This window comes from Lytechinus pictus, chromosome 4 (assembly GCF_037042905.1).
Source record: "Lytechinus pictus isolate F3 Inbred chromosome 4, Lp3.0, whole genome shotgun sequence".
NCBI lineage: Eukaryota > Metazoa > Echinodermata > Echinoidea > Temnopleuroida > Toxopneustidae > Lytechinus > Lytechinus pictus.
The window spans coordinates 29,126,457-29,270,635 of NC_087248.1; the positions used below are offsets into that span (position 1 = coordinate 29,126,457).

At 36.9% G+C, this 144,179-nt stretch overlaps 3 protein-coding genes across 4 annotated transcripts; 2 read left to right on the top strand and 1 right to left on the bottom strand.

The window, feature by feature from the left end:
- The first annotated feature begins 903 nt into the window (after positions 1-903).
- On the top strand, positions 904-21,773 carry LOC129258735 (acetyl-CoA acetyltransferase, cytosolic-like). 2 transcript variants are annotated; one of them, XR_010293434.1, is made up of 9 exons: positions 924-1,125; positions 8,967-9,157; positions 9,755-9,880; positions 12,203-12,320; positions 15,700-15,966; positions 17,004-17,158; positions 18,418-18,528; positions 18,955-20,698; positions 20,852-21,773. XR_010293434.1 is itself a non-coding variant. In XM_054896964.2 (8 exons), exons 1-8 carry the CDS (start codon positions 1,080-1,082, stop codon positions 19,123-19,125), a joined length of 1,185 nt encoding a protein of 394 aa, XP_054752939.1. In that variant the 5' UTR covers positions 904-1,079; the 3' UTR covers positions 19,126-21,773. The 2 variants fall into 2 exon arrangements, 1 of the variants encoding a protein (XP_054752939.1); XM_054896964.2 differs by having other exon boundaries at positions 904-1,125; positions 18,955-21,773.
- Positions 21,774-24,117: 2,344 nt separating this feature from the next.
- Positions 24,118-30,235, bottom strand: LOC129284063 (histone deacetylase complex subunit SAP18-like). The gene is made up of 3 exons (XM_064098014.1): positions 30,191-30,235; positions 29,217-29,323; positions 24,118-26,832 (listed from the first exon to the last, which is right to left on the bottom strand). Exons 1-3 carry the CDS (start codon positions 30,233-30,235, stop codon positions 26,502-26,504), a joined length of 483 nt encoding a protein of 160 aa, XP_063954084.1. The 3' UTR covers positions 24,118-26,501.
- A 25,231-nt stretch (positions 30,236-55,466) lies between these two features.
- On the top strand, positions 55,467-119,766 carry LOC129258667 (proteasomal ATPase-associated factor 1-like). Its single transcript, XM_064098787.1, has 11 exons — positions 55,467-55,752; positions 55,862-55,902; positions 56,724-56,827; positions 57,898-57,987; positions 59,005-59,103; positions 59,879-60,029; positions 60,705-60,899; positions 62,530-62,621; positions 63,298-63,413; positions 66,030-66,112; positions 116,685-119,766. Exons 1-11 carry the CDS (start codon positions 55,616-55,618, stop codon positions 116,834-116,836), a joined length of 1,260 nt encoding a protein of 419 aa, XP_063954857.1. The 5' UTR covers positions 55,467-55,615; the 3' UTR covers positions 116,837-119,766.
- The last annotated feature ends 24,413 nt before the right edge of the window (positions 119,767-144,179 follow it).

The window sequence follows — 144,179 nt, forward strand, 5'->3', positions numbered from 1 at the left end:
CAACTCAAGACTAATGTGTATGCCAAATTCTTAGGAGAATAGACCAGTTGAAAACTGATAAAGTAATTCAATCACAAGATTTTCATTTATTTTTGGTATTTTATTTGTTACCATGGCAACACATTTTTTTATATAGGCATAAAACATGTTTTGCACATTTTCACATCATGACTAATGTTTGTGCCACATTTCATGAAAATTTGTTAAAAACTAGAGAAATAGTTGGAACAGCGAGATTTATACATAATTTTTGCCATAATATACCGTTACCATGGCAACACATTTTCCGACACATGCAAAAATGTGTCTTGCACATCTTTTCCTCAAATCCAATGTGTGAGCCAACTTTCATGAGAATTGGTATAAAACTAATGAAGTATTTTAAACGGCAAAATTTGGGCCATAATATATTGTTACCATGGCAACACAATTTCTGAAAAAGAAAAAAAAGAACAAAATCTTCCACCTCCTTACCTTAAGACTAATGTGTGTTCCAAATTTCATGAAAATCGGTTTTAAAAAATGAGATAGGAGCTCGAAATGCAATATAGGTATAAATTCTAAAAAAAAATTGGCTGAAATTGCCTTGAAACTACAACAATTAAGACAGCTCACAACTGTCTTAAAGTTAGGGCTAAATTCTTAGCCATGTTGTATTTATGAAATACAGACTCTGCATATTTAAGAAAAGTTACTTAGCCATTCATCCTAAATCTGTCTTAGTCGCGCAAAACTTCTTAGCCAAATTCTTAGACAAAATTCTTAGCCAATTCTTTATGGAATACGCGTTTTGGCTAAGCATTTTGTCTTAGACAGAAAAATAAGACAAAATGCTTAGATTTTTGACTTAAGCATGCTTATCTCGTTTATGGAATACGGGCCCAGTACTAGTACAGCGCGTTCGTAAGCGCGGGGCAAAAAATGAGTTGATAGAAACGACTGGAGTTACTCTTACAACTCCGTGGCGTCAGCTGTGATTTGGTGCCAAGAACTTCCTATCTTAGAGTGCTAAACCCAGTTCAAAGAGTGATTTGTCATTTAGGTTTTTTGTTTTACCGCACCTAGATATACTAGTCATCATGTCTGATCCAGTCGTTTTCGTTTCTGCCGTTCGCACTCCAATTGGTAAGTTATAAAATTTCCAAATGCAACGATGAACATTTTGTAGATTCGCCGGTCGTCTGACCTCGGTCCCACTCACTGAGAATAGTGTAGACTATGTCTAGCAGTTTATGGTTCAAATCCACGCCCACATTTGCTTTGCTGGTCGATCATTTACCAGTCAGTGGAGCTTGTAGTGCTGATTCAAGAATACATGTAGTGTTTACTCAAGTACTGATTCAAGATACTGCAGATAAACTTTTAGATGATTTGTTTTGCTTATTTATTGAATATTGTTCTTGGACTTTGTGATTTGTCATGTTTGTGACTTGTGTCATTGTTTTTTTAATTTTTACTTTATTCTTTATTTTTACTTTTAGTTTTTTTAAATTTTTTTAAAAGTTATCCTGAATTTCTTAAATCTGGCTGAAACGCCTACTTACCAAAGTCCGGACCATAGTGCATAATGGCACATAGTTCTCATCCCATCCATGATTGTAACACTATTAAACAGGTTTTTACTTTAAGTTTAACCTTTCTGGAGTAATGCTGTGCCCACCCCACACTCGTCTACATCATGTATATCGGGACTCCTTTCATCATGTTCATGCCTTTGCTTTAAATTCCGAATTCTATACATACAACTCAAATGTAACACGATGTCATATTCTTCTTTGTCCTCCCTCTTTCTCCTCATTCTTCTTCCTCCTTTTCCTTCTTTCCTCTTTGATCTTCTTCTTCCTTTTCTTCTTCTCTACTTCTTATTTCTCTTCCTCTGTTTTCTTCTCCTCTCTAACTAACCCAGGGAGCTCAGGACTCATAGCCCAGGACTCGTCCGTGTAATACTAGTCAAACATACTCTCCAAAATGGGGTAGAATGGGGTCGGAGGGGAAAAAATAAATTATGCACTTGCCTCGATTATATGGATGAAGGTCTATCGTGACACAGAATCCTGACATCGAGGCACAAAGAGGACCCTCAAAAAAAGGAAAAGTTTGTTCTCCTTCTGTCAAAATTAAAAACTAAATGGCCGAATAATACCAAACGAACGCGACATAGACGTCTAACTTTTCCTTTTTTTGAGGGTCCAGTTTGTACCTCGATGTCAGGATTCTGTGCAACCAAAAAATTACACGGGGGCGGCGGGCGAATTCGCCCCGGAAAGTCCAAAAAGAGCCCCGGAAAAGGGCTAAAAACATTCACACGAGGGCGACTGCAAAACTCATAATCGCCCCCGTCAACTAGGCTTGGGAGCCAGCGCCGGGTAATCGAGTCTACCCGATTCTCAATGCCAGAGTCGGGGAGTCGACCCTGATCTCTGGAGACTCGAGTACCAAGCGGCGGCGGTTCTGAGATAAAGGGACTCGAGTCTTTGCCATGCTCTCTCATTCATGGACGAAAATCGGCGCCAGCGCCGACTCCAAGCACTGAGATAAAATAAATGTAGAATTTGGAGCCGAGGAATCATATACTTCGAGCAGAACGTTTCTCTGCTTGTGTGCTTTAGGCTCAGTGTGACTGCATGTGGTATGGGGATGCATCGTGTGCATTGTGTGTAGTGTGTATTTCTGTGTGTGTGACTGTAAAATGCCAGTAGAGACCACGTGCGCATGTGTTGAGCGACACTTGTGATTGTATCATGAACTGGGATTTGTGTGTGGATTGTGTGAGAAGTTTGGTGAAGGTGTAAGATTTTGGGCGACTTGATAGATGATTGCTCCCCCCTCCCATTTATGTACACTCTCTAGCCCCATGTCGAGCTGCAGCCACCCATCTTGATCCTTCCCCCCAAAGCTTGTCTCTCCTCATTCCTTCTTTTCTTCCAAACTTTATTTCCCTATTATTCTTGTTAATTTCTCCTTTTACAAGTTGTAATTCACTACGAACTTCATTATAATTTTAATGAAGTGTTTATCACCTCTTGTTTGTTTTTAAATATTTTTATATCTCTGTTCAAAACAAGAGTCTCGTCTATCCCTTTAAAAAAAAATCACGCTTTGATTTTTTTTTCTTTCATTCCAAAATCCCATTGATAACGTTTGCTTGCTAGTCTTAAATTGGAGTCTTGGCTTATTGGAATATTGGCAAGAAGTTAATAAAAAAAAATGATGTTATTGTTCTGTCAGTAATAGAAGTAGAGATTCAACTATGGATATTTTTCAGTCATATTTCATTTAATCTTCGTTATTTTAATCCAAACATTCATTTTTTTTTCAATGATGTATTTCACCTTTGGCCAGTTCGCCATTTTCTTAAGTGACTGAAAACGTAGACTAGCCCCTTAATTCAGGGACATCAACCCTCGGCAATTTGTTTATATAACTTTCTTTGTCTCCGTCATGTATTGCACAATCTTGAGAAGTGTGGAGAAATTAGGTCAGGTAAAATTTGCAAAGACGTGGATAAGTTCATTTCAATTAGAGGCCGTGCAAGGCTAGGCATTCATGATGGATGATGGAAATTGCCAGTTTTGGTTCTGGTAGGCCTTTTTGTCATGAATCTGTGTAACTGATACGAACGCTTAACAATTCAATGACCTTTATGACTTATATCATTATTTTGTATGAATAATTGTAAGTCTTTTTTTAAAAAGTGTCATTTAAATAACTTTCAGTCAAATATGTACGAAGGATATTTGTTCAACTTCATAACATTTGCAGGTACCTATATTGTATGATAAAATAAATTACCTCAGAATTGTACAAATTCAGAACTTTCTTTTTCTTTTACATTGTCTTTAGACACGAATACAGATCTTTCTAGATTAATTTGGCAAATGGGCTATAACACTAACTAGTAAACACGCAAAGCTCACGTCAACCAAGTATCAAACATTCAAACTTGGATTAATTCATGGAGGTTCTACCTCCATGATTTAATCTGAATAGGTCTGTATTAGGTCCATGAATCAACTCGGATATCGTTCAAGCATCAAAATCAATCTATCATCACAACACTAAAATCATAAACAATCACTTCGAAGAAACAATGCGAAGGTCAAACCAGGGAAGTGTTATACTTCCCTGGTATATGCTAGCTACCGTGTATATATATACACACACACCCATACACACACACACACACAAACGCAAAAAAGCCGCGAAATAGCTCCAGAAATTGTAGCCCTGGAAAGTGGAAAAAGAGCCCTGGAAAATGAAAAAGTAGCCCTGGAAAATTTTTAAGTTTCTCCAAAAAGAGCCCTGGAAAGAAAAAAAGTAATTTTTTGGTTGATTCTGTGTCACGATAGACCTTCATCCATATAATCGAGGTAAGTGCATAATTTATTATTTCCCCTTTTATTTGGAGTGCTATTGCGACCCCATTCTACCCCATTTTGGAGAGTATATGTTTGACTAGTATTACATGGACGAGTCCTGGGCTCTGGCCAGCTTTGCGGGCCGGATCTCCCTGGGTTACTCTCTAACATACTTTCACCATTGTTTTGTACACATGGTAGTGTTGTGTATACTATTTCTTTTACATGTAGACTATTGTGTTTGGAATTTAATGATGATTATATTCCACACATGCTAGGATGGGGGATGTTATAGCAGCATACAGACCTTTTATCATCATCCACATGCATTATGAATTTTAGGGGTATTAAAGTAATTGCAGAAAGTTAATAACTTATTTTTGTTTTTTCATGTAAAGTTTTCAATATTTTCATGATATTGTTACAGACATTGGAAACCAAATTTCTTTGTATGCAAACATTGACCAATAAAATAATCTTGAGCTAGAACTCTGGGGCAGTGGTTTCATAGCCAGTCCCTAGAATCTGGAAACTCAAAAGTAAAAAGGGTTAATCCAGTCCCTTACTTTCCAATGTTAAAGGTCAAGTCCACCCCAGGAAAATGCTGACTTGAATAAATAGAGAAAAATCAAACTTGCATAGTGCTGAAAATTTCATCAAAATCGGATGTAAAATAAGAAAGTTATGACATTTTTAAGTTTCGCTTATTTTTCACAAAACAGTGATATGTACAACGAGGTGAGTTCATTTCATTTTTATTTCATTTATTTATTCCAAATTCTCATTAAAAAACATACAACATACAAATCAAAGAATACACTATATACAAATAAAGATACAAAAATAGAAATACATTTAACAAGAGAATAAATGAGAATATGAGGGAGCCAGCATAGGCCAATGGCCTTTCTAAGGCTGGGCTCCCGAGACCATAATATAATCATAATAATCATAGAAGAGAAAGAGAAAGTACTATAAACATAATTATATGGGTGGATGATATAAGGCAATACAACTTATTTTCAAATTTATTTATAGGCATCAATAAGGAATTTTTTATATCTGTTTTTGAAAGAGGCAAGAGATGGGCATCTTTTTATTTCTTTAGGTATTTTGTTCCATAAAATAACTCCAGCATATTTTACAGAATTTCTAGAAGATTCATAATTCAACAAAGGTAAATATAAATCACTGGATTGTCTTGTTGAATATGAATGGACATTTGAAGTCAATTTAAAGTATTTTGTGAATATAGGAGGAAGCAACTGGTGCTCAAACATATACATAAAAGATGCTATTTGTAAATTGTAAATATCAAAAATTTTAAGAACTTTAAACTTATAGAATAAAGGTCCAGATGGTGTTCTAGGGTTGGAGTTATTAATTGCTCTTAATGCTCTCTTCTGTAAGACAGACTCTATTTAAATGTGTTTGAGCACAGCTACCCCAAGTCATTGTGCAGTAAGATAAATGTGGTAAAATTGTTGCATTATAAATGTATAATAGAATTTGACGTGGTATGAAATGTCTTATTCTAAATATAACACCAATAGCACAAGATATTTTTTGTAAAATTACATTTACATGAGAAGACCATGACAGGTTTTCATCAAGAGTGATTCCAAGAAAATTAATTGTAGAAACTTGTAATATGTTTTTATCGTTTAAGTAGATATCACTAAGATTGTCAAGAAGTTTCTTATTTTTTGTTTTGAATATCATATAATTTGTCTTAGAAGAGTTAATAACCAACTTATTTACAAGAAACCACTCTTCGATCCTAGGTATTTCTACATTCAGGATAGAATTTAAATCGACAATACTTTTACCTGACAAAAAAAAACTTGTATCATCTGCAAAAATAATAGGGCACAGTTGGTGACTAACATATTGGACATCATTGATATATAATAAAAATAACAAGGGGCCGAGGATTGAACCTTGCGGCACGCCTGTGTTTATTTGCAGTAATGGAGAATTTATACCATTGATGGATACAAACTGTTGTCTGTTACTCAAATAACTCTTAAACCATTCTAAAAAAGTACCTCTTATACCATAATGATGAAGTTTATATAATAGAATTTTGTGATTTATTGAGTCAAAAGCTTTTGACAAGTCCAGAAATATGCCCAATCCAATGTTTTTGTTTTCAAATGCTGTATTGAGATTTTCAATAAATTCCAACAGAGCCATGCATGTAGAATGTCCGGATCGAAATCCAAATTGTTTATTGTATAATATATTATGTTTGTTTATGAAGGACATTAGTTTGTAAACTAATTTTTCAAATACCTTTGAGAAAATAGATAAAAGTGAAACTGGACGATAGTTTGTACACAAATGTTTATCTCCTTTTTTAAATAAAGGCAAGACTTTGGCTGTTTCCAAAGATTCTGGAAAGCACCCAGTTTCAATGGAAATATTAAATATATGTGACAGTACTGGAGCTATTACATGAATTGACTTTTTTAAAACTCTGCTATCGATTTCATCATGCCCTGGGCTCTTGCCATCTTTTAATCCCAATACAGCATTTATAACATCAGCTTCAGATATGGCTGTACAAAAAAATGAATGTGGGTAAACAGTACTTAAAAAGTCTGATGGATTCTTGTTACAAAGAGGTATGGTATCAAGAATACCATCTCCGATAGAAACAAAATATTGATTAAAATGCAACAAAATATCACAAGGTTCTGTTAAACAAGTATTGTCAACCATCAGAGATGGGAATTCAGGTTTCTTTTTGTTTTTCAAAACATTATTAATTACCTTCCAAGTTCCCTTTAAATCGTTTTTAACTGAACCAAACTTTCTTTCATAATAATCTCTTTTAGCTTTTCTAATAGTGCTCAGAATTTACAATATTCCGTTGCTTTTTATAAACAATTTCTCTGTATGATGTTGGATTTTTAATAAACTTGTGGTAAAGGGAATTCTTTTTACGACAAAGCATTTTCAAGGATTTATTATACCAGGGGTTCCTTTTTATTTTGTTTTCTTTATATTCAAGCTTAGGAAAATGTGTATTATACAATCTACTGAATACATTCATAAATGCATCGTACATATTGTTTACATCAAGATTTTTAGAGGAATCAACAAGTACGGTATTCCAATTGATGTCCTGCAATGAAGAACAAAATGATAAAATATTTTCTTCATTAATAACTCTAACCCTTGGTGATGAGCGATATGATTTTTTCCCTGGTGAATCAATATCAGACAGTGTATAACTAAATATGGGCATGTGATCACTTATCGGGTATGTTATAATACCAGACAAAGAAATATTATTAAAATCATTTACAAAAATATTGTCTAACAAAGTAGAAGTTTCGATCGTGACTCTGGTGGGTTTACTAATAACAGGTGTAAATGCATATGAACTCATAAATTGTAGAAGTTCAGATGACTGTAACGAATCGTGTAAAAAATGATCAATGTTAAAATCTCCCATTATGTAACAGGATTTGTTTTCATTAACAATTTGAAAAAGCATTGGTTCAATATATTCTTTAAAAGAAAGTATTGACTGAGATGGTGGTCTATAAATAATGCCCACAATAACATTATGTTTATTAAACTTCAGTTCAATAAATAATGTTTCAACTTCGTTAACAAATAAATTTAAGTCAGTACGTATTTTATAATTCAATGTATCATTAATGAAAAAACCAACACCACCACCAGTTCGATCCTTTCTTCCTTTGTTCACAAAATTGTAACCATTTAAACTGAACACTGGTAATAAATTTTCATTATCTTTCAACCATGTTTCACTTATCCCTATAACATAGAAATTAGTATTTATATTTGTTACACATGCATGGAGTTTATCAATATTCTTCTTAAGACTTCTCATGTTACAATGCATAAAGGATAAAGATGAAGTATTGCACAAAGGTAAGTCTTTTAATTCATAATATGATGAATCTAAGCATTTAATAGGGACATCGTCCATCAAGAATATGTATAGGTAATTGTACAAAGCTCAACCTTGCCTGGCTCACAAAAAAGCTGTGACCTATAATAACAGTTTGTATAGAAATGTACATTGAATTGCCTGTCGAGTAAAATGAATAATAAAGATGCATTAAATACGGCAAAATACAATAAAAATGGGGAATTTGAATGTAACTCTAGATACAAAGTAGTAAATAACCAACAACAAAAAAAAAAAAAAAAAAAAAATGATGTCCATCACTCACTATTTCTTTTGTTTTTTATTATTTGAATTATACAATATTTCATTTTTTATAGATTTGACAATAATGACCAACTTGACTGAACCATATATTATTAAACAATGCTAATACCACATGTTCAGGGAGGAATTAATCGTATCACTTGAATAGTATGACGTCACGGATCGACACCAGTGATTTGCATGCAGTCTTGTAATAAGTGAATCGTTGGAGCAAAAATGGCACAACGTCTTGAAGTTCTTAGATGTGGAGGATGCAGCTAGAAAAAGTGATGGAAGTGAAACGACATTCATAAGACTCCTGAGTTTTGGAAATTGTTATGTGCCCGAACTTGTCTGCACTTGTTTATTGACTGTGTGACTTTTTATTAGATCATTTCTTTTTCTTACATTTGTAGGCAGTCTGAATGGAGTGTTGTCCACAGTATCAGCCCATGATCTTGGAACTATTGTTATCAAGGAAGCCTTGCAGAGGTCAGGGGTCAGCACCAGTGATGTGTCAGAGGTCATCATGGGTCAAGTGTACACAGCAGGTCAAGGTCAGAACCCAGCCAGACAAGCCAGTGTCAATGCAGGGATACCAGTTGAGGTAAGGAGCCGGTGTCAATGATATTCAAACGGAAATGACACAATAAGCAAGAGTACCATATCAAAAGAGCCCTGAATATATTCCCCATTCATTGCAATGTTAATACTTATCCAATGTTGCCGATTTAGGCAGTAAGTTGTGACTGAAAGTAGCCCCCGAAAATATATACATATTTTTTTGCCTGATGTATTTCCCCTCCTCTAAAATTGAAAAATAAAAATATATGGAAAAGTATCATATCTAAAAATTGTATAAGATATTGAGCAAGGAAAAGTTGGATCCATACTAAATTACGACTTTATAAGATGGCTCGTAAGAGTTGACAAAACGAAGAAATATGCAAAGTTTGAGTACTGAGTAGGTAAGACAAAGAAAAAAATGGGAGGCTTGACAAAGAGTTGATAAACCGTAGACTTGGGAGATCAGAGAAAAGTAAGGGAAATGATTTGAAAGAGAAAAAATAAAGAAAATGTAATTAATTTGCATTATTGCAATACGGTCAAATTCGCAGGGAAAAAAGTAACAGGAAGGAAAGAAAATAGACAATAATTAATAAATAATGACATCCGTTCTTGGTATCTTCCATTCAATATGCAGGTACCAGCAACTAATGTGAATATGCTGTGTGGTTCAGGTCTGAGGACTATTGTACTAGGAGCACAGGCCATCATGTGTGGGGACTCTTCCGTTGTAGTTGCAGGGGGGCAAGAAAGCATGAGTCAGGTTGGTGAACAAAATTCAATGCTGAGGGATACTGATAAGGAGGAGGAGGATGGTGGTGATGGTGGTGGTGGTCATGACAACGACAATGATGATGGTGATGATGATGATGATGATGATGATGATGATGATGATGATGGTGATGGTGATGATGGTGATGGTGATGGTGATGGTGATGGTGATGATGGTGATGGTGATGATGGTGATGGTGGTGATGGTGATGGTGATGATGGTGATGATGGTGATGGTGATGGTGATGGTGATGGTGATGGTGATGGTGATGGTGATGGTGATGGTGATGGTGATGATGATGATGATGATGGTGGTGGTGATGATGGTGATGGTGATGATGGTGATGGTGATGGTGATGGTGATGATGATGATGGTGATGATGATGGTGATGGTGATGATGATGATGATGATGATGGTGATGGTGATGATGATAATGATGATGATGATAGTGATGATGGTGAGGATGATGATGATGATGATGGTGGTGGTGGTGGTGGTGGTGATGGTGGTGATGGTGGTGGTGGTGATAGTGATGATAGTGATGATAGCGATGATCATGATCATGATAATGGGGATGATGCGATGATGATGATTTGATGATGAATATGATGTTGATAATGATGAGGGTGATGATGATGATGGTGGTGGTGATAGTGGTGATGATGATGATGATGACGATGATGATGATGTTGATGATGATGCTGAAGATGATGATGATGATTCAATTCAATTTGCATTTATTTCATTCTCGATAAAAGCAATTATAAAGCAAGGTATGAGAAACAATATATTTACAAGCAAGAGTAAAAATGAAAATGAAATGGGGAACTGTATAAATAAAGCCAAGTGGCCTTGTGTAAGCACAGTTCCCATAAACATTAATAACATGACATGGTATAGAGAAACAATAAGATAAAGAATTAAACATGATATAAAAACAAGGGGAAAAAAAAGAAAAAACAACATAAAAAGGTGTCAATCTACAAGAAAAAAATAACTATACATATTTAAGATATAGGAACTGCTTCAATCTTTTTTTGAATGACCTAACAGACTTGCTTTCAATTACATCTCTAGGGGTGGAGTTCCAAATCACAGGGAAATTATGTCTTACACATTTCATTACGTTATTAGATTTAACTGGCCATAGGTGGAATGAATCTTTAAAACGGGTATTGTGATTATGTATCCGATTAAGGGTAAACATTTTCTGGATATTAAGAGGTAGTTTATTCTAGAAATAAAAGAAACCAATTAATGCAATAGAAAAATAATACAAATCATAAATATTAAGAGACTTTATTTTTCGAAACAATGGGGCAGAATGGGCTTGATAATGACATCCCATACATATGCGAAGGGCTTTTTTCTGCAATTTAAATAATTTTTCTAATTTCGTTTGACTGCAATTGCCCCAAACAACAACACAATAATTAAGATATGACAACATAAAAGAATTGTATAATAGTAATAATGCAGAAGTTGGAAGGGAGTCTTTTAACCTATATAGGATACCAATACATTTAGATACTTTTTGGGTGACTTTTTGAACATGAGTGTCCCATTGCATATTATAGTCTATATAAACACCTAGAAAATTAACACTATTTACATGATCATGATGATGATCCTGATGATGATGATGATGATGAAGATGGTGTTGGTGATGATGATGATGATGATGATGATGATGATAGCAAGAATTTTGATGATGATCATGATCATGATGAAGATAACGATGATGATGGTGTTGGTGATGATTTCAGTGATAATGATGATAGCAAGAGTTATGAAGATGATGATCATCATGATGATGATCATGATGATCATGACAAATTAATGAATATCTTACAGCAAGGAAATTGAGAGACCCTGCTTGTTGATCTTATTTAAACAGTTCTATTTGGTTGATCAAGGTTTGAAATTTAATACCACATGAAAGTTCCTTGATATGTAAAGAAGTAATTTGTTTTTTGTGTTAGTCATTGATTAAAACTGAATTTAATATATATCTTTATTTCTTCTTTTCTTTCTCTCTTTTTCACTACTTGAAAAATCATAGCGAGGTCAACCCCCCCCCCCCACCTCTTTCCTGTAGTGGCACCCCTAATTTCTTGGAACCACCCCCTTCCCAACTCTCTCCCCCCCCCCCACCGAAAGAAGTGAAGTAGTGGCATCCATAATTTCATCTAGAGTTTTTTGTTGTATTTATTCTTCTTTGTGATATCATATATATACTATAGTTGATAAAGTGATAAAAAGTGTGATTTGAATGTGTGATTTAATAGCATTGTATTGTTCATTTCCTTGCAGGCACCCCATGCTGCACACCTGCGTAGTGGAATGGCATTCGGTGACAAACCATTGGTAGATTTATTAGTGAACGATGGACTGATGGATGCCTTCAATAATTACCACATGGGAATTACAGGTAAAGTAATAGAGATTGGATCCCATTATGAATGCATTCACACAGAAGATTTACAAGAAATAGCAGGCCTACTGTTAAACCCAGCGCACACTATGCTATCCTTTGCGATCGGATTTTCAAAGAAATTATATTGACATTTGATATGAACATTCCAACCAATAAAATCTTACCAATGAGAGATTAGAATAGTGGTAGGACTACCGAAATCAAAATTCAGTCTAGTTTGAGCCTCCCTGTACTATTGTAGGAATAAAAGCAAATTTAATTCCAAATTGCAATGACGTCATCATCGTCTTTGACTTGAAGCCGATTTGAACTTCACTCCGACAACAGGGCTTGCAGAAAAGCAAAATGATGAATTTATTATTCCTAACATAATACCGAACTTCAAATAAAGTAAGTTTTCTTGTTGGAACTTTCATATTTAATGCAAAATATGATTTATTAAAAAATTGCATCGTATTGATACTATCGGATCACATCGTGTGCGCTGGGCTTTAAGGTATGAAATTGAAGTTTAGATCCTAACCTATGAATAGCAATCTGGTACACAGTGACTTGCGTTTCAGTGAGCCTGCTTCTTTCTTTGTTGTCCATCTTTGCATGCATTATCTGTTTGGAACAGATGATGAATTCATGAAAAATAGATAGCACACATGGTAGGATGTACACAATGACACTAGTAGGAATAGTTATCCAAAGGAAAGTCAGATACTTTGAACATAGCCATCTGCATCAAATCATTATAAAAGATACTGTACATTATTTTGGATGGAAGAGTAGCAAGGGAACTAAATCAAGAGGGAGTCCTATAATAATTGGGATGAGAATGCCTATAAGTGGATTAGACTAAAATTTCAAGAGTGACATGTTGGCATATAGATTAATGTGGAGCGTTGTAACCCAGTGGATTAGTCTCTGAAACATAGGGTTGTGGGTTCAAATCGCAGCCATGACGTAAGTCGGGGGATTAAATGGGGGCTTGGGGCTATTTCATCTCCAAAATCCCCATTCACTGGAATGTTGAAGCTTTTCCGATGTTTCAGATTTAGGCAGTAGATCGTTAAATGTAGCCCCCGAAAATGAAAAAAAAATAATCTTATGCCTGCATATTAAAGTCCCTTCAGCAAGAAGTTGATCCACACTGCTGCACTAAACCCAGGTGAGGGGAATCAGGGGCGTCGATCCATTTTTCAGATTGGGGGGGCGAAATCATGAATCAACTTTCCAAAGGCACTCGATCACACAAAACAAACAAACTCACACACACATATGCCTATATATACATATATGACTCATGAGATAGAGACACATATCTCACCATCAAATTAATGCGAGCGCCAGCTGAAATTTCTTTATATTCTGACCTGAAAGCTTGATATTCTAAGCATTTTTGGTACTAATAATTGAGATGGGTATCTAAAAAACAATAGATGCGAGCGCGAAGCGCGAGCTAAAAATTTTGATATTTCGATCTGAAAAAATTGAGTTTAATGGACGTTTTTAATAAAGAACAAGATTTTTATTATAGTTTCCTCCTTTATTCGAAATGTTCAGTGTACTTCATTTTTTTGGCCAGCTATTCCTTTATGGTACAATTCTGATGTAAAAATTGGTGGAAAAGGTATATTCTTAAAGGAATGGTGGGACAAAGGCATTAGATTTATTAACGATTTATTAGATGAGAATGGAAAACTTCTGGAAAGAGAAGAGTGTGAAAAAAGATTTTCAATCAAAATTCAGTTTCTTCATTATTATGTCTTATGTCATATTATTAAATGTAAGTATAAAGCTCAGTTGAATACGTGTAATATGAAATCTAATGAACCATTATGCCCTGCTTATATCTTTCATTTACTGAAGGACAAAAAAGGATGTAGACATGTATATTATATCATGTTAAAAGAAAATGATGATAACTTGACTAAATTGTGTAATAGATGGTTTGTCAATGGCATTTCGATGGACACCAGAGATATGAAAAATTATTTTAAAACGATGTTTCGATGTACAACTTATACTACAATGAGGTACTTTCAGTACCGACTGCTAAATAAGATATTATATTTGAATAAGGATCTTGTAAAGATGAAAATAACTGCAGATGCAAAATGCTCTTTTTGTGGAAGGGAAGAAGAAAACGCTATACATTTTTTTATCAATGTCATGTGGTAAATCTTATCTGGGTACGATTTACAGACTGGTTATACAGTTTAACAAGATTTAGAATAAATCTTTCTGCTGTACATGTTTTGTTTGGTTTCACAGAAAAAAGAAACGATGCTTTAAATTGTTTAATAATTTGGACGAAACAACAAGTATACTCTGCTCGTGTGGAAAAAACCATACCTAATTTTGAGAAAATTAAACAATATATAAGAAAATGTTACAAAAATGAGAGGCAAATCAGTATTATGGAAAACAAAACACATAAATTTGATAAAAAATGGGTAAATTTCGAAAGAATTCTTGTCATTTTGTAATAAGATTTCCGGACCTTTATATGTATTTCTGTTTAATGTAAACATATTTTCATGATGAATGTGCAGTGTGTTTCGGGTGAGAGGTGATCAATTATTGTTGGAGTGGCCTTGTTCGGTGCTCATTTGTTCTTTGCTGCTGCAAGTGTCGGCGGCGGAACGGATGGGTGTAGGACATGGCCACTCTAGTATCGGTTGCCTTTTGCTTGAAACGCCCTGTAGGCCTATACTTTGTACAAAATTATGCTATGTGTGTATGATATGTTATTTCATTTATATCATTGTTAAAATGTTTATGCAAATATATGCCCTATCGGAGGGAAATAAAAAAAAGCTTTATAAAAAAAAAAAAAGAACAAGATATATATCCAACAAAAGATTATTGCAAATCGAAGGGGGAGGTTTTTTGAGGTCTAGAACTGAAAACGGGACATTCTATTCACCTATTTAATCATTAAAAGTATGGGTTTTTGCTACAGAAATGATGCAAGCGCGAGCTCAAATTTTTTTATATTCCAATCTGAAAAGCGGACATTTTGAGCACAATTTTAGATAAAAAATTAGTTGTGTATCTCAATTTCGCTTGCTGATTTCTGTGTAACATTACAATCTTGTTTTATTTTTTGCACATGCGGAATTATTGGGGGGGCAAAACGATATGTTTGCCCCCCCCCCCAATATTTTCATTGGTGGGGCGATCGCCCCACCTGCCCCCCCAGGATTGACGCCTCTGAGGGGAATGGGTACTTGGCAGGAATTTATTCCTTGAAAAACGCTGAGCACTTAACAGTAGCTAGCCGAAAGCCAGAGGAATTATGCTATAGAGAATTCTAATAAAGAAGAATTAGGCATTTTGATTATTTAATCAATTTTTTAATGAACTTTTTCAACCTTGGCAGCTGAAAACCTTGCCAAGAAGTGGGAAATCACCAGAGAGCAGCAAGACCAGTTTGCTCTTCAATCGCAACTCAAAGCGGAGAAGGCCCAGACGGAAGGCATCTTTGCAACAGAGATCATCCCTGTCCCGATCAAAAGCCGCAAGACCACCGTAGAGGTCAGTGTGGATGAGCATCCGAGGAAAGGGTCAACCATCGAGGGAATGGCTAAACTCAGATCATGTTTCATCAAGGATGCTACGGGAACCGTTACGCCAGGAAACGCATCTGGTGAGACCAGAGTAGACTTCAGTGGCGGATCTAGTCAGGTTGTAGTAAATAAAGAGGCTTTAATAGGAGGAAATAATAATTTGTTAACAAATTTTCGGCATTACTCCTATTTTGTGTTTAAGATCGCTATACTTGATCTGTAATGAAAATCATAAGTCAGAAAGTCTGGTTCCAATTTTTTCTGACTTATGATTTTCATTACAGATCGAGCATAGCGATCTTAACCACTTAAATAGGAGTAATGCCGAAAATTTGTTAACAAATTAGTCAGGTTGTATACAGTAACTTTTGAGATGCTGTATTGTGTTTGCACAATAGTTGGCTTCCCAGAACTATTGTGTCTAGCCTGGCTGGATCTGCACCTGGTAGACTTTGACCTTCTTGAATTCAGTACTGGAATACTTGATCCTTGTCCTGTTTAGATGATGATTGTATCATATGTAAACAGGGCATTACAGTAGCCAAGTTTATACCATCGATATCAGTGTGTAGATAGAGCTAGAACGCGCTCCTTTGAGACCACCGGAAACAAAAGTGCCCCAAAAGGTCAAGTGCGCACAAAGTTCTACACTTTTTTCTATTGCATGTGCGTATATGGAGTACTTTACAAGTTGATATGGACCCATATACTGTTTATTGTGTGATGGGGTACTTTTCCTTGGCATCAAGGTCCTGCGTGAGTACGAGCTCAATCCAGCTTGGTTAGCAATGTGGTACATTTAGTTCCAAGAAAATTGGGTGTTGTGGTGTGCGCCTGTAATCCAATCTAAATGGGGGCAGTTATCGATCGCAGAGGTTTGAGGTTCAAGCCCTGGGTCACGTCTTTCTGATGATGACATTAAAGGTGTAAATTACATAAATCTGATTGACAAGTCTGAAAAACAAACTTAAACTCATACACATTCTGAATTGGTAAATGGTAAAAACAACAAAATCACTCTTCAAAACTGGATAGGCCTACTTAATCTTTTTTTTTAAATTCTGCTCATCACTGGTCTACACGTGAGATTTAACTCTACTTCTGCTTTGTCTTCTAGGAATCAATGATGGAGCAGCAGCAGTGGTCCTCATGAAGCTCTCGGAGGCCCAGAAAAGGGGCGTGGCGCCCTTAGCGAGGATAGTCTCATGGGGCCAGGCTGGGGTGGATCCCGCTATCATGGGGTCGGGTCCCATCCCTGCTATCAAGAAAGCGGTAAGATTTTACATGGGGACGAGTTGAAGGGGGCGTGGCACTCTTAACGAGGAGAGTCTCACGGGGCCAGGCTGGGGTGGATCCAGCTATCATGTGGTGAGGTAAACGGATGTGACACCCTTTCCGAGGATAGTGGCATGGGGCCAGGCTGGGGTGGATCCCGCTACCATAGGGTCTGGTCCAATCCCAGCTATCAAGAAAGCGGTAAGATTTTACATGGGGACAAGTTGAAGGGGGTGTGGCACTCTTAACGAGGAGAGTCTCACGGGGCCAGGCTGGGGTGGGACAGGTCCGTGCTTTCAAGAAATCTGGAAATATTGTCATTATATCAGCTGCAGAACTCTGGAGAGAAGAGATGCAAGAAAATGAAGAAGAAAGTAGATCCAGTTTGCAAGGGGCTGAGGATGTAGGGGGTGGATAAAATTTCCTGGTGTTCGTGATCCTATGACTTTTGTGAGCATTGCATACTGACTGAATGCAACACTTAGATCGGTGTTACTCACACCAGGGCCCCGTTGCATAAAAGTTACCATTATGGTAACTTGCAATTCCATGATAACTACCATGGTAACACTGATTTTGATTGGCTATTGATCGGTGTTACCATGGTCGTTACCATTGGATGGCAAACTTACCATAATAGTAACTTTTATGCAACGGGGCCCAGGGCTGCAACACAAAGGTTAGCAATTAATCGCTATTTTGAAAGAGCAATTCTGATTGGTTCCTAGTCAGTCTACTGAGCAAAATGCGCATGCTACGATGATCTTGATAGGCCATTTCATTTTGGGATTAATCACCAACCATTGGGTTACGGGAACCGGAATGGTTATGCACCAATTTATGCACAACTGGGCCCTGTCTTACAAAGACTTGCGATTGATCCGATCAACCACAACTATGAATGGCCAGCAACATCAACATCTAAAATGCAAATTTGTTCAAAATACTTTCTAGATATGATGTATATGCATACATGCACCGTTCTCTTGGAAATTCAATGTGTTTCTCTTTGTTTACTAAGGAGATTGTGAAAAATTCTTGTAGAAAAAATTATGGTATGGATAGATTTCCATACATGTACAGTTGAGTTTGATTGGATCAATTGTAACTCTTTGTAAGACGAGCCCCAGGTGACCCTTTCTTGGGTCAGATTCTCAATCATTTGGTCCCATTAGTTAATGTTGAGGAATACTGCAAAAAACCTAAAGTTGATTTTTATTTTCTTTTACTCTTACTGGTTCTTTCCCCCACCGTAGCTTGGGAGTGCAGGTTGGTCTATTGGTGATGTTGATCTATTTGAATTGAATGAAGCCTTTGCTGCACAGTCTCTCACCGTTACAAAGGAGCTTGGGATAGACACTTCTAAGGTAAATTTTAGATTATATCTTTCCTATGATTTATTTCTTCTTCGGTTAAATACATAGGTTAACACTGCAAAGGTCTTGTTTCTTTAAATCCTGAACTTTGATGCAGGTGCGGATCAAATTCAGATTAGACACAATGGTTTTGAGAGGCGGACTATTGTGCAAAAATAATATGGCCTCTGAAATGGTATTGTGTTTATCGCAGATATAGGTAGACCAAACGGCCCAGATTTCTTAAAGTCTATCCAAGGCCTTTAACAAGACTTTTGCATTCTGGGCAATTCCATGAAGTAATGAATCTATCATTCCTTCCCTTCTCTGTCTCTCTCCTTCCCTCCCTTCTTTCTTTCTATTTCTCGCCCCTCCCCTCTTTTCCTTTTTCTCTCTTTTCTCCCCTCTCTTCCTTCCTCCCCCTCTCTCCCTCTGCAGGTCAATATCTACGGCGGTGCCATAGCCCTGGGTCACCCGTTGGCAGTGTCGGGTACCCGTATCATGGTCACCCTCCTCAACGGCATGAAAAGGACCGGCGCCAAGAAGGGTCTCGCTGCTCTCTGCATAGGGGGAGGAATGGGCATTGCAATGTGCGTGGAAACCTTGTAGTCTAACAAAATACCATTCCAAACCAGGATCCCTGTCTTACAAAGACTTACAATTGATCCAATCAATCGTAATTCTATGGAAATCCATCAGTGTCAAAAATTTTTCTACAGGAAATTTGTACAATGTCCTTCGTAAGTACAAAGAAGCACAGTGAATTTTCAAGAAAACTATGAATGCATGAATATACATTATAGTTAAAAATATTTTGAACAAACATGCATAAATAGATGTTGACATTGCTGGCTGTCCATAGTTGTGACTGATCGGATCAATCGCAATTCTTTGTAAGACGGGCCCCAGGACCCCTGTCTTACAAAGACTTACAATTGATCCAATCCATCGTAAGTCTATAGAAATCCATCAACGTCATAATTTTTTCTTCAGAAAATTTGCACAATGTCCATTGAAAACAAAGAGAAGCATACCGATTTGGCAAGAAAACAGTGAATATACCTCATTTCTAGAAAATATTTTTTGGAGAAACATGTATGTTGATGTTCCTGGCTTTCCATAGTTGCGATTGATCGAATCAATTGCAACTCTTTGTATTTAAAGACGGGACCCTGGGCCCTGTCTTACAAAGAGTTGCGATTGATCCAATCAACCACAATTATGGAAAGCCAGCAACATCAACATCTGAAATGCATGTTTGTTCAAAAAAAATTATAGATATGCTGTATATTTATACGTTCATCATTTTCATGAAAATTTTGTGTACTTCTCTTTGTTTACAAAGGACATTGTGCAAATTTCTGGGAGGAAAAAGTATGATATTGATGGATTTCCATAGAGTTATTACTGATCGGATCAATCATAACTCTTTGTAAGACGGGGCCCAGAACTTTTAACTTGTACTTCTATTGTGCTTCTTGGATCAATTTTAGTGTGAAACACTTCTGTTATACAGGGAAACACAGACAATTTTCAGGCACAACAAAGACAAAACCTCATTTAAAATAATGAGACATATGAAACACTGAAAAAACAAATTTAAATTATCTTATATCTAACAGGGGATGAAACTACATCATTTATGGGGAATGATTGTCAATTGCCCTTTCCTAAAAATGATAGATGGTAATTCTTGTTGAAGAATTTGAATGATATGTCTTTACATTTTCTTTGAATGATTAAGAGGGCTATGTTGGAATTTCTTGTATGATTTTCAAATTTATTTTGAGGATTTTTAAAATCAGATCCACCCTTTTAATATATAATGTAATATACTGATAAAAAAACAGCTCACCAAACATAAAATGTGTTCATAAAGATAACTGTGTGTGATTATCCATTAGAAGTTTACATTTATTCTGTTTTCATATTTTGTATTTGATTATTTTTTTTTACACAAAGTTTAAAATTTTGGGGCCAATCTATAACTTCTTATACATGTAAGTCATATCATGGTGTTTAATTTTGTGGATCCACAATATGGTGCGCCATCTATCGGTTGCAGCGGACAAGCCATTTTCTAAATTCGGGGTCAACATTGCGCGGCAGGAGGGGCAACACACAGTGCTAGTGTACTGTAATGTGACTGTGATGCTTCATAAATTAAAACCATATGACAAAAGCGGAGGAAGAATTCACCGAAAACGGTCTGAATTTCATGAAGACATATGCGGCAAATTTATCTACCACCTCCTGGACCTTGATAAACAGATCAACATGTAAGCTGGCCGAGCCACGTCGGCCAGCACAGCATAATTGCTTGCATGCACTATAGCACGCACAGCAGATATTTCAACCTTTTCCCACGAGACGTTGCGAGAAAAAAAAAGGTGTCGTAAAAGAAATGTAAAATAAAATGCAGTAAACAGAAAATCTCTTATGTCATTTTGGGATGATTTCCAAAGCATGCATGAGGCATATTTATTTACAGGGTGTCATAATTTTTTTTTCCTTAAGAATGATTAATGGCTAACCATATATCTATTGTTCCAGGGTCTTCTTTTTGCCAAACTACATTTGCTTTTAAGTTCCCTTATGTGTTTAACAAAAATGACCACAATAATTCAACAAATAATTGATGCTGTGCTTAAGTATAAAATAATCATGCTTTATCATATCTTCATTAATTGGGTATTAAGAGGGAAAAAATCAAGAGAATACATTAGTTGTTTCATTCAGGTCCAAAATGCTATTGTGGTTATGACTCCAGTTTGTATAAATGAAGTATACAACTGCATGAACCATGTGCATTTATAAAGGCAGGAAAGAAAATTCCTAATGCAATGAGCATATCCTACAAATTACACAAATATATAAATGCAACTGATGTTTATATACTATTTAGACAATGTACAATATTGATAAAATTTTGAATCATTTATATGTGAACAATGTATTTTCCTTAAGCAAGTTAAGCCCCATTTTGCAAGGTATTCAAAGCTCTCTATAAAAAAATATCAGTTTATTTCTCTTTCTTGTGGGTCTGTATGTTGCCTTCATTTCAAGACAGATTCGGGGCTTTGATGTGACATTGCATTTTATGCATATCGATGTCACTCATTTAATATTTCATGTACTGTAATAATTACCGGTACTTTGAATGAAATTGTAACTTGTAATTCTTTAAAGAATTGTCGTTGTATGGTATCATGTGATTTATGTGGGTAATTGCTATATGAATAAAATTCATGATCTCACTTTTGTCTATATGTCAATGTTTATTAACATGTGTACTGATTACTTGAGTATTTCAGTAAATTTACAAGCATATCATTGGAGCACTGTTTAAAGGCCCCGTCACATCGTTCCACGCAAGCCTTGTGGGTGAGTTGCAGGCGGGTGTTTGCCCCTAATTCACCCGCAACTGCGTGCAAATCAGACTTGCGTGTGCTCCTGCGACCAACTGCATGCGAGATACTATCAATGTGGGCAACCTGCGGTTGGTTATAAAAGTCGCATGCAAGGCTTGTATGGAATATGGTGACGGGGCCTATTAAACCTCAGTCTTCAGAGTGAGTGCCCCTTTCACATAAGATATCCAGATGACTGGATTAAAGTCCCACTCATGCCAAAAGAAAGTATTCGGCAGATCAGATTTTGTTTCTCAATTTTTGTCTCTTGTGCCTTTTTTTCTTCCTCTCTCTCTTATTCTCCATGTTTCTGTCTTTTGTCCATTTCTGGTATATGTCTTCCTCATTTTCTCTCCATTTGTCTCCCCTTCTTTTTCTCTCTCTTATTTACTGTCTCCCTCCATCTCTCACATTTCTTCCTCTATTCCTGGGTTTGTTTCTCTGGTTTGACCACGATTCCCTCTCCTGTTTGTATATAGTCTGAACCACCACACAAACTTTCAAGATCATATGAAAACTCATCAAAATTACATTTCTGTTGAAGCCTATTTTCAGTTTTGGTAAATACCCACAAAAGTGCAGGTAACTATTACATTTCATTGCTAGCTTATATTAATACACGTGCCCCCCCCCCCCAACAGTTGTTGTGAAGGATAGATATTAACTGAAATTGTGTTTTATTGGATAAATTTACTGACTTTACACCAGATTTTAATTTGATTGCGTGCCAGATCAAAGTAGAATATCTGAGTCTTTTGGTCTTGTTAGTATAAAACACCTTTTCAAGCATGGAATGGACTGAAAATTTCAGGATATAATCTTTGTAATATAAAATCACTAAATATGTAAACTATGTGCTTAAAGGAAAATGAAACTCTTGGAGCAAGTTAGCTTTTGTGAAAGCAGAAAAATCAAAGAATAAGATCAACAAAAGTTTTGAGTAAAATAGGACTAGCAATAGAAGAGTTATGAGCATTTGAATGTCGAGATCACTAATGCTATGGAGATCCTCCCATTGGCAATGCGACCAAGATCTATGATGTCACAGATGAACAACTCTCCCCTTTTGGACACTGAAAATATACCCCAAAACATCTCTTTTTGCTCATTCTAATCATATGACAAACGATTCATCAATGATATAATGTTGTGAAACCTCTGTACTTGTCCTCTCATAAAGAGAACACCTCACCTTGTGATAGACTCTATAAAAGTGAGAATATAAGTGAAATAAGTACTCAAGTAATGAGGGAGTTGTACGTGTGTGACATCACAGATCTTGGTCGCATTGCCAATGGGAGGAACTACATGGCATTAGTGATCTCAATATTCAAATGCTCATCACTTTCTTTTTATTCATTCAATCTTCCTCAAACTTTCAACAATATGTTTCTTTGATTTTTCTCTTTGATATGGATTCAGCTGGTTTCAAGGGTTTCATTCTCCTTTAAGAAGCTGTTTCAAATGAAATAAAAACATTACAGTGCTACAATGCAAAGCAATACAAGGTTTATGCATTTTCAATCAATGCTTGCCAGCAGAGAATAGCTTTAATTATCAGACTTTGACGATATGCTTTGTGCTCATCACCGGCCTCAAGACCCTAATGTCATTCTGTCTTAGAAGCATTGGGATTCCATAGGTTTGTACGCAGAAAAGCTGGGTGGTTTTATTTTATCAAAGAGAGATATCAAAATAACTTTTCCTGCATGCTGAAATTGGTGAAACCTCCAGTTCTGGATGGGCTTTTTCATGTTTGACTTCCTGCTTTATATTTGGCAAAATTTTCAACCTCTATCTGCGTTCAAATATCTGTTAACAAATTTTTCCTAGGCCAAAGAAGAAAAGTTAAATTAAGAAATCAGAAAACAAACCTCGTCAAGCGCTGCAGATTTCCATCCATTTAAGCACTGAATAATTGATCTTCTCTACATACAAACCTATCCCGACACAGTGCCAAGTGAGTGTGACGTCACACAATTCAGGCCATTATCAAGTGCAACAAAACCTTTAGTCAAAGCCTGTTAATTTGAGTTTTTCTTAAGTGAAATACTCCGCTGAAAAGTGGTGAATATCAATAAAACTTATATTGTTGTGCTTTGTAGCTGAATAGAGTTTCTATTTTTCTATTTCATCTTTACCTCCAGTCTTTAAAATATTGAAAGAGCAATAAACACAAACATTCTACAGCTTTATGATACAAAGATTTATTTACAGTTTTACACATACATCCTCCACGTTTACCCCATTTCAAACACAGAAAATTATTTCCTTTAAAAAGTGACAATTTAAAAAAGGACAGAAGAAAAAAAATGTATAAATGCAAAACGATACCAAATTCTAATGTGCATTTGGAAATGAAATAAAACACAAGTGACCATCACATAAAAATATAAGGGGGTGTTTCACAAAGTGTGACTATGATTCGCACTGAAATTTAAGTTTTTCAGTAGCGATAAGCGTGCATTATAATGCATCACCGCACTGGACAGATCAACCAGATTACTCATTAAATGACCTGTGCGCATTGGTGTTCAAGCATGACTCTAAATCTTTGTGAAGCACCCATCCCCCCCCCCCCCCCAAAAGAAAAAAAATGTCTGATCTATCTGACAAGTTTACCTAACCACACATGGTGTCTGAACAAGTCTGAACAATTTGTGTATCTGGACAAAATCGCAACTTGAAAATTTTTCCGCAACATTACAAATGTCACATGAAATAAATGTCAGATAATATTTAAAAACAACCTACTGAACATTACAAATAATTAACTGATTTATTTACACAATGTGCTCTTCACTCCATATGGGTCACACAGCTACATGTATCTGCAAACAAATGACCCCCCCCCCCCCCAATCCAGGGCAAATAGAATGAACTTTTATGGTGAATGGCATATGACTTTTAAGGTCAATTTATCTGACCAAATCAAATATATAATTAAAAAGTCTAAAATGAAAAGTCAAAATAAAAAATGCCATTAACTCAACACCCATACTGGCAAATGTTAAAAATTATCATAAAATTCTGATTTTGGCCTGAAATGAACCGTTACTTGCAACTCATAACCTACAAACTTGTACAATATAGACACGTTTCACAATCCCATACAATAAAATTGACATATATCTAATGAACTACTTAGAACTATAAATTTTGCTGATGGAATCACTACACCTGTACATAACACAGAGATAACATAATTGCTACAGATTTGGTAAAATATGATTTCTAGAAGACCTGAACCAGTTACCCAGTATGATTTTCATCGATTGAATGCAAATTAATGTCTACAGGAGAACAGACCTGTTTTTATCAAACGGGTACAATGAAAATTAGGAATTTTTGTGTAGCAGCAGACTAGAGTATAGACACCTGAACCAGGTCTTACGAAAAGTTGTGATCGATCTCATCACGCCTATGTATGGGAAGCCGTCAATGTCATTATAATTCTTCATTTAACAAGTGAAAGAAATTCTAGAAATTAAGAAGAAATTCAGGGGTCCGTTGCAGAAAGAGTTGCGTTTAAACGCAAGCCAAAAAATCAATTGCAAGTCCCAAATGCGCGCTGTTGATTGGTTGAAAATCAAGTTGCAATAGATAGTTAGAGTTGCGATTGATTGCAACTCTTTCTGCAACGGGCTCCTGATCGTGACTGATGTGACTATCACACATGAACAAGTGTTTTACGATCTCAACTCTGAAATTCACCAGTCACCGATATCTTCATTTGGAATGGGTACATAACTATTTGAAATATGCCCCTGTGATGTCGGGGAGAGTTTCACAGTTAAGATTGATTGACTGACTGAATCAATCACAACTTATTGTAAGACCGGGGCCCTGAAAGCAAATTTCTACATTGAAATTTAATAATATAACCATTTATTATGTATTAATAATGTTTTTTTCAATGTAACATACAATCTAAAATAGAGCAACATGACATAGCTTATTTTTTTCCAAGTTGCCCTTAATAACCAGAAGGCTTTTGCAAAAAAGATATGTTACATATAACATGGATGGGTTCCAAAAATTGTGGTCCACTTACATCATGCTGTACAGTTTGGATATAATTATTAGACCACTTTCCTACTAAGGTCCCAAATGGTATGTTCTACTGATAATTTCCCAAGCTGTGCATCAGCATACCATGAAACCTGTGTACAAACAGATAGCCCGTTTTCTGGTTTGACTTAAACTGTGATCTAACTTGTGATTTTATGTCAGACAGCCTACTAATGTGACGCCAAGTCTCCAAGTCTTCATATTGATTCAATCAATATGGACATTTCATCAGGGATAGAAAGGAAAAAGATCTATTGGTAGGCAAAATTGTATAAATCTTCAATAGCTTACTTTGAATTAGGTGGTTCATATGTGACGTTTGCCAGTTCTTGAAAATATACTGTACCATGCATCCTTCAGTTTCCAAGTCTATCCAGGGTTGAAGACCTCCCCCCCCCCACAATTTTTTCAAACTCTTCCCCCACACCATCTCAAATTCACCCCCCCCCCCTGTGAATCAATCTCATTCTGACTTACTACCTAGAACATGTAGCCTTACTTCTATCACCGCCCCCAACCTCCTCTTCTTCCCATCCCCATCCCGCCGCCTCCCATCCCCCCTCCTCCTCCCCGTTCTCCGAGCCCGCCCCTCGGAGGCAAGGTGATGGCGATATCGATATAATCGCCGATGACGAAATTCTGCGCCGACAGGGTCACGGAATCATCGGGTCCCTTGCGTCCTGAGCAGGTCATCCCGATCTCCCTCATCTGGTAGGCTTGTTGGCGCCTCTGGTGCGGGTGGACGATGGCGAAGTCAAAGTACGTCCCCCTCCGCCGTGCATCGGGGTTGACTTCCTTCACTAGGCTAGATAGCTCTTTCAAAGTGGCATCCATCCTATGAAAAAAAAAAGGATCATATAGTGTAAGTGGGATACAAGAAAAACAAGTGGAATGCCTCTGGCCGTCTCACCTGCATCACGCGATTCAATATAGCAGCAGTGCTGATTTTGAAAACTACTATAACTCGCACAAGATGTTCAGTGATACTTGGTTACTCTTATTTCCACGTTTTATGAACTAGACCAATACACTTAGGCTGCGTTTATGCGACCTCAAGCCAGAATCATGATTTGAATCATGATTTGAATCATGATTCAAAACACAAACATGAATCACGATATCACAGAATCAGCGTTTAGACGACCGTCATTCCAATGCTGTTTCTCCTCAGATTCGGGCCAATCCAGTGCGCATCACTAGTGCGCAGTTTGACAGAGGAAGTTTTTCGCACGTGTTTCGGCTCTCGAAAAAATCTTTTGCTTCCAGAATTCAACCTAATTTTGTTTACTTCTATCATATAGGGTCCATATGCTTCTATTCATCTTGTTAGTTAATCCAAAATGGTGTTCGGAAGTGAATTTCAGCGTAGATCCAATTTAATATTGACACTCTATACTCATCATTGTCTCCAGTTAATTAATTTACTAGAACTTGAAGTTGAAGACATGACCAAAAAATGAAAAGTAGTGGACGATGCGAAGACCAACACAGAACTTGAACATGACAAGAAATGCATGCAGAGTAATCATGTACATACTATGAGCATAAGCTTGGCAAGAGTCAAACCGAAAGCCGTAGCCCGACGACACAGTGAGGTCATATAATCATGATTCAAATCACGATATCGTTTATTCGAACATTTTCGTACGTGATTCTGCAGAAACGTCTTTCCAAACGCCCCTTTTTTCGTGTTTCATGTTTGTGATTCTAATCATGATTATATTCAATTTCGACTAAACGCAATCGTGATTCTGCAGAATCATGATTTGAATCATGATTCAGATCATGATTCTAGGGTGAAAAAGTGGCGGATAAACGCACCCTTATAGAGATATGATGGCAATTCAACAAATACCCCCAACGTGGCCAAAGTTCTTTGACCTTACATGACCTTTGACCTTGATCATGTGACCTGAAACTCGCACAGGATGTTCAGTGATACTTGATTACTATTATGTCCAAGTTTTATGAACTAGACCAACACACTTTCAAATTTATGGCTGTAATTCAACAAATACCCCAATTTGGCCAAAGTTCATTGACCCTAAATGACCTTTGACCTTGATCATGTGACCTGAAACTTGCACAGGATGTTCAGTAATACTTGATTACTATTATGTCCAAGTTTCATGAATCAGATCCATAAACTTTAAAAGTTATGATGGTAATTCAACAGATACCCCCAATTTGGCCAAAGTTCATTGACCCTAAATGACCTTTGACCTTGGTCATGTGATGTGAAACTCAAGCAGGATGTTCAGTGATACTTGATTAACCTTATGTATAAGTTTCATGAACTAGGTCCATATATTTTCTAAGTTATGATGACATTTCAAAAACTTAACCTTAGGTTAAGATTTTGATGTTGATTCCCCCAACATGGTCTAAGTTCATTGACCCTAAATGACCTTTGACCTTGGTCATGTGACATGAAACTCAGGCAGGATGTTCAGTAATACTTGATTAACCTTATGGCCAAGTTTCATGAACTAGGTCCATATACTTTCTAAGTTATGCTGTCATTTCAAAAACTTAACCTCAGGTTAAGATTTGGTGTTGACGCCGCCGCCGTCGCCGTCGGAAAAGCGGCGCCTATAGTCTCACTCTGCTATGCAGGTGAGACAAAAAACAGTAAAAGGCAAATCTTGGCAAAAGTACTCCTCAGACAATAAAAATAAGTATAAATGGTACGCGGACAAACTTTTGTGCACATGATTCCGGTGCAAAAGCACAGGACAACAATTCCCATTACCCCAATCAAACTAAGCATGATACCAGGAAAAACATTCTGTAATAGTCGCAACGAAAAAGGTGGTAGGAGAACACAACTCAAAAATGTTTGACATTCATTGGGGATATATTGGTGACACATTTGCTGTTGCGACATTTGCTCCGGATTTAATATCTCAAGGGGCATGGGTTAGAGTTTGGATTGAGTTTTTGGTTCAGAATGATGTAAATATAAGGATTAGGGTTTATTTAGTTGTTTAATTTTGATGTTTGGCTTAACGGGCAGGTTTTACTCGGATGACCGCATGTCGAAAAGCTTCAGCATGTTCCTTTTATGCTACTTTTCTATTTCCATTTATTTTTTACAGACCATAAAGCAGCATTGTTGATTATAAAATGCCTTGATCAAAGGCATATACATGTAGGTACCACGCACTTTTAAGGTGCTTCAGAGACCACTCGACCACCAAACCTCTACAACCAACTTACCATGTGTAGATCTGGAGTTCGTTGGCTGGGACTGTTCCTCGAGAAAACTCGTGTTCCTGATGGTGACGATTGTTATTACAGAACACCCTCAGAAGAAGTGGACAGGTCTAGGAAAAGGAGGAGATAAAAGAATACACCAAGAATGAAGAGTGAGGCTATTACTTTAACGGGTGTATGGAATGTTTATTTATCCAATGAGGCAATGACGTATTTTATACCTTTACACCGGATCTACTGGAAAAATACAGTTGTTTCTGCAGACAAGTTTCCAGGTCAATCTTGTATGTTGTCTTCCTATCTAGGGTATTAAATTTCTCATTCTGAGTCTGTGTGCTGTAACATGCAGTGAAAAAGGTCACTGTTCCCATGGGTGGACATAATGCAACGAAGACCAAAACTTGTCTAGCTTCGTCTTGAAGCTATTGACCGATGATGCTGTCATTTGAGTTGCACCATAGCTAAATCCCTGAGTATACAAGTAGCTCATTACGCAAGTGAGCATAGACTGAATCCAAAGCCAGTCTAACCTCCGACTTCAGATGTTCAGCAATACAATTATCAAATTTACATGATTTATCAAAACTTTATGAACTTTTGAAATGTATCAAAATAATTCATTACTGTGATTCATTATCCCCAAGAGCCTGACCCTTTCATTTTCTCACATCACCCTCAGTCACTCACAGTACCGGTAGATCCATTTGCCTGTCAAGATCGAGCTGAAAATAATACAGCCATTCCTGATCACGATGGGCCTCACTCATTCAATGATCAAGTTTATGATAATAGTTATAATAAAGCTTTTAGACTCTATACAGCGCTTTATCAATCTACGACTACTCAAAGTGATTCACAATGATATCCTTGTTCTCTGTTAGTACTCTCTGTGTGGTGAAATAAAGTTGGCAATGTTTGGCTTATTTTCTCTTGTTCTTGGGGACAAATGCTATATTTTCTGATACTATTCATCATACAACTTGGCTCTCAAAGGTCAAGTCGCAACTCAGACCCTCACGCATGCGGATGCGATGTTTTCAAATCAGCAGCGAATTATTTATAAGAGTGAGGAACTCGATGCTGGCTCTAAATAACCAATTTTGCGGCTAACAGGAGGATGGATATGGAGTGAAATTAGGATGAAAAGTAAGAAATTTAGCTTCTTATTATTTTTAAGCTCATTTCGGTGTAGGATTTTTACAAATAAACATGCATTTTCTCCCACCTTTGTCACTCAAAGTATCAGAGCGAGTTCACCACATTGAGGTTCAGGTAGATGGAGCGTAGTGTAGCGGTAGTGAAGTGGAGTGGAGCCTGCACGAACCTCACTTGAGGTAGCTGCAACCGATTATTATTTGTGCCCTTTTTATTTGGGGAATCGGAAACATGCTGAAAAAAATTCCCTGAAATTCGGCCAGTGGCAGTGCGAAACTGCTTTAGCGCCGATCAATCGCAATTAATGCGAAACAACACCCCAAGCGGAAGCCCAATGCAGCGCACTCATCCAACGTCAACGACCAACCCGTGTTTGAGACTAGTCTAACGTTAACGTTACTCGTTAGGAAGTAGGAGTCGAGTATGGCAATGAGTCCAAACTTCGCGGACGGTCATTATCTAAAAAAATAGCCAATATCCTTTAAGGAGAATGAAACCCTTGAAACAAGCTGAATCCATATCAAAGAGAAAAATCAAAGAAACATATTGTTGAAAGTTTGAGGAAGATTGAATGAATAGTAAGAAAGTTATGAGCATTTGAATAATGAGATCACTAATGCCATGTAGATCCTCCTATTGGCAATGCGACCAAGATCTGTGATGTCACACACGTACAACTCCCTCATTACTTTAGTACTTATTTCACTTATATTCTCACTTTTATAGAGTCTATCACAAGGTGAGGTGTTCTCTTTATGAGAGGACAAGTACAGAGGTTTCACAACATTATATCATTGATGAATCGTTTGTCATATGATTAGAATGAGCAAAAATAGATGTTTTGGGGTATATTTTCAGTGTCCAAAAGGGGAGAGTTGTTCATCTGTGACATCATAGATCTTGGTCGCATTTAATTGCCAATGGGAGGATCTCCATAGCATTAGTGATCTCGACATTCAAATGCTCATAACTCTTCTATTGCTAGTCCTATTTTACTCAAACTTTTGTTGATCTTATTCTTTGATTTTTCTGCTTTCACAAAAGCTAACTTGCTCCAAGAGTTTCATTCTCCTTTAAAATCTGACATCATCAACGTGAAAAGCGACCTAAAAAAATTACCTTTTGGTGTAAGTTCCTTCAGGATGAGGTCAGTATTCATGAAAATATTGACAAAAGATCAGCAAATTTGTCACCGTTAACGCCCAGTTCCGAAGAAATCTGATATCCTCAACAAGCATCACAATATCATCATTTTGCAAGCAGATATCATCAAAAATGTGAGTTCAATGTGGTACTGACTAATTACTTAGCATTTTGTCGTCAATCTGATATATAAATATCTCTCCTTTTGAGCTTGAGTTTTTTTAAATCTCCTCAAAAACTTTGGTCCGCGAAGTTAGGTCATACTTTTTCAGAACGGTTTTCCAGCACAGCGCGCATTCGTCGATCGGAATAGAATTTTGAGATCGCAATACCGGCGAAACCGCCTGGCCTTGTCCTTTTTAGTTTGAGTTTGACCTATTTCACATTTTTGTCAATGATTTTATAGTTTACGATCTTGCCGTCAATGTGGTAATTATTATTTATTAAATTGGTTTTGCATAAATTGTGAATATTTTGTGAACAAATTTAAGCCTGAAGAATATGTTTGAAAGGTCCGCGAAGCGAAGCGAAGTTTGGACACCCCATCATACACTACACATATGGCAGTGTATCCTATTGCCGGACACCTTTATTTCAGTGCTTTAAAAATGACAACTAGAGGAAATACAATCAAGAAAAATTCACACTTGCTATTCCAAATATTATGAAAATTATGAATATGATAAAATTATTTTATATTTACCAACCATTTTCTTTGCATCGCACTTGCCGCATACCCCTCCACGAAAAACAATTATTTTCGTGCGCGACAAATTACATCATGATTCCGGACGCGCGCCGGACGGGTAAAGATATCCTTGATTATAATGATGTAAGAACAAATTTTTGTGATTTTTTTCTTCTTATATCATATCATGAGCAAATTCTAAGTATTATTTGCTTTTTTTTTATATCGAATCTGAGCAGATGTTGGTAATAAATTCGTGTTTGATAACTTATTTTATTTTTTCTTGTTAGCTGCATGTTCCATGGCACTTTCCAATAATAATATGCTCGCGTTCATAATGTGACGCTCATCAAGTTCTATCGATGCGCTGCCGATCGACGGCTCTACTCACGGTAAACCTCGCGCACGGGTACCTTGAGAACTAGCCGTCGACGATCACCCACAATACACCACACCTCATCATTCGATCGAAGGAGTGGACGAGATTGAAATTCGGCAAATCAGGCCCATATTTCCGTTAGAAAATATATCAATTGTTAATACAAAACTATGTTATATGATATTTTAAGCATTTTCTGTCATTTTTAGAGATAATTAGGTAAAAGTTGGATTTTTCGCCTTGTTTTTGCAATCTTGTTCTATGTATTGCTCTGTGAAATTGAATTGCGGAAGTCTTACGGTACGAATTTGTTTTAGAACGCAGTAATATGCACTCTAGGCGACACCCCAATACTTACCCGTGCTAATAAACTGGGACTCCACTCACGCGCATTTGGGCCGCCCTAGCTTAGAACTAAGCAATGTTATCTAGAAATTGTTAAACTCTAGTCATGAAATATGTTCTATTAAATAAATTGATGTTTAATCGGTACTCACCGGTTCTTTTGTTGCATTTTCAGACCATTTCTCACAATTCTTCGTAAATATTTGCGGCAAATTTTGTCGCCATAGACAGCTATACATCCATCTTTATTAATAAATGGAGCGCCCTTTACGATAGTTGTTAATGCCGCGGAGAAATCATTGCATTTTGGCATGTGTTCAAGGCGTTCTTTCTGTTTTATTTTTTATATTGAAGATTGTGCATTTGTTGAATAGCGCCGTCTACGTCAGGTATGAGATCGAGTGTATAAATACACTCTTCCAAAATAATTATGATTCCGACCTGGCGCTGTTTAACTTCAATCTCTTTCACCTAAATTAGCGATGAATGCTAGCATTATAAAATATATATTATTAACGTCTGACGAAAAGAATAACCAACCGATCAGCTGACGAGAACGCGAATCACGTGATCTTCATATCAGCTTCGATCGCGAGTCAGAAGTGAAGAGCAACTGCCCAGAAAATCAGGAAAAAGCCATGAAAATGTAAGTTCCCCTTCATTTCTTTCATTTTTTTGTTGTTGCTAACGATGCATTTACACTATAAAATTATAATTTAAATAAGAGAAAGGAATATAGCTTGCACTCCTAGTACCAATGAGGTCCAAACATTAACATGTATGGACCTCATAGGCGACATTACCCAAATTATGGGTTGGACAATGCTGTTCTGATTTCCACCCCAAGACTTTGGTAAATGTACACCTTAATACAAGTTAGAGTTATCCGATATACCTTTCATTCGGACGGCTAACCTTTATTTAGTTGTAAAAATAGTTGAAATTAAAATCGATTATTGTTAAACTTACATTTCAGGCCCTTTTTGTTGATTTTGGGTGAGCGTTCCACACAGCTGCGACGAGTGATCATCTCCGAAGTGATACGCGTACTGGTCAGCTGATCGGTCAGGTGATCGGTTGGTTATCTTTTTGTCAGACGTTCATAATTTATGTTAAGCGTATCAATCTTCAGTATCTTGATTTCAAAGCATCAGTATTGCAGAGAAAAGTCATTATTGATTGGAATCAGTGGCGGGGGGGGGGGGGGTTGGGGTGAGCATTTCTGCCCGTTCCCCCTTTTGAGATTTATAGTAAACATTTTGGAATTAAATATTTTGTTAATACTAGTTATGTGCCCCCCCCCCTCCCTTATGAGAATCACAGCATTATTTGTAATGGGGATATTTCGTTCATATTCTTTTCTCTTTTTTGCCTTTTTTTTGCTTGTCAAATTTTACTGGGAACAAATTAACAATATGACTTTCTATACATCACTTTTAGGGACAAACTTTTTATGGGGGTGGGGGCTTGCCAAATATAACGGTGGAAAAAGTGACCTTTTTTTTTAGTGACAACTTTATTAAAAAATTGTCAAATTTTACGCGAGACAAAATGACCTTCGATCATTGCTATAGTTAAAACCTTTTTTTATTTTATTTTTTTTGGGGGGTTGCCAAATATCACGTGGACAAAATGACTTTCCCTTTTCTTATTTTTGTGGGGGGGGGGGGCTTGCCGAATATTACGCGGACAAAATGACTTTCATTTTGAGTGACCATTTTTTTTTTAACTTGTCAAACTTTACGCGAGACAATATAATGACCGTTTTTTTTTTTTTAGTAAGAACCTTTTTTGGGAGTTGTCAAATTTTACTTGAGAAAATTCACCCCGCCCCCCCCCCTACTTAATTTGGAAAATCTTGGATCCGCCTCTATATAGTTTGAATCATAATGAAGATTAAGATCATGCGTATATATAGCTTACATCCACGTCAGAGGCGTAAACCGCCGGGGGCATGCAGGCTGGCCCTTGATCCCCGGTCCAGTGGATTTCACCAAAAAAAAAACGCGATAAGAGAAAAGGAATGAAGGAAGGAAAAGAAAGAAAGAAAGAAAGACAGAAAGAGAAAGGGAAGAGAAATAAAAGGCCATAAAAAAGCAGAAGGAAAGAAAAATGCATGCGAGAATAATTCCGAATGTTATGTCAAAATCTATTGCAAAATTGATATTTGTAATATAAGTGACAAAGGTTTTGCTCGCTCGCCTCTTCATCTGGTAGGCGCGTAGCTAGGGGCGGTGCCCCCCGAAAAGGTCCCTCCCCCCCAAAAAAATAAGGAGGGAATAGAGAAAATAAAAAGCGAAATGAGAAAAGGGGGATGTATATAACTTAGTTTATAATTGTTTTTCCTTTTTTGGGGGGGAAGGGGTCAAAACATTAACGTTATGTTTTTCTATAAATAGGTCTAATTGCTAAATATCCAGAGTTATCGAGACCCACCTGCTGATATTGCACTGGGGGTACACGATGGAAGGGTTAGGCCTAGGGGCCCCCGAAAGTTCTACAACCAAGATAAAAAAGAAATGAAGGGAATTAATGAAAAGAAAAGGAAAAGTGTAAGTTAAGATATCTATCTCAAATTTAGATTTGCACGAAAAGTTTTTTTCTCGCTTACTTCACTCGCTTGGAACATATAAAGCAACTTTATTCCCACGCGCCATGTATGCCTACATTGGCCCTCTTTCTTTCTTTTATTTTATTTTTTTTTTACTCATCACGCTACCGTACTGCCACACACGGGTTTGCCCTAATGATCGTGGACAATCATAAAAAATATCATTTTCATACCATGTGACTGGGGAATTTTTGGCTCCACCCCCCCCCCTCTCGATCCCTGTATCGATTTTGACTTGATAGGGGCCTATACCTGATGGAATTAGCTTCATTCAATATAAAATCATAACGGATAGAACGCCTTGAATACAGGCCAAACAGCCTAACGACATTGCCGTGTCACGTGACAACCAGTATTAAACGAGAATGTGCACAACCCTATGGCGACAAAATTTGCCGCAAAAGTTGAGCAAGTTCTGGACAAAAAGGCTAGTTCAATATAAGCTTGTAACCGATTTTGCAATCGGCAACCGATTCCATTCGATTTCACCACAATCGGCAATCACTTGCCGATCTTCGATCATGCCCCTTGAAGGAAAAAATCGGCGTAGATCTGGTTACAGTGCGTGATCGCTCAGAACATATTTCAAGATTGTTTTTGAGGTGCTAGCTATTTAGAGGTCGCATTATTCAGGGAGAAAGACGCGGTATTATCTATGGCGATGTTTAAGAGGATAGATATCTTCTCTTCCAACTCATGGTGATAGCGGATGCCGCCGTGAACTTTGAAAGATCGTATTACCGACGGAGCTCACTGCGTTACTCTCTTACATCGTTTATGATTATATACATTTTATTTTCAACCTCGTGGTGATAGCGGATGCCGCCGTGAACTTTGAAAGGTCGTATTACCGACGGAGCTCACTGCGCTACTCTCTTACCCCCTTTATAATGATATAAATCTTCTCTTCAACCTCGTGGTGATAGCGGACCCCGCCATAAACTTTTAAAGACTGTACTATTGACGGAGCTTATTACGTTACTCTCTTACATCGTTTATGATGATATACATTTTATTTTCAACCTCGTGGTGATAGCGGACCCCGCCGTGAACTTTTAAAGATCGTGCTACTGACGGAGCTCATTGCGTTACTCTCTTACATCGTTTATAATGATATAAATCTTCTCTTCAACCTCGTGGTGATAGCGGACCCCGCCATAAACTTTTAAAGACTGTACTATTGACGGAGCTTATTACGTTACTCTCTTACATCGTTTATGATGATATACATTTTATTTTCAACCTCGTGGTGATAGCGGACCCCACCGTGAACTTTTAAAGATCGTGCTACTGACGGAGCTCATTGCGTTACTCTCTTACATCGTTTATAATGATATAAATCTTCTCATCAACCTCGTAGTGATAGCGGACCCCGCCATAAACTGTTAAAGACTGTACTATTGACGGAACTTATTGCGTTGCTCTCTTACATCGTTTATGATGATATTCATTTTATTTTCAACCTCGTGGTGATAGCGGAAGCCGCCGTGAACTTTGAAAGGTCGTATTACCGACGGAGCTCACTGCGCTACTCTCTAACCCCGTTTATAATGATATAAATCTTCTCTTCAACCTCGTGGTGATAGCGGACCCCGCCATAAACTTTTGAAGACTGTACTATTGACGGAGCTTATTGCGTTACTCTCTTACATCGTTTATGATGATATACATTTTATTTTCAACCTCGTGGTGATAGCGGATGCCGCCGTGAACTTTGAAAGGTCGTATTACCGACGGAGCTCATTGCGTTACTCTCTTATATCGTTTATGATGATTTACATTTTATTTTCAACCTCGTGGTGATAGCGGACCCCGCCGTGAACTTTTAAAGATCGTGCTACTGACGGAGCTTATTGCGTTACTCTCTTACATCGTTTATGATGATATACATTTTATTTTCAACCTCGTGGTGATAGCGGACCCCGCCGTGAACTTTTAAAGATCGTGCTACTGACGGAGCTCATTGCGTTACTCTCTTACATCGTTTATAATGATATAAATCTTCTCTTCAACCTCGTGGTGATAGCGGACCCCGCCATAAACTTTTAAAGACTGTACTATTGACGGAACTTATTGCGTTGCTCTCTTACATCGTTTATGATGATATTCATTTTATTTTCAACCTCGTGGTGATAGCGGAAGCCGCCGTGAACTTTTAAAGATCGTGCTACTGACGGAGCTCATTGCATTACTCTCTTATATCGTTTATAATTATATAAATCTTCTCTACAACCTCGTGGTGATAGCGCACCACGCCATCAACTTTTAAAGACTGTACTACTGACGGAGCTTATTACGTTACTCTCTTACATCGTTTATGATGATATACATTTTATTTTCAACCTCGTGGTGATAGCGGATGCCGCCGTGAACTTTGAAAGGTCGTACTATTGACGGAGCTCATTGCGTTACTCTCTTACATCGTTTATGATGATTTACATTTTATTTTCAACCTCGTGGTGATAGCGGATGCCGCCGTGAACTTTGAAAGGTCGTACTATTGACGGAGCTCATTGCGTTGCTCTCTTACATCGTTTATGATGATATTCATTTTATTTTCAACCTCGTGGTGATAGCGGACCCCGCCGTGAACTTTTAAAGATCGTGCTACTGACGGAGCTCATTGCGTTACTCTCTTACATCGTTTATAATGATATAAATCTTCTCATCAACCTCGTGGTGATAGCGGACCCCGCCATAAACTGTTAAAGACTGTACTATTGACGGAACTTATTGCGTTGCTCTCTTACATCGTTTATGATGATATTCATTTTATTTTCAACCTCGTGGTGATAGCGGAAGCCGCCGTGAACTTTTAAAGATCGTGCTACTGACGGAGCTCGTTGCATTACTCTCTTATATCGTTTATAATTATATAAATCTTCTCTACAACCTCGTGTTGATAGCGCACCCCGCCATAAACTTTTAAAGACTGTACTACTGACGGAGCTTATTGCGTTGCTCTCTTACATCGTTTATGATGATATACATTTTATTTTCAACCTCGTGGTGATAGCGGATGCCGCCGTGAACTTTGAAAGGTCGTACTACTGACGGAGCTCATTGCATTACTCTCTTATATCGTTTATAATTATATAAATCTTCTCTACAACCTCGTGGTGATAGCGCACCCCGCCATCAACTTTTAAAGACTGTACTACTGACGGAGCTTATTGCGTTGCTCTCTTACATCGTTTATGATGATATACATTTTATTTTCAACCTCGTGGTGATAGCGGATGCCGCCGTGAACTTTGAAAGGTCGTACTATTGACGGAGCTCATTGCGTTACTCTCTTACATCGTTTATGATGATTTACATTTTATTTTCAACCTCGTGGTGATAGCGGATGCCGCCGTGAACTTTGAAAGGTCGTACTATTGACGGAGCTCATTGCGTTGCTCTCTTACATCGTTTATGATGATATTCATTTTATTTTCAACCTCGTGGTGATAGCGGACCCCGCCGTGAACTTTTAAAGATCGTGCTACTGACGGAGCTCATTGCGTTACTCTCTTACATCGTTTATAATGATATAAATCTTCTCATCAACCTCGTGGTGATAGCGGACCCCGCCATAAACTGTTAAAGACTGTACTATTGACGGAACTTATTGCGTTGCTCTCTTACATCGTTTATGATGATATTCATTTTATTTTCAACCTCGTGGTGATAGCGGAAGCCGCCGTGAACTTTTAAAGATCGTGCTACTGACGGAGCTCATTGCATTACTCTCTTATATCGTTTATAATTATATAAATCTTCTCTACAACCTCGTGTTGATAGCGCACCCCGCCATAAACTTTTAAAGACTGTACTACTGACGGAGCTTATTGCGTTGCTCTCTTACATCGTTTATGATGATATACATTTTATTTTCAACCTCGTGGTGATAGCGGACCCCGCCGTGAACTTTTAAAGATCGTGCTACTGACGGAGCTCATTGCGTTACTCTCTTACATCGTTTATAATGATATAAATCTTCTCTTCAACCTCGTGGTGATAGCGGACCCCGCCATAAACTTTTAAAGACTGTACTATTGACGGAACTTATTGCGTTGCTCTCTTACATCGTTTATGATGATATTCATTTTATTTTCAACCTCGTGGTGATAGCGGAAGCCGCCGTGAACTTTTAAAGATCGTGCTACTGACGGAGCTCATTGCATTACTCTCTTATATCGTTTATAATTATATAAATCTTCTCTACAACCTCGTGGTGATAGCGCACCCCGCCATCAACTTTTAAAGACTGTACTACTGACGGAGCTTATTGCGTTGCTCTCTTACATCGTTTATAATGATATACATTTTATTTTCAACCTCGTGGTGATAGCGGATGCCGCCGTGAACTTTGAAAGGTCGTACTATTGACGGAGCTCATTGCGTTACTCTCTTACATCGTTTATGATGATTTACATTTTATTTTCAACCTCGTGGTGATAGCGGATGCCGCCGTGAACTTTGAAAGGTCGTACTATTGACGGAACTTATTGCGTTGCTCTCTTACATCGTTTATGATGATATTCATTTTATTTTCAACCTCGTGGTGATAGCGGAAGCCGCCGTGAACTTTTAAAGATCGTGCTACTGACGGAGCTCATTGCATTACTCTCTTATATCGTTTATAATTATATAAATCTTCTCTACAACCTCGTGTTGATAGCGCACCCCGCCATAAACTTTTAAAGACTGTACTACTGACGGAGCTTATTGCGTTGCTCTCTTACATCGTTTATGATGATATTCATTTTATTTTTAACCTCGTGGTGATAGCGGATGCCGCCGTGAACTTTGAAAGGTCGTACTACTGACGGAGCTCATTGCATTACTCTCTTATATCGTTTATAATTATATAAATCTTCTCTACAACCTCGTGGTGATAGCGCACCCCGCCATCAACTTTTAAAGACTGTACTACTGACGGAGCTTATTGCGTTGCTCTCTTACATCGTTTATGATGATATACATTTTATTTTCAACCTCGTGGTGATAGCGGATGCCGCCGTGAACTTTGAAAGGTCGTACTATTGACGGAGCTCATTGCGTTACTCTCTTACATCGTTTATGATGATTTACATTTTATTTTCAACCTCGTGGTGATAGCGGATGCCGCCGTGAACTTTGAAAGGTCGTACTATTGACGGAGCTCATTGCGTTGCTCTCTTACATCGTTTATGATGATATTCATTTTATTTTCAACCTCGTGGTGATAGCGGACCCCGCCGTGAACTTTTAAAGATCGTGCTACTGACGGAGCTCATTGCGTTACTCTCTTACATCGTTTATAATGATATAAATCTTCTCATCAACCTCGTGGTGATAGCGGACCCCGCCATAAACTGTTAAAGACTGTACTATTGACGGAACTTATTGCGTTGCTCTCTTACATCGTTTATGATGATATTCATTTTATTTTCAACCTCGTGGTGATAGCGGAAGCCGCCGTGAACTTTTAAAGATCGTGCTACTGACGGAGCTCATTGCATTACTCTCTTATATCGTTTATAATTATATAAATCTTCTCTACAACCTCGTGTTGATAGCGCACCCCGCCATAAACTTTTAAAGACTGTACTACTGACGGAGCTTATTGCGTTGCTCTCTTACATCGTTTATGATGATATACATTTTATTTTCAACCTCGTGGTGATAGCGGATGCCGCCGTGAACTTTGAAAGGTCGTACTATTGACGGAGCTCATTGCGTTACTCTCTTACATCGTTTATGATGATTTACATTTTATTTTCAACCTCGTGGTGATAGCGGATGCCGCCGTGAACTTTGAAAGGTCGTACTATTGACGGAGCTCATTGCGTTGCTCTCTTACATCGTTTATGATGATATTCATTTTATTTTCAACCTCGTGGTGATAGCGGAAGCCGCCGTGAACTTTTAAAGATCGTGCTACTGACGGAGCTCATTGCGTTACTCTCTTACATCGTTTATAATTATATAAATCTTCTCTACAACCTCGTGGTGATAGCGCACCCCGCCATAAACTTTTAAAGACTGTACTACTGACGGAGCTTATTGCGTTGCTCTCTTACATTGTTTATGATGATATACATTTTATTTTCAACCTCGTGGTAATAGCGGATGCCGCCGTGAACTTTGAAAGGTCGTATTACCAACGGAGCTCACTGCGTTACTCTCTTACATAGTTTATGATGATATACATTTTATTTTCAACCTCGTGGTGATAGCGGATGCCGCCGTGAACTTTGAAAGGTCGTATTACCGACGGAGCTCACTGCGTTACTCTCTTACATCGTTTATGATGATATACATTTTATTTTCAACCTCGTGGTGATAGCGGATGCCGCCGTGAACTTTGAAAGGTCGTATTACCGACGGAGCTCACTGCGCTACTCTCTTACCCCCTTTATAATGATATAAATCTTCTCTTCAACCTCGTGGTGATAGCGGACCCCGCCATAAACTTTTAAAGACTGTACTATTGACGGAGCTTATTGCGTTACTCTCTTACATCGTTTATGATGATATTCATTTTATTTTCAACCTCGTGGTGATAGCGGAAGCCGCCGTGAACTTTGAAAGGTCGTATTACCGACGGAGCTCACTGCGCTACTCTCTTACCCCCTTTATAATGATATAAATCTTCTCTTCAACCTCGTGGTGATAGCGGACCCGCCATAAACTTTTGAAGACTGTACTATTGACGGAGCTTATTGCGTTACTCTCTTACATTGTTTATGATGATATACATCTTATTTTTAATCTCGTGGTGATAGCGGATGCCGCCGTGAACTTTGAAAGGTCGTATTACCGACGGAGCTCACTGCGCTACTCTCTTACCCCCTTTATGATGATAGACATCTTCTCTTCAACCTCGTGGTGATAGCGGACCCCGCCGTGAACTTCAAATTGATTTGAAAACGCTAGCTACCCAAAACATTTTAATAACATATTTCAAATCATCGTGCGTGCTTGCGTCTTCTACTTCATTTTAATTGCACTTGCGACTTTAAGATGATGCGTCGTAAGAGATCATTCCAATAATTTCAAATCGCTAGCACCTAAAAATACTTCTCAAAGATGTCCCGCCGATCGTTCATTAACCTGTGATCTACAAGAAATATTTTCATTTTATTTTCCTTTGCGCCTTTGCTCGGAAGATGCGTCTTTCGTTTATCTTTCTAATAAAAATCACTCGGTTTATTTTAATGCAATAAAACCTCAAAACCCCTGGCTTTAAAACATGTTCCAAACGATCGCGCATGTTGGCGACTTCCATTCCAATGCATTCGTCTTTGTGACTTTGTCAGGAAGATGCGCGCGACCGCGAACAACATTTTGATGTATTCCTTTGTTTTTAAACATCGCCGATTCGATTTCGATTTTAGAAGCTTAACTGCCGATCCGATTTTCGATCTGATTTTTGATCCGATTTACAACATTAGTTCAATACCCCAAGAAAAGACCAGGCGAGTACTATTTATACATTTTTTCAATTTAGTAATATCTAGAGTCTAATTTAAGAACATATTTCGTCATGGAGCTCCATGGTAAGATCAAGTAATTTAAGTCCAACATTTAATTCGCGTGCACTCACTTTTTTAACACAGGAATTAATAGCCTAGTGCTTAGAGTGCACTCCTAGTACCAATGAGGTCCAACATTACATGTATGGACCTCATAGGCGACATCAGTAGTATTTTTGGTTAGAAATCTCTGAGAACAGGATATTTAAACATTATATCACAAGTACAAGCTATAATTCCTTTCTCTTATTTAAATTATAATTTTATAGTGTAAATGCATCGTTAGCAACAACAAAAAATGAAAGAAATGAAGGGGAACTTACATTTTCATGGCTTTTTCCTGATTTTCTGGGCAGCTGCTCTTCTCTTCTGACTCGCGATCGAAGCTGATATGAAGATCACGTGATTCGCGTTCTCGTCAGCTGATCGGTTGGTTATTCTTTTCGTCAGACGTTAATAATATATATTTTATAATGCTAGCATTCATCGCTAATTTAGGTGAAAGAGATTGAAGTTAAACAGCGCCAGGTCGGAATCATAATTATTTTGGAAGAGTGTATTTATACACTCGATCTCATACCTGACGTAGACGGCGCTATTCAACAAATGCACAATCTTCAATATAAAAAATAAAACAGAAAGAACGCCTTGAACACAGGCCAAAATGCCTAACGATTTCTCCGCGGCATTAACAACTATCGTAAAGGGCGCTCCATTTATCAATAAAGATGGACGCTAAGCTGTCTATGGCGACAAAATTTGCCGCAAATATTTACGAAGAATTGTGAGAAATGGTCTGAAAATGCAACAAAAGAACCGGTGAGTACCGATTAAACATTATTAAATTTGTAAATAGATTATACATACCTTGTAGATTTAGTTTTTAAGGTGATATTAGTGCTTAGTTCTAAGCTAGGGAGGCCCAAACGCGCGTGAGTGGAGTCCCAGTTTATTAGCACGAGTAAGTATTGGGGTGTCGCCTAGAGTGCTTAGACTAGAGTGATACTGATAGCTTGTACTTGTGATATAATATATAAATATCCTGTTCTCAGAGATTTCTAACCAAAAATACTACTGATGTCGCCTATGAGGTCCATACATGTAATGTTTGGACCTCATTGGTACTAGGAGTGGTAATATGCGCGTCCGGAATCATAATACTAGTGTCCGGTAATACAATACGTGACTATACATGACATGACATAGAAATCTACATATGGGACTGGTATAAATATTTGAAAGCCCTACAAAAAAGCAAGAGCTTGTCGGAAGATCGATCTTGCTCCATAAATTCGTAACATGATTCAGTCAAATGTTCTAAATGATTCTTTACTTCATCATTATTAGCTTACCTTTTCACGATCAATTGGGTTTTCTGGCGCCGGGGGTTTGTTATCAACTTCTGTGATCCGTGATACCACGTGAGACGCCATCTTGATTGAAATGATAAACAAATTAACAAAACTTAATTCTAATTCTAGCTTCAGAATTTTTTCTTTATCTATCTTTCTATCTTTCTTTCTTTTATCTCTCGCTTTCTTTTTTTCATTCTTTCTTTCTTTATTTCTTTCTTTTTTCTTTCTTTAATTATTTCTTTCTTTCTTTAATTATTTCTTTCTTTCTTTAATTCATTTCTTTTTTTCTTTCTTTCTTTCCTTCCTTCCTTCCTCAGGGCCGGGCCTCAGGGAATCAGTTTTAATTATGAGGGGAGCAATAAAAAGCTCTCCTAAAACTTTTAAGGGGAGCATTAGAGGAGCACAACAAAAAACTCTTCTTTGACATACAGCTTACAAGGGGATCGAGCTCTCGTCCGATTTAAAAATGGATGGAGGAATGTACACTAAAAAAGTTAAAGTTAAAGTTACAACCCACAACCAAAGGAGACAAATTACAATCAGATATAGATCTGATCTATGCAATATTTATCTCATTGAACTTTTTAATGTCATTATTCCAAGTGTGTTTAATTGCTTACAATATAGTTGTGTGTTATATGTATTTACAAATTAAACCTTGACAGCGAATGAAGTTTTCAAGGATGACTCGAACAGTTTGATCATTGACTGACACTCTTGTTAAGCAATTGCTGAGGCGAGTGATAAATGGCTCTACCAAAAAGAGCGATAGCGAGTGATCACTCTCACTCCCCTTAAAACTGAGTCCCTGCTTCCTTCGTAGCTCGATCCAATCTTTCTTATTTAGTCATTCATTTACTTATTAATTAGTTGATTGATTGATTGGGTTTCATTTATCGATTTATTCATTTCATAATTCATTCGTTCGATCATTTATATGTTTATTTATTTATTTATTCATTTATATTTGTTAATTTATCGAGTATAGCTGTTTATTTATTCATCTATCTATATCTATTTCTTATGTTATATTTATCAATTATATATCTATTATCTATACTGTATTCTTTAATTATTTTTTTAAATTTATTTCTGTAGTTCGACCTTCTGGCTTTCATTTTTTTCCTTCATCATACTCTTTATTTCTGTCCTTATCCTTTCTTCAGTATGTCTTTCTAGGAATCGGTATGATGACCACTGTTTAGGCTAATAAACGGCAAAGGCGGCGACTCCGGAGGACGGATCGACGTGCACCCCCATATAAACGCTTGGTACCTCATTTCCCTCTGTTTTGGTTCTTTATAGATTTTGCATTTGACCACCGGTCCCAAAAAATAATCAATCAATCAATTCAACGTTTATTAAAAACATGAGTCGCAGCCAAATGACTGAATTCGTCATGTATACAAAGTACAAACAATTAAAAAAGACTTATTACATATTTCAATCATGAATTAAAGCAGTAGGCAACCTTTGTAAAAAAAAAAAAAAAAAAACTGACATGAGAAATATGTGTATAGGCAAGGATTAATACTTAGGCAATGAATATTTATATACCTACATATGAAGAGTTTAGTTGCAAAAGGGGTTAAGTCCACTCCAAGAAAATCAATTTTTTAATTCTCCCATATTGCAATATTCTTATGCGAAACTGAATTTTCATGATACCCTACCATGAGAACATAAAATTGGGTATAAAAGAACTCTACATGTCTTCATATTTTTTAAGATATTCTTTTCAAAAAAAAATCTGTGTGGACCTAACCCCTTTTGCAACTAAACTGAAATGGACGTAACCCCTTTTGAAAATAGTGATTTTTCTTTGCCATTTTAGTTCACTTTTTAATAGGAATTTCAACTTTTCTTTGGTATCATATAGAGCTGCTAAAAATGTATACATTGAGACATACATATGAAATTTGATGAAAAATTGACCTAATCCCTTTTGCAAGTGAGCTCTTCATGTACATAAGATAATGAGGAAGTGGTAAATTAACAATAATAAATACAATATGATATGATCAAAATTAATATACTATTAAAGTTTTTGAATGCCGCTTTTTTTAAATCAAGGAATATTCCAATCTAAAGGTAGTAAGCCTACTATACATGTATATTGATAAACTTTTATGATTAATTTTTTTGTTAAGCGATCGTTATAACTTTTAAGCATTTTGCCCGTTGACTCAATTTTATTCTATTTACCATTTAGATATACATGTAATTGAATGTACGTAGCACTAACGATGTAATCAGTATCAAATATAAGTGTGGGGATATAGGGTGTAACTAATATTTTGAAACGTCCTTAGGCCTAATCATATGGGCTCCTAGAAAAAGAATTAAATAACTTGAATGATAAAAAAAGAGGGAGTGGGGGATCATCGTCATTGGGTCCAAGAATGCTGGAAGGCCGGGGCGCGGATAAGTACATGACCCATGCCCCCATAAACTTGAAACATACCGATGGTAAAACATTCATTTTCCTTTTCTCATAAGTTTTCTCGCAGTATAAGAATAATTGATATTGCTCGAAAAGTTCGTATAAATGAGGGGCGGACTCCGGGGGACTCGAGGGGGGAAAGGAGGCATATAGTGCCCTAACTTTTTTAATTGCTCCTTTTTTACCCAAGAAAATGCCAACTCGCGTGGTCAGTGCCCCCTTTCTGTGCCCATTTTGACTTCTGAGAAGTGCCCATTCTCGTATATCAGATTAGTTGCGTTTCTATGAAACCACTCTTTTTAAAATTCCCAATAAAAGCATGAGTGCCAGCTAGTTTCCCTTATTTAACACATTGTTCCCTTGAGAAAGTGCTCATGCATTGAAGGGAAAATCTTTGAGTTTTATCTTTCCAGCCCCCCCCCCCCCCCCCCCCAAAGTGCAATGTCCTATATCTGGCTATTGAGCAGTCCCAACGGGTCCCAACCACTCTAGAATTTACTCCTTCTGTACATCCGGCAGCTATAGTCTGGTAGGGAGGTAGGGTTCCCATGCACCCGAATGATATATTTTTTTAACCTACATTTTTGTAATCCGTAAGATGTGTAGTGAATGAATTTTGATGTTCCCAAAACGAAATATTGTCCCATGGGGTTCAAATTCAAGATGGCGTCCAAAATGGCCGCCATGTTCATGGGATTTGGTTTTTCGTACATAGATTCCGACACAAACATTCATTTGCCACAAAATTTGTGTTATATGAAAGATAAATAAATTTTCTACAAGTTGATACTATTCATGGGTGATGAAAAGCTAATTCGGCTGAGATTTTAATAAGAAAAGTGCAATTTTGAGAATTTTTTCCAAAAAATTGAAAATTTGCGAAATACATGATTTACCATAAATCTAAAGAAAATAAAGGAATCGCCTCAAAAATTTCTAGAAAACTTTCTTAATATACAATTATTAAGTGGACGAAATTCCAAATCGATATCGTTTTTAGTCACAAACTTATAATGTCTCAAACTTGAAAATTCAATTTTTAGAAATTTAGCTTTTTTACTGCATATCGGAGACTTGGATACACTAATGTATATTGTCACATTTTCAACCCAGAAAATGGAGAAAGGCCTTAATAAAATGCGAAACTATGTATTATTTTGCTGGTAGAATTTACTACAATCCCTTTATTCTTCGATTTAAAGTTGGTTGATATAGTTTTTGAAAGAGTTAAGACTTTTGGCAAAAAATTGTATGTTTTTGGTAAAAAAAATGCACATGCTCTGTTATTGATCAGATTTATCATGAATGTTAGTAATAAATTCACAATCTCAACATTCGATATGAAAGAGGATGTATCAACGAGAATATTGGCAGCCTTCATGCCACCATAAGTATCTTCATTTGCTTCAGATAAAAGGAAAATATGCTGAATGTATTAAGCGATTTTGCGCTAAAGTGATGCCGAAAAGCAACCTCAGTGTGGCAGTCACACCCATGAAAAAGATTGCAAAGTGATGAATGGTATGTCATTCAAATAATACAATAGCTTGGATCAGCCTCCCGCATCGATTGTGTTGTATGACTAACACACCGTAATGTACAGTATGTAATGTGCATGGTAATAGAAATGTGGATCAGAAGGATGTAAAGGCAAAAAAGGTGTTTCTGTTACATCATAAAGAAATTTATTAAATGAAGTCTCTTAGAAACAGTTATAAGATACACTTCCACTGCAGGTAATTGAGATGAAGTTCTTACACATCAATACACAACTCAAAGGAATATGTCGAAAGCTACCCCCACTTTTTCTGTATTTTGAATCTATGGCCTGTATTCCTAAATCAGGTTTATCTTCGAACACGAAATTAGTGTCATATGAAAGATGAATAAATTTTCTACAAGTTGATATTATTCATAGGTGATGAAAAGGTAGTTCGGCAGAGATCTTAATAAGAAAAGTGCATTTTGAAATTGTTTGCCCCAAAAATGAAATACATGTATCTAAGGAAAATAAAGGAGTTGTCTTGAAACTTTCTAGAAAACTTTCCTATATAATAATATACAGTTATTAAGAAATTGAGTTGTTTTTTTTACTGCATTTTACATATATTGTCATTATCTTTACCACCCTTTTCAACATATTGATAAGTTTTTCTAACCTACACCTTTTCTGAAAACTTGAATATTGTCCCTTGGCCGCCACCTTGACCTTGGATTCTGACAAAAAACTCTCAACAGAACTTTTCAATTCGACGTCATAGGAAAACAAAAAACAAATGTTTTGAGGGTATTCTGATTATGAGAAATTAATTGAGTGGGTTATCTTTATTCTTTACGATTTGAATCAAACAATTCTCATACATTAAAGTGCCAAAATGACAAAAACCTCTGTTGACCAATGCAAAGAAGGGGAAGGTCTTTTTGGAACATTGAGATGTGTATGGTTGTGTTATTAATCTATTTAATATTTTCAAAAGTAGAAAATGTGGTGACGAGTCAGTACCAGAGAAAAGGCCTCCTGTAAATTGCATTTTACAACTTGCAACAATTAACTTATATCATGTCAAAATGTAAGCTTTATGGTTCTTAGGGAGGACTTTGCCGGACAGGCAGTCAATTTTAGAAGTCATTGGCAGGCTCATGTGCTAGATTTGGGCGATCTTTTTGAGCTAAAACTTTGTGCCAATGTGATCTTGAAAGCTATATTCCTGATCCAGAAGTTGTAAACTTTGGACTGGAAAAGCAATTTTGGTTGCTGCAAAATTCAAGAGATTTTTATTCTCTTTGAGAAAAAAAACCACGGATTTTTCTTGGTTGCCATCCAGGCAACCATGATGGCAGTTTTGGTTGCCAATGTCACCTGGGCACCGCTAATTTCGAGCCCTGCTTTGGAGTGGGGATGGTGGATGGAAATTCCCTCACGTGTGATCTGTTCCTTCTCAAGATTCCTCCGCTCGGCTTTGATACTTCGTAAGACCTGGGTTCCTCACAGACTTTGGATGCTTTAGCTGGTATCCATAAGTGTGTTATCTTGGATGTATAACTCTCACTGGCTGTCCTACATGCAGAGGTGGTAGATTAGAACTTGCATGTCGATAATGCACTTCCTTCACCTTGTCTTGCAATTCAAGAGAAAATCAGTGGTAGTAGAATCTCTCGAGAAATAGTGACTTGATAATGTGGTTCTGATGGGTCTACCAAATAACATTTCTGCTGGTGATCTCAAGTTACTTTCGACTGGTGTTGCTCTCAGGTTCATCATTGCTAGTTGACTGTCTTGGCCAGTCTGAGAACATTTTGTCAAATGATTCTTGACTGTACGAACCATCCTCTGAGCTAATCCGTTTGATCCTGGATAGTGTGGAGAAGAAGTAATGTGCTTGATATTCCACTTCTTTTCTTCTGCTGCCTTGCTTGATGTTTCTGGCAAGTTTCACTCTGCTTTGTCATCTGGTCGATGTCCTTGTTGATGTTTGACAAGAACTCTGTCTCACGAGCAAGTCGTCTGGTACTTTCAATTCCCATGTGTCCTAGGTGAAGCTGTCCAATGATATCATTCCTCAGTGACTTCGGTACGATGACTTGACTTCCCGTGAAGAGTACTCCATGTGATAATCCTATGTTATCTCTAAATGACCAATACTGCCTAAGGGATTTCAATAACTCTTGGATTGTTTCAGGCCAACTCAGGCCAAATCTGCCATAATGATCTGGGAATTGGATCATTAGCCGTTTCTCTCTGAAGTTCTGTCCTCTTGTGTTTTCCGAAGAGTAATAGGTCGATCGCATATGCGAATCTTTTTCCTCAGATGGATTTAACTCTGACACCTAACGGTACATCGCATGCTTCCTAGGATTAGAAAGTCGACTCAACGGATCGGAAAGAATCATGTCGTAAGATTTCCCTCTATGTTTGAGTAGTCGGAATGTGCAGTGGAAAGACTTTGGATGCAAACGCAACAGGTTACCTTCATGAAGCAGGCATGCTCTTAGATCTTTCATTGATGTATCTATCTTGACAGTTCCCTGTCTCTCTCTGGGTCATAGAACTGTAGACATGCACCTGATGATACTGCACATTTCAGGCTGTTCAAGGAATGTTCATGATCATCGTCCCAGATAAACGGTAATTCCTTGTGGAGAAGTTATCGAAGTGGTGCTGACTTTTCCCACAAATTAGGAACATATGCTGCTAGGTATTTGAACAATACTAGGCATTTCTGAACATCCTCTTTGTCCTTGGGTAATAGTACTTTGGTAATGTTTTGGCTTTTACCTTGCTAGGATCTGGGTAGATATCTGATCTAGTGCACTTGGAGCCAAAGAAGTTGATAGCTTCTTTCTTGATTGTGCACTTGGAGCTGTTGAACACTGAGTCTTCTTGCTTTGCCGTCTCCATGGACAAGTACATATTCTTGTTGTGTTCCTCCACGTTGATCTTGATCTTGTCCTTCAATTAGTGTGCTAGACTTGCGTGGTGCGTCTATGGTAGGTTTAGCGATGTCCTTGACATGAAGCATCGCTTTTCCTTTGAAACTACCAATAGCATCGAAGTGCTCTGGAAATGCTTGTTCGAGATCCTTATCACTTGTGATAGGTGATTGTTTAGGTTTAGGGTTAGGTGTATAAGTGTGTCATAATTGTACATTGAGTGAATTGTGATAATTCCAAGGTCAGTGCAACCTAACAACCCAAGGATAGCTGAAACCTTGACATCTGGTACATAGAATGTCTGTGTTAACCATTTCGGACTGTAACATTTTATGTCAAGTGTACCTTTACATTTCATTGGAATCTCACCATAAGCTTCAAGTTTTACTGGTGTTTGTTTCACTAATGATTCCGACTTTGAACTTTATATTTCCTTGGCGTACGTACTATGATAGTGTTAGTACTTGCACGTGAGTCAACTCTTAGGTAGAGCTTATGTTGACCGACTCTGTGGGCATATGCAAATGTTAGCAAATGCTACTGTACCTTCTGAATTTACAACTGTGTGTGGCCCATTGGTGTGTATTGTGTCAAATTAAGTTGGATAGACTGCCTTTAGACTGATAATGATCTTGATATGTGATAGTATCGTGTGCTGTGTCCATTTCGCTGATTGGTTAGTTCTTTCGACCTTTTGATTTTGATCGTGATTTTTTTTTTAAAACAAGTTCACACCTAGTTACCAATAATGCATATAGCATTTCCATTTATTTCAAAGCAGGATAAAAGAGCATTGTAGATTGAATGCCTTGCTCACGGGCATAGCTGCCGCGGCCGGGAATCGAACCCCGGACTTTTTCATGTATGGCCAGGCACCTTAGACCACTCAGCCACGGCACCTCCACTTTGTTTTGGTAAACGATCATCAGATATCATGTCAGATCTTCGGTCATCTGAAATACGTTATGGTTTTCAACTATGATCACTTTTTGACTGGCGACAGAATTACCCCCAATTACTTTTACTGTGGAGAGCCAATTACATTAATATTGACCCCCAAACGGTTCATAGTTGTCTGAGAATTAGTTTTTTCCTTCATTATGAAAGCAAACGGAACAGAGTTGTAAACATAAGAGATATACAATCAACAGAATTTTGGCTCTTCATAAATTTAGAAAAGAGTTAGAACGTGTTGGATAATAAACCTGATTTTGGAATACAGGCCATACATTCAAAATACAGATAAGGTGGAGGTAACACAGTTGTGTATTGATGTGTCAGAACTTCATCTTTATTACCTGCAGTGCTAGTGTATCTTATAACTGTTTCCAAAAGACTTAATTAAATAAATTCTTTATGATGTAACAGAAACACTTTTTTGCCTTTACATCCTTCTGAATCAGATACATTTCTATTACGATGCACATTACATACTGTACATTAAGGTGTGTTAGTCATACCAACACAATCGATGCGAGAGGCTGATCCAAGCTATTGTATTATTTGAATGATATACCATTCATCACTTTGCAATCGTTTTCATGGGTGTGACTGCCACACCGAGGTTGCTTTTTGGCCTCACTTTAGCGCAAAATCGCTTAATACATTCAGCATATTTTCCTTCTTTCTAAAGCAAATGAAGATACTCATGGTGGCATGAAGCCTGCCAATATTCTCGTCGATACATCCTCTTTCATATCGAATGTTGAGATTGTGCATTAATTACTGATATTCATAATAAATCTGATCAATAACAGTGCATGTGCATTTTTTTTACCAAAAACATACAAATTTTGGCCAAAAGTCTTAATTCTTTCAAAAACTATATAAACCGACTTTTAATCGAAGAATAAAGGGATTGTAGTAAATTCTACCAACAAAATAATATATAATTTTGCATTTTATTAAGGCCTATCTCCATTTTCTGGGTTGAAAATGTGACAATATACATTAGTGTATCCAAGTCTCCGATATGCAGTAAAAAAGTTAAATTTCTGAAAATTGAATTTTCAAGTTTGAGACATTATAAGTTTGTGACTAAAAACGATATCGATTTGGAATTTCGTCCACTTAATAATTGTATATTAAGAAAGTTTTCTAGAAATTTTTGAGGCGATTCCTTTATTTTCTTTAGATTTATGGTAAATCATGTATTTCGCAAATTTTCAATTTTTTGGAAAAAATTCTCAAAATTGCACTTTTCTTATTAAAATCTCAGCCGAATTAGCTTTTATTCACCCATGAATAGTATCAACTGGTAGAAAATTTATTTATCTTTCATATGACACTAATTTTGTGGCAAATGAATGTTTGTGTCGGAATCTATGTACGAAAAACCAAATCCCATGAATATGGCGGCCATTTTGGACGCCATCTTGAATTTGAACCCTATGGGACAATATTTCGTTTTGGGAACATCAAAATTCATTCACTACACATCTTACGGATTACAAAAATGTAGGTTAAAAAAATATATCATTCGGGTGCATGGGAACCCTACCTCCCTACCAGACTACTAGGTTTGATCCTCACGACGGGGTCGGGACAACTCGGACCACGGGCCGAATTGTCCCGAGTCCCGAGTTGTCCCTGATTCCTCACGACAGTCCTTTAAATCTTTATTTAAAACTTACCTGCTTCGTTCCTAAATCCTAGTATCACTCATATATAACAAACAAATATTGAAATAATTCCATATAGGCTCCTATAGCTAGTTTATTGCGATATTACAGATAATTACATAAATATGGCATGCAAATAAATATTTACATGTTATCGACACATGTCTAATGCATGACTTTGATTCAATTGTGCTTGGTTTTATTTCTATATTATATCAGTAATTTCTATCCTTTATCTAGTCTGCATCCTGCATATTACTTAATTGTTTTATACAATGTTAATATTCATATCTTACACTTTGACATATCTCCCCTCTGCCCCCTATAGGCCTAGCTTATATTTTATTGTATGTTAAAATGTAGCGGTATTTTAAATCACATATATATTGTAAAATAAATTCATTTCGATTTTAGTACTTTTAAAATTTGATAACTTTATCGTTTCTGCAGTCAATATCTTGTACTACGTTGTCTTCCTAGCTTGGATAAATTGCTATACTGCATCATTAAAGATAAACTTTTTTTTAAATCTAACTTATAGGCATATGTGTTTAGGGAAATTTCGATGTGATATGTAATTTTGGTAGGGTCTAAGGTCTAGTATTATTTCTTTCTTGTGTGTGCATGTATGCCATATCCATGGAAATATATTGGATTATCTCATGAGTGCTCCCATGCAACTCCCTGGTTTTGTATGTACCCATCATTCACTGGCGAATCCAGGGGGGGGGGGGGGGCTTTGGGGGTTAAACAAATAACTGACTAACTAATTTACCAACTAACTAACTAACGAACTAACTATATAACTAACTATAACTGAATGAATGAAGGAATGAACGAATGAATGAACGAACGAACCCCGGGGAACGAACAAACAAATGAATGAATGAATGAATTAATTAATTAATTAATTAATGAATGGATCGACGAATGAATGAATGAATGAACGAATGAACGAATGAATGAATGAATGAATGAACCCCGGGGAACGAACAAACAAATGAATGAATGAATGAATGAATGAATGAATTAATTAATTAATGAACGGATCGACGAATGAATGAATGAATGAACGAATGAACGAATGAATGAATGAATGAATGAATGAACAAACGAACGAACGAACGAATGAATGAATGAATGAATGAATGAATGAATGAATGAATGCGATGAAAATAAATAAAAAATAATTTAATGAATTTTTGGCAATAATAAAAAAGATACTTTATTACTATTTTTGGACAAGAACAGTCCTCACTTTTTCTGAAATCATTGTCATGTGAAAATAAAAATGGAGATTTGGTCCCCGGATTAGGTCCACTTTCAGTTTGGGGCAGTGGGCCATGCATGGGATGCAAGCACTAGCGTACCTACGGGGGGGGGGGGCAGGGGGGGGGCACTCTGCCCCCCCCTGACGAGTCACAACCCATGAAAAAACGTATCTTTGCCTGCCCTGACGGGCTTGAAAAAACCTTTTTTGCCCCCCCTGACGAGCTTTAAGACCTTCAATGCCCCCCTGACGAGCTTGAAGACCTTTTTTTTTTTTTTTTTTTTTTTTTTTTTTTTTTTTTTTTTTTGCTTGTCAATTTTTCATCTGGTGTACGAAATCCTTTATTTGTGATCGAAGACCTTTTTTTTTTTTTTTTGCTTGTCAAATTTTTTGGCGGACGGTTTTGCCCCCCCCCCCCCCCCCCCCCCCTGTGGAAAATCCTAGGTACACCACTGGATGCAAGTTTCTCATACATCACTCCATCAGCTCTTAAAATCCCGCTCTAAATGCGCTTGGAATTTTATTAACTTGGACAAAATGGCTACCATCTCAAGCAGATTGTCTCTAATGAGCGAGTGGCAGAGGAGTTTGAGGTAATTATAAGTATCTTGGCCTTTCTTTACTTTTGAAAATAATGTATTTTTGATGCCTTAATTAGAGGATGATGAATTTCGTTTTATTTTCTATCCTTTATTTATCCAGTGAAAACGACGGAGTGGCATGGGTGAACTGCAGAACAATAGGTGAGCGGAATGCTAGGTTATTTTACCCCCAACGTAGCCCGGGCGCAATCCAGCCTGAATCCCTTGGAATCCTAGCGGCTTTTGTTTCATGATGAATTACGTGACAGAATGGAATAATTCGTGTAGTTTTTATACATAAGTGAATTTATATGTCACAACTACATCACTTATACTTTCATTTTGAATAAAGTTGTAGAATTATCGCAAAAAATGGCTTTCTATCAATGGATTTGGAAGTCACCTTCCAGTCCCATATGCTGAATTCTGTGTAGGCTACTATCAACTAACCGTATATTGTGAGTGTCGACAATGCATGAATGACTTTATTACCTCAGTCTTTGTAAAGATTTTTTTTTTTCATATATCATTATTATTACAGAAGGAGGCATTAAAAGATAAATAGGTAACAGAATAATTGAGTCCATTTTGTAATTCTGGCTTATAATGTATAATCATTTAGCGATTTCAAGTTCGTTGTTTGGTGGTGCTGTTGGTGATGAGAGCATGAAAAATCTGCTGAACTCAAACACCTAGCTGGATTCAGAATTATGATACTGATGGTGTTATCAATAGCTCATGGCGTCATGCCTCCGCGCTGCGCTTCTGATGAACTCCACTTCTTATTTTACATCCGATTTCGTTTGCTCATTTAATTTTTCTCTATTTTTCAAATCAACATTTTTCTGGGGTGGACTTGACCTTTAAATGTATTTAATTGTGACACAGATCAAATGCTAGTGCTGCTCTTTTTAGCAGTGATGGTCTATACTGAGATATCTAGTGAATTAAATGCACTTTTTGTCAATTGTTTTCACATCCAGGGGAGAAGACGATCGAAGGTGAATTGAGGTCACATGGGGTCAATGACCTTGGGACACCAGAGGTCACTGTGTCAGAAGGGTTTACTGTGTCTGATGTAACTAAGGTTAGTAGGCAATTATGACATTTTCATCTTTATCAATTGCCCTAAGGAATATTCTTTACCTTAAAAGGGTTTTGTTGTAGATTCCAGTTCATTGTAAACCCTTTTGTGTGGGGGCGTTTTGGTGTAGTGGTCATGACTCTCGTCTTTCAAACTGAGGGACGTGGGTTTGATTACTAGCCATGGCATGTTTTCCTTCAGCAGGAAATGTACCCACATTGTGCTGCAGTCGACCCAGATGAGGTGAATGGGTACCCGGTAGGAAGAAATTCCTTGAATGCTAGAGTGCCCGATCAAGGTAGCCATCCTAAAGCTGGGGTAATAATAGCAGCACTTTGTATCCTCAGGCAAAAAGCGCTGTATAAATCGAGCTACAATTGTATTATTATAGACATTCTTTCTTCACGCTATCCGAATATGAAACTCACTCCCAGTAAAGACAGTCCATAGCACCTCCCTTGCATTTTTCAAGCAGGAGGTGCAGCAAAGGAGGCTTCGTTTAGGACTCTTCTGTTTTAAGCAGCACATAGGTTTTGTAAGGATTTTTACTAGCACTATTCATCTGGACACTTGACAGGCACAACTAGTACAATAATACCAACAGCAGTCTATACTTGACAAGAAGAAGCAGAAGAGGAACTGTACATAACCTGGACAAAAGTACAAGATCACACCAGATTGTGGCCTGTACTTTAGAGGATAAGAAGTGTTTTAACAAACACAATCTTGATACTGTTTAACTTGATAATGTTCCTTTTTTTATTATGTCGTTTTTTTTAAAATCCATGGTTTACAAGAAATGGGTAATACCTGCGAGATTAATCTGAGAGGGGGGGGGGAGAGGAAGAAAAATACAAGAGCATAGACTTGACCAAAAATGAACCATATTTCAAAGTTTTTTTTCTCTTGCTATATATCCTTTATAGGTGTATGAAATTGTTTTGGGGCAGGTGTCTGGCAGTGGGGTTGATATTGTGGTTACAAGTGCATATCATATGTGTCGTTTTATTGGCAAGCTTTGTGTTCCATCATTGTGAATAATGACTTTTGTTATCATTGAAATTTGTCCACAGAGGAAGATCACCGTGACGTGTCCTGAGAAGAATGTATCGGCCCAGTTTGTAGCCCCTAGCAGCGAACTGGAAAGCATCCATGATAAGAGTGTGAGTATACATACAGGGGGACGGAGGGTTTCATCAATCATCTTATCAGTGATTTTCATTGACCAATTAGCTCTCAGCCAATCAGATGCAAGGATTTCAGTAGCTTAAAACATTTGTCATTGAAAATTGCTGATAGATCTTTGTGAAGGGTTTCTATGTGAACAGGTGGGTTTTTCATAAAGCTGTTCGTAAGTTAAGAGCGACTGGTGATCCTTTCTTGTGGTAAATGGTATATTCATTGGCGATGGATAAGCGCGTAAGAAAGGTTCACCAGTCGTTCTTAAAGTCGCTCTTAAGTTACGAACAGCTTTATGAAACGGCCCCCAGGTTTTATAATATTTTGTCAGTGACTTTTATTGGAAAATTTTTCTTAACCAATCCAATGCAAAGATTTCATTAGCTTGAAAAATTTGTGAATGAAAATCGCTTATAATGGGGGATTGATTAATGGATCGTTTCCGTGAATTTTGGTGACAAATTTACTGTCAGCCAATCAAATGCAAGGTTTTCAGTATCTTAAAATATTTTACAATGTATGTATATTGCTGTTCGTTCCCATCATGACACACTTCTGAGATGATGCAATAAATTTAGTCACAGTAGGTGACCCGTGATTCGCTCCTTTGACAACAGCCTCTTTTATTACCTTAATTTTCAGCTGGAATACAGTCTACACAGGTCCTCAAAAGTATTTTATTTTAATTATTTCTATGATTTTCTTCACTTCAACCTTGCAATTTGCCATATATATTTGATATTCAATTCAATTGAAAAGCGGTCTTTATTGATAAGCAAACATGATGCAAATATTGACAATTTTACATTTTTACAAGTGCAATATGTACTCAAAATGTTGAAAATTTGAAGAAATCATGCATGATAAAGTTTTGGTATTTTTTAATTATTAATATTATATGATTTGTGAAATATGTGAATAAATCGAAACATATAATGAGGAAAAGTATCTGCTTAATACACCTTTTATTATTATAATTACTTTTGTTTGTTTGTGGATAGATTCACAGTTTAGACATCTCCTCAGGGGGTGCCCTCGGGGTATCAGCAAGCTCTGATGGTCGTCTTAGAATATGGGAAACATCAACAGGAATCGTGAGGGTGAGTTGAAGAACGATTCCATGAGGGAATGTCTTTTTTCAGGGCTACTCTTTAAAGCTGACCAGTCAGAATTTGCTACATTGTATCGTTGTACGGCAAGTAAACAGGCAATATGGCTGATATTAGAGAAAAAGGTTGTTTTTCGTTTTTTTTACAATTCTGTTACAATATTAAAAGCCCTTTCTGGTAATATCTTCAAATTTATGAATATCACCATATTTTGTCTCATCTGCAACATTGAAATCTTAATCAAGGTCAAGTTTTTGAAGTGTCATTATAACTTAGGAAGTATATGGACCCAGTTCATGATACTTAGACATAAGGGTAAGTGGGTAAAAGTGTATCATTGAACATTCCGTGTGAGTTTCAGGTCACATGACCAAGGTCAAAGGTCATTTGGGGTCAAATAAAAAAATTTATTTTGTGATTTTTTTGTGGATAATTATTTAATAGTTGTTTATCAAAGTCAGCATTGCTGCTATATTGCATCGCGTAATGCAGGGGAGACTGCCAGTGGCGTTCCACTTGTAGAAATTTGATAATAAAAGGGCAAATTGCCCCCTAATGCCAATTTTGGCTGAAGGAAGGACAATATCGAGTGTGCCCATATACCAGCCAAGTGAATAAATACATGTAGGCTGTATAAAGGGCAATTTAAACTGGTATCATATTTTGCAATGTATAGTATGATATTGCCCTTTAACTTGCTGAATAATGTGACTTTGGACCTATAAGATTTCAAGAAACCTTTCCCATGTTTTTTGTTTGACACCAGAGGGAGCTAGAGGGCCATGCTGGAGAAGTCGAGACTTGTCGGTTCTTCCCGTCGGGTGTGGTCGCCTTGAGTGGAGGACTGGACACTCAGCTGAAGATATGGTCGGTGGAAGACGGGAGCTGTCCGGTAACTCTCAGAGGTCACAAACGAGGTGGGTATGGCTAGCTCTGTGCAATCCAAGTTGGCAGTTGACACAAATGTTATCTGACTGTAAAGGAAAGGTTGAATGTAATTTGTAGAACTTGGACAAGACTAAGGGGTATTGCAAGAAAACAAAATTGGATTCCAAAAGAAACTTATCAAAACTTTACAAAGGCACTGCACAAATTCCACTCTGTCAAAATGAACAAGATTTTTACACAGGCTGGCTTCAATAATCTTTACTAAAAAGCACATGTCAATAAAGGCTACAGGAAGTAAGCATCAACATTTTGATTGACTTGAACAATCACACATTCACACACAGATACAGACAGGTTAGCTAGCATCAAGGAATGTTTTGAATAAAATGTCACAAAAAGGTGTGATTTGATTTTTCATTTCAAACCCAGTTTATTTGCATCAATTAAAAATTTCAGTTGCAAAATTATGATTATTTTTATTTATAAGATCAGTTTAAACTAGTTGTTAATGCAGGTAGCAGACCAGCGATTAGTTTCAAATGCAGTTTATTGCAAGACTTATGATTGACTTTGGGAACCATGACCTTACATCCTCGCATAAAACTTCCAAATGCATGTGATTATTATTACATCCAATTTTTCTTGAATCTTATGTCATAAAAATTTGTGATTTACTTTTTTTTATGAATTCACACCCCAACCAGGTATCCAAGACACCGCCATTGTGGACAAAGGACGGAACGTCGTCTCCTGTTCCTTGGACGGGTCAGCAAGGTTATGGGACTGCGGCCAGTCACAGTGTCTCGGGGTCATAGGTCAAGGGTCGGATGCAATCAATGGCTGTTCTGTAGCCCCGGTCTGCGATGGAGTAGGCCTTGGCACTCCAGAGAATCCTTCATGTGAGTGCACATTTCAAGGGTCGTGTGGTCTAGTCGTGAGACCATGGGACTCATGATTGTAAGGTTGTGAGTTCAAATCCCAACTCTGCCATGGTCTTCTCTTTGATAAAAAGACCCGAGAATAATTTATGTTGTCTATAAGGTCACCCACTATGCCTGATAGATATAAAATAATAATGATGATGATATAGGTATTTTTACCAAGGGAAGCCACATCAGTTCTGAAAACTGTTCTCCCAGCGAGCCCTGCTATTATTATTACCCCGGCTTTAGCTGGGCTGCCTAGGTGCTCAAGCATTCAAGGAATTTCTTCCTACCGGGTACCCATTCACCTCACCTGGGTTGAGTGCAGCACAATGTGGATGTAAAATGTTTCATATGTAATTGGGTATATACCAGTTTTGCATTATACCAGCAAAAAGCTGTCCTTCCAAATTCCTACGGGATAACAGAAACAGGAGCATGAGGGGGGGGGGAGGAGTTTCTGCATTGAAAAAAAAAATGACAACAAAAAATTACATTTGTGATCTGCAACCCTACAACCAACAATAGGTCGTCAAAATTTTTAAGATTATTATGGAGCTTGAAAGAGCACATTCTAAGCCTTTGAATGATACATAACTTGTCAAAATTGATCAACAATAATTTATTTAAGTACTTGATTGAACTGAGAAGAAATTCAGTTAGAGCTGCACAGAATTAGGAGGAAAATAAATTTGAAGTTCTGGGTTTACTCAAGCTCTCTCTCTCTAGCTGATCCCTCCACTATTTGGAGATTCCTAGGGTCCAAGGAAAACAGATTTGTTCCATGTGCACTGTCATTCTGGCTTAGGAGGTTTGAACCATATCAGAATGGAATATGTTAATTTTGTGGAGGAAAAAGAGAGATAATAGAAGTAGACTATTGTGTATTTCATTAGGCAGACAAGAGTGAAATGGTATAAGCGTAGCCTGAGTAATATCCTGTGGGTTGGCATTAACATATAGATTAACATATGTTGGGAAGTCCACAAGGCAGTCCTTGACTTTGCCAATAAACACTTGACAGAGATGGTCTAGGTTGGGGCACTGCCCAGCAAAATGTTCCACAGTCTCGTCGGCAGATTTGCATAGAGGGCAAGGGAATTTTCTTTAGTCAAGTTTCAAGTTCATTTTCTATTTCCAGTATCAACATTATAAGCAAATACAAATCAAACATACATCATAAATATAAAAATACAAATGAAATATGATGACAATGATTACAAATCAATTACGAGTTCCAAAACATTTGTAAAATAGTTTTAACAAAATGTGATATGGAAATGAGTGGATCCACTAAAAAGCAAGTGACTTTATAATAGTGACTTATTGTTGGTTTGTAGGAATCATTCCTTGAACGATCCTTGACACCTGTCACTTACGCACTTTAAAAGTGTTCTACAGGTACTGTATTTGTTTTACCATTTAAAATATTATTCTCAGTTTACTTACAGGATATTTGGATTTATGATGGAATGTACATGTTTAAATGTAAAAGAATGAACATATTTAATTGACTGCACAGAGCACTGTATAAGGGTTGTTGGAGCTCAAACACGGGTAATGATGTTGTGCATTTATTGTTGTCCCTTTGTTTTGATGTATCTAGCTGATCGAGAAGTTGGCACTGATGACAAGCTGTTACTTCTAGCTCGGGAAGGAGGCAGTCTGGAAGGCTATGGCTTAAAAAGTAGACAGAAGGTTAGATTTCTTGTGAAAATTAATTAAGAAACTGAGAGGAAACTCTAAAATGCAAAGATTGAATAATGACATGATGATGGATGTGGTGATGGTGATGATGGTGATGATGATTAGGATGATGATGATGATGATGATGTTGATGATGATGATGATGATGATGATGATGATGAAGATGATCTTGATGATGATGGATATGATTATGGTGATGATGATGATGATTATGATGATATGATGATGATGATGATTATGGTGATGAGGAGGAGGAGAGACAGACATCGTGCTAGTGATGGTAGTGGCGATGATGGTGGTGATGACCATTGTGATGATAATGATGATGGCAGTTATGATGAAGATGGAGATGATGATGATGATGATGGAGAGGAACATGATGATAATGTTGATGGCAATAATGATGATGGTGGTGATGACCATCGTGATGATAATGATAGTGATGATGAGATGATGATGATGATGAAGATGATGATTATTATGATGAATGGTCAATATCTCAGCACTTGCATATTTTCTTCCAGAAGCATTTGGCACATTTTTTTTCCCATACGTTTAAAGCACTCTGGTATTTATTTTATCGGATTCTGTTCAAACTCATTTTTATTTCATTACCATAACTTGCATGTATGTTTGATATTCAAGCATAATTTTTGACATATTTCAGGTATTCAATGTCTCTGGCTCCTCTCCTTTTAACTGTTGTACATTCCTCTCATCACAAACCTGGGCCGGGGGAGCAGACGATGGAAACATCTATCTCATTGACGTCAGGAATACAAGGTAGGTTGGAGATTGTTTAATGAGGAAGTTCAACCTGACCAAAAGCTTTTTAGAAAAAAACATCTGAAAAAATAATTAAAAATATTGGTGGGGGTTTGAGGAAAATCCATCCAAAAATAAAATAGTTATTAGAATTTTAAATTGTTGATTTGTGATGTCATTTGCGAGCAGCTTTCCCACATACTGTACATGTATCGTATGGTAAAAATCAATAAAATAAAAATTTGTCAGAAAATTGAAAATTATTTTTATTGTACCTTCAGTATATCAATAGACAAATCATTTCACACCCTTTCCTGAAAGAATTTTAAATAGGAGTCATCACTAACCATAAAAATTTAAAATTTATGCATTTTATATTTCATAACAAATGGGACAGCTGCTCGTACATGACGTCACAAATTAGAAACTTTGAATTTTAGTCACTTTCTTAATCTTTAATGGATTGTTCTTAAACCTTCACCAATAATCAAAGAAAAAAAATTTACTTTTACAACACATTTATCAACAGCCCTGGTAAACTTCCCCTTGAACTTTTCTTATTGATTTAGACCATGGTTTAAAGTCAGTTTTATTTGCTGATCCCCAGAACTTGTAAAAACCATTTGAAATGCCTGTAACAGAGACATCTTTTGGGGGAAGCAAATTCCTTAAAGAAATTCTTTGGCAAAGGCTGCTTAGACTCGGGTAATTGCTACATGTATGATAGAAAAAGGTGAGATAATAACTTTCCAGTGGCATTACATTATGTCTGCTGGTCATAATGTCGTGTAGTCGGGACCATTGATTATTTATAGTTTGGAGCATAAACATGCATAAATGAGGGACTCTTGAGAAAGTTGTATGCAGTTTCAATAATCAGCTACAGTTACAATTCTGAAGATATCAATGAAGATTCAGAAAAAAAACAGGAGATGATGGATAAAATATTTTGAAGTATAAGATTAAGATTCTGAAGTTAAAGTGATTGGCTAACATTGGTTTGACTTTTTACAAATCTGAGCTAGAAGGTCACACTTGTCACCTGTGTCTGTGATATGTTACAAAAATGAAGCCCAGAAAAAGTTGCATTCGAAAATAATTATTTAGTGCTTCAAAAATTGAAATATAAAGTGACCGAAAACACCATCTTAATTTCATCCCATACACTTATGTGTACTATTTAGGCGTCTATAAGACGCCTATTTACAAATTCGGGGTTTGCCTTGTAGTTTTAGCTTTTCATTCTCAATAATGGTTGTTTTCAGGGTTTATTAGTTCTAATACATGCACTTGTACACATGTTTCATCTTGGTTTGAGAATTTTTTTAATCGGCTGCTCACAAAGTTAAACAATACCTTTAAATTAATATTGGATGAATGTCTAAGTCCTGATGTTAGTCTATTTATCTTGATGAGTGTGGGTTGAGTAAATCCGTTTATTGATAAAGAAGTCTTATTTATATCATTAGTTTTGGGGTGTAACAATTTAATGTGGGAGTGATCTAAACTTGATCTGATTGGTCTACATGTAACTGTCTATCAAACTCTCTCTGTTATAAGGGTGTGGTGATGCTCTGTGCAGTGACTAGGGCTGCCCATGAGTCATACTTCTTAGAACTTTTGTTCCTTTAAGTTTAATAGCTGACGTCACTGAGGGTTGGTCTTTTGTCGTCAGGGTTTAGGAGTTAAATAGTAATGGGGGTTTTGGGATTCTAAGATGACATTGGGAGAGTTTGTCTAAACAAGTGAAGGTGAATGACTGAGAGTATAACAGGAAGTTAAACTACGTACTATGTAACAATAAATCTGATTCTACACTGGGTGATTTATATTCGAATGGTTTAAAATTCCCAGTGAAAACATAACCTGCCTTCTATGGAAACATCTGTCGTATTGATTTAGACCATGGTGTTAAATGAACATAGTTCCAATACAGGGCCCCGTTGCAGAAAAGTTACTATAAAGGTAACTTTGCCATCCAATGGTAATTTGCATGGAATCATTGATTCTGATTGGCTGTTGATCATTGTTACCATGGTAGTTACCATTGGATGGCAAATGCAACGGGATCAGGCCTAAGAGGATTCTTTGAACGTAATTTCTAGCAAGTGAAAATTTCTTCGAATTCCCCCGAGTGTATGTAAAGTTTTGCATCTGTTGTCAAACTTGTTAAAGCTAAATGAAAGTATTTGCAGTAAACACTGATTTCATGAGAAAGTCTGTAAAACCAAGGTCAATTGTCACTATATCATCCTCGATCTGGATCTGGTACAGTTACATGAATTGAACTTTGTGAAATCATGTAATCTAAGCTGAAAAACGATCACACTGAAGATCGTGAACACAAATAAGCGCACGTGGGACAGTGTCTTATTATTGCTGTGAAAAAGACCTGACAAATATGCCTGAATCTGCGCTTATTTTGCTTATTTCACAATTCACAGCAATTACATAATTTCTTCCAGAATCCTTTTGCACATATTTTTTATTTATACAAACAGACACTTGGGTGGTCATTATATTGGATTCTGTTAAAACTCATTTTGAGATCGTTACCACAACTGGCATTTATCTTTAAGACAATAAGTTTGGTGAGATATATATCATTCGCCAATATTGTTTTTCTTTATACAGCGAGCCGCAGTCTGTTATTCACCAGTCTGCTTCCCCAGTGAAGTGCATTATGGGATATCAAGATGGATTCATTGCCGGCACAAGTAAGTTTATGGATGATGTTATTGAACATGTAACCCAGTCTGTTGTGAAGTCGATTTTGATCAGAAGCAAAAATGTTTTTAAAAATATGATAAATGAATATATTAAAAGTGGGGACAGAGCCCGGCAAAGCTTTTGCCGGGTGTTTGCCCCTTGATGCACACTGAATCCAGGTGGGTGTTTCATAAAGCTGTTCGTAAGTTAAGAGCGACTTTAAGAACGACTGGTGATCCTTTCTTCTGGTAAATGATATTCACCATTAAATGTCCATTGGTGATTATTTAGCGCGTAAGAAAGGATCACCAGTCGTTCTTAAAGTCGCTCTTAACTTACGAACAGCTGAGGAATGGGTGAGGGTGATCTCTGTGAGTGTGAGGTGAATGAAGCCAACCTGTAGTCATTAAAACCTGGATGACTGACTGGCTTTTCTTTGTCGCTCTTGCTTTATTTAATTGTATCTGAAAAGGATGTGGTATAAAACATTTATTAACCACATTATTTTAAGGTCAGGTTAAATCAGCTCTCGTATACTGGAGAAATAGTAACATAGAGGTTTCAAATGCCCGTGTGTTTACAGCAGTATATAATTATTTTGCCCCCCCCCCCCCCTTAAAGGAGTCAACATTAATGTGGTTGGAAATTTTATTACATACAATACAGGAAATATGCACTTGATTTACATGCGATATTTTCTTCTATTGACCTCAAGGCCGTCTAATATTACAAAATATATACTGTTCTAAAAATATGGAAAGGGTTTATTCTGTGCAAGGCCAAAAGGATATTGCCTCTTGTAGTAGCTGTCACATGGCCAAGTGGCATTGTGTTCCAAAACTAAAACAAACCAAACCACTTTAAACGCTCACGTTTGCTTCATATCCAGACATCTTAAGAGCAGTCTCAAGAACTGTGCTGTAATCCTTGATTATGTCAAAGTACTTTTATGCTGAAGTAACACTACCATGTAAAGCAGACTATGCAATTGAAATATGAAATTACCTAAGAACTTGCCTTTGTGAAATAAATTTTTGCACTAATTATGAATAATTTGCTTTTAGGCTTTTATTGGAAGCCGTTAAATAATAATAATGATAATAATAATAATAGTGATACTAAATAGGTTCATTATTGCGGACTGAAATAATCGCTAGAGGGTATTCATTTGTCTCGCAATCTACTATGGTCAACAAGGAAATTCGTGATCACTATACCTCAGGCTTATTTGCATATACGGATCACCGGCCGCACCGTACATCGACTTATTGATTGGTGAAACGCCCGACCAATCACACAACGGATCAGTGCCCACCTATTGTTCGTGCGTACGGTCCTGGGGATTGGTATATTAAAATAGACTACATTATCAGATAATTTTCGTCACTTGATAAAGAGTTGCAGCGGCACTCGAAAACTCGTGAACTTGTAAGCTAGTGAACACTTTTTGCGAGAGTGATCACGAATTTCCTTGTTGACCATAGTAGATTGCAAGACAAATGAATACCCTCTAGTGATTAATAATAGTGATAATAATAATGATAATAAGAAGTTCCTAGTTGCACTTGAAATTACTTGGTGCTTTTTGTTAGAGCAAAGATATTCAAGAAAAAATACGAACTTGATCCTTTTTAGAGGAATAATAATAATAACAATAACAACAATAAAAATAATAATAGTACTAATACTACTACTTATAATAATGATATTAATAATAACTGTTATTTACCCAGGGTAGCCACTCTCAGCTGTAAGTTGTTCTTCCAGTGGGCCCTGCATAAAATAATATGTTATTATTACCCTTCTCCATTCTCATACGTCGAGCGCCTTACAAGAAGGTGGACATGGAAACATGTATGCAGAGTTGATTGAAGTATTTTGATCAGTTCTTACATCTTTCTGACAGAAATGGGTGAACAATGGGTATTCAAGTTACACATTGAATCATTATGAGGTCGAAGTCATGTCGGAATGCTTTTGTTCTGGAATCTGGCAGTGTGATACAACTTGGAATCTGGTTAATTTGATAGATGGATCTTAGGATTTTGAAAAACATGCAAAAACTAAGGATTTTTATGTTACCGACAATCTAAAGTGTATAACAAAATTGATTTCCAGACCATAATCGGAGAAATCTGAATCAGGATTAGTATGCCACACCTCCACTCTTTCCTATCCAAAATTGCTATTCTGTACAATGTCTCGTGCATAATAGGCCACCATAACATGCACTATTTTTCACAGCAGAGGTTGCTTTTGCAATTTTAAATTTATGTCATGAAGGACTCACTCCGAGAGAGATCTCTCGAGAATCACAGATCATCTGGTCAACTGCAAGGAGATCGCTTGCGCCCGCAGCACTCGGCCACCCCCCAAAAAAAATGTTTTCTTCAAATATTGATGACCACCATTAAAGGGTAAGTTCACCCTGACAAAAAGTTTATTTTAAAAAAGCAGAAAAAGTAATGAAATATATTGGCGAAAGTTTGAGGAAAACCATCAAACATCAAAGAATTAAAAAGTTGTTAGAATTTTAATTATTTGATTTGTGACGTCAAATGCGAGCAGCTGTCCTACATATTGTATAGTAAAGAATCAATGAAATGTCATTTCCACAGATATTAAAAATTGACAAATCATTTCATGCCCGCTCCTAAAGAAAACAAAAATAAGTCATCACGAACCATTAAAAAATTGAAATTTATGCATTTTATATTACATATGGGGCAGCTGCTCATACTGTATATGATGTCACAAATCAAAGATGTAAAATTGTAATAACTTTCTTAATCTCTAATGGATTTTCCTCAAACCTTCACCAATATTTTTTGCTACTTATGCAACAAGCTTTTAGTCAGAGTGAACTTCCCCTTTAACTGAAGATGACACTGATGAATCCAGAAAGAAAAAATAAATAAGGCCTGCCAGTCACGCCTCCATAGTTTTTAATTCATTGGTGTAAGGTTTGAAATTGAATTTCATTATTGCGAGAAAGCAAACATGAAAAAAAAAATGATCATTTATTACTCTTAGATAAAATGTATTTTCATGATCATAAATTATGCCTTTGTTGCTGGTTATCATCTCCAGGTTCAGTAAGCAAAGAATATCATTATTGATAAACAAAAATTTATACATCTGTTCAGGATACCAGGGCCCCGTCTTACAAAGAGTTACGATTGATCCGATCAATCATAACTCTATGGAAATCCATCAGTGTCATAATTTTTTTCTACAAAAAATTTGCACAATGTCCTTTATATGCAAAGAGAAGCGCAGTGAATTTTCAAGAAAACAATGAATGCATGAATATCATAGCTAGAAAATATTTTGAACAAACATGCATAATAGATGTTGACGTTGCTGGCCGTTCATAGTTGAAATTGATCCGGTCGATCGTAACTCTTTGCAAGACAGGGCCAAGTTCTTTCTTCGAGGTTGAAATTGCCATACTTTGTGAAAGTGATTATTGCATCTTTGTTTTCACTTCAATTTATTTTGTCAAGATCATTTAAGTAGGTTGACCTCTAATTGCAGCACGTTCTCATGCCAGCATCCTTTAATAAATCAACCCTCAAGGCTACAACTTCAAACATCCTTGTAATATCAAATAGGATGTCAATTCTGTAATTATTAAACAAAAAGTAACAAAAATTAACAACCAAAATAGAAAGGCTTGGAGTATCACTTTTATTTGTGGTTATTCTTTATCAATTTCCTAATTTCCAAATATTTTTTGGTAATTGATTGAATATCCCCAAATGAAAGTGATACTCTAGTGTTTATGTTTTGGTTGTTTTGTTATGGTATTAGTTATTTTCCTGTTAATAGCATAGGCAGTTTCATTTCAGATTATCACAGGGAAATTCCATGCTAACGTGTGTTTTTTAATCTTTCTTTGAAAAAGGGACATAATAGATGTCTTCAGTATCATATCATTTCATTTTTTTCTCACAATTTAAGAGGTAATTAACCTCAAAATTTTGTTGAAATGAGATTGCAGAGATAGGTTTTTTTTAACTCGCTCTGAAAATGCAGTCTGCTATTGAGTTTTCAGTTCACATGTATTTTCTTTCCTTTGATTTTATTTCACCATTTGGAGGTAATTAATCAGATTTTTTTGGGTGAAATCGACATTGCAGAGATGTTGTTCTTTTTTTTTTATATGCAGTGTGCTATTAAGTTTTCGGTTCTCATGGGCTTCTTTATAGCAGATTGGGTTAAACCATCTATTAGAATTCTTCTGCAATTCATTGGTAATGTATTTATGAATATGAATATCCATCCATTCTTTTCTTACAGACCAAATGAACCTGTGGTTATGAATCTTTAGCTGCAAAGGATAAAAAATTTAGACATGCACGTACAAAGAAGTGATGAGAGAGAGAAAAATAAACCTATCATAATAAATTCACAAATAAAGATATGTCAGCCTGACACCAGTGTGTCTAGGTGAATGCTGCCCCCTTGTGGGCATTGTTGAATATGTCTAATTATACCTGGGAATTTTCTTTGAAAGAGCAAGTAGAAACACGTAGTATCTGTGTGTGTGTTTTTTCACCTCCATCCCTGTACCACACACTACTCCACGAACTGAACTCAAACACTTTCACATTGACTCATTTTGATTTTTAATTCTGGACAAAGTTAAGACAATAAATGTTCAAGAGGTTTTTTTTTAGACCAAGTAAACTCCGCCACCAAACTCGAGATGTTTATGCATGATTTGAGATCTGTGTCACTAAAAAGTAAATACAAATATACCGTATTGTGCAATCAAGATTATAATGTAAGGCTGTAATTTGAATGAATTATAAACATGAGACAGATGTTATCCTAAGACATCTCCAAAGTCCAAATGCATAAACCCTTTGAACATATATCTATTGTACCACACATGCTATTTGATAAATTAAAATCATTTTAAGCTAGCAATCACTACCTTGACGTGAAAAAAAAATTGTGGTCTTTTAAAGTTACTTGTCATTGCTTGATTTTGCATCCTTGATGTTTGCTGAACACAATGGAAACCTCCCTTTTATGTTCTGTTTTCTAAGGCAGCATTTTCTTGTGATTTGAGAAATGAAACTAGAGCGAGAGAATCACTTCTGTTTTAAGACCTTGACAAACCCAGTTTCAGATATTTGAATGAAAAAGAATTTGCTCTTTCTTGAGAGTATAAGGTCACTCAAATCGTGACTATTGATGAGGAAGTACATGTAAGAAGGGCACTGGAGATGCCAAAATGTACTTCAGATTTAATGGTAAATGGATGTAGTTGCAGTTAACAATTATTTCATGAGAAAGTCTTTATAAAAATCAAGGTTAATTGTCACCATATTATCATAGATCTAGATTTAAAATTAACTTATCTTGGTGAAATCACTAAATCTTAGCTGAAAACTGACAACTCTTACGATCACTAACACAGAAAAGCATATGTGGGACTTTGTATTAATATCAATGCTCGGAAAAAAGGAATTCCATGTTTATTTGGCCAATTTTTTTTCTTTATTTGTACTTGCAAACACTTGGGTGGCCACTTTTTTAAAAATTGTGTTCGTACTCATTTTGAGATCATTACCACAACTGGCATTGCTAAAGAAACAAGATTGTTACATTTGTGAGCACTTGTTATACATGGATGAGTTCTTGTGCAACCTCCTGTATCTTATAGAAGGTCCACTAACAAGCAATAAACAATATTGGTTTCCATCAAATACTATTTCCCATTGAAACAATGTATTACAGGAACCTGTCGGGGGGGGGGGATGTTTAAAAAATAGAATGTGACTCAGAGACACAGTTCTTATTACCGTCCTAAAACTAGGGGAGCGTTTCATCAACATTTTTGTCCGACAAGTCAGATCTAACAGCTTTCCCTGATTCTGATTGGCTGAGAAGTGCTGTTACTTGTCGGATAAAATCCTTTGATGAAACGCTACCCTGGAAACTAGTTTAATGAGAACGGTCGAAGCGGTCTTGGAAGCGACCTTCCAAACCGGTTCAGAAAACCACCTCGTGTAGTTTTGAAGATCGCTTTGCCTCATTAAACTGGTTTTAGCGAGCGTGAGGACACAACCGTTCTTTGGGAAGTGATCTTCTCACATTTCGAGCGCGCTACTCCACACTCTGTACGTGGAATGCCTATACGCTGCGATTTCAAATTTCGCGCAAAACATGTCACCTCACTGAGAGTGTTCCCATAGCAACAAGGCCACTTTACAGGAAGTGGTTTTGAAAACCAATTTCGGCTGATCAAATGGGAGTGCTACCAAGCGATCTTCAAAACTGGTTTCCTGAACCGACTTCCAGTAAACTAGAAAGTATGATGAGAATGGTGTCAGAGTCACCCTTAAAATCCCTGTTGCCTCCGGTATGAAAGGCATCACCCCTTTAGTCAGGTCACACTCCCCCCAGACCACTTTTCTTGTATCTCATATATGGTCTTTTATACAGGTTTCACTGTAATGCAAGAACCCATCTATAGAGACCACTTGCTTATAGAGACCCCTTTATTCTTTGTCAACCCTTTATATACAGGTTACATTACAAGTAACTGTCTATAAGAGTATAAAGACCACTTTCCTTATCTCCTATACAGTGCGTCCCAGAGAAAACGAAACCGAGATTTAGCGATGATTTATCATAACTTAATCATAAATAAAATAGACAAATGACCTACCAATGTAAAGCTTAGAATCTCCTCTTTCATCTGGTATTACTTATATTATTCCTCATTCACGCATGATTGAGCAAAAACAATTCGAAGAAAGGATGCCAAAAACTCATTTGGCGGGGGGTATCTGAATTTCAAAAAGAAAATCACATGACTAAAAAGTTCAATATCTGCTCTTTTATTTGATACCTTAATCACGAAAATTGGTCAAGAAGTAAAAAAATTATGTTCTCTCGAAACAATGCTTGTATTTCCATAATTTCATTACATAAACGTGTTTTCACCGGTTTCCCACAGAAGCTATCGAATGGTAGTTGATGGAAAAATGTTGATATGAATAAATAGAGAAAAATCAAACTAGCATAACGCTGAAAATTTCATCAAAATCGGATGTAAAATAAGAAAGTTATGGCATTTTAAAGTTTCGCTTATTTTTCACAAAACAGTGATATGCACAACTCAGCGATATGCAAATGAGTCAGTCGATGATGTCCATCACTCACTTCTTTTGTTTTTTATTGTTTGAATTATACAATATTTCATTTTTTACAAATTTGACAATACGGACCAACTTGACTAAACCATATAATATTAAACAATGCTAATTCCACGTGTTCAGGGAGGAATTAATCGTTGTTTCACTTGACAATGAGGAGAAAATTTGAATATTTCACATTTCGTATAATAAAATTCAAAAGAAATAGTGAGTGGATGACGTCATCAGTCTCCTCATTTGCATACCGACCAGGATGTGCATATAACTGTTATGTGAAATTAAGCGAAACTTTAAAATGTCATAACTTTCTTATTCAACATCCGATTTTGATGAAATTTTTAGTGTTATGCTTGTTGGATTTTTCTCTTTTTATTAAAATCAACTTTTTGTTGGGGTGGACTTGTCCTTTAACAAAAGACTTAATTGATGGCTGACTGTCAACAAAATGTAGAGTGTAGAGTGAGTTTGAACGCTAGCCTGTAAAACCTCTTCATTTTATGAAATTATTGAAATTCAAGCCTTTTTTCAAATAACCAGAACTTTGTTATTTCTTGACCATTTTCTGTAATTGAGGTATCAAATTAAAGAGCAGATATTGAACTTTTTAAAAATGTGGTTTTCTTTTTAAAACCCAGATACGGCCCGCCAAGTGACTTTTTGGTATCCCCTTTTCAAATTGTTTTTGCTCACTCATGCGTGAATGAGAAATAATCTAAGTAATTTCAGATGAAAGAGGAGATTCTAAGCTTTAAAATGGTAGGTCATTTGTCTATTGTATTTGCGATTAAGTTATGATAAATCATCGATAAATCTCGGTTTCGTTTTTTGTGGGACGCACTGTATACAGGTTTCCCTTTATTACGTGAACCTCTCTATAGACACCGCCTGCTCATAAAGACCTCTTTTCTTCTCTCCCGTGCGTGAACTTTATACACTGGTTTCGTTGTATTATCTTGATTGTTTTGTTGCTTTGAAAGCAAGAGAGGGAACGATAGTGGAATATTAGGGGATAGAGGAAAGTGAAAGAGAACTTAAAGGAAAGGAGGTGATGGTGTAGCAAGAAGAATAGAAAGATTGATAGAGGGTAGAAAAGGAGGAGAATATGAAAGAGGATGAAGGAATTCATATCAAAATTGAGTAATTGTTCCCGAAGTAAAAGTTTGAATACCGAGCTGTGCTGCATTTGGTATTCAACACACTTCCCGGAGTATTACTATTATACTGCATCTGTAGAAAACTTGTCATAATAGATTGATTGGTGTCAGAGTGATGGTGTAGCAAGATGAATAGAAATATTGATAGAAGGTAGAATAGGAGGAGAATAGGAAAGAGGATGAAGGAATTCATATCAAAATGGAGTAATCGTTCTCGAAGTAAAAGTTTGAATACCGAGCTGTGCTGCATTTGGTATCCAACACACTTCCCGGAGTATTACTATTATACTGCATCTGTAGAAAACTTGTCATAATAGATTGATTGGTGTCAGAGTGATGGTGTAGTCATTAAGACAATTAGAACTCTGCGTTAAAGCGTGAAAAAAGTAACGATGAGCCCCCGCTCCCTGGGGGAAGCGCAAAATGGCCAGAGAATCGGTCAGGGTCGTTTGTTTAAAACTGACCAGCGGTCAAGTGGGGTAATTCCATTAGTGGAAAAGCGTAGCCTTCCATTTCTTGTGTCCGCTCTCTACTTTGCATGTTGTCATTACTCAATCTATTATTGCATCACTGGCTTTGTCCTAGTTCAACGCTAGGATTGGATTTCATTATTTACATGTACATCAGTCCTTGCTGGCGTAGGTTTTTTTTACAATTTTCTGCATTATTTTTGGCGTTATTTCCTAGATGGCAAAATGAGTTACATTTGACCAGAGATGTAATCCGTAGGCAGATTTTTACTTTGATATCCTTCATTATAATGCCTACTTTCTATCACATTAAATTTTTTTTTACATTTTGTACACTGTATATCCTTTCTCTTTCCATGGCACAATTTCTTCTTGTACATGAACCTACCATTGTCAGTTGTTTTTCCTTCTTTTAATGTTGCATGATAAGAAATTATAATCTTCTTTTTAAGTATTTATTAATTTTCAATGTGTGATTTGGTTATGTTTGATGGTAGCCATTGTCAGTTGCTTTTCCTTCTTTTTATGTTGCATAATGCAATTTTTGACCTTCTCTTCAACTATTTATTTAAAATGTTTTATTTGGGTATGTTTGATGGTAGCGTGTGTGAGGAGTACAGCACTGAAATGGGTTGATACTATGGGAGATTGTTAGGGGGAGGAAACTGAGGAAGGGAGGGGGAAGAGAGCGAGAAAGAAAGGAAGGAAGAAAGAAAGAGAAAAAGAAAGAAAGAAAAAGGAAGGAAGGAGAGAGAGTAAAGAAGGAAAGGGAGAAAGGAAGGAAGGAAGAAAGAGAAAAAGAAAGAAAGAAAAAGGAAGGAGAGAGAGTAAAGAAGGAAAGGGAGAAAGAAAGGAAGGATGGAAGGATGGATGGAAGGAAGGAAGGAAGGAAGGAAGGAAGGAAGGAAGGAAGGAAGGAAGGAAGGAAGGAAGGAAGGAAGGAAGGAAGGAAGGAAGGAAGGAAGGAAGGAAGGAAGGAAGGAAGGAAGGAAGGAAGGAAGGAAGGAAGGAAGGAAGGAAAGAAGGAAAGAAGGAAAGAAGGAAAGAAGGAAAGAAGGAAAGAAGGAAAGAAGGAAGGAAGGAAGGAAGGAAGGAAGGAAAGAAGGAAAGAAGGAAGGAAAGAAAGAAAGAAAGAAGGAAAGAAAGAAAGAAAGAAAGAAAGAAGGAAAGAAAGAAGGAAAGAAAGAAGGAAAGAAAGAAGGAAAGAAAGAAGGAAAGAAAGAAGGAAAGAAAGAAGGAAAGAAAGAAGGAAAGAAAGAAGGAAAGAAAGGAAGGAGGGAGGGAGAGAGAGTAAAGAAGGAAAGGGAGAAATAAGGAAAGGAAGGGAGAGAGAGAGAGAGTTAGAGGAAATCAAAGGAAGGAAAGAAGGAAGGAAGGGAGATGGGAAAGGGAGAAGGTATAGAGGATTTGATATAGGAAGGGCGAATTTGAAAAATGTATCGAAGAAGGGAGATTGAGGAAGGAGGCAATAGAAATACAGACAGACAGACAAATGGAGAGAAAGAGAGACAGAGACAGATGCAGTGAGACATAGAGGGGTTACCATTTTTAAATTGTAATTTGAATCATTGGACATGCCATCATGTCCGTTTACCGCTAGACCAATAGCTTCATATCAGATGCTGATAGCAATAATAAGTAAATACAAAGAGAAATTATTATTAAAGGTCATACATCAGGCAAATGTAATGAAAAACGCTGATTATGGCTGATGTGAATGCACCCTACTGATTGCATCAATGTTCCATATCTAATTCAAGATTGCAGGTGTGGTGGGTCTAATTAAACAACAATGTGATTCAAAACACTGATTATTGCTGATGTGAACACATCCTACTGATTATATGAATGCCCCAGAATCCTGGTTGATTCAAGATTGCAGGCGTGGTGGGTCTAATTAAACAACAATGTGATTCAAAACACTGGTTATGGCTGATGTGAACACACCCTACTGATTACATCAGTGCCCCAGATCTGGTTAATTCAAGATTGCAGGCGTGGTGGGTCTAATTAAACAAGCACCGACTGCGGCTCTTGACTCTAGAAAGTCTTAGCCATGGGAAATTTGTCATGAATGTAGGGTAGGCAAATGTTTACCCTGGAGCAGGAGACATTAAGTCTTAGACGACCAAGATATATAAGGTGCCTTTAGACCGACTCGATCGCCAGAATACCTGTAAATTAACCAGAATCCATTGATTCAGGCCTCAATGTGTTCTGCATTTAAACCTATCCGAATCAAGAGTCTATTTTTGTTCTTGTTCGCACGTGTCTGTCCCCTAAAATGTGCAACTTTGTACTCGAGTCGGATTGGAAAATTTAGCGTGCGCAGTTTTGTCTTCCTACCCTGAATAGCAGACGAGGCGTGCGATTTAATTTGGCTAGCTCAGCAACCTATGTACAGAGCCTGCACGTACTGTAGCATGCTTGGACTTGGAAAGTTCTAGTAATTTTCTAGACTCTGCAAAAAATCCATTTAAAGATTATCAATTTAACAGGTACATGTATTTTCTGTCAGGAATATTACTATTAATTTGCTTTCGCTTGGGCAAAAATCTTTTGTTAATATTTAATTTATTTTTTTTCCAGGGGGGTAGATAGGTGTAAATTTCCCAATCCGACCAGAGTAAAAATTTGCACATTGTAGGGGACAGGCACATGCGAATAAGAACCAACTTATTTCATGTCATTTCATTTATTTTCCATTTCCAACAATCATTTACAAATAAATTTTGTTGCATACATCTTGATATAATTATAATCAATAAAACAAGGAAACGTAATATGTATAATAACCAATGCAACCATGTATCAGGTCGGAAACGGAAGAAGCTGCTAAAAAGCGTAGCTTGTAGAATGCAGCCTCCGATTACATATTTGTATGCACAATATAAACAGAACACAAATACAACATGGTAGAAATTTGAGCATGAATCCATTTGAATGTATAGTTAAAAAAAAAAGAATAGAAAATGAAAATAAAAAGCGAGATCAATAGTCTCCAGATTCTTGCCCCGGCACTCACAGCGAATATTACGGATCAACAGGAAAACAAAAAATATCATAAGTCACGGTTCGTAATGCTGAGTATATATTATATGAAAAAAATAATGTATGAGTGATGAAGAGTTAAATAAACTAAGAAGTATCTTGGAGAAACTTTTTTAACTTAAATTTAAAAGAATTTAGGGGAATCTTTGATAGTATTATTAAGAGTGCCCCAAAGTCGAGGGCCTTCAAAAGTGAAGATTGATTTGGCATATGCATCTTCACCAACATGGAAATTTTTCAAGTTCTAATTTGTACTTTAAGTGTTAATCTAAACTTCCTGCAGGCATACATTGAGTTGATTAGAATCAATATCAGTTTCTTAGCGATACAAGGCAGCTCACTGCCAATGCCCCTTAGCTCAAAACATTTACCAAATTGCTGCTAAGGGGTTCATATCTAACATTTATATTTCTTCTTTTTTTTAAGAAAGAACGAAACCCTTGAAGTCAATTTACTTTATTCACAAGTAAAATGATCTTGGAAGAAGAAATTGTCACTTATCACTGTGCAACATTTTTTATTAAAAAAAAAGCATTTCTTATTTGCAATTCTTGCTAAGTGCTTTGGCTTGTCCTGGCTGTTTGACTTTGAACGAAGGAAATGAGTTGTTTAGGAATGAAAAAGAGGTTGAGTCCATCTTGGGAGAGGAGGACGGGTAAGCGGAGGCTGTGTAAATTAGACAGATCGAGGGTATGCAAATAGGGCGAGGGTGCGGAGAGAACGGGGATGGTCCAATTTCAGAATTCAAACGGGAGGTTCTCGGGAGCAACTGTGTACCAATGAGGTTGTGTTCTCACTGGAGAATCTTATAGGGCAAGTCCACCTCCTCCCCCCCCCCCCCACCAAATAAAAAAAAAAGACAAATCTCTTCTTGTTTTTGGTGAAAAATTGGTGTATCTTATGAAAGTGCACCGCATATCCAAGGGAGAGGCCCCAGAGAGTAAACATTAGTCTGGCTCATAAAAGATTTGAAAAATAACACCCGTACACAAAGTTGATTTTAATATACAAAAGAAAAATTGATCAAGTTAACACAGAATATGCCATCAAACTCAGATGTGAAATTAGAAGATTTAAAGTTTTGTGTTGACAATTTTTTTAAATTTGAAATTCCCTTTTTTAGCCTTTATAATTCTTTTTTTTTTTGAGGGGGTGCACAAGGTTGGTGACTCTGGTTATGATAATTTAATATAAAGTTTTCTTTTAGAGTGTTTTTTTGCACATCATGACATGAAAATCTGTCCTCCAATATAAAGTATGATCTTATTTTGATTCCTATGGAAAATGTAAGTTCATTTATAATACTTAATTGTGATTAGGTGGTAATCCTATACAGAGTATGTACAAACTTAAATAATTGATATTTTATTCATACATTGAAATATTACAAACTGTAGGCCTATCTGTCTAATATGGCAATGGAGGGGAAGGGGGAGATAACTTTGCTGAATGTGGTTGATAAAAATGACAATTCATCCAGTTCATGACTAAATTCATTCCTCAAGTTATTTACACAGATGCAAAACTTGGCACATGTTTTTCCACTCCAATAATTTTATTTTGATAACATGAATGAGGTCCACTCCACAAGTCTATGTTGTTTCTGCTCTAATAGACATGATGGTTTCGCATTTGACGATGATCTTAGTAATCTCATCATGACGGAATCACTTAGACCATAACCTTGATCATGCCATTGACATGTACAGTTTATTCATATTTAGTAGTTATTCTTCCTTATATCATATTTCATCTGGCAAAAACAAACTTTTCTATTAGGATGAAAATTTCACACAAAAATGTCGAGGATTCACTTTTTATATCCATGCTGTATGTTTCATATATTTGTTTTAATATTAAATTATAATTAAATCTCTTCCTTTCATTTTTCTGCTGTACACATGTATGTCTTTTTTTAGAATAAATATGACCAGTAATAATAATAATGATAACGACATATTTACCCAGGGTAGCCACTTCAGTTCCGAAAACTGTTCTCCCAGCGGGCCCTGCTATTATTATTACCCCGGCTTTAGTATGCAGTATGCAATGGGGAATCAGTGATATCACAAAGCTGATATTCCTTTTGGAGGAGGCGCGATAGCTCAGTCGGTAGAGCGGGGGATTCGTATTCTGAAGACCCGGATTCGATTCACACTTGGTGCGCTAGTGCCCTTTGGTAAGGCATTAATCCTCATTACCAGGTCCTTCGGAGAGGACCTTAAGCCGTCGGTCCTCTGGTTGCTTGCTTACAAGCATTCATGCTTTCTTAGCAATCAGGTAAAAAAATCCCCACCATATTTGCAATGTCAAACATTCCATTTCCATACTTTGTAAAAATTACATAGTTAAAAACATCAGTCGGTGTTGAGAGGAACGCACTTTCAACTACACCAAGTGTTAAAACAAATTATGTGTTACAGCACTTGGAATTACATAAACACCAAAGGGTTTTGAACCAAGACCGAGAGTCGACTCTGGTGTAAGCCTCAGGTGGTGTGGTTCTCCTATTAACACTGGAGTATTTTAAGCACAGTGTATTAAAGAAATACATGAGGGTGATAGGCGATTTCGCCGTCATGAGAACCCCCGGGGGGGGGGGGTTGGTACTCGGATTATAACATGATACCTATGTTGCGCGCCAAAGTCGAAAATGGGGGCTCTGGAACTCAATATTGGTCTTAAAACGGGGGATCTTTGAAATGGCTCTTGGATCTACGTTTGCTAAAAATGTAATGCTCCAGAACTGACTACATAAAAAACGGGGGTCTCTAGAACTCATTAGATCGTAGGCGTAATTGGTAACGGCTATGTAAAAAAATCGCGCACCCATCTTGCTAGATTCATATTAGGCTAGCGCAAGCTAGCTACGGGAGCTTTGGGGGGCCCAACGTTATGGCTTTGCGCCGATCGAACACGCTGCTCCAACCGGCTGAGTGAGTTCATGATGGACGTGCACTGGAACGAGAAATCACAAATTTGAGGGTCTTCGGAACAGGAAAAAATAGGAATTTCTATGACTTTCTGAATTGGTGATGCTCTGGAACAGAAATTTAGGCTGAAAACGGGGTCTCAACCGCAGCACATACATAATATACATTTATAGTAGCACCACCCCCCCCCCCCTCCCGGAGACAGCCCAAATCACCAACTTCATTTGACTGAGAATGAACACCTTGGGCCCGTAACACAAAAAAGCTTAGCAATGATCGTAGAACATTTTTCTACGATTGATTCCATTGGCTTATTTGGCTACAATGTACAATCAATCGTAGAAATCAAGCGTACGATTAATCGCTAACTTTTGTGTTACGGGACCCTGGTCTTTTAATTGGGACTTAATTTTGCTTTGGCTCCTACGCAAGTTAACCAAAAAGAATTGGCAGACTCGTACAGATTTGTCGAATTAGCTTTTCATTGTTTTTAAAAGTCGAGGAAGGTCCAGATATCAAACCTTCAATGTCATAATTTTGAATTTACATAATAATGTAATAAACTGATATTAACCAAAAGTTTAAGATTTTGAAGTAAAAGACAATTTTGAAATTATTAGTCTTTATTATTAAACAGACTATAATTTCAGAATACTGGGTAAAGGTCAAAGGTCATTTCAGATCAATTAACTCGGATAAGAATTCATATTTTCATTATTTTGAAAATGCTCAATCAAACTTAAACAATAAATATTTTGATATCACAGATTATATGCAGGCAAACTAAGTTTAAAGATCAGGTATGCGTGAGATGTCATGTGACTCGGCATGAGATCACAGTCTTTATGTGTGATGTATACAGGAATAGGCTGTGATTACATGCGTGAGAAAGAGATTTAAAGGGGAAGTTCACCCTGAAGAAAAGTTTCTTGTAAAAATATAAAAATTATAAAAAATATTGTTGAACATTTGAGGAAAATCTGTTAAAGATTAAGAAAGTTAGAATTTTAAGTTATGGATTTGTGATGTCATGAACAAGCAGCTGCCCCATATTTTACGTAATATAAAATGCATGAATTTCATTTTAAAATGGTTCCTGATGACTTATTTTGTTTTCTTTTCATGATCGGGTGTGAAATGATTTGCCTATTGACATACAAAAGGTAAAGTAAAAAACATTTTCAATTTTCTGAGAAAACGTTATTTCATTGAATTTTTGCCATTCGCTTTATGTAGGAATCGACATTCTAATAACTTTTTTAAAGATTCTTTGATGGATTTATCTCAAACCTTTGGCAATATTTTTTTTTTGCTATTTTTACTGTAAACTTTTTGTCAGGGTAAGCTTCCCCCTTAAGGGGATGAGCAAGAGTCCGAAGGCGGGATTGTTTTCAAAGTCAGCATTGCTGCTATATTGAATTGCACAATGCAGGCGGGACTGCCAGAGGCAATCCACTTGTTCAACATGACCCTGTGATTGCAAGGCAAGAGTCAGAACCACTACACCACGGTTCTTCCACATGTACTGTATGTGATGTTTTGAAAAGACAGGTAAAATCATTTTGAATATTCTGAGGAAATGACTTCATATGGAAAAGATTGAAGCCTTACAAATCCATTATACTTCATTACTTATGTTCGATTATTTCAAGAAATATAGGTGTAAGGAATAAATCAAATTTCCTTCCCCAAAACATATTAATCAACCTTTATTATACAATGGTTTATCCATATCTAACTTATTGTAATGTTGTATGGGCCACCGCAGCCAACAATAACCTAAATATGTTAAGATTATTTAAATTACAGAAAAGAGCAGTAAGAATAATATGTAAAACTTAATTTAATGCCCACACTAGTGTCCTTTTTAAAAGATTAACAGTCCTGAGTGTATTTGACCTTTATAAACTATCCCTTGGATCATTTATGTATTCTTGTCACAAAAAGATAATTCCTGAATCACTAAGCAGATATTTTTGTCTCAATACTACTACCCATTCTCACCAAACTCGTAGACAATTTGATTTTCACATGCCCTCCGTCCGTACTTCTTTTACTCAAAAAACTATAATGTATTCAGGTCCCAAATTATGGAACTTTCTTCCCCCTACACTTAAAAATAGTTTATCCCTTAATAGTTTTCAACGTCAGTACAAAGAAATTCTTTTAACAACGTTCGCACCCAATAACAACTAAGTAATTGAGTAACATGACTATAATTTCTGTGTTTGCCCTTCTCCTACACTTATTCTTACTAATTTCACCTGTCGATTTTCTGTGTCCCTCAACATACGCTAGTCCTGTACCTTTTTTCTATCATTTTCCTAGAAAGGCAAACACTTCATTTTAACTTTATTTATGCTTGTTTTTCCCTCGTATTCTTTTGTCTTTGTATGTTCTATTTTGTATCCCTTCTTTTTCTTTCTCTGTTGGGCTGGAACTTCTAAGATCCAACAGATCTTTAATGCCAGTCCACACTCGAAGCCTGTTCTGTACACTATTTACTGTATTATCATTTTTGTTACTTTGTTTTGTTCTTGTCATTATGTATTTCTTATTTACCTGTATATATGTTATTTTTATCGAGTGAAAATAAATGAATTGAATTGGTATTTCTTGAATTATCTGTTTTTAGCGTTGAAACCAACCCAAGTTCAACATGAGCTACCAGTCATTCTGATTCTAAATCTTTATGTTGGTCGCTATTTTCTTTTCTTTCTCTAAATGATCAAGAAATAAAGGTTGAGATAAACCAATGTTTAATTGTACAAGGAGACTGTGAATTGCAAATGTATTTTTGAACTAGGTTTATAGTTTGTAGTGAACTTTAAGGCCGTGGTTTCAGTGATTGTTCACAGGAATTTAGCTGGAATGTACCATCGATCAAGCAGTGGTTATACTGGAGCATGTGCTGCCCTGCGTCATTGCTGCTATATTAGGCAAGTTCCTATGTTATTTTGAAGTCGTGACACCTTCTGCAATGTTGTCTGTTACATGTCATGCCTCTAGGGACCTTGATGAACGGACACCTGCTCCTAGCAAGCTGGCTGAACACCTGATACTACCACCACCAATATAGAAACAAAGGATAGGGGCTTTTAGAGGGCTCCCTCGCCTTCCAACGACATACTTAATCAACCCAACAAATTACAGACATTCCTTGCCTGCCATCGAGCAACGGTTTTGACAGGAAACCTGGGCTCCCTTCCAACGCAGGATGACAGCGTTTTCATTTGCACGGCATACAGCCTGCAAACAAACACGTCTCCGCTGCGAGCCCTCTCGATTATAAATAGATAATAAACAAAAGCCAAGAACACGGCTTCTTGTTCATCACGATAGCCTGGCTCTTTTTTTTGTTGTTGTAATTTCATGAGTTTCTGGAACTAGGGCATCAAGGACACGTGGCGAATGATAAGATCCAATGCGTTAATGACTTGAAACCTTTGCCAATTGCAGGGAGGACTGTGCCAGCATGTAGCCTTGCGTCAAGGCCTCTCGGGATATTTTCAGGGGAAGTCCATCAAAGCAGTAACAGTGGCTTTGTGTTTTGCATGAGGAAAGAGGGCACGTTCGTGTTGGGAAATGCATGAGTTGCAACCACATTCAACCATTCATTTGAATGACATGAGAACAAATAATGTCACATGACATACCGACCTTCCCCTTTGAGGGACTGTTAAAAGCCTGGTATGTCATACTGTGATGAAAACAAATTTTACAGATAATCAGCATTAATTATATTCAAATGTAGAGCTCTTCAATCTTAATTACTGGAGATTTCAATTTGATTCAAATTCATATTTATTCCCACATATTGAGTAAAAAATAAAATAAATATCAATACAGTCAATACATGAGATTATATAAAATGAAAGTGGAAAATGTATGCAGATCACCATTTTTTAACCGAAGCGAACAAAAAATATTCATGGTGAATAGGTAGCTCATTCAGTAGAGCAAGGGTTTCAGATATCCTCATTACCAGGTCCCTCGGAGAAGAACTAAAGCCTTCAGTCCCCTGGTTGTTAGATTACAAACATTCATACATTCTTAACAATCATTTTTTTAAAAAATCACCATCACCAAAATTATGTCGGTGCACAACATTGCAAAAAAAAATCTACCTTGAAGGAAGAAGCCCCCTAATAGATTGAGATGTCATTTGCGTTATAATTGATTTTTAACATCCGTTATTCTGGAGAATCGCATTTCAAACTGTACCCTTTTCAGCAGTTCATGTTTGTCTCTTGACAGACATTTTTTTTATTGGCAACGATATACCCCTTGAATGCAAACATGGTTTTTGAAGACCATGACACCGTTCTCACTACCTTCCTAAAACTAGTTTAGTGGGACTAGTTTAACATGTAATGAGAACGGTCGAAGCAATCTTCCAAATCGGTTTATAAAACCACCTCGCGATGTAGTTTTCATGATCGCTTTGCCTCGTTAAACTGGTTTTAGCGTAAGTGAGGACACAACCGTTCTTCAGGAAGCGATCTTCGCACATTTTGAGCCCGCTACTCCCCACGACATGGGTAGAATGCAGATGCTGGGGTTTCGAATTTCGCATGAAACGTGTCACCCCACTGAGAGCGTTTCCATAGCAACAAGATCGCTTTGCGTGAAGTGATTTTGAAAACCACTTTCGTGTGATCAAATGGGAACGCTAGCAAAGCGAACTGGTTTTCTGAACCGGTTTCCAGTGAGAGCGGCGTCTATGATGCTAGGGTAAAGAATTATTTACGGAATGCAGCCCTGATTGTTTTGTTCTATAATGATTCTGCAGTTTTAATGACAAAACATTATTTCATGGTTTATGCCCAGTATTATTGTTGCGATATTTTCAGAAATCAGTGAGTCGACTCCAGATTAGTTTATATCTGTCAATCAAATTTATGTTGACAATTTTGTGAGGATGGTAAATGTTATGGTCTTGTTTTGTGTAAATTCAACCTTTTATTTTCATTTCAGAAAATGGAAAGGAATGCTGGTGTTTTGGTTCCTAAATATTTGTGGTTTGGTTTTCAGAACCTGTATTATATTGTAGGATATTGATCAATATGATATGATGTAAACACTAAACAATGATAGTCTGCTTCTTTAAATGGGCACCATAATTATTTCCATGATAATTGTGGTTTACCTTAGTTCATATATATTTTGATGTTTTGAGAATTCCATTCCATGTTCTGGTATGTCCATATATTGGAATGCGAATTTGAGAGTTTCCATTCTACCTCTTTCATTTGGGGAGTTTCAGCTGACTACATCGAGATCATATTGCATTGAATTTGGAAGCTTTTTTAGTGAATATGAAATTGTTGTCCTTTCTTCCCAGTTATTACTTCATGGCTGATAAATATAGATTTATATCCCTTTCATAAACCCATCCTCCAATTATCCACCTAAGAGTAATGCGGATAATTCAATAAAAATTGCATTCACATTTCACAAACTCCGAAAATAATCCGCACTATTTTTTACGAGCGCCCGACCTGAAAAGGCGGATAATTGTCATGGCAACTGCAAACACCCCCTCCGATGGGGTTGTGTTGGAAAAGGGTGACCTTGTGACCGCACCATGGCAATTATCCGCATTACTTTGGAAATGCGTTCATAAAGTTAAAATCTGGTCCCGATGCCGCTTTTATGCGGATAATTGCAGCATCGAAATAATGCGGATAACTCTGGTCCCGCTCCGATTTTACGACCAAATTATGCGGATATTATCCGCATAATTGGGTTTATGAAAGGGGTATTAAGGGCAGAGCCTTCCCCTCTGAAAATAAACATAGTTTTATTATAATGATAATGATTATGATGTTGATGATAGTGGTGGTGGTGATGTTGATGATGATGATGATGATGATGATTATGATGTTGATAATAGTGATGATGATAATGATGATGATGACGACGACGATGATGATAGTGATGGTAATATTGATGATGATGATGATTATGATTGATACTGAATACTGATAGTGCTAATGATGATGATGATGCTATGAAAATATATTGATAATAGAAATGATAACGATGATTAAAACAAAAGCAACATTTTTTTTTACAGAATAAAAGTTGACCAAATCCAGAAAATAATAAATTGTGATATAAAGTATGGGCTATGTCATTCAAACAAAAAATAGACATTAAAAAGTTGAAATTATAGTAAATAGAATTAAATGAATAAAGCATAGAGATTAACCACACCAAGCACAGAAAGATTGAATAAAAAGTCAAGACTGTAAACTTGTATTCCGTTTGCCCACCAAACAAAAATTATCTCTTGATATATATATATGTGATAAAGTAACAAAGAAAATGAAAATAAGGGAATGATCTATTTGCTTCACAAAGGCCTACTCTCCTTCTATTAGTTGTTCAACACACAATTGCAGATAAAATCATTTATTCCAACTGGAATAATCTACCTCTCATTTTATGCACATTATGTATTATCCCTTTTAAAATATTGACTCATTTAACTTAATATCCTGCCTGAATTAATCTATCGAAAAGCCAAGTTAATTGAAGAAAGATCGGAATTTGACCAAAAAGACTCTTATTTGGCCTGTGATATCAGATAATATCCATGTGTGCGTCACTTCTAATGATTTATGATCTTGGAATTAGAGAGGTAAATTTTGTAACATTTTCTTGTCTATATTTGTCATTCATCTTTTTATACAGTATGTAAGCTATGTTCTTTCATGTTATTTTCCCTGATAGCAAAGTTTTATTTCTGATTTTAAAACATCAACGTCTTCCCTCACAAAGGCCGTTGGTGCGCACTGTTCACTGCATGCTAACAGCCTTTCTGCGGGTAGGCGACGTGCAGTGTGCGCTAATGGCCTTTGTGCGGGAAGGCGACTACATCGTGTCATAGCCAAAAATAAAACTTTCAGATAAAGTTACTATGGTTTACTAACTATACACTGTCTAAGTCAATTTGGAAATGATTTCCTTTATATCAAATTACATGTATTAGCCAGATTAATAACGAAGAAGGACATTTGTTTTGTTTACACAGTAATGATTAATAAATCTTTCCAAATCTTTGTTATTGGTTTTTTTTGCCTGTATCTGCCAAGGGAAGCGGAATGATTTTGACAGAGGGCGGGTTAACAATAAACAAAAAATCATGACGACATGTAATTTTTACGAAGTCCCCTATACCCCATGCAGTTCCATGCCTTTCTTCTGTTGTGTTGTTTTGTGAGCACTTCAAAGCAAAAATATATGATATTATTTATGATAGAGTTAATATACACTGTAAAAACAGTAGTGTTTAAACTGACACCAGTTGGTGTTAACAGAGGACCACACCCTGAGGTGTTAAAATTACACCCTAGAAATTGAACATAACACCAAAGAGTGTAAATGTAACAACTAAACCTGTTGTATTAACACCTATAGGTGTTAAACTAACACTGTCAATTTAACACCGGTGTAAAATAACTGGTGTGGTCCTCTATGTACACAGATTAACACCACAGTTTTTGCTGTGTATTGTTTTCAAAACATGATAATACACATATCTTTATTTAGAAGTAGAACCCAGCATGCATACCCATGATTTCACCTATAGGCCTATGCAGTGCTCAACAAATTTCTTATTCATCTGTTTACTTCATGATTCTGCAAGGGTTTATGTTTTATACAGCACAATTATTTTATTTTGAGGAGGGAATGGGTTACTCTCATCCCCACCAAATGAAGTTTCAAGGGGGTATTGGAATCGGCGTATGGTTGGGCGGTCGGTCCATCCATTAAAAATCTTGCATAATGGAAGTACTTCCTCATGTTTGGCCCAATGCTCATCAGACTTGGTACACATATTGGAGGTTAAATGGAGGCCCCGTGTAGAGGGGAATCACCACCTTTGCACGTTAAGAACCCACTGCACTATTCGAATAAGAGTAGGGGGAAACCCTGGTGTAATGGTCCACCCGCATTCCCCAACCAGTTATCGGGAGGAGAGACCTGCGGGTCACAGTTCTGTGTGCGCGCCCTTCTATGCAACCCAGATTGGCTGGCTCCTCCCATGCACCTTTGAATGTCTTTGACAGATACATGGCGCTGTACAAATGCTGTGCATCATCATCATCATATTGGTGTTTGGATGAAGATGTGGAAGATATTTTGATAATGACATATTATGGCCAGTGAGGTGGCAGTTCCTTTTATTGCAATGACTCAGAGAACAAACTCACAGACCAAACTACTTCCTCAGTTTTTGCCCAGTGCCTGAAATACTTGACATATACATTGGTCTTGGAGTAGAAACATGAACAGCACATTTTTTGCTATTATGCTTTTCACACTGCACTTTTTTCCTTAATCCCGGTAAATTGGCGGGGCTAAGGAGGGGGTCTTAGCCCCACCAATTTTCCGGGGTTAAGATTAAGCCCACTTTGTTTTCACACTACGTTTTAGCAAAGTGGGCTAGCACGGTAAATATGGTACAATCTAGCCCTGCAAAAAAGCAGGGTTAGACGGTTTATTGTGGTGTACCACAATTACGGTGCTAAGAGATGCAGTGTGAAACAAAACTGGGCTAAGGAAAAGTGGGGCTAAGCATTAGCCAATCACAGAAGTCGAAATTGCACGTTGATCGCGCTCTGTATGGTAAAATCATGAATATTCATGAGCTGTGTGATAGTTCGAGGTTAAGGTGTAAACCCCGGCTATTAAAGCAAATAGTATGGGGTTAAGAAAGACAGGGTGAATAAAAAAAAGATAGTATGGGGTTAAGAATAGTCCGGGGTTAAAGAAATGCATTGTGAATGTGTTTGATACTCCATTGTCTTCATGCCATATAACTAGGAAAAATAATGCTAAGCAAACCTCAAACCAGAAACTGATCCTCAGTGTTGACAGCATTATTGGTAAAACTACAACTTTCTACTTATTAAATATATTCTGTTTTTATTGCAATTTGTTAAAGTGCACATATTGTAATATGTGCTATTTTCTGTAATCACTTCTAGTGATATTTCTACTTTAATTCCGGCTGGTCAGAGATTTTATATACATGTACAATTATAGAGATCGTTGAGCTATAATTTTTTTTTAGAGCATACACTCTAATATAGAGCAAAGTAAATCCAGTACATAAAAAACAGGATTTCTAAATACAATCTGGATATGAACTGAAATCCGTAAAAAATGGTAATAGTGTGATTTATAGAAATAAAACACCACAAAAGATGGCAGATCGGTTTCACCTCTCTGATTGGTTTTGATAACCGAGCTTTCTCCATTTATCGAGTCACGTGTCGACCGCTTGAGCCATTTCACAACCGCCAAAGCGTATTCTTTTACGACCCAAGATCACGTCACAAAGCCCACCCCAGGCTTCCTCTTAAAAGGAGTGCAACCTTGGCCGGTGATCTAGGTTAATTAATTCCGCTACTTCAGGCCATTGGCCTTTCGCCCTGGGTGCGGCACGCCATCAAACGAAAGATATGAGGGATAGGAGGCAGTAAAAGCGGGAATACGTAATAGCTATCCACAAAAGATTTTTTTTTCTCTTTTATGGCCCATCCAACGAGGAGATATTCTGTTGAATCAGTGCATATGATTAGATAGAATTGATGTAATGCTATGATATAAGAGTGAAATTGTATGTTTTTGGTGGGGTGGAGGTGAGAACAGGGAGAGATGTCACCAAATTCATGAAGAGTCATCAGTGATCAGCCATATTAACATGTGTTGGCACAGAGGTTTATCCTTTGTTCATGGGGGGCATCTATTGTTGCATCCCCCCCCCCCAAAAAAAAAAAAAGGAGATAATACTCTGCTCCAAAGTCCAAGCTTGTTAGAGAGTATTAATTCATTTGGATCAACATGAAGTTGAATTTGATATCAGAACTCCATGTACATGTAGTTTCAATTTGGGTTTATAGAACATTCCTAAATTGTAATAATGTTGATGTGTTGCAACACTACTCCATGGTATGAACAAGTATTTGTGTGTGTGTAGTTGATTTTGATTTGCCTGATGATAGGGATAAGTTTGGAACACATAAATAAAGATGTAAAAATGTTTTTCTAGCCTGGGGCAGATCCAAGATTTCACAAAGATGGAGCCCAAAAATATTTCAAAATCTTCTGACAACCAAAAAAAAAAAATGGGGGACACTATAACTTAGGAATGGCCGCTACACTTGCTAGATTTTACCTACAGAGATTTTAAAAAAATTGTCGCAAAATCGAACAAGATTGGTAGGCCTATTCATAATTACATTTAATATTTGGCATGTTGTTTCCTTATAAATACTTTATAATATATCATTGTATGAAAGTATTTCAAGAAAAATCATTTTCCTCATCCATTCTGATTTTGAAGTTTCTTCCTCAAGTTACATAAAAGAATATATGGTGAGAAATCTCCCAAAATATTAACTTGTTTTTATCTAAATTGAATGCTCTCTCTCTTTGCGAGTCTCTGTCACAGAACAAAATACTTTGATAATATACAATATTCTGATTAGGGGAAAATGGCAAAATGAACTGAGAGTGAATTTTATGGATTTCACCTTGAACTTAGTCATATCATGAATAAAATATCAAAGCTCCAACACTTTGCCGATTCTATTTTCTCCTGAAGTTGTCGCTTTCTGCTGCTTTTATGAGCTGGATTGAATGTAGGGAGACTGGGGGTTATTAATAGGGGATGTAGGGGGGGGTGGGAGAGAAGAAAATTGTAAAATGGATAGGAGGGAAAGAAATGAGAGAAGATGAAATGAGAATAGAGAAAATAAGTGGAGAGAGGAGATGAGAGGATATAAGAGAGAAGGGGAAAAGAAGAGAATAGAAAGGAAAATGATGGAAATGAAAGTAGTATAGTGAGATGGGAGAGGGACAGATAAAGGAAGGGGATGGAAGAGAAGAGGAGAAAAGAGGAAATAAGAAAAGAAAAGAGATGAAAAGCTAAGAGAAGAGATGAAAAGAGAAAAGAAGAGAAGGAAAGAGAGAAGAGTAGATGAAATAAGTGGAAGAGAAGAGAAGAGAATGGAAGAGATCGGAAGTAAAAGAAGTAGGAATTGTAGACCTCCACAATGGTAAACATAGATAACTGGGCCCGTTGCTTAAAAGTTACTCAAGTTTGCCGTCCAATGGTTTGGTAACATTCATGGTATCAATGCTCGACAGCCAATCAAAATCAAGGATTCCACGGAAGATAATAAAAACTTTTATGCAATTACCCCCTGGTAAGAGAGTAATGACAAATAAACGGTCAGTGAATTTTATGAGATTTACTTAGAACTAATTCATAAATGATGACAAACTTAATGAACCATCTAATCCACCTCCCAATATTATCAATTTCATTTTCTCCTTGTGATGCATGGTACATAAACAAGTACAAAAGGAAAAATTGAAAAACAATGAAATTGGATATTAGTATTGCCCCCACAAAATAATACAGTTTTCTGATTAAGGGGATGATGATAAATGAATTGTCGGTGGATTTTATGGGGCTCGCCTTGAACGTATTCCTAACATGAATAAAATATCAGCCTTGACTCTTTGCTGTTTGTATATTTTTGATAGCTGCCTAGAATTTTATATGCCACTTTTATGAGTGAGTTTGAAAATAAACAGATTAGGTTGTGTGAAGTAGCAGCACATACTGTTTTCAGACTGTTCCCCCATTTGCCAGGGGATGTCTGGCTCCTTCACTGGATATCCCTTGGCAAATGCATAGTGTGGACGCTTGCTTGGACTTCTCCCAGCCCATCTATACCCCCAATGGGTCGCAAACAGGTTAGGTTATTAGACGCAAGCAACCCTGGAATTATCATGATTATGATATGCTACATTTATTTAGCATTTAATACAATGGTGTGAATGAAATGTCAAAGATTCTTAATTAATTGATATATCTGTTGATGTTATATGAGTAAATGAAGTAAGTCTGAAATATAAAAAGGGAAAATGAAAGAATTGGATAAAAAGTGGAGTATGTTATACCCCCGCACAGTGTACAAGGCACTGTAGTGATCACTTGGAATAAATAACAAATTTTGGTTATTATTTTTATGGATTTACCTTGAATTTGAATGAAATATGATCAAGCTACCCATATTGATGTTTAAAAAGTGAATATTTTGGGTAAAGCCTAAAATAAAACCTGGGGTAAAGTAGAAGGCCGACGTAGGATCGAATATAGAGAAAGTAGCCCCCGCACAATGTATAATATACTGATTTCTTGGAAATGATAACTAATAAATGGTGACTGATTTTTATCGACTTAACCTTGAACTTGTGATGCGAATGAAATATCAAAGCAATATATAGATGGAAAGCATGAATCTTTGATGGTGTTTAGATAAATTAAGATGATTAAAGACTTAAAAATAAAATGGAGAAAGCAAATAATACCCAAGAGTGAGGAAACTAGCCCCCCTATAGTGTACAATATACTGAAAATTTGGATATGATAAATGAATGAGTGAAGTTTACTGACTTAACCTTGAACTTATATAATGTGAATAAAATATCAAAACTTCTATTATTGATATGAAATGTATATCTCTGTTGTGAATAGATAAATGAAGGTAACTTAGGCCAAAATAAAAAAGGAAAGCAAAGAATAAGGACAAGTGGAGAAATCAGCCCCCACAAAGTGTACAATATACTGATTACTTATATCAACATATAAACTGTATGGTGAGTGAATTTTATGGATTTGATCTTGAACTTGTGATGATGATTATAAAAATATCAAAGCTTCTAATATTGATGTAAAATATAAATCTTTGATGGTGTTTAGATTAATAAAACTTAAATGGGGAAAGCAAAGAATATGGAAAATGGGAGAAGTTTAGGTATAAATGAGAATAATGATAATACTAATAGCCTTTTTATTACAGAAGTGATAAATTGAAAAGCCAGATCATGAATTGGACCTTGAACCTAATATCAATCATGAATAAAACATCAAAGCAATATTCCAATCCCCTGCCGATGGTCATGCCATTTTTAGGAGGTGTTTCGTAAATAGGATATAGAGTGTTGTTGATGTGGAGAGTTTTACCGTTTTATTATATTTATTTATTTATTTATTCATGCATGTTCACAATGTACAATGTAAAAGAATACACAGATAATATATAAATATATATAAAACACAAGTAAATAATGAACATACAAAGGTGTTGCAACATAAGCTAAAAGCTTGACTGGTTGAAGCACCTTTAAACTGGTTTTGCATCAAAGAAAGCAAAATAAAAATGTAAGAATAAGGAAGAGAGGAAAGAAAGAGAAGAATATAAAAGTGAAAGACTGCCAAGATATAATAATTAAGTTTCAAGTTGATATGAATGTATGGTAATAGTATTTCAACAAAGTTATATTCATTCAGAATCCGAATCACTGTAACTCAGAGTAGATTTGACTCCCACCTGGTGCTATTCTGAGTCAGTTTGACTCTGTAGAAACAAGAGTGTACTGTGGTGCGCAAAAGTTAGTAAACCCCACCAGAAAATGAACATATTTTATGAAGAGTTCAAGTTCTGCTACGTTTTAGATATTTACTTGTGAAGTCAGTTGATAAAAATATTCAATAAAGTTTGTTTCTCTGGGCTCGCCGAACATTGTAGTGTTGTTGTCTACATTCAACACTCAGCATGAAGGAGTGCATTTTGTGGTGGGGTTCACTAACTTTTAAACATAACAATAGAGAAGATTGTATCTGGAGAAAATGATTTAATGTAACAACATTTATAGGAGTTAAAGCTAAATTACAGTAGTTGCAGTAAAATACTGATTTCGTGAGAAAGTCTGTAAAACCAAGGTTAAGTATTACTATATCATCTTGGATCTAGATCTGGTACAGTTACATAAACTGAACTTTGTGAAATCATAATATCTAAGCTAAAACACGATCACACTGAAGATCGCCAACACAGATAGGCACACGTGGGACATTGTATTATTATTGCTGGAATAAAGACCCGACGGAAGTGACAGAATCCGCGCTTATTTTGCTTATTTCTCAGCAATTACATAATTTCTTCCAGAATCCTTTGCCACATATTTTTTATTCATACAAACAGACACATTGGTGATCATTATATTAAATTCTGTAAAAAGTAATTTTGAAATCGTCCCCACAACTTTTTATACAAGATCAGAGTGAGATGGAGAGATGATTAACTAACTATATTCATATTCATTGTATTAGCTATCTTGTCACATATGCGGAGGCAGCGGAGCTACACTCTAAATGTCAAGGATTTCTCAGGAATTACACAATTTCTTCCAGAATCCTTTGGCACATATTTTTTATTCATACAAACAGACACATTGGTGATCATTATATTAAATTCTGTAAAAAGTCATTTTGAGATCGTCCCCACAACTTTTTATACAAGATCAGAGTGAGATGGAGAGATAGTTAACTAACTATATTCATATTCATTGTATAAGCTATCTTGTCACATATGCGGAGCTACACTCTAAATGTCAAGGATTTAAAATAAATCCAGATTGGCTGTGAACAGTGACCAGCCGAATATTAGATTAAGATTTGAACCTTGTGGATTTGAATATAATTCTAAGATTTGAATTAAAATCTTTTGAGATTTTAAAAGTTAATCCTTAAGATTTAAAATGAATTCAAAATTCGGCCGATCTGGATTTATTTTGAATCCTTGATATTTAGAGTGGAAGTGATGTTATCTTTGACTGTTTTTAACCAGGGAGGTCCCTGTTTTAACCAAGATCTTCATTCTATCTTGCATCAATTTATCTTGTCCTTCCTCACCAGCACTCATTAGTGCCTGTTTATCCTTCACATTTGGGTTAAAAGTGCCGGTGAGAGACAATCCCCGTCCAGATACTTGCAAACTGATGACAAAATCCCATTAGAATTCCTAAGAGAACGTTGGCCTTACATTGTGTATGCATTTCATTAGCAGAGAATGTCTCAAAGCATTGTGGGTATTCTGGTATAAGTTGCTGTGCAAACCATTCACTCAGGTAAAGAGGTCTGAATATGCAGCCTAACATCCCTGGCAGTAGCTTTTGCACAGGAGGTCCCTCAAATTAAAATGGCAAATTGTATATATGCTAGTCTTGTGTGAAAACCCACTTGTTGATTAAAATCTGATCCGATCAATGGTAACTACATGTATATATATAATATGGAAATCCATCAGTGTCTTAGTCTTTTCTATGAAAAATATGCACAATGGCATCTGTATGCAAAGAGAAGCGCAGTGAATTTTCAAGAAAACAATGAATGCATGAATATACGACATAGCTAGAAAATATTTTGAACAAATATGCATGATAGATGTTGACATTGCTGGCCGTCCATAGTTGTGATTGATCGGACCAATCGTAACTCTTTGTAAGACGGGGGCCCAGGTATTCTGCAAGACGGTCACTATCATCAATAATTTCTTTTCTTCAAAAAATTGATTTTCTTCATTAGCAGTGTGTTTATACATTTTTTCATACCAAGGTATATGCATGATTTATTTCAATACTAGAACTCTAATCCACGTCACCCAGAAGTGGGGATTTCCTAATTAAGAACAAAAGAAGATATCATAGATTAAACAATGATCAAGTGTCTTGCTCTGTCAGGGAATAAACTATCTTTTGTGTGTCTTGCATGAAGCCCCCCCCAAAAAAAAACTCTATTTAAAAAAAATCCATCGCACAGATCAAATTGGCCTATATCAAAATGAATTTGCAATACTGTGCATAATGGTAGGTCAGAGGTAATAGTGCCTGCCTCATGGATCACAGGTTGTGGGTTCAGTCCCCGACCAGGTCACAAAAATGACATTGTGTCTCACTAGAGATCAGAGTAAATTTGGATTTCTATGACCCTCTTTTTCTTTTTTTTAATAGCTTTTCTCAATCTTCAATGAAATGTCATATGTTCCTGTTATTTTCTAGTGAAACCAAGTTGTACCTCTCACATACTGTATGTGCATGTCACGCTCTCAGATCTACAAACAATGTTTACAGGAAAAAAAATGAAAATCTGGAAATGCTTCTTTGACATCATATTATATCATATCACAATTAGAGAAGATATTGGCTACCATCACCATGCTTTATCTACGTATCTCCATGGCAGCTATTTGTTTCCCTTTGCTGTCACTTATGATGCTAATATCAGACAGGCACTCTTTTTTTTACAATATGCAATTTTGAAAAGTCCTTCTTTTGTTGTTATCATAGAGCCCAAATACTTTGAAGATAAATTGCTAACTTGATTGACAGAAATCTAATCAAATACGAGAAACAACAGAAAGAGATGCAATTAAAGCCATATTACCTCAAGCGTTCTAATTTCGCCCTCTTAAATCTTCCATTATATAATCAGATCTTGTCAAACTGAGCACTCTAAAGATTTATTTTATGTTAGAGATTATTTAAGATCCAAATTGACATCATAATTGCTATGAAGAGATTTGGTATGTCAAATTTCTCCAGGGACTTAATGTGAAATTGGCTCTTTCATCTGATTTTCTAATCAAACTATTAATTTGATTGTACAAGTGATGCGCAATTTGTGTGATTGCTTGGAGTTCTGAAGAGATGCGACCCTGGAGCTTGCTTTTGATTTGTTCCCTCATATTTTCTGATGGTAAAATGTTCCCTTTATTTTTTTGCTTTGTTTGATTTATTCATTTCTGAAATTCATAAAAAACAGTTCAAAATAATCAAAGATTAACTTTCATTAAGATGATAAAAGCATGGACCTATTACATAGATCCATGATAAAAGCAACATTTTGAAAGCTATTTGAGTAACCAGCTGAAGTGACTGATAAAAGTAACAGTTTGGAAAGAATTAAACCAACTATTATCCATTAAGTTGATGTCTCTGATAGCATGTCGTTGTCTTGTCTACCACAGAAGCCCTTATTTTCTATAAGTCTATATGTCTGTGTTGTTCATCTTTATCATGTTTGTATTCCCAAGAAATTAGGTGAGTGCTAAATACTAAAATATAGTTGAATCTTCGCTTTTACTACTGAAATCTGTAAAAAAAAATTAAGCAAAGTTGACTTATGAGACAATTGTCAGAGTAACTTTGTTTCTTGAAATTGTGTTGATTTTCGGTGCATAAAAATAACCAATCCCAATAGCCTTAAAACATAATTATTTTGTCACAATTCAAATTATCTACCGAAACTCGACTCCATCTTTAAACAAGTATGGTATTGTCCATGCAAAATTTTACTTGAGAGTAAACTCCTGCATTATGATAAAACCTTGAATAATAGAAGCTGTCTTGCGTGCTTATCCAATAACATTTTAATGCTATTATGAGCTTTGCACTGAAGGTCATGAACATTAATGATCAGATGTTAATTTGGAGAAAAAAAGATGAAGTATGCATGCATTTCATGGAATTATATTTATGAAGAGAATATAAAGGAATAGGAAACATGCATAGGAAATCATCATCTCACTTGAAATGATGTAATTAACTAATATGGAGATTATTATTTCTTTTTTTGGGGGGGTCATGAGATTGACATTACAATTTAGCAAGTATATTGGACCTTGAAATGAATAATTTATGAAATTTATTGATGCTTGAAACCAAGTCTGTCATAAGTACAAACTTTGAACATCAGCTATCATGGGCCTGTTTCAGAAAGAGTTGGAGTCAAACGCAGATCTGAAAATCAATTGCAATTTTGTGCCAATTGGATGCGCTTATTTAGGACCGGTGCTGGATTGTTGAACTGTGATTGAACCCATCATATTCTGTTGAATATAAATGTAAAACATGGGGAAGGTTTCATTAGCTTTCTTTGAGTAGAAACAATTATTCAGTGAAAATTAGTGACTATTATTTGTAAAGAAAGTCAAAAAGGGGCCTAAGCTTTCGATCCTAGCAGAATCTTCGTCGGAGGCAAAATGACAAACATATAAAGTGGAACAACCATAATATAGACCACAAACAAGCTACAGCAACACTAGAAACAAGGAGACAAAAGGGGCATTAGTGAGTAGAGAAGACCAATCAGGTTAGTGAAGGGGATGAAAGAAAAGGAGTAGGCAGACACAAAGGGAAGTTAGTGTAAGTAAGGCCAAGAGGGATTAAGATAATGAGGCAGGCAACATCAAACAGGATCTGGAACAAAACAGTGATAGAGGGATGAATAACTAGAGAATTAGTGAGAGGTGGGTCAAACAGGTTACAAAGAAAGGCTTAATAAACTGGTGCATAAGAGTGGGGGGAAAAAAGAAGAAAAAGAATGGGGAACAACTGATAATGTGCAAAAGACATATAAGTATATATGATAAAGCATTAAACAAACTAAGAGAAGAAGGTAAGTGTAAATATGTATCTATACGTGATATGTATATAAATATATCCAAAAAAGAAATGTATATGAAAAAATATATAACTATATACACATATGGTGTAACTGATATGGTAATCCGCTAGGTGTGACGGGAAAAAACATAAGACTATATAGTAGGAAAGAAAAAAAATCTGTATATGTGAAAAAGAGGAAGCAAATTGCCTAAAAAGGTAAAAGCAAATATAGAAGAGAGGGGGTGTATTATGAAGAAACCATATACATGTAAATAAGCAAATGTGGTAAATCTAAAAGAGGTGAGTGGAGAAAAAACAAATATATATATATATATATAATAATTATTATATCGCCTGAATAAGGAAGGAAAAATTGGAGCTGAGCTTGTATGAGATATGGGAGGAAAGTAGAGTAAGAAACTATAATGTAACTATTCAAAAGAGCTGAGGGGAAAAATTATATGTATATATAAATTGAAGGTGGATAGGAAAGAAAAATCAGTCGTTCCCCTCTTGGATGTTCAGGCCATGAGGTTGGGTGGTGCGAAGTCGTCTCATCCAGAGCTTCTCCCTGCTAGTACGGACTGAGTCAGGACGGGTACCTAAAGATTCGATGCCCTGTAGCATCATGTCAGTGATGGAGTGGTTGGGGAGGTTAAAATGGCGGCCAACTGGAGTGTCCAGCTTTGCTGTGTTGACGGTGGATCTGTGCCCGTAGAATCGTTTCTTGAGTGTGGTCTTGGTTTCCCCTATGTATTGTACCCTACAAACTCTGCAAGTGATGAGATATACAACATTAGTGGTAGTGCATGTGATGTTGCCCTTGATTTGGTGAGACAGGCTGGTAGAGTTGCTGGTGAAAGTATCGCCCTCGTGAAGGTGTATTTCACATATGATGCACCTGTTGCTGGTGCATTTGAAGGTGCCATGCTGTATGGGAGAAGAATGGTTAGTGAGGGAGGGCACTTCAGCACGAACAATGAGGTCCCTGAGATTCGGTGGGCGTCGGTATGCTAGAAGGGGAGTATCGGGAACGGCCTGTTGGAGACGATCAGAAGTGTGTAAAATGTGGTGGTTATCAAACAGGATTTTGCGGAGAGGGGGTAGATTGGGATGGAAGGTGGTCACAAGCGGTATTCTGTCGGTGGTCTCCTTGTCACTTTTTGGTTTGAGAACTTCAGATCTGGGGAGAGAACGAACTTTGTTAATTGCCAGTTGGACTGCCCTGGCCCCGTGGCCCCTAGCACAGAGATGTTTCTGCAGATTCCTGGCATGGAAGGAAAAATCAGGGTCCTCGGAGCAGATACGGCGAAGTCTGAGGGCTTGACTGTAAGCGATGCCGGTTTTGCAGTGACGGGGGTGGCAGCTGGATGAGTGGAGGTACTGGTGGGTATCTGTGGGTTTAGAGTATAGGGTAGTGGTGATACCATTAGACTTTTTCTGGACTGTAACATCAAGGAAGTGGGTTTCCTGTTGGGAGAAATCAGAAGTGAATTGGATGGTCCTGTAGAAGGAATTGATGTGGTCAATGAATGTATGGAGGCTGTCTTCATCCCTGGTCCAGATGAAGAAAATGTCGTCTATGTAACGCCACCAAATCCATGGGCGACAGGGGGCTGAATCTAACATCTGCTGTTCCAGCTTCGTCATGAAGAGACAGGCGAATGAAGGAGCCATCCGGGTGCCCATTGCTGTACCGAATATCTGTAGGTAGTGCTTGCCCATGAATGTGAAGTTGTTTTTTGTTAGTACATGAGACATCAGAGATTTGATATCGGATATGGGGGGACTGGAATGGCCACTGGCGGCCAAGGCTTCACATGATGCTTGGATACCTTCGTCGTGGGGAATGCTGGTGTACAGTGAAGAAACATCGAAAGTGCCGATGATCGCAGTCTCGGGTATCTGGTCCTTGATGTCATTTAGTTTCCTGAGAAAGTCTGGAGTGTCGTGGATGTAAGAGGGTGCACGTGAGACAAGGGGCTTAATGTGGTAATCAACAAAAAGGGAGATGTTCTCTGTTGAGGAACCATTTCCTGAGAGGATGGGTCGACCGGGGTTGCCAGGTTTGTGGATCTTCGGGAGGAGATAGAAGCGGGCAGGTTTAGCATTAGTAGGGGAGAGAAATTTGTGGGCCTTCTCAGAGAGATACTCGCGTTCTTTCATGTCATTCAGTGTCGATTGGATCTGTAGGGAGAAATTACAAGTAGGGTCAGAATCGAGGAGTGCATAGTGAGATCGATTATTGAGATGTTTCATGGCTTCATCGATGTACTGCTGGCGGTCCATAACAACGACGGCTGATCCTTTGTCTGCAGGCTTGATGATGATGTCGGACCTGTTTTTGAGTGATGAGAGAGCCTGGCGTTCTTCTCGAGGAAGGTTGTCATGTGCTCTGGTGTCGAGGGTATCTGTGGAGCGAACTTGGGATGAGACAGCTTGGATGTAAGTTTCAAGGGAAGGAACTCTATTCTTAGGTGGAATCCATTACTATTATTTGTTTCATGAAACGCTACCCTATTTCAGGATTCTCTCTTTTCTTATACCAAGCTGTTCACAAAGGTTTGTCTTAATAACCCGTATTCTGAACTCTGGTTAAACTGAAACCATAGTCTAAAGTTGTGGTTTAATTCTGGGAAGCCAAATTGGACATCAATTTCTATAATTACAGATCAATATATCATCACATTTGGCATTCAAATGGTAAAAAATTCTTGAAATGATAATTATAATAGACTTCTTCAACATTTGAACCATGGGAAGCATTCTAGTAAACAAATTTAGCATTAAAGTTTTAAACATTTTTCTTACACTCATAGCTTCCCATAATTCTAGACCTTCAAAAACTATGGTGTTAACCAGTGTACATAGAGGACCACAGCAGTTGTTTTACTCCGATGTTAAATTGATAGTGTTAGTTTAACACCTATAGGTTTTATTACAACACCTTTGGTTGTTACATTTACATTCTTTGGTGTTATGTTCAAATTCTAGGGTGTAATTTTAACACCTCCTGGTGTGGTTGTTTATAGACACCAACTGGTGTCATTTTTAACACCACAGTTTTTACAGTGTTGATTTAAGTCAAACAGGAGTTCAGACTACGGGCCCATATGTATTATCTTGTAAAAAACAGTTATTACAACCCATTACTTAATTTAAAACTTTGAAAGAGGAACAGTTTAATATTGCTTTTGTTGTTGAAAGTGGGAAACGTTACTTATAGTTATATATTTTTTTTGAAGTGGAGTATTGTTATCTTTGTTGAAAGCAGAGAAGAGATAATTTATTCTGTTGAAAGCAGGGAGTAGATCTCCTGTAGTATTTTTTATAGTTCAAACAGTTTTAGAAGGATCCATGATTCACTTCAAAGTAGGTAACAGTTATTACTATTTCTTCTCCTTTCATGTCCGAGACAAAAAAAAATGGCTGGAGGATTAAATATGAATACAGGCACATAAAGGTGATTAGCGGGAGCTCTGAACCATGAAGGGGTGGATTAAACAAGGGCTTTGTGCCCCCAATGCGATGGATTAGGGCAAGGGCATCCCAGCTAATTGCGAGTACCAATCACAAGCATGAAAGAGCAAACCTTCATTCTTGGTGATGAAATCCCCTTTTTTGCTTTTGCAATAAAAGCTTGATTTTTTGTTGTTTTGTTTTTCGAAGAGAGAAGCAAATTTTTGTGCCCCGTTCATATTTCCTGCTTTGGACACGGGCAAATCCAGGTTTTTTGTGGGGGGGCGTTTTGGTTCAAAAAAAATATTTACAAGCAAAAATTTTTTTTTTTAAGTCTTCATGTATGCATGACATTTTCCACTAACAATGTTTTTATGGCTCTCAAAAAGGGGGCATACGCCGATTGTGCCCCTACCTGGGATCCGCCTCTGATTGGACAGATACATTACACTGCTACATTGTGTGAATATGATAGTGTAAGTGTTTTCAATGACCATGTACTTTGTCTATAAAGCTGGCTACCGGTACACTTTGAATGCCAAAGAGCCATTTCCTGGTCCCTATTCACACTCCTCTCATTGTAAAACGAAGGACCAGTCATTTTGGAGTGGGATTTACATCTTTTGAGAGTGTATTATAGCTCCTCCTGGAGTGAACAGTGCATATTTTAGACATTTTCACTCCAAAATTAGGTAAACACACTCTCAGAGGATGTAAATCCCACTCCAAAACAACTGGTCTCTCGTCTCACTCTCAGGGGAGTCTGAATAGGGACCAGGGGACCGTTTCATCAACATTTTTGTCTGACAAGTTGTCAGATCTGACATCTTTCCTTGATTCTGATTGGCTGAGAGGCACTGTTACTATAGTAACTGTCAGATCAAATGGGACTTGTCAGATAAAATGTCCGACAAGTCCTTTCATGAAACGCTCCCCTGATTAGCTCTTTTGCATTTAGAGTGTAATAGCTATATGTCCTGGGTTTGTACACTGCATGAAAACTTATGATCTTGTGTATTACGATCGTAAATATTTTGTTGCAGTTTCTACATGTAGCTTGGAAACCGCAATTTGATTTGCTGCTGAGCCCTGTTGCTATGCTAGTTACGAATCATGTCCCACATTAACTGCATTGTTTATACCATACAAGTAAGATTTATATACTGTTTATGGGGCACTGTTTTCTCCATTTGAGGATCAATTTATCGATGTGAAGGGGGGTCTCTGGTACCATCCACTTTGTTTGATAGTGATGCTGGCTTTCTCCATCTATTATGCATCATCTTCATGTCTCATCACCTCATCTCACCAGCCGTCATCTGTCTTCCAGGGGAAGTTTTCACAAATTTCCATGGCTTTTTGTCCTATATCCTGTGTGTGTATAAAAATCCCCTCCCTGCATTAGAAGTTAGAAGGGCCCACTGCATAATGATTTTCTATGTTCATTTTGTTTTTTGGTTTCTGATGAAGATGATAATCTCCGGTATACAGATTTGGGGCTTGGGGGCCATGGCCCCACAGAGTTTCACAGCCAAGAAAAAAATTGAGGAAAAGAAAGAAAAGAAAAGCAAAATGGGTGAACTATAATAACATTATCTGAATAGTATGCCAAATCTATCACAAAATTAGATTTGTGTATTAAAAATGACAAAATTCTTGCTCACTTTGCTCGCTCGCAGCTTTAAAATAAATTTGCGCATATTCAATGTCTGGCCCCTTCCAAATTTTTGGCTCATTATTTTATTACGCCACTGATATTAATCACAACATATCAATTGCAAGTCAGATCAAACGCAGGATCCTAATACGTGCCCCGATCAGCTTCATGGATGCTGCAATCAAATTTAGATTTCGAAAAATTCTGGGAAACTGGGATTCTGATTATTTGTAAAAAGTGAAAAGTTAAAATCAGACTCTGGACCTTGACTTGTGTGTGTTTGCAGAATTGTTGTTTGTTGTTCTTTTTTTCTCGTCATTTTGCAGATGACAAATACAAGTACTGATAATCGCTTATGAAACACATATGGAATTACTGATTTTTTACTGAAGGATAATTTTGCCTCCTTGCAACAAAAAACAATTTTTAGCTCATATTCTCTCTCAAAAGAGGTTTCAATTGTACCATCATACAAAACCATGGTCTAAGCTGCAATCAAACTTCCTTTAAAAACTGAATCCATGAACGTGTGAAACCGGGTCATCTTCCCGGCTAACTGAACTGTCTCTGCTAGCCATCTAATTCATCTCCACAACCCATTAAAACAAACTTCAATTTGGACGAATTTAGCCCGGGGGCACGTTTTGCCTCCCGCTCGCTCGGCCGCCCTTCGATTGAAAGTCATCGTCTATTATCCATCGCCAATATGAATATCAAAACGGAATGGAAACGTTGGAGAGACAATTGTCAGCAAGTCAAAGGAGGCGAGACAAGCAAACACTGAAATTAGGAGATTAAAAGCCTTTTGCTGTAGTAGAAGATTATTGATGCTCTGTTCATTGCTCTAACAGACTTTGCTACACAAGCCTCCTTTTTTGCAAGGGTTACCATAATATCTGTCAGTTTTAATGGGCTTGGGTGTTTTCTAATAATAGATGCTACTTACATAGCACACAGGTCCACCTTTCAAATCACATGGTGCTTATATTGAAGAAAATAAATGAATGAAATAGAATGAAGAGAATGAAATAAATTAAATGAAATGAAAATGAAGAAAAATACAGTGTGAGAGAAACAAAGCAAAAGACAAAAAAGAATAACATTTCTCCTGGACCAAGTGCATACACTCTATAATGTCAAGGATTTAAAATAAATCCAGATCAGCTGTGAATGGTGACCAGCTGAATATTAGATTAAGATTTAAACCATGTGGATTTGAATATAAATCTAAAAGATTTGAATTTAAATCTTTTGAGATTTAAAAGTCAATCCTTAAGACTTGAAATAAATTCAAAATTTGGCTGGTCACTATTCACAGCCGATCTGGATTTATTTTAAATCCTTGGAATTTAGAGTGTAGTGCATATAAAGTGATATACATGTTCACTAATATCAATATTAATATTTGAAATGAAACTTGAAGCAAGTGTAGTGTAGTATTGGCCAGAATCTATCACAAATGTAAAGTTGATTGGAATAGAATAGAGAAAAAAATATCAAGCCATCACATTGCTGAAAGTTTCATGGAAATCAGACAAAAATTGGTGGAAAATTCTTTTTTTTTTTTTAGTTTGAATTTCCTTTAAGGAAGTTGTGATTTGTATAAATGTGGAATAAAGTCCTTACGCAATTGGGTTGCAAAGGATTCAAACACATTCCAAATACTACTACTAATGATAGTGGCTATAGTACACAAGTCCACCTTTTGGTGCTCATGGCGCTTCAAAGAAGTATAATGTATGCATGAAATGTGGAATAGAAAAAACTAGAAATTCCCCTTAATGTGATATAAATTATTAAATAGAGAGGAACAATTTGAGTGGGATTTTGATTGTTTTTGTTGATAAAATTTAGTTTAGTTGATTCCATAGATTTGGTCATGTAATTAAAGGTCAAGTCCACCCTAGAAAATTGTTGATTTGAATAAAAAGAGAAAAATCCAACAAACATATGGCTGCAAATTTCATCAAAATCGGATGTAAAATAAGAAAGTTATGACATTTTTAAGCTTTGCTTATTTTTCACAAAACAGTTAAATGCACAACTCAGCGATATGCAAATGAGCGAGTCGATTTTGTCCATCACTCACTATTTCTTTTGTTTTTTATTGTTTGAATAATACAATATTTCAATTTTTACAGATTTGACAATAAGGACCAACTTAACTTAACCATAAACTGTTAAAATAATGGAAATTCCACATGTTCAGGGGGAAATAAAACTTTGTTTTACTTGACAAGGAGGAGAAAATTAGAATATTTCATATAATGAAATACAAAAGAAATAGTGAGTGGGTGAAGTCATCAGTCTGCCAATGTGCATACGAATAGGATGTGCATATAACTGTTTTGTGAAATTAAGCGAAACTTTAAAATGTCATAACTTTATTATTTTACATCCGATTTTGATGAAATTTTCAGTGTTTTGCTTGTTGGATTTTTCTCCTTTTTTTTCAAATCAACTTTTTGTTGGGGTGGACTTGTCCTTTAACTAAGAAAGCATGATCCCTCATCAGAATTCTAAGTGTATGGACCAATGAGCTGTGCATATGCTGGTGTTCGGGGGAGAGAGAGAATAAACTGGTAGCCAATGTAAGGAATATGTAATTCTTTAGAAATTATTTCAAATGTTTGGATTATATCAATCATTTGTTTGAATTTATTTTCATGACATTGAGATCTCCTTAACTCTTTGTGCGCTGGGCCACGAACCCCTCTGTGCTGAATTCTTTTCAGGGAGGGAAACAATGCATTGTTTGCTTGAGCGTCAAATGCAAAGTTCGCACGGCACCAAGTGTGCATACGTGCGAAGTACGCATGGAAAGGGTTAATTCTATAATCTACAAAAATGCAATACTTACACTTCTGTAGTTTTCTGTGCATGCATAACATGTGCAGTTTGACTCTACCTCTGGTTTTAAAGTTATAATAGGAGCCCTCTACTGGCTAATTTTGTATAATGGATGAAATCAATCTAATAGCAAATGGGAGAATGCCAATGGTAGTTGGTAAAGAAAAAGAGTTCCTTTATTCACAATTTAGTACTTGAGAATATATGAATAACGTCATGTCTTCATAACTAAATATTAGTTAGAACCAGGGAGGATATAGCCATGGATTTGAGAGGGGGGAGGGGATTGGATCATGGAAAATGTTTTTTTCCGGGGGGGGGGGCTACTTTTTAGCTCACCAACCCAATTAAACCACATATTACAGTTTACATTGGACCCTAGGAGATTTTCAGGGGCTTTCTTTTTATTTCTACAGGGCTATTTGGGGCTTTTCAGGGGGGGGGAAATTTGCCCCCATATAAATGTTCCCCTAGGTTCGATGTAAGATAGTGTTATTCGAAGTACACATAATGTAAGATAGTGTTAGTAGAAGTAAATATAATTTGTATTTGTAGGAGTGCACTTTAATACTGCAGACTCCCCCCCCCCCTTCACCAACCCTAGGCCCCACCCCAAGTCCCAACAAGTTTAAATTCAGTGGCGAGGGAGGGGTGAGAGAAAGAATGGCCAGAAAAGCCTTTGTGAGATGAATTGACCCACTAAATACAAACAAGTTGGAATGAGCTCTTTCTTACAGTATGTCCCTATTTTTCCTATTAATAATATATCAATGTGTCATCTCAACTCCCCTCCCCCTTCCCACTCTCCCCCTGTCTCCCCATCCCTGCCCCCCTGCCTTTCGTCCTATCTTTCTAGTTTCTACATCCCTATTCTATCCCTCTTTTAATATTTTATTAAAAGAAAACAGAATGTTCATATAAATGTTCCAGAGCCAGCCATGCCACACACTGCACTATCAGTGCAGGCCAACGATATCACTGCACTTTCCGTTCCCCCGCCTTCGTGCATCGGCCTCTGCCCAAATCAAGCGACAAATTGGCCGGTGCTTCTGATTGCATAAGTAATCAAAGATTGTTGTTAGACTAGCTTAGATTCCTTGGCCTTGATCGGTGCTTGGAAGGAAAGGGGCAGGCGCCCTTGAACTAGGGCGCTACCGAATGGGTTTTGCGTTTCCACCTGATAGGAGAGAAATCTATCTGCCACAACGAATCATTCAGCTTGCCTCTGAGTTATTGCAAAGACAAATGCAATGACCCTATAGGCTCGTGCACTGTGCTGTTATCTGAGTGATACATACATGTTTGTACTTGGAATGAAAGAGGAGGAATGACATACATATATGAGAGAGAAAAAAAGGTGTTTTTGGTGGGTGGGTGTGTGTGTGCATGTGTGAAAGAGAGAGAAAGAAAGAGAACAGACCAGTTTTACAAAACCAAAAAATAATAATGACTGTGAAAAAGATGGTTTGAAAAAGAGATTTCACTATGTATGAACAATACAGATAATGTTGCTCATGCTATGTTTAAATGAAGCTTGAAAAGGACCCAAGTTTTTTTTCATGAAATGGCATAGTGAAAATTTGTAGCTGTAGTAATGAATTTTTAATGTAAAGTGGATTGAAAATGTAAAAAATTATTGAAAGTGCTCAGCTAGTATAAACTTTATTGATTAGATAGGGGGAAAAGACATTTGAGACATTTGTAGTATGTTACAAATTATGTTTCATTGTAACTTCCTGTGCCTTTAGCATTATGCATGCCTGTGTTTGTGTTACTAGTTATTTGAAATAATTGCAGTCATGTTACTGGCTGAACTAATCCGCTCTTTGTGGCCAATATCAGTCAGCTAGTTCATGAATTCATGCCCCATTTCCTCGCAAAATACTCATAAGTAAAGAAATTTTAATGATCACATCACATGGCCCAATGCCCTCATTGGAATAAAACCATATGTTGTAGAATGGACTGATAGTATTATGTAAAAAAAAAATTGTGCATAATTCGTTTTGAATGATTGTCCCTTGCAGAGTTATCCTCGCTTGGATTTCACATTAAAGGTAAAAGATAGTAGTTGCAGCAAACAATTATTTCATGAAAAAGTCTTTTAAATCAAGGTTGTCAAAATATTATCATACATCTAGATCTGGTACATTGATGTAAACTTATCTATGTAAAATCATGAAATCCTAGCTCAAAATCGATAATTCTGATGATCACTAACACAACAAAATATATATGGGACAGTGTATTAATGTTGCTTCGAAAAATACCTGACATTTGATGGAATTCCGTGCTTATTTTGCTCATTTCTCAGCAATTACGCATTTTCTTCCAGAGCTATTTGGCACATATTTTTTCATTTATACATACATACACTTTGGTGGTAATTTCATTGTATTCTGTTCAAAGTCATTTTGAGATTGTTACCACAACTTGTATTTATCTTTAATTGTAACTTTCACATGAGATGTAAATTTCAAAATAATGTTTATGTCTTATTAAATGTAAATATCAAATTAATTAATTTCACATGAAAATATATATTTGATATTTATTGTGATTTCACATTAATGTTGGTTTTCAAATGAATGAACATAACAGATAAATATTTATATCACATTAAAGTTAATTTCACAATTCAAACTTAAGACTTCAGAGGTCTTGTATGAGTTTATACTCGTGCAGAACATGACCATGTCGCATAAAGTGTGATTTTTTTTCCAGAATAAATTGGTCTAATTGCCGACTTCCCGTGGCACATTTTATGCCCCTCCTCATTGCCAAGGCATCTAGTATGTCTGTGACGATCACATTGAAGCCAGTAAATCCCTCAAAAATATCTCCAAGTAGCTCTAATTGATAACATGATACTCCCGAGCTCTCAGTACTCGAGGCCAAGGGGTGCATCAATTCCATGATCGCCACCATAGAGACATCATACTTGCCCCCATTTAGCCAACAAACAATACATGGAATGGCCAATCAGAAAAACTATGTACCATGGACTATATCTTGCGGGGGCAACGTGGTCTAGTGGTTAAGACTCTTGCATTTCAATCTGAAGGGTGTGGGTTCGATTCCAAGCCATGGCATGTTTTCCTTCAGCAAGAGATTTACCCACATTGTGCTGCACTCAACCCAGGTGAGGTAAATGGGTACCGCCAGGAAGTAATTCCTCAAAAAGCTGTGGAATCGGTAGACTAGCTTAGCTGGGGTAATATAGGAGTGCCTTGAGCACTTAGCAAGGTGGATACGTGCACTATACAAATCCTATATTATGATTATTTTATGATCAGCGTTTATATCCACTCAATTATTGTATGATATAATTCCTTGACATTGTAAAAATACTAAATTCTGTAATTCCTAAATTTAATGCAATTCCCCCAGCCTTTGTACTGAGATTGTCCAGTTCCCATAGACAAGAGCGTAAATAAATCACATTCAGGCTTATACAGATATACAGTTTGTATATATTCTCCACTCCTTGGGGAGCATTCCAGCCTGATGCCATTCTAAAACTGACCATGCCAAACAAGATTTATGTAACCATTCAACATCTGGGTGGAAAGTGGCAATGGTAGGTTGATGTCTCTTCTTTTTGGTTCAGGCTTTGTATATTCATTCTCCACTCCTTGGGGAGCATTCCAGCCTGATGCCATTCTAAAACTGACCATGCCAAAAAAGATTTATGTAACCATTCAACATCTGGGTGGAGAGTGGCAATGGTAGGTTGATGTCTCTTCTTTTTTGGTTCAGGCTTTGTATATTCATTATCCACTCCTTGGGGAGCATTCCAGCCTGATGCCATTCTAAAACTGACCATGCCAAAAAAATGATATGTAACCATTTAATATATGGGTGGAGAGTGGCAATTGTAGGTTGCTGTTTCTTCATATTGGTCCAGGCTTTGTGTATTCTATAGACATTCTCCACTCCTTGGGGAGCATTCCACCCTGATGTTATTCTAATGCTGACCATGCCACAAAAATGATATATTTATGTTTCCATGTAACCTTTTAATATCTGGGTGGAGACTAGAGAATGGCAATTGTAGGTTGATGTTTCTTTATTTTGGTTCAGGCTTTGTACATATATATTTATTCTCCACTCCTTGGGGACCATTCCACACTGATGTTATTCTAATACGGACCATGCCACAAAAATGGTGTATGTATGTTTCCATGTAACCATTTAATACCCGGTTGGAAAGGGACAGTTGTATAGGTTCTTGTTTCTTTATATTGGTTTGGGTTTACAAGTATAAGATTCACATATATTCTCCACTTGGATCCCATGTGAATAGCTCTTTCACACTAGCATTTTCTTTATTCTAAAATCTAACAGTCTGAACTGGCTCCTAGGAACCAAGCCCTTTGGTCCAGTTGAATAGTTTTATTTCTGATTTTGGATAGATAGAGTAATCCTGTATGTCCTTGTGTGTTAATTCTTCACTATAATGTTTCCTGTATTTCTCAATTTGAAAGTACTTTTTAAGTTCATCAAGTGTTGCTAATGATGAGATCTTAAGAGTAAATATTGTGATGAGGAGTCTTTTTTTCATGCCTACTTGATCAGATAATTCAGGAAATTTAAAACGCTTATTGTTAAATGATACAGCTTTAATAATACATCAGAAATATTTGTCTCAAAGTTCTTTGTTGCTGTGTTATAATCCTGTCCAATGGATTTAGTGTTTTTGTATATTTCCATTAACGCTGCATTCAATCAATGCTGTTTTACCTTAGAAACATAGGCCTAGTTTTCACAGACAGTTCTAACCGCTTTCGTGCGTGGGCTTTTTTAATTATTATGTAGTTCAGATTTGGAAAATTAGAACTTGCCCTTTCTGCGAGAGCAAGTGACAAACTCAGGGTTGGGGTTGTTGTTGATTGGTTTTTAAAGGAAAAGTACACCAGAGAGAAATGTTGATTTGAATAAATAGAGAAAAATCAAACTAGCAAAATCGGATGTAAAATAAGTAAGTTATAACACTTAAAAGTTTTGCTTGTTTTTCACAAAACAGTGATATGCACAACTCAAATGAGACAGTCGATGATGTCCCTCACTCACTATTTCTTTTGTTTTTTATTGTTTGAATTATACAATATTTCATTTTTTATAGATTTGACAATAAGGACCAACTTGACTCAATCATATAGTATTAAACAATGCTAATTCCTTACACTAAGGGAGGAATTAATCATTGTTTCACTTGGAAATGAGGAGAAAATTTGAATATTTCATATTTCATAAAATAAAATACAAAATAAATAGTGAGTGGATGATGTCATCAAACTCCTCGTTTGCATACTCACCAGGATGTGCATATAACTGTTTTGTGAAATTAAGCAAGATTTTAAAATTTCATAACTTTCTTATTTTACATCCGATTTTGATGAAATTTTCAGTGTTATGCTTGTTGGATTTTTCTCTTTTTTATTCAGATCAACTTTTTGTTGGGGTGGACTTGTCCTTTAACGGTGCTCTCCCCAATGGGTTGGGGTCTGATCACTACTCACCAATGTGGCGAGGCCTGTCCCCCCCCCCCCCCCCCCCCCATTGCACCCCTCTTTTCTTTCTTTTGGTGCTGGCATACAGGGGGGGGTTCCACTAAACCTCACCCCTCTAGTTACGGACCTGTAAACAATGAACAGAGAAGTGACAGCAATCAGAGATGAAGGGCACTGCAGAGCAGCAGTAATAGGAAACCGTTCCCACACTGTGCTCTTGCATCAATATTAGACCCGGTTATCATCACAAAATTCGAAACCCCTGCAACAATTGTGTCACGTATTTTGTTTCACGCATTTGGCGATGACCTTGAAGTGAGCAGGGACTGGGCATTCTCGTTGACCTTGAAACAGATGAATACAGATGAAAAAACGGGTAATCGGAGAGTCGAGTTTGGCAGCCTTACTTAGATTTGAAGAGTAACAATGATTGGCGGCGTTCCTGCATGGTACCGTTGTGGGTGTGTTTCTGTGAGTTATGTTGTATGTACAACAGGATGAGAATCCTGAAGGAAGTTTGAATGAACTCTCTTAGAGGGGAGGTTCACCCTGAATTGAAGTCAATAATAAAAGCAGGAAAAAATTAAAGAGGTCTGTTCTTGAAGGTTCAGATAAAACCATCAATTTCAAAGAATAACAGAGTTTAGATTTTTTTCTTAGTGTTGGTTTTGTGGTATCATATGCAAGCAACTGCTCCATATGTTATAATGTTAAATTTCCTGTGATGACGTTATTTCTCCGATAGTGCATGCATGATGAAATTTTACTCTGAAAAAAATAATTTTCAAATTTTTGACAAAATTGCATTATCTGGAATTTGCTGTTAATCACATGACATATTTGGAGAGCTGCTTATCACTTTACCTTCACCAATTCAATTCAATTCAATCTTTATTTCACAAATAGGATAAAAATACAAAGAAACATCAAATAATGTGATTAGATCATAAAATAAATTGCGTGGCTTTCCATGAAGGTTATAAGAAACCTGTAAGGCTGGATCGCCAAAACATAGTAAAAACACAACAATGTTAATGAAAAAACAGAATCTGATATCATTATAGTAAATACAATGTAGGAAAAAGGAGAAAAAACACTTAAAATACAAAAACACAAGTTGAAGGGGGGGGGGGTAGATACTGTACAAGAAATGCATTGATATCAACTGTGAAAATCAATAATCATTAATTAGAAAAATTTTATACTGTTGTCTAAAGGAAGATATAAATTGTGAATTATTTATTATTTGGGGAATCTCATTCCATTGTTTGGGACCTACATAACTCAGCTTTGTGACTAGACCTGATAGACCATAAATGAAATTTATTGGAAGAACAGGTATTATGATTATGAACTTGATTATTGTATTGAAAAAGATCTGCACTACCACAACCATGCCCATCAATACCAACATGGCTAATCGCCAACCACCACTACTACCACATATCAATGCCACCATCTCCACCACTGCCACTACAATACCACCCATTCCATCACCTGCACCATCAACCAACACCCTTACCACAACCACCATCACCCCCCCCCCATCATCACACCACCGCCAACAGTACGATCACCACTGTCACCCCCCCCCCATCATCACCACCACCGCCAACAGTACGATCACCACTGTCACCCCCCCCCCCCATCATCATCACCACCACCAACAACAATAGTTTCAAGTTTAAAAATTTATTGATCAAAATCCACACATATTGGATCATTTTCAAACACTAATATGGACAATTATAATACAATCACCACTGTCACCCCCCCCCCCCCACCATCGGTTTATTTCCAATTCTTCCAATTGCCAACTCGTCCACTGTCATTTGGTCTACCATCAGCTCGTCCACCAACCACATGGTCTACTTTCATTTAGTCTAATGCCATTCCGTGTAATGACCAGTTGGTCCAATAGCCATTTAGTCCATATACCATTTGGTCTAATTGGACTAAGTGTTAAATTGTGCAAAATGAATGTAAATGAAATGGATATTAGACCAACTGGTTATGAGACGAAAATGGTCATAGATGAAATGGTGATTAGACGAAGTGATGATTGGACCAAATGGTCAATGGACCAAATGGCTGTTAGACAAAATGTTGATGGACGGAATGGCATTAGACTAAATGAAAGTAGACCATGTGGTGAGTGGACGGGTTGGCAGTAGACGAACTGGCAATTTACCTCACCATCACCACTGTCACCCCCTCCCCCTCATCGTCACCGTCACTATGAAAATCATCACTTTTAATAACATTGTCCTTCCCCATCAAAGCATCTCTCTAGATGTCCAACCCAGGACTCCTTTTTCTGTAACATGAGCCCTGTGTTTACGTTAGACCCATCTCAGCCTCATCTTTTACATAAACAAATCTCATCCAGTATCATCCCCCTATAACGATCAATGCCAATATCATCTCGAAATGAACATTGTCCCGACCTATTTCATGGAGTCTTCCTCCTCCCTGGTTGGCTTTTGTTTATATCATTCATGTTTCATGTTTAGAATCGAGCTTGCACTGTTTATGTTCCTAATGCTAGACTGTCTATTTCCGATTTAGAAAAAAAGTATGCGATTCATTTTGCAGTACATTGGATTGTGTTAGCGAAAAATGATATCTGGTATTGGTTTCTATATTCTGATTAGTCATTCCCTTTTTGGCTTTCCCTGTGTGTTCCTCTCTCTCTCATTTAAGCACTCTCTTGCTTTCTTCGGCTCTCTCACTTTCTTTTCATATCCTTCATTTTATTTGGTCCTCCTTTCATTCAAGCAATTTTTTTTTCACCCCCCATGTCTCCCTTCTCTCTTGTGTCCCCTCCTTTCTCTCACATCCTCTTTCCTTTTCCTTTCCCTCTCTCCCTCTCTCTCCCACTTCCCTTTTCCCTATTTTCTTTCTATATTTCGGAAGCTTTTCTGCAAATTTATCCCATCATTTTTCTTCTTTTTTATTTTTCTTCTTTTTATCTTTTGCCGTTCTTTTTATCTTTCTTATTACATTAATATGCTGACTGTTCATGTTAATTTGTTTGAATAAAAACAATCACCGGGCTCTCGTCAAACTCTTTCTCAATATAAATGCTGAACTTTAATAGCTTTAACTGAATTGAATTGCTAGACAAAATCTGCATAAACCATGGTTTCAGACCACAATGTCAAAACCACATATTTTGGCATGTTTTTTTTCTTCTCTTTCTGAATACTTGGTCTCTTTATTCCTCTCTCATCTTCGTTCTTCTCTTCACCCCCCCCCCCCCCCCCATGATGGTGATTTTAGTCTCTGAAGGGTACTCGTGTCCTTTAGCATTGTGTAATGTCACAAGGGCCCCTGTTTCACAAGGCTTAATACGTGATTGTAAAGCTGATCTTCATGAATAATTACATTGATCATTATGTGCTATTAATTTTAAAAATCAACTGTACGATCAATGGCTAACCTTTGTGTAACTGGGCCCAGGTGTCGGATGACAAACTATTAGGTCCCGTCACACCAAATCCTGTGATGGCCACCATGTCCAAACCATTCCCCATTCACTCTAGGCATCAAATCTCCTATGGTTGAATGAACCATTTACGTTCACAGTTTTATGTGCACCATGTAAAGGAAAAGATCTTGGGAATGTGTTTGCTCTGAGCCAATCAGATTCAAGGATTTCAGTAGCTTATAACAATAGTGAATGAAAACCACTCATGAAATTAAATCTCTCATCCTTTCTTCATTTTGATGAAAGAATTTCAATCATTCCAAGCTCTTGTTTTTCCTATATTGGACAATATTTTTTACTGCATACTCTTATTGTAAATTGATTTTATTTCCTATTTTTTAACATAATCATTTGTATTTTTTGGTCAGAAATGTTGAGAGGCCTGTGAAACACTCCTCTATCCCTATTCTTGGGGCTGGCAGGGACCTTCTGAAAGAAATTCTCATTTAGAATTCCTTGAGCACCTTTGATATTCATTGTCATTATTGTCTCCTTCCTGTTTTGATTTAGATGATGGAGGATGCTTCTACTTCAACCTAAGGACTGGCTATCTCCAGGAATTCACTGGCTCTGACTTTGACCCTATCTATTCCATGGGACTTCATCAAAATCATCTCTATACAGCGTGCAGAGACCACGTCGTACGGAAGTATAATCTCTGAGAGCTTGTTGTCCAGTCACTGGATATCCTTCCAACCTTCACTTTGGGACCTTAGCCTAAAGACCATGTTTCTCCAGGAATTCACTGGTTCTTACTTTGACCATGTAGACCCTATTTATTCTATGGGTCTGCATCAGAATCTACTGTACACAGGCTGTAGAGATCACATCGTATTGAATTACAACCTCTGAGAAGTTCCTCACTCAGTGGAAATGCTTATACATGTACTTCAACCTAAGGACAGGGGCCCTCCAGGAATTCATTGGTTCTTACTTTGACCCCACCTATTCCAGTTGACTTCATCAAAACCATCTCTACAGAACATGCAGAGATCACATCGTACGGAATTATAATCTCTGAGAACATGCTGTTCAGTCACCGGGACATACTTCAACCTTCGCCTTGGGACTTTAGCCTAAAGACCATGTTTCTCCAAGAATTCACTGGTTCTTACTTTAACCATGTAGACCCTATTTATTCTATGGGTCTGCATCAGAATCCTCTCTAAACAGCATGTAGAGGTCACATCGTATGTGAGAAGAACCTTCGAGACTTTCCTCACCAGAAATGCTTATACTTCAACCTAAGGACAAGGTCCCTCCAGGAATTCATTGGGTCTGACTTTGACCACATCTATTCCATTGGACGCCATCAAAACCATCTCTACACAGCATGCAAAGACCACATCGTAGGGAAGCATTATCTCTGAGAACATGCTGTTCAGTCACCGGAACATACTGCAACCTTCGCCTTGGGTTTTTAGTTTAAGACAGGGGTTCTCCTGAGACTCACTGGTTCTGACATTGACTATGTACATGTAGAGTTTATCGACTACTTGGTATTTTTTCAGAATGATCTGTACACTCCATACCGAGACAGCATCGTACAGAAGTACAACTTCAGAGAACAAGTTCCTCAAGTTAGAGATTTTGGCTGGTGATGAGCATTAAAGAGGAACTATCGCTCTGACTTGGTCTCTTATGAATACCAGATTATGAAAAGATACTTATTTTGGGGGACTCAGCAGTATCCAGAAGCCAGAAGGGGGATATCCCCATGCTTCTTCGGCTAAGCAGTGATAGAGTAATGTATTTCTGTAAGATTGCCAGACATGCCACCAGGGTTAGATGTAAGTGCAGTTGTAGATTCCATGAGATGTACAGACACTCTCCTGAAAATCAGCACTAAAACTTTCATCCAATATCCAGTTTGTCTTGTCAGATATGCCAATGGTACTCGACTAAATGGACAGTAAATAAGACTGGTCAAGCCAAAGTTGAAATTTAATGGAATGGTCAGTGGGATAAACCGCCATTAGACCAAATTGCTTTGGACGAACTGGCTGTATGTGAAGTAAGATGATGATACCAAACAGTTGAATAGACATAGGGGTTTTGTTTAGATCAAGTAACAATTCACCATTCTCCAAGATTTAGTGGTTGGTATTGTCATGGCATTAATTAACAAGTGAACCCTAGGTTAGCTAAGACCACACTTCAATGGAGTGATTCTGTATTGGCTGCAGCAACAATTGCTCCACTAAAAATGTCACTGCATGACTAACTTCAACCCAGGATGAAACACTACCCTATACCCTAAACCTATCATAAAACCTTAGGCAACCCTGACCGTAACCATAATGTAAAACCGTATTGCAACGCTTATCCTAACCCGTTCATCCTATATGAAATAAACCCTTGAGCCATTCAGAGAAGTCAATGTTATGTTGCCGTATGGAGTGCCATTTGCCAATTTATTCACCAAATGAAAATCATTTCAATCCTGCAATGAAAACAAGAATGTCAGAGGAATAGATTTTGTTGTGAAATGGATTAAAGATGTATGAGCATGCAGTGCAACAAATTTCAATGAATTCCTGGGTGCATTATCTTTTCCAAATAGTTTTAAACAAGGAAGATGAAACAAATCATAAAGTGTGGGGTAAAATTGTTGTTTAGTTTGCCATTAGACTGGAGTTTGATTTTGGGAATACCATTCAGTATGGAACATCAGCATTTCTCATTGGCAGTTTTCAGGAATTTGTCACTGATAATGTCTATGAATTCCTTGGATCTGGTTGGCTGAAAAGTTTTGTTACTACGGTATAAACATGTAGATGTCAAACATAAAACAATACCCCGGGGTGCTCTCTAACACAAAGTTTTGTGATCAATCTTTCCAAATTATTGGGAATGTCTGGTGGAAAATATTTTAGATATGTATACATGCAGCAATTGATTTGATTTCCATTCTGTAATAGACCAGTTTGTAGTTACTTCTGGACAATTTTGGTCAAATGACCTTTCATTTCTTTCATTATGATAGGCAGATTTCAAAACAAGATATTACGGTACGTAAGCATGCCTTACATAGCAGGATGAAGAAATTGAATAGACCAGGTGACTAGAATAGAACACCAATGAACACTTTATGAAGGTATTTGTTGCATTCTTACTTTGAATACATATCATAGCTTGTTGCACAATGTACTTGGCAAACTGTGAAATACCAGTCGTTCGTGGACGCATTGTTGTTTTTTGTGGATGTAAATGAAAAACACAATTCAAAAGAATATATGAATAATCAAGACATCAAAGTTGGTGCTTATCTCATTAGATTTTAAACCATCATGTCACTTTAGTACAAATGACCTTCCTCTGATCATGCGCAGAAAGGAACTACGAACTGGCTTATTGATTGCAAGCTTTTTGTTACATGTCCTAGTTATTATTTGATCCAGAACAATGGATATACAAGAAAAGTCAAGCCTTTTGTATTTTGAATTCTTTGAAAAAAAAGTCTATATGATGTGATATTCATATCTATGAAGGGCTTTTAGCAACACAGCCAAAAGTTATTTTGAGATTAATTTCTGATTGTCTAGTTTGCTCCCTATGAAATAGGGAAAAATACAAAATGAATTTTCTATGATACTGTTTCCAAGGTTCTTTTGTTTTGGCAGATTTAGTGAAAGGAAGTGAAATGGGTGTATGAAGTGTCATGAACGCTGATAAAATGAGAGAACGTGGATGAAAATACCTGAAATTGAGTTTTGATAAGAAGGCATGTTGTGAAAGGAAGAGAGAGGGTGTGAGAGACAGATAGAGATGAAAGAAAGAGAAAGAAAATGATAGAGATATTATAGAAAGATGGGAAGGAAGAGAAAGAAAGGGTATGAATTTGAGGGAGATGTGGATCACAAAATAAACTAGGAAAACAAATATTTAATCAGGAATAAGCAGAAGAGATCAAAATTATTGGCAAGAGGGTAAAGAATAAAAATGGACTTGAAAGTTTTATGGAAATTCTAGTGTATGAGTCTTCTGTTACTCTCTTGTTACTTGAGGTGGTGCTGTATACGGTTGCTGGTTCGTTTTTACTTTAAAATTTAAGATAGAGCTGTGAGGGACTTGCGTGCGAGTGTGCTATGATCTCTCGACTCTAGATTGATTGATGTCTGCTTAGCGTGGTTGGCAAGACGTGATTGAAAGTGGTGTGGAAGGCCTCTGTCAGTACAATATTCATGACAAGGAAGGGAATGATGAATGGTTAGCTAGGTGTATTTTCCAGGAAGTGTTTGGAATCCGTAGTCCGCCTATCAATCCATCCTAATTTTAGGTTGTTCCTTCTTCACCCGCTCGCTACCGAATCACTCTCCTGTTAAATATACTCTTGAACGACCGCTTTCATTACTTCATGGGATACAGGTACTGGGTTATCTGATTCTTCGATTTCTTCATCTTCTTGCTTCTTTTCCTTCTTTCTTCTATTTCTTTTTCACCTTCTTCTCTTCCTCCTCCTCCCTTTCTTCTTTTTCCCCTCCTCCTCATTCTTCTTCTCCTTCTTCTTCTGCTTCTCCTACTCCTTACTCTTCTTCTTCCTCCTCTCTTTTTTCTTCTTTTTGTTCTTGTTGTCCTTCTTCTTCTCCTCCTTCTTGCTCTCCTTCCTCTTGCTCCCGTTCCTCTTCTTCTTCGTCTCCTTCCTCATCCTTCTCCTTCCTCTTCTTCCTGCTCCTCCCTTTCTTCGTCTTCTTCTTCCTGCTCCTCCTCCCTTTCTTCTTCTTCTTCCTCTTCTTCCTTTTCTTCTTCTTCTTCTCCCCCTCCTCCCTTTATTCTTCTTCCTCTCCTCCTTCCTCTTCTTCTTTTTCTCCCCCTCCTCCCTTTCTTCTTCTTCTTTAATTTCTTTTTTTTTCTTCATCTTCTTCTACTCCTCATTCTTTTTCTTCATCTCCCTTTTGTTAATCATCTCTTCTATTGCCTTGGTCTGGTAATGAAGATTTCTTCCCTTCTGTCGGTAACTTCACATCTAAGCATGATAACTGATTCCGCATCTTCATTCCTCTCCACTTTGTAGCAATCATGCACAAGTCATCACTCACTTTATATGATATCTTACTACTGTTGATTTTTCCACGAATTTACATAATGACAAATTGTACTGAAAACACACCATCATTGCGGAGGGGGGGGGTCTGTGCGTTCGGGGAGGGGTGCTGTTTTCTTACTTTCTTGTTGAATTTGACATTAGATGAGGAAGTGTTAAGATTTCATTTTGTTTTGAGTCGCCACGCCTCCACTGAATATAACTGAAGGCCCATCCAGCTGTATTCAGTCAGGATAAAAGAATATTCTCCAACTCACTTTCTCAAGGGCACCTCATCCGATGCCTACATCCATGCAGCTACCGATGGAATCCCAAACAGGCTTCGAACAATCCACTACATACCCCTTCCCTACCGCCCACTTGCCCCTAGACTATCCCATCTGCATTTTCCAGCATCCCCTTGTTTGCGCGCGCTCTCAAATACTAACGACACAAACATTAGTTATCAATTAAGGGTAATTAACCTTGGTAATTGAGCTTTACTGCAATGATCATTACTGGGTATAGGAGCAGAATGCGCGGTATTTAGTACAAGGACTGGCCGGGAGACTCGTCCATCGCAGTCTCGTCTAACGATGTTGACTCTGACACTGTATATCAATGTCACAACAATGGAACTGTATTTAAATCAATACTCGGTCATGTTAACGAAGAAGGGTGTGACCATAATGATCCGTAATCGAAAATCGGGTTTTATTTCTTGTTTGTAACTACCTCGGTCACATTTGCTCTACGGCGAGTCGAAAACAGCCGTTTTAACAATTTTGTATCGCTACATAAAGGTGGTTTGAATAAAAATGCATAAAACGGCTGTTTTTGACTCGCCGTAAGGCCGCCGTAGAGCAAATGTGACCGAGGCATAAGTTGTGGTTTAAATTCTTAACACCCAAATGCAACATCGATCTCTAAAAAAGGCTCAATCTTTATCAGCTTATTTGGCATTCAAACCATTATAGGCCTACGTGTAATTCTGTAAAGAGGCAATAATAATATTATAAAAACTTTCTTTATTATTAAATTACAACGTGTTACAAACTTCTGGGTAGCGTTTTATGAAAGGACTTAGACGTTTTTTTTCCGACAAGTCCCATTTCATATTATTTATCAGCAAGGAAAGTTGTCAGATCTGAAAATTTGTCCGACGAAAATGTTTTTTTTTTCATGCTTTTGTGTAACAAATCAAACAATACAATTGATTTTAAAATAAAAATAAAAAATAAAACAGCAGCATACACATTATTAGTTTACATTAAAAAAAAAGTACAGCTTATCAACAGAAAATAACATAAGTGATAAACATGTATAGTAAAAAAGTCACTTTGTCTCTTCTAAGTATTCCTCATCCCCTATAGTAAAGTAAAGGCAAGAATGTAATAACAGAGGGATAAAAAATCAGGTGATTTACCTATTATTAGAGATTAACAAAATTCCATCCTCAGAAGGCATATTAAGATATTTTTCAGTTACAAACATTAATAATGATAGAATATCTCACAACTTAAATCTCCATTTCCGAAAATGGCTTGTAGGTTGTTTTTTTTTTTCTTGGCAATACGATATTCAATGTCCTTGTTAGAGGTTAAATATGCTTGATATAATGTTGATGAAATGCCCCAGATATTTCCAGCTTTTCCTCAAGCACAGTTTTGTTTTATTCATCCACGGCAGTACATAGTTGTCCGCAATCAGCATGAAGTCGGAGGGAGGGCAGGGACGTCGCTCGCTCGCTTTTTTTCCAGTGGGGGGGGGGCTATGGAGGCCATTGATTAGTGACATCTATACTATATACAATGAGTCATGGTATGTGTTCACCATTCTCCTAAGTCACAGTGTCTTTCGTATGCTTTCATCGATAGGAAAGGGGGGTGTGCGGGAAAATATTTAATTCCATCAACGTATTCCCCGATCGCCCCCCCCCCCCCCATCTAATTGTCTTTATTTTTGTTTGTGTGTGTGTGTTTTTTTTTAGGGGTAAGTGCTAACTAATGAAAGACTGAAGTTCTGAGAATATCTAAAATTTTGGGATATTTTATAATTATATTTAGAAGCAAGATTTAATATTCTGAGCAGTTTCAGTAATCATGAACAACAGGCGAATTCAACGGTTCATGCGAAGCGCGAGCTGAAAATTTTGATACACTAACCACCTGCAAAAGAACCTGTTGAGGACTGCTTGCAGTGATTAATGAATAGAATACATATCACACCAATCAAATAATGCGATCACGCGAGCTGAAAACTTTATATTTTGATCTTAAGACAATACATTATAAGCACCTTTTGATTGTATGCATATAACTAAACAATTGATGTGAGCGCGAAGCGCTAGATTGAGTTTTAACGTTCCTACATGAAAAAGGACATTCTAAGCATCTTTGAACTTATAATAAGGATAAATATCTCACTAAACATGCGAGCGCGAAGCGCGAGCTGAAATATTTTTTAGATTCCGACCTGAACTTGACAGTTTAAGCACTTTTTCATGTAAAGAATACGGTATAAGAGCGGAGCGCGACCCGATTTGAAATTTATATAGTCTTAAATCTAATGACTGGATATTAAAATCAATACAGCCATGAACATGTATCTAAATAATTGGTGCAAGTCATTTTTCCGACATGGAAGCTGTACATTCAAAGCACTTTAAAAAATTAATGTGAGTCGCAAAGCACGGGCTAAATATTTTTCAGGAACCATGTTATTTGAAAACTACTCCGTCCCCTTCTCTTTCTCTCTCTCTCTCCCTCTCTATCTATCTTTCTCTTTCCATTTGTTTTAACTTTCTATTTGCCCCTTTCTTCACCCCCCCCCCCCTCCTTCTCTTTGCTTCTTTCTCTTCTTTCCCTTTTATCTGTCATTTTCCTCCCTTTTATTATTTTTTTTCTCGCCCCTTTCCTTCATTTTTCCCGACGAGCGCGCAGGTATACTGACAATATCCGGAGAAGTGGCGGGGGGTGTCGCACCCCACCCCCTCCTAGGCCTAGCGTCGGCTCTGTTGTATTCAGAGCATATATAGATATAATACTAATAACGCTACCTCTCTATAATTATAATTCAGAGTTATTTCTATTTTGGCTATTGGTATTGTTACGCGCAAGGGTCTAAATACCATTGTTTCGTAAGCATTATGCGCGCTGCGCTGCGCAATAGCTCAAATTCTGTCTCGTTTGTTAATACACGTAATTTTTACGTAAACAAACCCATTCACTCGTTCAACTTTCTGCTGAATCGATTGATCTTTGACTTATTTCAGAGAAAATTCTATATTTTTAGCGAATATGGACCAGCAAACCTTTCGGTAAGTACCATATTATTTCAGTAATGTAACAGACTGGACATTGATAAATTAGGGTAAATTCTGCTTTTCCCAATCATGAAATATTTTCATCTTTCTAGGCCTATGTCATTATTTTAGAGTGTTGAATTTGAATCATTTAATTTAATGCAAATCCACATTCATTTCTGCATGTGTAGAACGTTAATGGCAATGGGGTGTCTTTCGTATAGGGCGGGGTAAGGTACGAAGTGTCACACATGATGATTTAGATCTTACTTAGATCTAGATTCGACCTAACATTAATTAAATGGAAATAGATCTAGTGCATTTGCCTTCAGTTAACCCAAAATATGTGCATGGCTTGTATTATGAAGTAAGTAAGCTAGATTTACCCAGTTGTTTTGTGTCTGGAAAATATTTTTTTTTAACCAGCCATTTGAAAAAGTTAACAAGCAAAGTTTCATCAATTTTTTTATTTTAGAAAAAAAAATAATAGAATTAGTGCAATTTCTTACAAAACTGAAAAAAATTACAACTAGGCCTAGGCCTATACTAGAGTCTATTGAATTACAAAATAGATATACCGGTAAGTTAGATCTAGATCTACATGTATTAATAATAATATGTAAAGTTAGATCTAGAGTCTTGACTTTCAAAACTATCACTCAGTAACTTAAGTTTTGTATTGTCAGACAGACAGTCATTGACATTAGACATGTCATTGGTAAGAAATAAATGTCTGGAAAAAAAATCTAGATTCTAACGTTAGATCTAGATTCTAGATCTAATGTTATTAGAACTTAGTACAAGTAGACCTATCTAGACCTAGACTAGAATCTAGTGGATCTAGCCCAGCCCTAGCATAAGCTTATTTATGTTTTTTGATCTATTTATAGATCTATCCCAACGTTAAGGCTATAATAACAAATATCAGTTTGACTGAGGCTATTGAGTTTAGAGTACACCTAGTCCTGGGCTGTGGCCGGCTTGTGACAATCAAAAACTGCCTAAGAGTAGACTAAGTCTAAGACAGTAGGCCTAACTGTAAATCTGGAACTAGGGCCTACATGTAACTCGCCATCTCTAGACAGATGAAACAACATTTTTACTTTTGATGAAACAGCAATTTCTACTTTTAATCATTTTGATGATAATGGTGTCCAGACATGCCAACAATTTCAACAGTAGATCTTGGCTCTAGAACTGATGCTCGATCCAAGTTAGATCTAGATCTAGCTAAAGTAAACCTGAAAATGGAATAAGTTTCAACTTCAGAGATCTAGGTTAGATCTTATATTAGTCTAGATACGTATGGTAGATCTACTTGATGGAATCAATATTACCGTGAATGATGTAGGGTCTTACTCTAAGTCTTAGACTTAGGCCTATAAACTTGGCAGCATAGAACATTTCCAGTCATTTGAAAGTTATGTCTACAGCTTCTTGAAGATTTGTCTTCAGAGATCTTGGTCATAACACTCAACCACAACGGATTTAAAAATATATATATGTTTTAAGTTTCCGTTTTGACATGAAAAATGAAGGCATGAATGTAATATTAGAATCAAGTTTTATGATTTCTTTAATCATTCAAGGTTAAAGGTGATTTTTTGTTTCACATTTTATTGTGGGTCACTGCAGGCATGTGATGGACGTGTGTATTTACTATCTCCTTCCTTTCTCCTACATGTAATCCTCTTTATTTTCTTTCCTATATCTATCCCTTGCTGCTGTCTGGGAACTCTTCACGTCCTTCTCTGTCCTCGTCTTCTTTTTCTCTCTCTCTCTCTCTTTCCTATCCTCTGTTCTTCGTTCCATCAATAAAAATGGTGTCTCCAGCCCGCCTTTGTTCAGGCAAGAGACTACCGTACAGCATGGCCAACCCACCGTGGGTGGTGCTCAGCTTTTAGATGTAAGTTCCTAAACTCAGAATAAACAATATTTCTTTTTTCTTTGAAGATTATTCATAGACAAATTTCTCAATTATTCATTCTTCTATAAATCATACTTTTTTTCTCCTGTTTGGATTGGGGAGGGAGGAGATTGTTCTTACAATTTTGGAAGAGATGTGAAAGGTAAAGGTCCTAACTAGCTTGGTTAAGAAATCTTATCACCTTCCTCTCTCTTTGATCAACACAAACACACACAACCAACATGACCAAACAAAAAAAAATTTAATGTGTGCATGACTTTTTTTTTGGGGGGGGCAGAACATTTGTTGTTCATTCCTTCTTCATTTCTTTCCTTTTGATCTCCATTCTCTTCCAAATTGACTGATCTCTTGATTTTCATGACAATAGCTGCAGCTTCGAGCCAATGTGGGAGACCAGATGGTACGCTATCTCTACAACCTGGCCACTGAGATGGGTGTTGGCGTTGATCTTGGCAACCCTATTCCAGCGTTAGCAACAGCCTGGCAGCAAGACAGACAACAGAATGTTTTGCTTGCCACTCAACTCCAAGTAAGGACTCAATCACTTTTAGAACTAGATATAACTTGATAAGTCCATGTATATTATCTATCAATTAAAGTGATTTTAAATTGTGTATGATTTTTTTCCATAAAAAAACAACTAATGCATAGGCCTATTGCTCATGAAATGAAGTACATGTATGTTACTTTTAGTGCTAGTTTAATACAAAGTAGTTTGCAAAATTGTAAATACCCCCCCCCCCCTTCGTTTCTATCAGATATGATAATAATGCTCCAGTGTTTAATTAACTCAAAAATCAGCATCCTCATCATCATCATCATGGAGAATTAAACATTTTCATTTAGACTAAACTTTTACTTTCAATTTAAAAGAGAAGTGCCCCCAAGTCATTCCTCTTTAAGGAACTTAAGTAACCCACGTAGAATGTTATGATTTTTTTTCAATCAAATGCTACAAAATAATATTTTTATGTATTTTTTAAATTCATTCCTCTTTTTTTAATACTTAGGGGGTAGAACAGAGACTGAGAGACCAAACAGAGGAACTTCTGACCGCACAACAACGCGTCAAAGATTTAGAGGTACTCCTCGAGGTAAGGAGGGAATCCTATCATCCAAGTCGTCATCTTCATTTTCATCGTCATCATCTTTATTTACCTATTGGTATCATCAAGACTTTTAGAATAAACTCAAGCACAACATCATAAGATAGCAATGAAGAAGAAAATAAATTTTATATAAAGGACAGACAAACATAGAAAATAATAGAGCACTAATTGGAGAGCCAATGTTGTTCGGGAGGATATTGCTCTGGACTTATGATAATTCATCATCATTTATTTACTTTTGATTATTTCCTTTGTCTAGTATGTGATTAAGAAGGTTGTCATTGATTTCATATAAAACAATAACATGTTGATAAATCCTAGGGGTGCAGGGAGCAAAGTGCCCCCACCCCCAACTATCTTAAAGCACTAAAAAATGTGCCCCTTTTTACTCAAGAAAAATGCCCCCTTACAAGCGTGTTCGGCACCTCTTAATAGAAGGGCCCGTTTTATATGTTAACGGCTACCATCTTCTGCAGTGTTCCCCTTTTCACTCTGATCAAGTGCCCCGTGTCCCATTTGAATAAAATGATATTTTTATATGCCCTTATTTACTTATGATAAATACCGCCTTTACTTTTCTAGTTTATTCAAAATTTTCAGTCTGTTAATATAAAGTAATTGTTATTAGCACTGTTTCCTTTCTGCATGGCAGTGGAACCAAAAGGGGCAGGGGGCACTTGCCCCTTAAAATTTCCCTTATGAAAATATACCCTTTTTCAAAATGAAATATGCCCTTTGTGAATTTTTTTTTTTTATTAATCTCTGCATTTTTGTTTCTGAAGTTGATTCTCTTTTATATGTTATGTTATTCATTTTGTGAAGTATTTCCTTTTCTATTCTTTTTATTTTTTTTATGTCCTTCAAAAAGGCACATATATACAATACAGAGAAGACATAATTGGGGGAATTCTATTCCATGTACACGTTTTTATGCCTAAAGAGGGCATTTAGTCTTTCACCTTTCTACAGTACCCTCGTGCTCGGGAGGCAAACATTGTCCCTCTCTGTGATAACATGGCTTTGTCTTATGTTTTCTTCCAGCGATAAAAAGGGTCTTTCGTGAGAAAATTTTCCGACAATAACTCTCTTCAACAGACAGTCATTTCAGGGGGAAGAATTTTCTATACCTTTTTATGCAGAGTTGTAATTAGTGCCAGATGTAGACCACAAAGCAAGTTCTACTAAGGATTTCCATTTTTAAGAATACTCTCACTAGCATGATAATATAGCTAACATGAATAATTGAATATATACTTTATATTTAATAATTAGAAATTTCCTTCAAAAAGGTCCAGCTCAACTTACATTACTACAAAACAAACTGCTACTTCAGGTAAAAAATTAATCTCTTGGTGAATACATCTGTCATTTAGATTGAGGTCCCTTTCATAAGAGGAAGTGCCTTTTTTTCTCTGTCCCCCCCCCCCCCCCAAATTTTAACTTTGCTCCGCTGCCCCTCTTTTAACTAATTGTACTCAAGTGCTGCTAAATTCTTTACTAATTGTAGACTTATCAACACCTTACTACATTTTTTTTAGACGGTACTCCAACGTGGGACAGAACCACGAATCTCTGGCTCCTTGGATCATCAGTTTGCCGACGCTGACAGGATTTCTACAACCGAGGGAGATGACCTTCCATCATCAGTCTCCCTTTCATCACCGGAGGAGAGCTGCTTGGTCTCCCTACCATCTCTGGAGACCGCCCCAGCCTCCCTCCCATCTCTGGAAAGCTCTATGGTCTCCTTCCCATCTCAGGAGAACTTATCAGTCTCCCTCCCATCTGGTCTGGAGAGCTTCTCAGAGATGACCGACCTTCAGGCACAGACAGATGGCAACTCTTCCCGAACAGCTGAAGACTCTGCCTCTTACGTACATGTACCTCTGGACGAAGAGTATCAGCCCAACGATGCTGTGCTTCTAAGCTTCCAGTCCATCCCAACACCTCCCGAATCACCCGTAGAGAACCAACAGAACCAGGAGTCACAAGGGGAACCTTCTCTCCAGGAGTTCCTTGGTCAGGATCGGACATACATCCTTCCACCGATCGAGTCATCAGGACCAATTCCTGCTGGAGATTTCAGATCATCTCAGGAGACCTCCTCAGTCTCCCTCCCATCTGGTCTGGAGAGCTTCCCAGAGATGACTGACCTTCAGGCACAGACAGACGGCAACTCTTCCCGAACAGCTGAAGACTCTACCTCTAATGTGCCTCTGGACGAAGAGTATCAGCCCAACGATGCTGTGCTTCTAAGCTTCCAGTCCATCCCAACACCTCCCGAATCACCCGCAGAGAACCAACAAAACCAGGAGTCACAAGGGGAACCTTCTCTCCAGGAGTTCCTTGGTCAGGATCGGATATACATCCTTCCACCGATCGAGCCAACAGGACCAATTTCTGCTGGAGATTTCAGATCAGCTTCTCCATCATCTCAGGAGACCTCCTCAGTCTCCCTCCCATCTGGTCTGGAGAGCTTCCCAGAGATGACCAACCTTCAGGCACAGACAGATGGCAACTCTTCCCAAACAGCTGAAGACTGTGCCTCTAACGTGCCTCTGGACGAAGAGTATCAGCCCAACGATGCTGTGCTTCTAAGCTTCCAGTCCGTCCCAACACCTCCAGAATCACCCGTAGAGAACCAACAGAACCAGGAGTCGCAAGGGGAACCTTCTCTCCAGGAATTCCTTGGTCAGGATCGGACTTACATCCTTCCGCCGATCGAATCAACAGGACCAATTCCTGCAGGAGATTTCAGATCAGCTTCTCCATCATCTCTGGAGGGTTCCCTCAGGCTTATTCATCCAGCACTCAACATCACTGGAACATCTGATGGATCAAGTGAAGAGGAGTGAGTATACTATTTTATAGACATGACAATAATACTCATTAAAAATAGAGGTGTGAAGAACCTTTTCAAGTTACTGATATTTTCAATACTAGTTAGTTGGGGTCAGACATGCAAAATATTTTTTTTTATTAATAGGCTTTGTACATTGTTTAAGATTTCAAGAACTTCTTTTAAAAATAATAAAGTTCAAAGTGACGTAAACATAAAGAAAGAGGTATGAAGATCTTTACTAGTTACTGGGATATTTTATTAACTAAACTTGATTAAGAACAATACCTAGGATGAACATTTGAAACAAGAGTTATGAAAAGTAATACAACTTAATGTATGCCTTGGTAATTATATTAACCCATTTACTTCAACATAATAATAGAAGTATTGAAGTTATAATTATCTCAAGGAAGCTTTACCAGTAGTACATTCCAGAATATGTTTCATGTGAAAATATAAGCTTGTATGTGTACTCTAAACAGATTACATGTATATGATCACTTATGTTTTTCAAATCTCAATTTATAGATTCTAATGCAATCTTTACAATAGTTCTGAAGAACCTTTATAATCATAACACTACAAAATTGAACTGCTAGTAGGTAAATTATAAAAAAATAAAGGATGAATAATATATTTAAAAAAAATAAAACTGATTCTTTTTTTCTTCGTCCAACAGAATCCCTTCGACGACTGCATCCTCTTCGAACCTCAACTCATCAAGCTCTTCAATATCACCTTCTGGAGCAGCTCATGTTTGGACCAGTGCTGAAGCTTTCACCAGCATCCAGAAAGCAATGCAGTCCGTTGCCCCACCAAGATGTAACAACATGGTGAGAGAGCTGAAAGACATTGCTTTGTGGTCAACAACAAGCACAGCCAGGACCATTGAGCTGGGAAGGGGTTCCAATGGAGCAGTATACCTCTTCAGGCACGCGGTGACTAAAGATCCCATCGCTCTGAAGAACTTCCCTCTGTCCAGGGAACCTGCGCACCGTCAGCGCCAGCTCTACGTCATCAGTGAGGAGGCCAGCATACAGAAAGATCTGAGTGCATTCCGTCACTTCCCCCAGTACTACGGATACATCACTGTCGACTGCCATACTCTAGCTCTGGCGATGGAGTTTGTGGGTGATGCTCAGCGGGGGAAGAGCATCACTCTGGCTGACTCCTTGGAAAGAACACCTTCCAGATGGACGCAGGAAGAAAAGTTTACCATCGCCCTGGATATCGTTGAGGGAATCGTCACAATGCATCAACAAGGATTCCTGATAAATGATCTTAAGTGTAACAACATCTTGCTTAATGAGGAGGAAGGCAGACTGAGGGCCAAGATCATTGATTTTGGTCATGCAACCCGACGTGCTTGCCCTTCCCGTATCTACTGCCTCAATGAAGATGCAAAGAGACGGTATCGGACGGAAGGGCTTTACAATCATGTAGCACCGGAGGTTGCCCTTGATGGCCAGATGCCTTCCATCAAGTCGGATACGTTCCAGATTGGTCGTGTCCTAGTTAGGATGGGCAACCGTCTCCATCTGGATGCCCTCCTGAACATAGGACATGAGTGCTGCGATTGGAACCCTACGAAACGACCAAGCCTAGTTTATGTTTTAACGGTTCTCAAAGCCATTGAATCAGCATTGCAGTGATACAAGAACACTATATATATATATTTAAAAAATCAAAAGGGGTGAAATGTGGGCATCAATGCTGAATTACAAACCATAAAACTAATTACAACTGTTATTATTGAGGGGAAAACAAGTACCAGAGGTAAATTTGATCTCATCACAATTACTTACAACTGGGCAGTTCCATAAAGTATTAACATCCCATCCTCTATATTTTGAGCCTTTCTAAAATATTTGTTTTCTTTTTCATATGAAAAAAAAATTGTTTTGCTCAGAAATTATCATGGCTTGAGCAGTGTGTACGATGATGAGCAAAACAAAGAAAAATGGGGGCCAGACATGCAAAATTATCTTTTTTATGGAATTGCCCAATTGTAAAAATGTCATTTTGTTGTAAATAGACTTTGTACGTAGTTTAAGATTTGAATAAAATGTCTTGGAAAAAACAACCGTTTCACATGTTTCGAAGTGTTTTTATTGGGGGATGGGGGGGGGGTCTTTCCTTAAAACTGCTCACAAATACAACTACCCAGGGGCATATTAACCAACAATAACAAAAAGTTATACATTCAATGGTCCAATCCTATCTATTTCTGAATTCAAATTTACAGGTTCTAAATCTGGTAAGTATTGGTAGCTACATGTATCATGGTTTTGTTTGTATATAATCTGAATGCTTAAAGTTCAAGAATTGTATTATTCTTTACCTTTTAGTTCCACAGAGGCTTATGTTAACTGTTAGACAGCCAGAAATGTTAATCCACCAAACGTGTGAAATTTGGTTACACATTAATAACCAACTGGTTATAAAGACTGGTTTAAGTTCCACTGAGATCAGAATAAGTATCAACATTGAAGTAAAAAATAATGAATAGAACATAAAATTGTAATAAACGGAGCATGTTTCAAGGTAATCAACCTTCATCTCCAGCCTGATAATTTTTTTTTTTTTTAAGAGTCATTGGTACTTACAAACTTTGGTTATCAAATAAATTTGAGGAATTTTATGGACAAACTTTGTTGCAGCATTTATAACTTGGGCCCATATTCATAAAACCCTATAAGTCTAGCAACCACCTAATTAAGTTTGCAATTAGGTGATAACTAGACTTATTCAGGTTTTATGAATATGGTTCTAGACCTATAATAACAAGAGTCTTTTGTTTTTTGTAGGAATGATGTCATCTTAATAGGTTGAAGATTACCATCGGACGTGAATGTTTCATTTATAACTGAACTATTTCTGCTTTAGCTGGAACATTAGCACCATCAGCGAATGAAGACCCCAAAAAATCAAATTAGAAATTAAACAAATGCAGTTCATATTTAGAAAGTTAATATGAATAAAAACTTGGACATGGCATATGTGCATTATTCATAACCATGCTTAAAATGGCATAGGTCTATGGTGTGGGGGGTCAAATATACACTGCAATCTCATCAAGCTTTGAGGTGCTTTTATTAACAATATCAAAACAAGTTCGTGGTTGTATATATTTCTTCATTATGGGATCAATAAAAAAATATCTATTTTTCTTCTTTAATCAGACAAACTTGTGTTACAGTGTCATTATTGGTTGTTGATGGAGAAACATGTTGAAAGAGAGAGACTGATAGACATGAAATGATGACTGTGAGAGTGAAAGAGACAAACAGAGTTAAGCCTAACTCACACTTGTGAATGTTAATTGTAAATGAACAAAATGTAAGAGTGTGAAAGAGCAATAGAGAGGTTGGAATTGAGTGAGAAACAGAGTTGAGAAAGAAAAACAAATGAGGGTGTGGGGTGGGGCTAAACTGGACAAAGCTAGCAGAAGAATGACAAAGATGAGATTCAATGTAAAAAATAATACAAATTGTAACATTCAAATCACTATGAACTACTCTGCCAAGGGCCCAAGGCTAATATTCCATGCACCGATTCTATGGTGAAAATAGACAAATTGAAAGATGAATACATTCTCATGCACCAAACTTTGGATATTTGTGGTCTTGCAAACGCTTTTCTGTTGATGTATGACCACCAACATTCTAAATATATTCTAGTTTGGAGACAATGTATGCATCTATATTCATTTTTTTACATCCTCCAAAGATACTGCCTGGAATGTTGGCCTATACTCGTATTATACATGTATATTAATATTATATTTCAACAGATATGGTGAAAAGTTAAAAGCAGAAAAAACATAAAGAAAAGGAGTTGGAGAGATAAGAAGGGAGAGTGTGAGATGGAGATATAGAATGGGGGAAACAAGGAGAGAGGAGATGAGATGGGGGGGGGGGGGCAAGAAAGAGAGAGGAGTGGAAAGATAGGAATGGGGGAGAGAGACAAAGATAGGGAGATGTGTAGAGAAAGAAAGATGAAGAAGAGACAAGATATAGGTGTCAAGTGAGAAAGGGGATAGTGGGGCAATATAGGTCACAGGTTTTTTTTACTATAAAAAAAATAAATTTACCAATTTTTTGAAGAAAAAAAATGGTGTCATAAAATTCTTATTCACCAGGAATTATGCAATGCAGATCCCATCCACGCAACCCTCCTCAAAATCAAACAAGTTAGAATAAAACCACATAAATCTAACTGGTCCTGTCATATACAATTCATTATCATGACTGCATGAAATTTTTTTTCCACTTTTACCATCTTCACTCTATATCTAAGCTTAAAAGAAATTATACATTTTATCAAGTATGATGAATATCTAAAGAAAATAATGCACACAAAATAATGATATAAATTGTCATAATAACTGTAAACCTTATCATTTTCCCTTTACCAACTTCTCGTCTGTTTTAAAGGAAATATTTCTTTAACACAAAATCTCAAGGAAATGAAAAAAGAAATAATAACCCAAGATGGAAAAATATTGTATGATTAAAAAAATGGTAAGTTTGCACATTTTTCAAATTAAATCCAAGAATCACAATAACTAGTTTTCTCCGTTGAATCTATCTGGAGGAGCTATGCTATAGATATTTGTAGCATCTACTGTATCCAATAATTATCAATATTATTGGCGTAACTTGGAAATTTATAGATTCAAATGAAATATCATGAATACAATTGTCATTATTATCCCCCAATCAAATCAGCGAGCAAATAGTTACAGATGACATCATTCACTCGACACAGATCTTCAACTATATAATATATTCAAATAAAAAAAGTAATGGAATATTTTTCACCAATATCAGGGGCATTTACTTTCAACCAAAAATTATTTTACATCCAGAACCTAATGATACAATTTCAAAATAACAGGCAAATCATACTTTTCTTTCTCTTTTTTTCCTTAGAGCCTTATTTAATCTTAATTTTAATTCCTTCTGAAATGGTAACTATAAAGATATACCCAAAGAAACAGTTTGAAAACCAAATGAAATCACCATAATACAATTATTATAAACAGTATTACAAAAAAGAGTTTCTGCATAGTATTCATAAATTTCAAAAATCAGTAATAAATGAACATCTTAATATAATAACAATGACCTAAATGAATACATTTTAAATGTGACAATCGAAAAGATACACTCTTAAAATGTTAGGCAACATACTGTCCACACAACAGTTGGTTAAAAAAATTATCCAACTATGGGTAGTTTTCAACCAAAGCACACATTATTGGTTTAAAACTACCCAGAATTGGCTAAAGTTTTAACCAATTGTTGTGTGGACAGTATGTTGCCCAACATTTTGAAGAGTGTAAATAATGATGTCAAAGACCGTGAATATTAAAATTTAGAAACTTGGTGGGGATAATAAGATAAAGTAATTATTAATAACACTAAAAATATAGAAAAGTACAGATTGGCCTAGAGCCCAAGATGGACTAAAATAATGCGTGCGCTTTCATTGAGCTCCGCTAAGCATTCGAGCTTCAATCCGCTCCTTTTGCTGTGATCCCCGAGATGGTTTTTGGTGCCAAGCATTATAAATAATAATTGGTTCGGCCATTGACCCAAACTTTTCTCAAATCATGTCCAAGATAAGAAATTAAAATGCCGCCACACCTCACTTGTCCCTAAGCCGATGAACCAGGGTAAAGCTAACTCGGAAATCCGATGGCCAACTTTATCCGCGGTTTTTTGACCCCCTTCTCAAATGACGTTGCTCAGGGGCGAAACTTGCCCATTTTAGAAAATTAATTATTTCCTAATTTGTTTTCTTGCAGATTTTACCTTTTTTGCTTTATTTAGATTCTGAATGATAACGATAAAAAATAAAAAACGAGATAGAATCATAATTCAACCAAACAAGCAACTGTCGTACAGATAGGGTTGTTGGTAGGGCTCTGTCCCCCCCCCCCCCACCCCCCCCCAAAAAAAAAAACTTAAAATAACGACAATGAAGAAAAAAAAACTGTAGAATAAACAAGAAGTGGAAAAATGATGAACTGCTATGTTATTTGTTTTTTATATTGCGTCAAAATCTGTCGCAAACAAAATTATATTTTTTTCTATAAAAAAAAGACCAAGTCTTTCGCTCTCTCGCGACTTTTTTATATAATTTTTCCTATGCACAAACGCAATGCCGTGCCTCTCGAAATGTTTTACTCATTACGAAAGAATCATAGTACCAGTTATTTAGCCCCGGGTCATCGTTCATTGCACATTTCATAAAATTATGACAAACACTGTTTACCATTTTGAAAAAAGAAAGGAAAATGTTATTTCATAATAAAATCATCTCTTTATCAGGAGTAGTAAAGCGGTGTAATGTAAATAATGTAGACGTGTTTTCATAGTTTCACATTTAAAAAAATATTAAAAACAGAATTGAGATAAGGTTGGTCCTCTGGGTTGTTGCAAAGTTGGATTGATATCGATGTTTTTTCCTGCTTTTTTATTTTTAAATTAAAATAAGTACACACCATGATCCCGTTATGGAATTCATAATTATGCCCTACAGAGATTACGCAATGATAGAACAATACATTATTACATGGGCGGGGGACAGGGGGGACGTGTCCCCCCTACCAAAAATAGTAGGGGGACACAATATCAAATTTCCCCCTACTATTTTTGGTATTTTATGATGGAGAAAAATACATCACTTCACAATCCAAATAATACATGTGTTTTGGACTAAATAACCTTACATTTTGTGTGAAAACCTTTTTTTTTTTTTTTTTTTTTGTCAAATTTTCCATGCCCTGGTCCCCCTACCTTTGGGGACATATTTCCGCCCATGCATTATTATGATCTACAACTTACCTACAAGGTACAACTATCAGATTAGAAAAAAAAATCGAAATTAGCACGCCGCACATCACTTTCTCAAACCAATACCCCTCTTCCGACCCCCACGTATAGATTAATTAACTTACCCACATTGTTTCATTAATTTTGAATTTGCATAATACTTTGTAAATTATCTATATCCTTTACTTTTCATTTTTTGTTCACTTCAATTTTGGTCTTATTGTTTTTTTTTTATTGTTTCCATTTTTGTTGTATCATGTTTTCGTTATCATTTTTGTAAATTCATTTTAATTTCTGTTGCATTGTTCACGGCCTTTTTGAAAAGTAGGTTTCACCTGATAGCAAGCTTTTTGATCGTCATGAAATAAATAAAATACAAAATACAGTACAATATAATATAATATAATACGATACAATATAATATAATACAATATAATATAATACAATAGCTCCATGGTATAATGTAATATAATATAATATGAAGGACCTCGCCCTTCTCTCTCAGACACTCGTCATTATTAATTTTCTGGTGTGAAAGGGGTACGGAATTTTCGGTCTAATAAAGCAGTGGCAGATCCAGGGGAGGGGACACATTCGGCCCGTGCGCCCTCCCCCTTGAGAGTCATAAGAAATGTTTTTATTGGAAAATACCGCGCTTACGCAAGTGAAGACTTTAGCTTGTCTATTTGTTTTTTCTGGACAAAAATGTGCCCCCGGAAAATTATGGATCCGCCCTGATTAGATTTCCGTTGTGAAAGGGGTACTGATTTTTATTTCAGTCTAGACCAAACCCTTCTCTTTAAGACACTCCTAGGTATTAGATTTCCGGTGTGAAAGGGGAGGGGTAAAGTCGTTAACGGTCAAACTTGAACTTGAGCGATGCTTCACCTGGAAGTTAGAAGGGTCAAGACGCTGGGTCACGTGGGGGTCAGTGGGTCAGTAGATCATACTGGAGATCAGCTCAACCAACTGGGCTGACCATTAGTACGAGTCGCTGTCCGGTAAGGCGATCATTAGAAACGAAACGGAATGGGAATTGGCTAGTGAACAAATCGAGCAATCCAAACTGATCCTTTGTCACCTTTTAAACTGTTTTCCACACATAAAATGCTTCGACAGATCTGTAGAGATTATCGAAGCAGACAGCTTCAGTGGCGTACAGATAGTAAAAAACCCTGTTTAAGTTTATACAACGCTCTACAGTATTGTGGATATTATTACAGTACGTTTTAATAACAGTTTGAATAACCATGCTTAATTCATTGCGAATTATAAATTATGTTCAAAATTAAAACTTTGTTGTTTGAGATTTTAAACTGTTTAAACAACTAACGTAAGGTTCATAAATTATAGTAAGAAGCGTTGCATAAGAAAATTAAAGAACGTTTTTACTCTGAATGGGGGCTTGCTTGTAAGTAACTCTGTAGAACAGAAAAATTGAAAACTTAATTGTGCCCCCCCCCCTCCACCTTGAGGGGCGATTTCCGCCCATGGGGCTGGGATCATGAACCTCCCAAAATTTCACGACCATGAAAAAAAGTGCGAAAAGGAATCAATCATGCCAATTCTTTATTTTGTTTTCCTTTCTTTCTATTCATTTCTCCTTCATTCTTCCTTTTTTTCTGTTTACTTTATTTTTTATGAAGAAAATTCAGCAAAATGAAATAAAAACTTTTCTTTTGTTGACTTTGGCTATAAGAGGTTTTCGCCGATGTCTCTTTACACATGTACATTCAGAATCGCTCACAATGAAAACAAAAAATCTGTTTGCCTTTGATTTTTTTCGCTTTGTTTTTGTTTCCTTTGTATTAACCTCTTATAGCTAAATGTTATTTTGTTCGTTTGTTGAAAGACATCTCCAAAAACGCAACAACAAAAATCTAATTTCTTTATCCTTAATCGTTCTTTATTCTCTTTGCCTTTTTTTCTTTAGTTGATTAATATAAATTCTTTGTTTAGTTTTGTTTGATTTTCTTTTCTTTCGTATTCATATATTTATTCCACATTCTTCCATACTTCTCGTATTCTTGGTTAGTTTATTGCTGAAAATTTTGAACCCTTTAAGTCTTGACACATGTTCAAGAACTTGACAGGTAAATACTTAAATTATAACAAGACGAAGAGAAGCTCTTCCATAGCAGACTACTCCTTTCAACATGTTCAAGAGGTCCAAATTGAATAAGGACCACCTACTGCCCGGGAGTTTCGCGCCGCCGTAGGTGATGGGGAGTTGAGCAGTGAACGTAATGAAAGGGTCAAGACTGAAGCAAGGTTAATAGACGAGTGTTTTATGTCTTTCTATGTATTATCGATTTTTCTGGTAATGAGGGTGTAAGCTTGCGCCTAATCACAAACAGCGGTCACGTTCGCACGAGTTATTATTGACTTGTTTCACTCTTTCCTCTTCTCGTCTTTGAAATTGTCACTTCTTGTCAGTTCATTTATCTTCTTTTTAAGGGTTCCAATCATTTAGGTTGTCTGACACTCCCTCGTCACTTTCTCCGTGTCAAATATCACCAGTCATCTTGATTATGGACGTGAGGTTGTCAGCCGATAAATCGATTTTGGACGTGGTATCTACCGAATTAATTTATTGAAGAAGTATTTTCCTTCCCTTTATTCAAATGCCACGCAGGTTGATAATTTTTGGGGTGTTACATCCTAGATAATAATTATATTTCGCAGGGAGTGAACGCCTCTATATGATTTTTCAAGTAGTAAAGAAGAAAAAAAGAAAAATTATGACGTCACCTATAAAGTCGTCCCCGGTCCCCCGCTGGGGTGTAGTTGATGATGATGCTAACGATGATGGTGATGATTATGATTGATGATGATAATGATGATGGTGATGATGATTATGATGATGGTGAATATGATGATAAAGATGGTGATGATGGTGATGGTGATGATGATAATGAGGGATGTGTATAGTGTTGGTGGTGGTGCAGACAACGACGCTGATGATTGTTACAGTGATTGATAGTGACGATGATGGTGATGATAATGACCACGATGATGATTATTTTGATGGTGATGATGGCGATGGTGATTAAGATAATAATGATATTGATGATTCATATATTGACGCTATGACTGTATATCAACAAATAAAATGGATTCCAATTCATGAAAAATTTCATTGTAAACTTTGGACCCCCCCCCCCTCTCTCTCTCTCCCCTCCCCTTCCACTAAACCCTCCCTCCCATCGCCCTTGTTCCCCCGCTTTACAAACCGCCTCCTTGCAGGATTTAATCAGAGCTAGATTCCATGCTCACGACACATGACCCGGCTTGCATATAACATTACGAAAATCATGTTCGCGACGTCGCTTGGTTTTTATCAATGGCAATATTCAGCGCACCTCGACTACATGAAACGTGAGGTGCAAGCCGGAAGCCCCTCTGGCAAGTCATGGCAAGCGATTCCCCTCTGTTAGAATATTGCACATCTATAGACCAGGCGACGGTAGCGAGATATAAGTATGGCAAGAAGACAACATTAAACTTAACCATAATGCATTATGCGCAATCACGGGCTGTTTCACGGGGATGAATGGAGCGTCCCCGAATTTTTCTAATATTTTTATTCTTTGACAAAACAAAAATGGGAGAAAGAAAAGTATAAAAAGTATATGGTCAGGTAATAGAAAGATGCCAGTGGTGTCATCGAAAACAAGTGACCTGACATTTAGTTAGGTTGACTTACCCCCCCCCCCCTCCATCCCCCACCCCCATCATTGGGGTACTCTAAAGCTATACCTGTGTGTCGAATGAAATAATATAAGAATGATAACTCTTTATCATGGTAAATTCTCATTTTAAAGTAATTCAAAGACGATGTTATAAAAAAAAATTAATTGGTAAAGTTCCTCTTCGTTCCCTTTTCCTCCTTTTTCGTTCGTCACTATTTCAAAATTTATAGAGGCGACCTTCCTTGCCCCCCCCCCCCTGTAGTCTTGTAGTGCCACCACTTCCCTACGTCATTGTTCTCTTTCGAAATAATCTCAAAAGTTTGTTGGGTGGAGGACCTTACTGTGATCTAAATAAACATAAATTTATTGTTTTTACTCAATTTTTTTATTTATTTGTATCTGTTGGTATTCCCAAAATAATGATCTACAGCGCATTCTGAAGGGGTCAATGTACAAATTCAGGAATCGGGAATAATAATTAGATTACAAATCAAATAATACAAGACATAAGCGATTTTGTGTCTCGCCCACTTATGAAAATAACCAGAAATATCGTGATATGCGAGGGCACGCAACAGAATTGTATCGAAACTTCATTGTGAAATGACTTGGATGGAATTACACTTGTCATAAGAGCCTTGCACGTAAACTTTAATGTTTACCTCAAAATGAAATTTGACCATACCATGTGACCTCCGAACACAATAACATGCAGGTCTCCACAGTACATCTACAACCCAAGTTTGGGTGAAAAGTGACTTACGGTTGCGGATTTATGTGTCATAAGCGAGTCTTGCATGTAAACTTTAACGTTGACCTGAAAATGACCTTTGACCTTATCATGTGACCTCCAACTGCAGCATAACATGCAGGTCTCCTAACTACATCTACAATCCAAATTTGGGTTAAAAGTGACTTATGGTTGCTGAGTTAGGTGTCATAAGAGAGCCTTGCATGTAAACTTTAACGTTGACCTGAAAATGACCTTTGACCTTACCATGTGACCTCCGACTGCAGCATAACATACAGGTCCCCCAAGTCCATCTACCACCCAAGTTTGGTTTAAAAGTGACATACGGTTGCGGAGTTAGGTGTCATATGGTTTGTGACGGACGACATTTTGATTTCTTAGTCTCGCCTTCACCTCTGTTGGGAGAGACAAAAAAACATAATTACAGTATTGTTTGATTGTTTATTTACATAATTCATTAAATCTCCTTTTTGTTGTTGTTGTTGTTCATATATAGATTCAATATTATATCTGCTAATTTATATATTATTGTTCATTATCAGTTGCATATCAAATTGAATTTTTAAGGAATTATTTATTTAGTCACGAATATCAATAATTCATTTATCTCTTTATTCAAAATTATGTCTTTTTTTTTTGAACCGATTTAACCGAACAGCGACAACGAGCAGCTAACGCACAAAGCATCCTTATGAAGCGCCCACCTAGCTATTGGCTTCGTATAGGCACTCATTTGGGAGGTCAAACTTCTTTCATATCTACCTGAGATTGGTATATAAATTTGTCATTGTGAAGCGGTGGGGTGTTTTACCTAGCGAATTTTTCACTGTTTGATTATTCTTCCCTTTAAACAAGATTGTCCATCGTGATCAAAGTGCCCCCTCTTGATTTATCTTTTAAAAGATCAACATTTGATCGCTCATCTATATACGCTTTGTAGATAAAGCGAGAGATTAAAGCGATGGAATCTCACTAACAACTCCTGGGTAAATTAAGCAGAATGCCTGTATGGTTGAAATGGGGGCCCTACTGAAAAAAAAACACACAGCTATCTCAACCATCATGATCATTGCTATATGCATGTTCAAAACACTAGACTAGCAGGTTTATAAAAATGAAATTCCATATTTTATTGTTGGAAATAGAAATCTGAAATACTCCGAAAATTCATTTTGCTCAATAAAGTATTTATACTGGGCCTGGCAGCCACTTTGCAGCGCCAGATCAACAAGGCTCTATCCCTTAGATTGTTGAACGCCAAACAGGGTAGCAGCAACTCTCAACTTATATAGGAAATTCTAATCGACCCTATGTCATGCCCTTGAAATAACCATTATAACGTGAGTTGAGTCAAGAAAATATAACGATGATCATTTAGAGACACATGTCACGCCCTTCAAATAGCCATTATATCGTATAAAGAAAATATAACGATGATCATTTAGAGACACATGGCTTGCCCTTTAAATAGTCATTATAACGTAAGTTGAATAAAGAAAATATATCTATGATCGTTTAGAGAAACAAAATAGCATTTTAGCTTCCTATCCTTTAAAAGTCCATATCATTATTTTGGTGGACTGATTTAATTTGTCATCGCCTACCCGTAACCTTTCGGAAGGCTTTTCACTTGTGTCCTTGAAAGACCATTATCCCGATCAAAAATGATTTTCTACAAATTGATGATGATTGTTCGAGTGCCGGACCTGGGGTCGGTTACAAAGGAGTTACAATCAAACGTAGTCTGATTTTGAACTATTATATTCGGTTTATTCAAAATGGCGGATGCAAAGTCGAATTCCGAGGATTGAAAAGTTATTAACTTAAAAAAAACATGAATAACATTTTCAATGAATTATTATGAATATCATTTTCAAATAACAAATATTAATAATGAACACTTGGGAGTATTATGAAATAGGAGAAATAATAGTCTCAAGATTCTCAACTAATATGATTATAGGCCTATTCATTTATTTTTTCAAAACGTATCGATGGCAAGCATACAAAAAATCAAAATGAAAAAGTATGAGGCAGATGCGATATGAATCGAATCATGAATTCTATCTCCTCCTGTTACCATGTTACACTATTTATAATTTCTCTCGCAATCTCTTTCTCTCTTGTTTGTTTGTTTGTTTATTTATTTTCCGATTATCAAAAAAACAATACATGAATATATATAACATAAATAAATAACATAAATGGCATAAATTGAAATAAACAAAATGAATTGCAAATATGTTGAATAGATAAAATGAATAAAATAATCGAAAGGATTGCCCATTTCAGAGTTATTGACATAAATTACTTTGTTCTTCCATGGGGTCTTTTCTTCATTATCCATCTTCGTTTCTGTCTCTCTCTCCCCCTCTCACCATCTATTTAACTCTCTCCCTCTCTCTCTCCCTTCTCTCTTCTCCATCCTTCTCTGTCTTTCTACCTCCCTCCCTCCCGCTCTTTCATTTTCACCCTTCTCTCTCTCTCCCAATCGCTTATAGTCTCGTTCTCCCCTCGT

Coding starts and splice junctions, on each gene's coding strand:
- LOC129258735 (XM_054896964.2), top strand. CDS start 1,080: ATGTCTGATCCAGTCGTTTTCGTTTCTGCCGTTCGCACTCCAATTG. Junction 9,881..12,202: donor GGCAAGAAAGCATGAGTCAG/GTTGGTGAACAA, acceptor ATTTCCTTGCAG/GCACCCCATGCTGCACACCT. Junction 17,159..18,417: donor TCCCTGCTATCAAGAAAGCG/GTAAGATTTTAC, acceptor CCCCCACCGTAG/CTTGGGAGTGCAGGTTGGTC.
- LOC129258667 (XM_064098787.1), top strand. CDS start 55,616: ATGCAAGTTTCTCATACATCACTCCATCAGCTCTTAAAATCCCGCTCT. Junction 55,753..55,861: donor GAGTGGCAGAGGAGTTTGAG/GTAATTATAAGT, acceptor TTATTTATCCAG/TGAAAACGACGGAGTGGCAT. Junction 60,900..62,529: donor CACTCCAGAGAATCCTTCAT/GTGAGTGCACAT, acceptor TGATGTATCTAG/CTGATCGAGAAGTTGGCACT.
- LOC129284063 (XM_064098014.1), bottom strand. CDS start 30,235: ATGCGTGAGGGTCTGAGTTGCGACTTGACCTTTGAGAGCCAAGTT. Junction 29,324..30,190: donor TGACCTTTGAGAGCCAAGTT/GTATGATGAATA, acceptor TCCTTTTCCTAG/ACCTGTCCACTTCTTCTGAG. Junction 26,833..29,216: donor GAACTCCAGATCTACACATG/GTAAGTTGGTTG, acceptor TTTTTTTCATAG/GATGGATGCCACTTTGAAAG.